The sequence below is a fragment of the Canis lupus genome, chromosome 32 (genome assembly GCF_011100685.1).
Source record: "Canis lupus familiaris isolate Mischka breed German Shepherd chromosome 32, alternate assembly UU_Cfam_GSD_1.0, whole genome shotgun sequence".
Classification (NCBI taxonomy): Eukaryota; Metazoa; Chordata; class Mammalia; order Carnivora; family Canidae; genus Canis; species Canis lupus.
This window is the reverse complement of record NC_049253.1, coordinates 12,228,226-12,346,881: the sequence shown is the minus strand read 5'-3', so window position 1 is coordinate 12,346,881 and position 118,656 is coordinate 12,228,226. Positions and strand designations below refer to the sequence as shown.

General features: G+C 36.8%; 1 protein-coding gene across 1 annotated transcript; it reads right to left on the bottom strand.

Annotated features, from left to right (window-relative positions):
* Positions 1-6,013: 6,013 nt before the first annotated feature.
* Positions 6,014-105,031, bottom strand: DKK2 (dickkopf WNT signaling pathway inhibitor 2). The gene is made up of 4 exons (XM_038581966.1): positions 104,129-105,031; positions 12,315-12,465; positions 10,982-11,137; positions 6,014-8,359 (listed from the first exon to the last, which is right to left on the bottom strand). The coding sequence occupies exons 1-4, from the start codon at positions 104,348-104,350 to the stop codon at positions 8,109-8,111; spliced, it is 780 nt and encodes a 259-aa protein (XP_038437894.1). The 5' UTR covers positions 104,351-105,031; the 3' UTR covers positions 6,014-8,108.
* Positions 105,032-118,656: the final 13,625 nt, after the last annotated feature.

The window sequence follows — 118,656 nt, the reverse complement described above, 5'->3', positions numbered from 1 at the left end:
GGTGATGAACTTAAGGAGGGCATGTGATGCGATGAGCACTGGGTGTTATATGCAACTGATGAATAACTGAACTCTACATCTGAAGCTAATGATGTACTATATGTTGGGTAATTGAATTTAAAAAATAAAATAAAATCTTCCTTTGACTTATTTCAAGACTACCAAAACAAAAGTTTCTTCAAAGAAAGTTTACACTTCCTGCTCCCTGAATATTTTCTTGAATTGTCTCTGCCTGTCCTTCTTCCAGATGGTCAATCTCTTCAGTCTGTCCCACTCTTAACACTAGCAGATTTTTCTCGAGATTGTTTTTCCCTGTTAAATAATAGGTACCTATTCTCTTCTAAAACTGTTTTTGAGCAACTTTCACTCATTAAAGTAATAAATCCTAACTACTTTTAAGTTGTACCTACTGCTTTTAGTTTAAGGAAAGTTTTGTGTAACCTCCTCACATTTCTCCACATCTAAGAATGATTTTTAACAATCCCAAACTGAAGCCGATGGTGTATTGGGAAGTATACTCACCGTAGAGAATTCAAGGTCCCTTGAAACATGTAAAATTGAGTTTTGCTCTGTATTCCTCTCAGGCATTGTAAAAGGTAGCATCACTATATTTGGGTCTTGGAAAGTTATAAGATGTGGATGTGTGTTAAGTAGTTTGAACATTACTGGGAAATTTCCGTAGACATTGGTTGTTTTTCCTATATTCTAATAAGGTTTAAGGATGTCATACAATTGGAGAAAGAATAAATGTGCATTGCAACATACAAGAGCACAGTGGTAAGGTGTGATAGGCAAGGTAGAAAAGAAATGGAGGATAAAATGATCTCAATTTCATAGTCTGCCTGAAAAGCCTAAGTGGGACTTAGAGTATTTTATGTGCATTAGCTGATCTGATGTCCTCCATCTGTTACTAGCCCCTAGAGGCTGACTGGCCATTAAACACAAATGATGACTGGTGTAGCAGGTGCAGTGAAGTGGGAAGGTGTGGAGCAAATAAAACAAGTCTATGGCATCTATAAGAAATGTTGACCCTCAGGAAACTTTAAAAGGTTGTGCATTGTGGTATTCATGACGTATGTGTGAGAGGTATGATGGCAAGTGTATTTCTCATGAAAGTACTTCAATTACTTGCATATTGTTATTTCTTTAGATTTCCCAGGTCCTACCCTCTACAATTACTTAAAACTCAAAGAGAATTGTGGCTTGCTTTGACAAATTGCCCTTTACTGCAACTCATTGGCCCAAAGTCAATGGGAGTGTTGCCTGGGCTACACCCTTTGCTTCAATAATTTTCTAAACCTACCGCTGTGAGTCAGCTGTTCTCTTCCCGTAAGCTTTCCTTGACACTATTTGACATCTGTATCAAATTGAGGTTTGTTATTTGTACCTTTTAGGATTTCTAGCATTCTATTTGATGTATCTCTTTCCTACATCCTGTCTTAAAATTATCTCTGCTCAGTTTCTGTGCTCTGGCCCCTGTTTATACCATTTTCTATGTCTTCCTGCCACCCCTTCATTCTCCCATTTGTCTGCAACTGCTTTTCTTAATGCATCCAACAAGTTCTCTCTTTCTGTTGACTTGATCTCTCCTTTGTATAATTATTTTTCTCAAGCTCTCAAGATGGCTGGTGAGAAATTTGCAAAGGACAATTTTCTAAAGAGTTGTCAATATTCTATGAGGACTATCCTTCCTTTGGATATTAAATACAAAGGTGCTGTACAGGAAAGAGGTTTTTGTTTTTGTTTTATTTGTTTTATTTTTTTAATATTTTATTTATTTATTTGACAGAGAGAGAGAAAGAGAGAGCACAGAGGGCCGGGAGTGGGTGGTGGCAGGCAGAGGCAGAGGGAGAGGCAGAGGGAGAAGCAGGCTCCCCACTGAGCAGGGAGCCTGACCCAGGCCTCAATCCCAGGATCCTAGGATCATGACCTGAGCCAAAGGCAGACACTGAACTGGCTGAGCCACCCAGGAAAGAGCTTTCTAAACCTTTTTTTTTCCCTTACCAACAATGTCTTAATGATCTTCAACCTTGTGCTAGGCTGGAGAGGCCCTGCCATCCACAAAACCTGCATCCAGTCCAGCAGCAAATCTAGTTGGCTGTGCCCCAACATACCCTAAATCCAACCACCTCTCATGACCTCCACCTTACCTCACAAATCTAAGCCTCCAGTGATTCTTTCCTGGATTCAGTTCTCTCTTTCTACATAGTAGCCTGCGAGAACCTTTGAAAACCTGTTAACTCAGGCTACTCCTCTGCTCAAAAGCTCTCACCAGCTCCATCTCTCTTTCAAAATAAAACTGCTTATGAAGGTACTACGATACGTAGTCAATAAAGTTCTACACAGTCTGACCCAACTCCTTCTCTGACCTCATCTTCCACCTCTCTTCCCTTACCCATCCCATTGGAGTCTCCCATTCAACTTCTTCCCAATGCCAAATGTTTGCCCATATTTTTCTTCCTGTTCTTCTGTTTCTCCAGACATTCCCATTTCCAACCCCTCACTTCACTCAGGTTTCTACTCATATTTGCATCCTCTAAGAGATCTTGCCTGGCCACAAGATCTAAAATGGCACTACTTGTCTCTCTCTGTTTCTTTACACTGCTTCAATTTTCTTCATTGGGCTCATCCTCTCTCTCCTATAGTATTTATATAATTTTGTTTAATTATTTTCTGCCTCCCAGCTATTGCCAGTTATTTTTAAATAACTGGAATATAAAAGCGATGAAAGGATGAACTTTGGTTTGGTTTTCTGCTTCTATCCACTGTGCCTACAAAAGCTGCCTGGCACATAGAAGGCATTCTGGGTGAGTATGTGTTGAGTGAAGGAATGTAAGCTGGAAGTGTCTTTTGTGCCTTGGGGCACCATTTGCTAAAATAATTTTCAGGAGTGTCAGTAGCAGTTTTATTTCAGGAATTTGTCAATGCGCTTCTACAGATTGAATAAATGCAGAGATGAGGAAATAAGTAATGCATGAAGTGGTGGAAAGCAGCCATATGGCACAATCCTAAAAAAAATCAACTTGTAAGATATTATGGAGCCCATATCACCAGATCAAACTTATTCTCAAGCACTGGGGATACTTTGAATAAGCTAGGTATGTAAAAAAGAAGTCCCAGTGAGGCTAAAACCTAGTTGGGAGTTTCTAAATTTGACCAGTTTTATATTAAAGCAATAATGCCTCAGATACCACTCACTCTAAAAGTAGATGGACTACATGGGTGAATTCTCCTCCACCCTATCACATGTTAAAATATAGTGCTGTATCTAAAATCTTGGTGGGATGTTTTTCCCAATTAAGTTTAAGTACATGGGTCCTGGGTTCTAGATAACTGATTTGGGTTAGTAGACATTTTTGGGAGGGATTAGTTGACATTTTCAACAAAGCAAAAACAAAGATTTTTTTCCCCCATCTGTCTTCTTTCACTCAGATTCCAAGCATTTTTGCTATGCTTTTGACAACACCAGGTCCTAGATTTGTTAACAGCATATTGCCTAGTATATCTAAGAGCTAGAGATTGCCTTATTTTCTAAATGCAGTGATATCTTTGAATTAATCATATGCACCCAAAAACTGATTTGATATTATTAAAAATTAAGTCTCTCAGCAGGGCCTGGATGGCTCAGTCAGTTAAGCATTGGACTGTTGATTTTGGCTCAGGCCATGATCTCAGGGTCCTGGAGTCTAGCTCAAGGTAGGCTCTGCACTCAGCAGGGAGCTGCTTCTACCTCTGTCCCTCCCCCGTTGTGCATGTGTGCCCTCTCTCTCTCTCTTTCCCACTCTTTCTCTTTCTCAAATAAAATCTTAAAAAAAAAAAAAATGGAATCATCTAGTGAGACACTGTCCAGGCCATAGCTGCTGAAAGAGTCCAACTCTACCAAGGCATCAATAAACCCTCCAGCTAAGACAGCAGAATATGAGATGTGGAAGGAAAACTTAAGCCATTAACTTAAAGATTTAGAATTTCAGTTTCTTTGGATTCCTTATTTGAAAGAGGAAGATAACAAATATAGACTCTAAATTCTTTGGACTTCAATTTATTTTGACTTTAACATGCAAGAGGATTTACTTCATACAATAATTTCACCTAGGGACTTCTTGATGGAAGAGGATTTATATTCAAAAGTCTTTGGGTTGTTGGAGTTTTATGATTGGAGTACTTTGTCTATGTTTTATTTTCAGATACCCAATGTGTCATTTAATCTCACTGCAGAGCTACTGATAGATTGTGGTGGATAATATGAGGGACATAATTTAAGATGCTAAAAAGAAAGAGGAATTATTTTCCAACCCTGAGTTTAATGTGGTTAAATTAAAGTCAATTGAATTAATGAATTATTTTCATCTATCTTGCCATATTCTGGGGATAAAAATCTAAATTTTCCACCCCTGGTCCTGAGAATATCCATAAAGGAGTGACCGACATTGGGGGAAAGACTTTATCAAGTGCTGCTTTAACAGACAGCTGATCTATGATGGTATGTTCATCATAAATAAATGGCTATGTACAATGTGTTAAGAATATAAAGATCTGGGGAATGATGTGGGGGAGGGGTTTATTCTTTTCTAGTTCCTAACATTAGTTGAATGTGCAGTGTATAATAATCTTTGTCTCTATTCCTCACTTACTCCTTTCATGTGCTGTGAATTATCCAGTTTTGCAGAATTCAAATGAGATTCTTGAAGGAGAAATGCATAGTTCTGTTCTTTCCCCACCCTTCTTCTTTGGCACAAATTGCCAGAAGAAAGTGTGTCATTCTGTTCTTCCCCTCCATGCAGTAAATTTTATAGGGGCAGCTGCCACAGATAGAAATGATGTTGTCTGAGAATGGCAACTTTCTAGTATCTTGCTCTGGAACCTGGCTCTTTCTAGCTTCCTCTGACCCATGCTACACACCATACTCTCCAGTAACTTTATCAGCTGGGGGTAATCTGTCATCTGCCTTTCTTTCTTAACTTTTTTTTTTCTCAAATGGCCTGATTTTGGGGTGTGGAGAAAAGTGTAATTGATTGTTTCCCCGCTCAAATCTTAGGGCTGTGATAGGGCATTGTGTTTCTTGGCTAAAAGGGAAGTCAAGACAATTTGTCAGTTTTCAGAGCATCTCCCTAAGCTCAGTGGAAAAGAAAAATATCACCCATATGACTGTGATAGTCTAAAAATACACTGTAGCTAGGAAATACAAATGTTCTTAATTTGAGGAAATGGATAACTATTTAAGAATAACTATTTAAGTGACTAATTAGAATAATGTGGGAGTTATTTCAGCAATGCTTGAGGTATCTTCAACTCTGACCTCTAGCTATGGGACTGTTTCAGCTTCATTATGCTGCCATAGCTACACTTAATCTATTCCACTGTCACCAAATGTTTATTTTCCACATTTCCAGCCCATTAAAATCTCTAATACAACATGAGGTTCTATAATCGCTCTCAGTCTCAAAATTGGTGAGTACTGTTTGTTTGATAAACTTCAAACACTCCTGACATCTCTGTGTTTAGGAAGCAGAGAAAAGACTTTCCCATAAAATGGCTTTGAGTGTACTTCAGGGCCAGGTAACTCAGTCTGTATCCATATAGGGATAAAGATATTCTGTAGCTTCCTTGTGCCATAGGGGAATGAACCAATATGCTAATGGTGTTGGAATCTCTATTTGGGGAAACTTTAATCAGAGTAGAAGACTATAGGAAATAGGCTAAGTGGCTTCAAGCATTTTGAAGAAGTTTGTGGAAAGCCCTTATTCCAATACGTTCCAGAACACAAAGTAAGAATAAATGCATAGAGAGCACATTCTGGGATATTTTAATGAAAAAATAACTTTCTGATAATTATATCTGTCCTGCCATGAATAAGCTGCCTTTAGTAATAGTAAACTGCCTTAGATCATCTCATGGTGATGTCCTCCAAAGGATTCCCACCCCAACTGTCAAATCAGATCAAGCCCATTTGAACTCTGAGAATCTATGATCCTATGAAGGCTTTTCTCACAAGCAAAACAGAAGGAAATTTGAATTCCATTTTTGAAGGAGAAAAATTTAATATATTTTATCTTATTATACATTTTCCCTAAATTACAAAGTCAATAGCTGCAAATATATTCTGCTACAAAGCTTTCTGTAAGAAATATCTCTATAAGAAAATACATCTCATTAACATTTCCTGTAAATAAATTACTTCAAATAATAATTTTGGGATGTACATAAGGGGAATAATGCAAAAACCAGATTGTAAATGTGATTGCTATAGAGGAAATGTTTGACTGAAATGTTCCATTTTCATGTTGCCAAGCTTATAGAAACCTGTTTGCACAGACTTTGGTTCTTGGATAGATCAGCTTATAATTTTTGTTTTAGCAGACATTTGGAAAGAATGTAAATCTTACTCACCCTAGTAAATGTGTATGGGAAGCTGAAACTCTTAATAGACATGCAGGCTCAGATTCAATTTCTATGGGGAAAACTTGAATTTGAAACTGCAGAAGGGGTCTAAGTAAAAGAAAATTAAGGAGTGACTTGCAGTCTATAAAAGAAAAGGTCAAAAGTAACAACTATAAGATAACTTTTTTGCCTTATGCTCTAGACATAATATTTAGAACTGAGTAAAGTAAAAAAAAAGTAATAAAATGGTTTCAAAGAATTTGGAAACTGTGGTTTCTATAGGTTAGCAATACGTAGATTTTGCAAGTTATTTCATTCCAGAAATGATATCTTTGAGGGAAAAAAAGCTGCTGCACAGAGAGATTGGTACAGAAATTTCAGGTGATGCCATTGGCAAGTTAGAAGTTTATGGAGGGCAATGGAACCTTACTATACTACCCGCTTTGGGAGTCCACTTCATGAGAACTCCTCATATTATTCCAGGACCTCAAAAATAAAAAATAAATATTTTGAGGTCAACTAGTGACCTACACAGAACTCATCTGTATTGTAAATATTGTGATAGCAAATCCCGTGGAAAACTTCCATTTAGGTTGTGCGGCCTCGGGCTTCAAATATGAATAGTCAGTTTGTGCTTCAGATACATGATCGACATGTTGCCAAAACCTGGGCACTGAACAAAGTTTTTTTCCATTTCCTTTGTGTCCTTTAGTGTAGGACAAATGTAGATCAAGTCTCTATTATCAGCTTTACCTGACTATACCACTGCAAGTGTAGAGAATAAATGTATTTACCAACCTAAATTCTATCAAACACAAGGAATGCCAAAGCTTCAAAAATTAACAGTCTATTAGTGTTGATTCTGTATCTTGGACTCCTTAGAAATGTTTGCAGTCTGTGAAATTCTGCTCGGTACTATTCACAATTAATTGGAGAATAAAATATATTCAAGGTAGGAATCACATACAATCAAGAAAAGGCACAATGCTATTCCTTTAGAATGTTTTATCTTATACTGGTTCTTAGTAATTACCGGTGAAAGTAAATTTTTGAAAACTCTAAATAAGCAGTTTGAAGAAAAACAAGTTTGGCTTCTCCTAAAGTCCTCATAAAAGTCTTGCAATTACTTTGAAATTATTTGGAAAATATTGACTGCTTTTTTTTCTTGTCTACCAAGGCCTTTCACTGAGTCCTAGGAATAGTGCTTCAAACTAAAAGGTGATCCTGTGTTGCAAATGAACTATGTTTCATGCTTTCGTTTCTTATTTAACAAAACTCTTTTTATGTAAAGCCTATTGTAAGCCAAAAGACTATTTTGTTAAAGTATAACTTTGAATTTGAAACATGGCTTTTAGTGTATTTCTATAGGCAATCACCAATCTGAAGGAAACCAATCTTCCAGCACAGCCTAAACTCTTGAAAAGTCACATGGTATTCGTCAGTAATTCTCACTGTGTGCTTTTTGATTTTAAGTAATAGCATTTTCACAAATGTGTACATTATTTACATAAACAAATTGCATAATGGAAACACATTGGTTGTACTACATTTGTTACCCCTTTCTAATCTGCTTATTTTTTTCCTTTTTTCTCTCTCTGTGATCTCTATATTCTTATCACATTCCTTATTTTAGCCATTCTTCTGAAATCCAAATCCTATTTTCCACCATGTTATAATGCATTAAATACACAGATTCACAGTCTGCTAGTGATGAATTTCCTCAGAGGTGATCATATTTTCTGACACACATGGAGTCTGGCTTTAGAGGAGTAGGTGGCATCTTTCCATACTTTACATGACAGGCCCTTTGCGCAGTCACATCGCTGGAAAATTTCCAGGCCATGAGAGCCCTTCTTGCGCTGTTTGGTACAGACTTCCCCCTGATGGAGAACTGGTTTGCAGATTTTGGTCCAGAAGTGGCGAGCACAGCAAAATCCTTCGATGCAATCTGATGATCGGAGGCAGGGGTCTCCTTCGTGCCCTGCAGAGATGATGGCCAAAAGATATTACCATGACACTTTGGAAACAAATTCTCTTTTGAAGTTGGAAGCATGTACAATATTTTTACTGATACTGTCTTCCATGAAGTTATCATATACAATGGAAAGTCTTGGATTCATATCAATCAGCTCTCCCTCTAATCATCTAATCATTTCAATCATTTATTGTCTATTTTGATTATTTGCTGTCTGAATATCAAGTTTCATGAATAGCTAGGACTGTGCTTCCTTTTCGCTTTACTTTAACAAATTGCATAATGGAAACACATTGGTTGTACTGCATTTGTACACCATGTTGGTTGTACTACATTTGGTCTTTTACTTTTAGATATTTCTCTGATCATTTTTTTTAACTAGGTGAGTGAAAAATAAGTAAATAAAGAGAACTGCTTTCCAGGTAATTAATTTGATACCTTCAGAAGATGTAAATAAACTCTGATTCAAAGACAGAGCTGAAATTCTCAGGGACTTATAAAACCATGCATCAGTGTCTAGCCAGGGAAACAGAAACTTAAAACAGAAGATGTTTAATGCAGAGCACTAGGCACACATGTGGTGGCAGGGCTAAGAAGTACCAGAGGATGATAAAGCAACAGAGTAGGAGGCCACCACCACATTTAGGCAGGAGGATCCAAAGGAGAAGATCATGTCAGAATCTGGAGCCTCGAATCTGCTAGCTGGGACTAGAATCCCAATGAGCCCACCTGGCAGGAGCCAAAGCCCCAGAAAGATACAGTTCTGCCAGAAACATTACTTGAGGCAGGCCTACCATGTTGGCTTTTTCCTGCCCATGCTTCTCTCACTACAACCAAACTCACATGGCCAGAAGTCACCTGACAGGGAGCCTAGGACGGGTAGTCTGTAAAGAGCTGTGATTCAGAGTGGAGTAGAGAAGGGACAGACAACCCCAGAGTCAACCAAGAACCCATCATTAAAAACATGTAAAGGAACAAATCTGGATATTTAATTAAGAAAAAAATGACTGATTCAGCAAACAGCAAACACACATCACAGCTGGGTTGATGTGTAACCTATATAAAGAAGGGGTCAATAAACTTCTCTGTATTTTTGCCGGATTGTAAATATTTAGGCTTTTTAGGCCATGTGATCTGTCACTCCTCAATTCTGCTGTCACAAAAGCAGACATAAGTAATGCCTAAATATAGGCAAGTATGTGTTCCAATAAAACATCATTTTACAGAAACAGGCAGTAGGACAGATTTGGCTCACAGGCCATAACATGCCAATCATGGTCTAAAGGATTATCTGTCACCCCAGATATAACCAATCCCACTGTAGTTATATGTGAATATGACCCACTAGCCAATGTCATGAGAGTTCTTCCTCCATGCCATCAGAGAATTACACTTAAAACTATATAAAATGTTAGTAAAAATGTTAGTAAATTTGGAACTGTACCGTGACATAGCTATCTACTGAATAAGGAAGGATACTCTTGTAATAATAAATGCATATGAATTTGGTGGGATAGAAATAGGATACTGGGTAAAGACATAGGTCTTCAGGGAGTACAGACAGAGGATAACTGAAGAGGAATTGTCAATCTCTTTAGTGCTATCCATGTCAACATTAATATTCTAGGTCTAACAGGTCAGATATTCTATAGGATACTAGCTCTGCAGAACATGAAAATGTGGGGAAATGCTTAGTGGTCAGGAAATATGGGGACATACAGTGTTTTATTTTATTTTTATTTTTTAAAGATCTTATCTATTTATTCATGAGAGACAGAGAGAGAGAGAGACAGAGACACAGGCAGAGGGAGAAGCAGGCTCCATGCAGGGAGTCCAACGTGGGACTCGATCCCAGGTCTCCAGGAGCACGCCCTGGGCTGAAGGCAGTGCTAAACCACTGAGCCACCCGGGCTGCCCCATACTTTAAAAACCAGTTTTCCTCATTGCCAGAATTCTCAGAGCCCTCAATATATCAATTATATAAAGTTATGAAACTAGGAAATGCATTATTATAAGACTCTTGAATACAGCACACTTTTATTCACAGCATGTCTTGAAAGAGTAATCCTTCACAGAACACACTTGAGAAAAACCTCCTTTAAAAATGGACGTGTTTCTTGCCTTCAAAATTTTACTGTTAGTAATAAAGTTCAATAATTTCATGCTTTCAAATTTTACTGTTAGTGATTAGGCTTCCCAAATATTTTGATGCAAGTATGAAGATTTTATGACCATACATAATCCTACTAGAAACCAATAAGTTGGTTTATGAATAGTCTATTATGCGGTTGTTCAGTGAAATAAAATTTCTGTAAAGGTGAGAAAAAGATTCAAAAGCTTAGGGATTTAATCATATGACTGCAAACATTTGAAGGCAGGACTGTTTAGAAAATGGCATGATTGATCAAGGGTGCTGCAATTTTCATAATATATATTTCCTAACAATTTAAGCTCTCTTAGAAATCTTCAGCATCTTCAGAATTAAGAATTAATAAATTCAGTCAGAATCTTATCAATGAAGTATCTTCCTTGTATTTTTTTCTAAAACCAATAAAAGGAATTACCTATACTTTAATTTTACTTCTTTTAAAACCAGAAAAAGTAACCATAGAACTACAGATAGCCTACCTTTTATATGTGACATCTTAGTGTGTTGTCTTCCTAGATTTTGCCATCCCAAGTCATGGTTTGAGTAATGGCCATGGTTTCGATCTCTGTGTCGAGTGCCATCCAGAGCTGGGATGTGAGGGGTTAAGATGCTCTCCGTGACAGGGATGCAGATGCCTGGAGATGGTAAGTAAGCTGTTAGATTGATCTGATTCTATAAAGTATGATTCTTAGCCAAGTATTCTGCTGATGAGAGGTGTGAAGCTATCTTCTATCTCTCTATCTAATCTATCTAGCCTCTATTCATTCAGCTATTCATTTATTTACATAAATAATACTGAGTCATATTGCTTAATATTAAATAGAATCAAGTAGTTTGGCCTAAGTCAGGCTTCCTTAACTTGAATCTTGTCTCTCTCAAGACCAAGTGGCCATGGGCAAAAAAAAAAAAAAAAAAAGGGAATAAAAACACTTCATTAAGTTATTGTGAATATGTGTGAAGTGTTTGGAATAGTGACTTAGTATTAAATTAGTATTAGCTATTTGAGCTTTTAAAATGTCTGACCAGACATCCATTTTCAGGATCCAGTTTTCAAGATCCTTTGCTTCAATTAACAATATAACTCTAGTCTACATTGTAAACATCACTAATGCTATGAGGTCTTCTTCCCTTCACCTGTCTAAAGTACTTCCAAGAGGTCAGGAGCATGTACAGGGATAGGAGTCTGATGATACTGCTTTATATGACTAAGTTCATGTTTCTGATCACCTTCTATAATGATTTAATGGTTTTATCATGCGTTTTGTGTGATTCTTCATCTCATCATTGATGCTGAATTGTCTGCCTGTAAATTCATTGAGATTGGGTAAAGTTATGCTTATGGAAAGGCTGGGGAATAGACTCTTCGTATCTCCTTTTGGAGGAACCAATCATTCCCTCACTATGAGTGTGGTGCAGGGTGGGGCCTTTAAAAGAAGACTCCTCGAATATACGAATCGAATCGAGGTATGAAACTGGAAGAGGGACTCACAGGAAGTTCTTTGTTGGGTCTTTTACATATATTCACTTATGTGTTTATAGGTATTTACATCCAGCATTGCAAGTGCTAGGCATGGCAAGTCCTAGATTGCCATAGATTATAAAATATAGAAGGTGATCAGAGTCCAGGAAAACTAGGATTGAGGAGGCAATCCAAGTAATGGTACACATATTTAAACCATGATCCAATCCCTGACAATTTTGAAAGGCTCCTTGCATTTCAGAGGTCTAAGTAAGGAGAATGTAGTCGAACTTACTAGACAAGTCTCCTACATAAAAGGAAAGAGGCCCATCAACACTGAACTAGAGCTTTACCATTATTGCAGCGGGTACCAGGACAACACATGCCATCTCTATGGCAGCGCTTCTTTTTCCTTCGACACACCATGCAGGCTGATGATCCTTGGTGGGGACTGTGGCAATATCTACCAATCTCACATTCCTTATCACTGCTACAAGGGTAGGCCTGTAAAGTGGAACAACACCAAAAGCAGAGTAGATTAGATTCCATTACATGAAGAGTTCGTGTGGCAAATCATGATGGGAAATAAATCACAATAGGTTTCTCATCAAAGGGAATATGCCATTGAATCCATGTTCTGAGCATAGATCTTATATAGTGATGCTGACTTCATCAAGGACCATATAAGATACTGTTGATAGAAACGAAGATAAAGTTGATGCTTCTCAAGTATTTTTGTTGGCACAACCTTGGAGTTGGGATTTACATTTTGTGTGGATCAGTAGAGCTTCTAAGAGTGACTCTGGGGGCTCAGAAATAGTCGCAATTGTTATTCTGCTTGGGATTTAAGGTGTAAATGAAACAGCCTCGCTATTGCATTTTTCATCTGCTAAACTGGATGAGAGGAAGTTTCAATAAAACAAAGGCTGTGCTAGAAGCTGAAACACATCCCTTGCCCAGTTATGGAACAAATACTTTAAGAGTGACTCCCCACAATTCCTGCCCATGAGGAGCGCAGCAGAGAGCCACTTCTAGAACCATTTGATGGAGTGAGCTGTTTGGCAAAAAGAAATCAAGGAACAGGGTCCTCTTTCCAAACTCAGTGCTGAGCAGCAGTGGAGACCTAAGTGGTCAGAGAAATGCTCAACTCCAATTATTTTGTGTTCTCAGGAAACAAAAAGGCAGGCTCTTTACATACAAAACAGTCCTATGGGCTACTGCACCTTTGACTTATACAGAAAAGACATGGTGCCTACATTTCTCGCCATTTGAGTCTACTGAAGCAGTGCCCTAGATCATCTCCCAAAATAAAAATACATTTTCCAGTTATGTTCTCCTTGCCTCTTGGAAGTTTGGGGGACATTTAAAATGCCCCTGTTTGCAGAGATGGAAGTTGGGAAACTGAATTGTCATGCCACACATCAAACTTCCTCATATTTTGAAGCATGTTGACAGGGAGACTTGCTTATAAGTTGTTCTTTTATTTATTTTTTTTGTAGTTCTTTCCTGTTTTCAGAGCAATGCATGTTTTTTTTTTTTAATTGAGAAGTACGAAAAGTAAAAAGAAGCTATGTAATTGTTTTTAAGCACACATAAATGGTATGAATGTAAACCATTGGGCTAAAATTTTTGTGGCTCTCAAATTAGTGTGATTTGAGTGCTTTGCTTATGAAATGAGGTTTGATGACCTAGGTTTGTGAGCATGGTCTATTTCTTTTTCCTTCTTTCTTTCTCACCCTTTCCTACTCTCTTCCCCCACTGCCCTTCTCCTGCTATGTGTGGCTGCATTCAGTGCCCTCATGTTTCCTGTTTAGATCTGATCCTCTTCAGTTTGACAGAGAAAATAAATGTGAAGCTGACATGTGAGTCTGAAAACTTTACATGTTCTATGGGGGAAAAATACACTTTCGCCATCATTACAATTTACTGTTGACCCTCAAAAGAAAATAGGAAAATCACAAATTTCGAGTTAAAAATTCTTTTGGGAAGGATTGCATAGTGGCCATGTTTGATGCCTACATTATAATTGGAACCAGATAAAGCTATAAAATGAATTTACATATTATTATCCCATTCTGGATCTCCATCATCAGGCTTAAGAGAGAATCTGAAGGAGGTTAAATTCAGAGTATTAGGCCATTTTTCAAGAATCCAAGACTGATGAAAACAAATGTCACTTCCCGCCTTGCCACACTCTTTCCCCCAAGCACTTTACTCCCTTCATATTTAAACTCATTACTTTAATTGAAATACAATTCACATGTTTCTGATTCATTTACATTTATTTCATCAAGTTGTTTTGCAAGAAACATTTGATGTCTTACAAGTTCTTTTCTTCCTCAAAAATAGGACATTTTCTTTCAATGGAAATAAACATGTGCCACCTAAAACATCATGTGCAATTTACAACACAAACAAATCTTCAAGGGATTCTGAATATAGAATAATACTTGATTCCATTCCTAAAAGCAAAATAGTCTATAAGGTAAACAAGTTGTTTGCTAAAAGTAGCAGTTCATTTTGCAGAAAATTGTGGAAAGCATATCATTAACTTCCCATTCTCAGTTTGTGGGAAATGGAAATGCTTGAAATGGAAAATATTTGATGCAAGGAGTGCCTGGGTGGCTCAGTCCATTGAGCATCTGACTCTTGGTTTTGGCTCAGGTCATGATCTCAGGGTCCTGAGATCCAGTCCAGTATATGCCTCACACTCAGCATGAAGTTGGCTTGAGATTCTCTGCCTCTCCCTCTTCCTCTGTACTATCTTTCTCTCTCAAATAAATAAATAAAATTCTCACAATTTTTTCAGATGAAAGCTCCATTGGTCTAAGAGATAAAATATATTAGAGAACATGTAGTTGGGCAGCCCAGGTGGCTTAGTGGTTTAGCACCACCTTCGGCCCAGGGCTTGATCCTGGAGACCCAGGATCAAGTCCTACGTCAGGATGCCTGCATGGAGCCTGCCTCTCCCTCTGCCTGTGTCTCTGCTTCTGTGGGTGTGTGTGTGTGTGTCTCATGCATAAATAAATAAAATCTTAAAAAATAAATAAACGTTTTTTAAAAAAAGAGAGCAGGGATCCCTGGGTGGCGCAGCGGTTTGGCGCCTGCCTTTGGCCCAGGGCGTGATCCTGGAGACCCGGGATCGAATCCCACGTCGGGCTCCCGGTGCATGGAGCCTGCTTCTCCCTCTGCCTGTGTCTCTGCCTCTCTTTCTCTCTGTGTGTGACTATCATAAATAAATTTAAAAAAATTAAAAAAAAAAAGAGAACATGTAGTTTTACTATGCTATTTTTTGTCAATATTTTTTTACTTAAAGCCAATTTAAATAGAAATGACACAGGCAGAAAAAAATATACCAAATTTTCTGTAGTGCAAGATCATTGTTGATGTGATCTTGTACTTGAAATGGAATCCCAGAATATAACATTAAGAGCAATTCTTTGACAATTAAAATAAATTTAATAATTGAAATGCAAGGTTATCTTATTTAGCTTCTAGTATGCTTATGAAACTCCTTGCTCCAATAAGCAGCCGTCAAATACAAATAAAATAAAAAATGATAGGATAAATTGATTGAATCAGGTTTTAGGAAAAGCAAGTAATATGGAGGCATTCCTTACTTTCTGAAATCAATGCCCCAGATATACTCAGACATATAGTTTCCTTTGGTGTAACCATTAGCAACAAACCACAGAACATGAGAAAATAGGGATCTGAACCATTAATAGCAATTCTTGGATTTTCAGCCTAATAGATTAGTTTTTAATAAAGAGTTTTTTGTTTTATTTTGTTTTTCAATAAAGAGTTTTAAATAAGACATTTTAATCTCAAGGATGAGGGCTCTGCAGCTTGCTATTGTTTCTTTCCACCTTTTTCCTTTAAAATGTCTGGAAATGGTATCACAGTAGAAAAGAGAGGAAGGGAGTTAGAATGGGAGTGAGATAGAGAAGAGAGAGAGAAGCACATGGTTAAAGTAGTTATGGAGGATCCTGAAGAAGTGAGGACTGTGACATTCATAGACCAGTGAAGACAATTATATACATTCATAAAAGTGTCATTCAGAAACTTTCCCAGAGAAAAATCTGTATTTTCCACTAACTTTGGCCTCAAAAGCCTGTTCCTGTTCCCATCTGATGATGGTTTTATGACAAACAAAAGATGAATTTGAGTATTAACTTTCCATTTAACAACGCCAATAAATATGCTTCCCTATGACTTATTTGTATAAATTAATAAGGAGACTGATTTTTTTTTACCTGCTATGGAAATTATTGATAGTGAATTTGCATCGTTCCTCATTGACTTGTCTAGGTAAACAGTCTGAGGAACAGTGAAATTTGGCTGCATAAGCATCCAGGAATACTTCCCATCATGCAAAATCATTCATAACTTAGCCTCAGTCACAATTAGGAGAGAGATTCATTGGAGACATCTAATAATAGCAGATGATGGGCCATGAACTAAGAATGTTTGAGAGCTGTCTGTCCATGATCAGGCCAAAAACCAAAGAAGTTTTGCCCAATCCCCTTTCTAGGCTTAAAATAGAGTGGTTTCTATAAATAGCAGTGTTAGTTATTATTACAACCATGACATGAACTGAAAAAAAGAGTGAACACATTGGACACAGCTTGAAAATAAAGTCCATCAAAAATGAGCATTTCTTTTTAGTATAAAGGATTTTGTTTTTATATCCATTTATTCTGTGCTAATTTGGAATCACTATTTAAAATTTTAGTGATGATGTAAAGAGAGGTTGAGTAACTTCTGCAAATAAGCTCAGTGTGCTCAGGAGCAGAGAGTTTGGGATTTGGGGTCCTGCTCTGGCTTTCAGGGCTTCCTGCAAGTAGTGATGGTTTTGCTAGTGATGGTTTGATGCACACGTAGGTAAGGGGTTTTCAGTGCTGACCTGTGTGCCGAATTTAGATATTAAAAAATAAACTTGGCCACTTCTCTCTCTAGAAGCCTCCACATACCAATAGCATGTCCTGGTGCAGCTGTTGGAAAGATAGAATATTGGCGGACAACACGGGCAATACCGTAAACAACATTTTTTCATTTCATTTCTTAACAGTTTTATGTCCACTTAAACTCAGCATAATCAGGGCTAGAAGTAAGAACCCATCATGTAATTAATGATAATTAAATAACATTATAATGAATGAAATAAAATGAAATGTTACTGCATCTTATTTGAACTAATTGAGACTTTTTATTTTTTTCGATTATTCTCAAAACCGCAGTTTTGAGAAAAAGACCTGCTAATTCGAGATTAAGATTCAGGTGGAATTTATTCTTATTTTTCAGAAGTAATTTTTTCTTATTTTCTTATTCATTATTTTCTCTCCTTAAAACACGCAAAAATGTGACAATGACAGAATCAGACCCCCAAGAATAATGACATGAGAAAAAAGTGTTTTAGGGATCTCAGCAGTATCGGCTACAGAACAAACCTTTGGCCACAACTAAAACCTCAGTTTAACTCCTGAGTTTTCAAAATAATGATGCTGTTCCTGTTTAACGATGGGGAGGAAAAAAAAGAGAGAAACATCACATAGTGTTCATGTGGGATGGCCACCCATCCGGATTCTTGCAAGACCGTCCTAGTTTTGTTGTTGTTGTTTTAATCGGGACAATCCTTTGTCCCCGCAAGCACTGTTTGCAACAATCGGAAGTTTTCTGGAGCCAGAAAAACATCATCAGCTGGGCAGGCAGAAGAAAGCCTGCAGGGGGACGACCCAGCTGTGGGAATGAAAAACATTTGGGGCGAGTGGATAGAAGGAGGTAGCAGCAAAAGGCTGGGGACTAGAATGTCTGAGGTCTCAAAGAGAACACAGCAGAAGATTTGCAATTACACTTGGGAAACCAGGCCCGACTGGCCTCCCCTAGGTCCCTAGAGAGAAGATTAATTTCTCCTGACCCAATGCTCCATGTGATAGTTTTCTGTTTCAATGTATATGCAAGGTATGCTAGCCTTTAAGGCAGTAATTTCAAAGTCAAACCATAAGATTGCAACTTAAGGAGGTGCAGGGACGTAGAACTCAATCTGGCAAATGTGCAGTTGTATACTACATGCCAAAGGCTGTGCAATTGGATCTTTCCCCTTTTCCACAATTTCCTCTAGGGATAAGGGTGTATCTTTGAGGATTCCTGAACATAAGGCTAGGAGGATTGAGCTATATTAAATTGGAGGGGAGAAGTTCAGATATTTCATGATGTTCTGGATGTGTGCCATAGATTCATTAAGGCAGCCGTTTGGGTATTTATTCAATATTCAATAATTGTTTATTCAGCAATTATTTATTGTGCACCAACTACAATTCAGACACAACCAGTTCTGTGATCTACAGATGCTTTCAGTGCACTATCCCTAAAATACTTTTGAAAAGTATATGTCTTCTCACACATTTGACTTGTAAATGTAAAACTTTTTAGCATAAGTTTAGTTTATTAATATGGCAGATAACATTAAACATTTTATAAGATGAAATTTATAGTAATTGACACGATTCACTAAAACAGCTTTTACCCATCTGATTGATCGATGCATACTGATCCTAAAATAAGCCACAATATATTTATGGATGTTTTTCTTTGAAAAAATTAATTTTTGAAAACATCCAGTTAAATTCTAAAATATACACATCATCAAAACTATTTTAATGTCCTGTATCTAGAATTTTCCAACCAGGGCCAAGCTTCACTTTTAAAGGATTAATGACAGGACAAGGAAAGATGTGTTTAGGATGCCCTAACCAACCGCTACAAATATCTTTGTTAAAACCAATGCTCCAAATTTTACGTTAGTCTGTCATCCATAAAAAGTTTTATACTGCGGGTTAATGCAGTATATCAAGATTTGGAATGCATGACGATTTTGCCTTTCTTTCCACATAAAATGGCAAAAGACTTATTGTAAACACAGGCACATTCCCAGACAATTTTAAGAAAAAAAACTCATGGAAGTTAAGGATATGGAAATTGATTTCCTTAAAACAATTCATGCTGTGCACACCATGGAAAACCTTTGAGTACCTTTTCCACATATTCATTTTAAGGCTGGGATTGTTAGATATTTGATTTTGACATAGAAGTTTGGAGCTGAGAGAATTCCGCTAATGCTGCCTGGATTATAAGTTAGGAAAGCTGGATCTCTGCCAGTGGTCCATTAACTTCTTCAATGTATCCGGATAGCCCCACTTAAATTCTAAGAAACAATAATTCTATGAAATCAAGGCAAGGTCCTCACTAACTTGGGTTGCTCTACCCTGTTCTCTGTATATCATTATGCAGAAAGGAGATTCCAGGGAATTCTCTATTTTGAACACAGACCATATTCTCAACTGTAACATGTACATTGCTGCTATTGATCATGGAGCAAATGGGCAGAGCTAACCCTTTCCATACAGTCTCAGCACCTAGAGAAATCTACACTTTGTAGATTACCTGATTTTTAAATATTTTTCCTGGTTTTGACCCATTTTCCCCTCATTTAGGATAGCTAGGAGAAAAGCACTTCTGTTCCATGCTCAAAAAGCAGCATCTTGGGAGTGCTTTTGCAGCAATGGTTGGAGCTCTTTATACTCCATATATAATTATAAAGCTCTTTGTAATTTGGTGATCAGTGGAGTGTAATTGTTTTAACCAAAACAGAGGAAGAAACCACACAATTTCAAGTTTTCTTCCAAATTTTGGATTGAATGGCTTAATATAAAATTTTCAACGTAGCCTTCCACATTTTCCTGACCCCATGACCTTCAGAAAGATAATGTGGTAGGAAGAATTTTGGAGTCATACTGCAGTTTGAATTATGCTTCCACAATTAATTCATAGTTGTAAAAAAAATTAAAAAAAATAAAAATAAAAATAATTCATTGTTGCAAGTTACTTAACAGAGTCTCAGTTTCCTCCTTGATAAGATATCATTCCTACCTTCAGCAGTGTTTCCCTACTTACCTAATCTTTAAAATCTCATGGGGTCTCTTTAAAAACTACTTATTCACAGACTCCTTCTCATAGAGATTCTAATTCTGCAGAACTGGATATGGTCCAGGATTCTGTATGATTAATAAAATACTGTCCTGGTGATCATAGATAAGGTAAGATAGGGAAACACTGCTCTCTGGAATTGTTGCAAAGATTAAAGATGCCTCTTGTATATATCTCATACAAAAAATTTCTGGTCTAAATGATATATGGACTCAATATTATCTCCCAGAGGGACAGAGGTCTAAGTGAGAAATTGGTTCCCTGACATCAACATGAGCCTAAGTAAGAGATTCATTAACAATTATTTCCAGGTAGGTTCATCTTTACTCCTACTACTTAGCCACTGTGCTTAGGAATAGACTTGAGAATTTCTGAAACTATATGAAAAAATAAAGTAACACATAACAAACACATCAGTGCACTTTGGGAGAAACACAGTATAGACTCAGAGCTGCTAACATATTCATTGTGGTTGGATTGTTTCATATCCTCACGTGGTATACACCTGTGTCTTGTTGGCAATACACACCTTTGCAGTTTTCTTTGCAACTTGTATGCTGTGGGTCTTTACAAAACAAGTACTTTTCCTCCCCATATCAAGTATGATAAATAGATTGTGTGTGTTATTACTATTTCTTGCAGATCATCAAATTCCTTTCCAGTGAAAAATCACATTCAAAATTCAAATACTGATGTCCAAGTAGATATAAAAACATACCTTCAAATTTCTGATTATGAAAGACCTTCCTTACAGTTACAGAATAGGTCAGGGTTGGTAACTATATCTGAGCCCAAGTGAAAACACTTGTGATTTTTAAATGTTACAGGAGTTTGAGCCATTTCACTTCTAATATCATGGTTTATAAATGAGGATAAAAAAATCAATCCAGTGAAAAGAGTTTACTTATATACAATATATATATATATTTGTGTGCATGCATTAGTTATCCAATGCATTATTTCAGGAAGTACACCCAAGAAATGTATAGCAAAATTTATCCATGGGAAGGTAGGACAGAGTATTGAGAACTGAGGAAAGAAGAAAATTTTGGTTTCCTTGTAAAATCCCTTAAACATTTTCTAATTTGCAGTAGATAAAGGCATTATCTATTAAAATTAATACAATTTTTAAAAGAACTAATCTTATGAGATTCAAAGTGAAGTTTCTTATTCCTTGCTAATTTATGCTTCATAGTTTTTACATTAGGAAGGCTTAGAAGAACTTGGGTTTCCTAAAGCCAGGACTTCTTGCAAGAGTATCAAGAATCCAGATGGAAGTTTCTTAATTATAAATTTTCTGTTTTCTTTTATTGATGTTACCTTATTAGCAGAATCAGACTATTAATACATTTAAATTACATATAAACAACCCATTGTTCCAACAATTACTTAATTGAAGTAATGTTTATTGTCTTGTTCATTTAGTATGCAACATGCAAACTTTACACTTCTCTATTCTCATTTAATTCTCTTCCATTCCCTCTAAGAATTAGGCTAGACTAATAATAAATTGGCTACTTCTATTCTGACTTTGAGGAAACAGTTGATAGAAGCCAATAAAATTGAAAAGTTTGTTCTTTTATGGTTGTCAAGATGGAAAAAAAAATCACAGCAATATATAATCCTCAATGTTCTTTTGTAGTGAAGAGATTCAATTTCTATTTAAGAACTACTTTAAGCTCTGCATAAATATTGCTTGAAAATATAAAATCTTATCATTCAAATTTAGAGTCAGAAACAAGAAGGCAGGCTCCACCTCCAAGTGTGCCAGGAGAAGCAATGACTTGAAAAGTACAGGCATGGAAAAAAAAAAAAGGAAGAAGTATGGGCATGACTCAATATGATTCCACAGAGGATTGGAGCAAGAGGTTTACTTAATCATGATAGACACAAAGATCGACTTGACTAAAAACCTTTTGATTAAAAAAGTAGGATGCAGGGGTGCCTGAGTGGCTCAGTTGGGTTAAGCATCTGCCTTCAGCTCAGGTCATGATTCCAGGGTCCTGGGATCAGCTGCATCCAGCTCCCTGCTCAGCTGGAAGTCTGCTTCTCCCTCTCCCTCTGCCCCTCCCCGCCATTTGTGCACTTTCTCTCTCTCTCTCTCTTTCTCACAAATAAATGAGTAAAATCTTAAAAAAAAAAAAAAAAAAAACCTATTGGAAAAGAAGGAAAAAAGTATGATGCAGAGGTGGTTCACAATTCTAACAATAATCCTACCTAAACAACTCATCTATTTCTGCCTCTGTCATTTGGAAGAAAATAAATAGTGTGTGAAGACTCTTGGACTAGAATCATTAGGACATTGTACACTACTGACATATGTAGGGACTAAAGTGCAAGTTACATGTGCAGCAGGATGAAGGACTTTAACTCCTAAGCTTTGGATAAGCCAACTTGTCTGTTACTAAGAGAAAGAAATAGAAATCATTTAATCTATTATTTTGCCATCCCTACTCTTTCCCATTTCCCATCTTGAGTCCTTATCTAACTATCTCATGCTAACATTTATATAACCTATACAACCAGTTAAGAATCTGTGCCCCATGCCTGGACTTCATTTTTATTTTTATGGAATGTTCGGTTTTTGGGACAGGTCTCATATAGAGATTCATGCAATGAGCACTCTATATAGACTCCTATCATCATTTCTGGGTTCCAAAGATTATAAAACTGTGTTGGAGAGAGTTGGAACCATCTCAGAGTCTCTAACATAACAAAAGGGTTAAAGCATCTGGGTAGAATAGTTGCCTAACTTCCTGATGGATGAAATTACAATAGCCAAGGATACTCATTTATTTCAGACATTTGAAGGATAACTGGGTTCAAAAGCCCCAGCTTGGAGAGTATTTTTATTTTTAGTGTCTGATAATAGCAATTAAGTGACCACACATTGTTTGTTAAAATAAAATACTTTTCCAAAAAAAATTGATAACTCAATACATTAGTGGTCTTACTTACCAGCCTTCTACCCCCATGAGCCAATTTAAATTCTTATTGTGTGGAAGAAGGGAGAGAAGTTCAGCACAAGGACAAAGGAACCTGTGTCAAGCAAACAGCGTGGCATAAAGACATCACTTGTTGGCTTATAATCTTCTATCAAAAGATTATATTTAAATGCTTTGTTACAGGATTGGAAAGGGAGGAAATTATAAGCCAGATGACAGATTCTTTGGTTTGTGTGACCCTAGTGTTCAAATCTCAGCCTCAGAAATGTGGTACATCTTGTGATGACATGCTCAATGTGTTAGTAATCCCAAAGAAAACACATTGAAGAAGTTGGTCCCCCACGCCACCCACATCCCATACATCTGCTTTACTGTGGTGACCGGTACATTCTCCATAGTGCAAGGGAGGTCAGATGATTTGTTACTAGCTGAAAAAAAAAAAAAAAAAGAAAAGAAATTCTGTCTCCAGGCTTAAATCACTTCCCCTCCATCCCTCGGTCCTTCCAGGCTGTGCAAAGAGTATGCTCCTCTGTATTTCTGCTGCTTCCTTTGTTGCCCCTTGTTTGCTACTAAGAATCCCCAGATGTACTGGCATTGGACTCTTTTTAAGATCTTTATGTCTGGCCTCACATTCCAGCAGACTCCGTAGAAAATATGGGGCTTTAAAATGTGAGATGGGGGAGGAAGGGTGGGAAAGAGAAGTGGAGTGCACGTAAGAAAGGGAGGACCACTTCCACCACACATACACCTGCCCCCCAGGGACCATGGTAGAGCTGTCCTGCCTCAGCACAACCCCAGTGCTATGTTGGCTAGTCAGAAGTTGAGGAGAACAAGTGGAATAGAATTCACTAGCCAAATGACTAATAGACTTTTTATACATCTTTGCTAGGGTTGATCTGAAATCCTATACTTTTTTCAAATTTTTCCTCCCTATGTAATGCTAAAGTGTTTCTAGAACTATGTTTGGAATGCTATCTGAAATCTGTCCTGTTTGTTTTAACTCAAGAAGGCAGCTGTGTCACAATAAAGATGACCAGAAAACATTTTTTCTTAGCATGACATATGATCCCCATCTACGTCCCCAGCACTTGGATTACACATGCTAGCTATATGGGGCTACTTGTACATCCTTTAGCCACATTCCCTCATGACTAGGCATTTGTACACATTTTCCTTCTTCCAAAGGACCATTCCTCCATTTACTTCATCATCAGAATAAATCCAACTCATTGTCCAGTAACTATATCAAGTAACTTTACTTTTGGGAAACCTTCTGGGCTGGCTCCTCACTTCCAGCTGACTTGTATGTCCCATTTCACCTGCACCCCATTAATACCTCATGCTTATCTATAGCATGGTATAGTTCACGCTCTGTTACATTCTTCCTCTGCCTTCTTTATACTGTTTGATTACAGAAATCATCTTTCATCTCTGTATCCCCAATGGTCACATCATGCCTGGAATAACAGTATTCCATATTTTGTCCAGTGATAAATAAATGAATGAGGTTTTGTTGTAAAAGTGTTTGGAAATTTGTACCATGGACTGACAAAAACACCCACATAAGTACTGTCAGAAGATGATACAAGAATTGAAAATTAAACAGTGATTTTTTACATATTTTGAAATGGATTTTTAGAAATCAGCTATCTATGTTCTACATAAACCATCTTAGAACTACATAACTAGGGACATCATATGTGTTTCAGAAGAACAGAGATTGGTTGATGAGTCATTTTCCAGTCAGCAACTTGGCTTCGTGTTTCATATGGAGCCTCAGATTCACATTTCCAAGTACTATTATCAGCTCCTTTACATTACATTCCTATAGCTGATGATATTTTTCACATGTAAAATATCTTGAGTGAAAAGTAGACTCTCTCATTTCTAAGTGGTATCAGTGGTCTCCACCAGGGCCATAATGCTATCCTAGTAGCTGTTCTCAGCAATGGCTCTGGATCTCACCTCTTTCCTAGTTGTCCTCAGGCAATTGTTTAAGGCTATTGGTGGGTTGGAAACTATGACTGAGTACTTCTGAGGATCAGATGAGGCTGGTGACATTCCATCCTAAATGCTTCTAACTTTTCTTTGCCTTTAGCTCTTAATATTTTTCTCATTGGTGGATCAAATCTGATAGTGCTTCTACTTAACCTCCACCACTATGACATATTTTTGCAAAGAAAGTGAGTAGCTCACGATGGCTTCCTTTAAACATTTTGGAGGTACATAGATGGGATACTAAGGGGATTCAGTTTCTTGATACACCTTAGTAGTCACAGTAATATAGCAACCAGCTTATAACAACTAAAGCATTTTTTCCAAATGTGTTCCTCATCAAATTCCTCACCAAAACATTTATTGGATTTCTGACTTGTTTATGATTTTAAAACTAATGGAGCTAAATAAATTCTCACCAGCCATGTTAAATTAGTTAAGTCTTATGGGCATGTCAATTTTTATCAGAAAATGTGGACAGTGTTTCTAGATATTGAACCAAATTGATTTCAACTCATTTTTATAATTCTTGTACAAACCCACCCAACTCTCCTCATTATGCCCATACATCAGAATTTTAGAGACATAACCTATACACTTTTCATACCCACACCCACGTTTAAAAACTTAAAGAAATTTATGAAGGATTTTATTCAGCCTAACATAGGTGCAAATTTGTATTTATAAAATGACGAGATGGGCCTATTGCCTGGGCCAAAGAGGTAAGAAATAAGAATTCTACTTTCTAGGTAAAATTTTCTAAGTTAGACATGTTTGCTACCTGTTTTGAGTCCAGGCAGGGATGTCACTGTGTGTTTAAAAAAGGCAAGTCTCGGTAAGATTCCCATACGGTTTAGCTTCACAGTCTAGAGATTAGAGTGATTGGATCCCCTTGTTCTGTAGAAAGAGGAAAGACACAGCCACACCTGGGCACAGCAGGTATCAGGATGGATTACAGTCTGACTGTAACATTTCCTGGGTTTAAATGAGATCACCAGAACTTCATTCACACAAGCAAGTCATTTCCACATTAACATTGGATGAAGTGATTTTTATTACAAAACCCACCACTAGCCAGGCTCTTTTCTGAGGGCAGATCAAAAGCATAAGGATCTGGTCATGTGCTGCTTTTCATCTTCCCTCCTTGAGCACAGCACTGCCTAATAATACACACTGATCAACTTCTGCCCGGGATCTTAAACAGGATGGTCTGGAAAAGCCAAGAATAAGCTCTTGAAATAAGACTGCTCATCCCATAGTAACGAGAATTGGAGCTGTACTTTTGTAAATGGTACATTGAAAACTGTTTACAACTTGCAAATGATGATTCCAAGAAACATTAGAATGCCTTTCTTATAGAAACACATTAATAACTAACAGCAAATTTGCTAAAAAAGTCCAGTTCTGCTTTCTGGGAACCTTCCAAAAAGAAATCACAGCTCTTTAAAACACAGTTTCACATAATGAATCAGTTAAAAAAGTAACCAGCCAGTTACTGATTATTTAATAATAATAATAATATTTAACAATAACTACACATAGAGCCATTTGTCTTCAAAGTAGTGAACTCCTTAAGTATTAACAAATTAACTCTTTCTATCACAACTGCCAACGTACGTTTGGAGAGTTCGAGGGAGGATTTTATTTAACATCCATGTGTTCTGTTCTGGTGATATCTGCAGGGCAATCATTCCGCTATTAGATAAACATTGTTTGGATGTACAGAGATGCGGTAAGAATGCACACCCATGTCCTACTGTCTGTCTAGTTTTCTGCTGAGTCCTCAACCAATACCCAATCAAAGGCAAAAATGTGTTTCCAGTGATAGAACAGTATGGTTTTCATTGAGGACAGACTTTGCGGAAAATAATACAAAAATTGTCTGGGAATTTGGGTGCATAACCTGGGTGTGGTGAGGATGAGCTTTTCACATTTCTCACTAGAGTTCAGTAACTCTCCACATAACCTCAACCCAGTCGTGGATCCTTAAATCCACCATCTTACCAGCCAAAAAGACTCCTCCTGCTAACAGATGCCACAGTTGCTAGAGCTACTCTACAAACTTTTCATTAGACCCTGAAAATAATAGGCTTCTGGAAACTACAGATATTTTGCAGATGTGCTTTCCACAAAAGTGATTTCATGATTTGCCTAGGTACTAGATCGCTATGTCACTTCATAAACGAATGAAGACCAACTGCTGGTCGTCATTACAAATCACAAATTTTGATGGTAATCACTTCTCCTTGATAATTTCCAAAATTGTAAGCATTCAAGAATTCTATTTACTGGATATTTAATGGTTTTAAGGAAGTATTGCTATCTTTAGTTTTAATAATAATATTGCACTTACTTTTAAGAAGTTCTTTTCTCTTGAGGTGCCTGGGTGGCTCAGTCAGGTAAGCAGCTGACTCTTGATTTTGGCTCAGGTCAAGATCTCAGGGTCCTGAGATTGAGTCTAGAGTTGCACTCTGTGTTCAGTGGTGAGTCTGCTTGGGATTCTCTCTCCCCCTTTCCTCCCTCTGATAAGGCTGCATCAGGCTGACAAGACCTCTGATAATGTGAATAAACTTCTGTGCTTCCCCAAACTGGATTATTCATGATTTACTAAGTGGAGGTGGCTCTGCATTCATTGAATTCATGAATTAGTGCTCTAGCCTCTGATGCTCCAATCTCTAGAATGAAAATTATCCCAGGAGCCCAAAGGAAAATACCCATTCCAGGCCATTGCCATCCACTGACTATTTACTGATGAGCTGCTGCTAATGTGGGCATCTTCGGGGTGGTAGAGATGCCTAAGACGTGGTTCCTGCCCCTAAGAGAATCATACAGGGCAGAAACAAGCCATTGCTTGTGTGGGTAGTCACACCCAGGTGGTAATGATAAACTCACTCTCAGCCCATCTTTTCAGGGAAGCACACAGGAGCCCTATTATCTTAGAAAAGGCAAACAAGAGGAAAGAACTGATATCAGACTGAGTGGAAGTTTTCTAAGTACATGGAATTTTTTAACTTGTTGGTTTTGGAATAAGTGGAGGGATATGTATGACCTGGAGGTGTAGGATTGTATCTCTTGACACCAACTACATCAGTTGCAGCTGGTATTTCCCTCCGCCCACCCCAAATTCATCCCATGACAGCTGCTTGAGAGGTACTATAAAGATAAAATGTTTTCTTTAAAATACCACATTATTTGGCAACACTTGCTGAATGTCTGTCTAATTGAAATGACAGGGCTCTCTGTTTTTCAGGAAAAATAAAAGTAGCTAAGAATAGTTACTCTCTGAATAGCCTTCCCACAAACTCACATCTGTATAGCACCTTCTGGTTGGCAAAGAGCCTTCAGGAATATTTCCTCGTCTGATTAGGGAGGTGAGTTGGGTAGGCAGTTCTTAAAAATTATTGATGTGAAAATCACATTTTATAAAATTAACCATTATAGAATGAATAAATTCAGTGACGTTTAGTATATTCACAGTGTTGTGCAACCACTACTTCCATCCAGTTCCAAACATTTCTATCACTTCAAAATACACCCCTTCCACCCCAAACTCGTTAAGCAGTTTGGGTAGGCATTACTAACTTTGGCTTCACAGGGGAGGAAGTTCCTCAGCTGCTGTTAAGTGACCTGTAGATAGTAAATTTTGGATCCAGAAATAAAACCCAGATTTTCTAACTTTGCGCTCTTTACCAGACAAGTGGTTCTCAAACTAGCCTACATCAGAATCACCTGGAGGACATGTTAGACCACAGATTGCAGCACACCAGCCTCAGAGTTTTGTGATTTGCTTAAGTCTGGGGTACGGGCTGAGAGTTGCATTTCTAGTAAGTTCCCAAGTGATGCTGATATTGCTTGTCCAGAGCCTACATTGCTACACTGAGTTGCCTGGTCTCCTATTTTCTAATTATAGATTTTGCTAATTCAAACAGGGATGTTGGGATGCCTGGGTGGCTCAGTGGTTTAGCACCTGCCTTAGGCCCAGGGTGTGATCCTGGAGTCAGTCCCTGGATCGAGTGCCACATCGGGCTACCTGCTTCTTTCTCCCTTTGCCTATGTCACTGCCTCTCTCTCTCTCTCTCTCTCTCTCTCTCTCTCTCTCGGTTTCTCTCATGAATAAATAAAATCTTAAAAAAAAACGGGATGTTATCTATTTAAACAAAGTAGGCTAATAGGAGGTGTCTGCTTTCTCTGCCTCACAACCTGGATGAACATCAAAATGAAAATCTGCAGGTGAAAGCACTCTGTCAGCTTAAAAATTACCATGTAGATTTGAATCTTATTCCTTTCCTGAAAATCCATCCTTTTTCTTAACTAGCTAAGCTTATTCTCTCTTCCAACATGCCCCAGAAACTATGAAAACTGTGTAAACTGTGTACTTCCAAACTGCCAGAATGAGAGTTATCTCCTATCAGGGCTCTGACACAGAATGCCTGGCAAAAAGAGTAGTCCTTCATGTTGAATGAATTAGTTTACATATCAAAGGTAATAGGGCTTCCTTTAGCATTGCTTGAGGCACTTCTGAAATACAGGGCTGTATGGCAACCTAGGTTATTGACACCGCAGACAGGGCTTTATGCATACAGTCTCAGCCAAGTCAGGTTTCAGGTTGGTATCATAGTCTAACTGCTCTAAAAGGTCTTATAGGCACCAGTGGGGACACCCCTCCTCTCCTGGATCTCTGCATGAGTTGATGCCAGTATTTCAGCATCAACCCCAAACCACTTTCTTTGCCTGCCCTCCCTCATGTGTGTATATGTGTACAGATGACAAGTTGTAATATAGCCAACATATATTCCAACATCTGCCTACCAGATCTGTGCACGCTTTCCTGGTCACTTAGCTTGAGGTTGGGTGAGGAGGAGCATTGCAGGAGAGTAAACGGTAGAGCTGACAAGGTCTTGTTTCTAAAGTGCTGGGATCCTTTAATCTTCTTTCTTCCTTTGATGTCTGAGATTTCCTTCTTTATGCAGTGACACTGGGACTAAATGAAACACCAGGAAACCATTTACCAGTAAAGGGTGTGTGTTACAAACACCTGCAGAGCCCATGGTACCAGGTGACTTGAATTACCTACACATTTCTAGATCTCTGCTCTGTGGGTGGGTGGCTATTTTGACTCTTTTTAACTTTGGGTAAAAAGATGACAGCTCTGGTCACACTGCCATGACTTCTATTTATTTTCTGCCCATACATCAACTATCAGCACAAACAATTGGGGGAGGGAGGTGGGAAAACGCCTTGAGCACTCCGATGAATAAAAAAGGCAGTTGTACATGTAGAATCTTCATACAAATGGTTTTTTGATTCAAACCAAAGAGATAATATATTGTGGTCCAAGTAGCTGAGGGCTGGGAGATTCAATTCTGGGTTCAACTCTTGACATCAGTTAGCATATAGACTTTGCACATATCACTGTGGGCTTCTAGTTTGTCATCTGTAGAATGAAGGAAACCATCCCTCAAAAAAGTTTTACTTTGTTTTTGTTTTTAACAAACTATCCATTGCAACCAACAAAAAATGACCAATTTCTCAGGGGCGATTTGTCATTAATCTGTTCTTTTTCTTCCTTATAGAAATAATATGACACTTCCTTTCGTGGTTTGTTTGCATCTAGTAAAACAAACTAGATATCTAAACAAAACATTTGATAAATACAAAATAGCATCATTGTTGACCCAGCTTGGCATTATGAGAAATTTCTAATAATAGCTAATACCATGCTCTGTATTAAGTGCTTTGTAAGCAACAACTTGCATGTGAGGCTCCTTGCATAGTGCAAAACCTGTCTCGAGTTGCAATTCCATTCCAAACTGGAATGCCAAAGAAGTCCCAGTAGATACAAAGGTTTGTGAAAGTCCACATAGGTAGTGATGATTGTTCAGATCTTCAAATAATGCTGCAAATGCTGCTCTATTTCTTCTTCACAGCAGTCTTCCTCATCTCGGTGAATGGTAAGTTGATAGTGGCAGAGGTCAGCCTGAAAACCTTGAAGCTAGCCTGGATTCTTGTCTCTCACTCCTAACTTCAAATGCATCAGCAAATCCAGTCAGCTCTATCTTCAAAGAGTGTGTAGCATCCAACCCCTTCTCATCATCTGCGCTGCCGCATGCTTCTCCAAGACTCCCATCCTTGCCCTCCATCCCAGAATTCTCTTAGACCACTTTTATTCTCAACATTGCAGCCCTAGTGGGCCTGTTGAAAGGGAAGCTGGATCCTGTCAGTTACTGGCTCAAAACTGTCCATGGGCTTTGCATCTCATTAGGCACAGAAGCCCAGGCCCCTTCTGTTGGACATGAGCTAGCCCTGTGCTTCTTGTTCATTTCTCACCCCTTGGCTCACCCTGCTCCAGCTATCATTCCTCCACACCAGGCATCCTTCCAATGTGGGGCCCAGTACTAGCCCTTTTCTTTGCCTGGAAGGCTTCTCCCCAGAAGCCACATGGCCCACACCTTCCTGTCCATCAATCTTTGTTCAAATGTCACCTTCTTAAAACAAAACAAACAAACAAACAAACAAACAAAAAAAACCCAAATGTCACCTTCTTATCAAGGCCATCCTGATACACCACTCTGTCCATCTATCACCTCCTTTACCATTTTATTTTCCCCTGTTTATAGTATTTCGTACCAGCCAACATGCTATACGGTTTTAATGTTTACTTGTTTATTGTCTCTCCCCACACTGAAATATAAGCATGAAGAAGACGGAGATGTTTTCTATTTTGTTTTATGACTGCATCTCCAACATCTAGGAGTATGTCTGGCATAGGGTAAATGCTTTATGAATGAGTAAATGGACATATTTTATAAACATAGTTTTGCACATGGAGCATTAAAGAGGTCTTTTTCCTCCCTCTCGCTCTCTCTTTTAGGCCTCATAGAGTCTCCCTCTTCCAGTTACTTTTCCTTTCTCTTATAAAACTTTGCCCCACCACCAGAAAAAATTGTTTCCCTGAGTTTGACTAGTGAGAGTTTTGCTAAAAAGAGATGTCATTTTTCTTTCTTCCCACCCACTAACAGATTTTCTTTCCCTTGAGAAAAGCTCTTATTAAAAACCAAATCTCTAACGATGCTCTTTCTCTCTTCCATTGGCAGATTTTATTTATTTATTCATGAGAGACACAAAGAGAGAAAGGCAGAGACATAGAGGAAGAAGTAGGCTCAATGCAGGGAGCCCAATGTGGGACTCGATCCTGGGACCCCAGGATCATGTCCTGGGCTGAAGGCGGGCACTCAATCACTGAGGCACCCAGGCATCCCTCATTGGCAGATTTCTTGAGAGAGTAGTTTACACTTGTAGTCTTCTCTTTCTGGCCACTAATATATTTCTTAATTCATCATGTAACTTCAAACCTGATGCTACCAATGTGCAGAAGCTCATCAGTCCTGGGTGTACTTACCGTCTAAGGGCTCAGCCCAAGGCATCATTCTCTACTTTTTCTGCAAGACAGGACTGTCCTTTATAAACAATCATTTTCTTAGCTTCTAGCACACATCATAATGGTTCTTTACCCTGTCTTACATGAATCTTCTCCATTCTCTCACCTAACATAGTAATTCTAAATAGCTCTGGCCTCTAATTTCAATTTTTCTTACAGAATCTTTTTTCACTCCAGAACCCTATCTGCGTCAACAGCTTTGGACTGTCTTGTGCAGATGGCATTCTAAATGATGATGATTAAAACTTGTCTATCGCAACTCCAGACATTTTCCATTTACTGCTGAACAGCTTCTGGATCTCTTCTGGTACCTTAAGTGTTCGTATTTATGTTTACCCTCACTAAAATTCATTCGGTATCATCTCGTCCTCATGATTTTCCTACTTTTCCTTAAACATCCTCCAAAAAGGTACAAGGAGTGGTTCGAAATGTTTAAAAGGAAACCAGTACAATGTTTGACTAAGGGAGTATGAGATGAGATGAAAGAGGGAGGGAAGGGAAGCAGTGTTCAGAGTATCCTTAACAATAAAGTTAAGCATGTTAAACTCTTAACATTTTATTTTTAAATCAAATGTGGAAAAACATTAAAAAGCTCCTAATTCTGGGTGATGAAAATCAGGGATTTAATTATTCTTTAAAATTTTTAGTGCTTTAAAATTTTCTCCAAAAATATGGCTCTTAAAAAAAGTAGTATGCCTACCATTTGGGAAAACATTTGCTTGTATTAATTGGAAAGTAATGTAATCAATTATTTGCTTATTTTTTCTAAATGTCCACAAAAATACAAGTTTGGAAATAGCTACATATTTGGTGTGGCATTCAGTAAACAACAAGAAAACTAAATCTTGGATTTGATGTGAACTAATCAATTATTTAACACAATATGAAGCCTTTTATTCAGCATCTTTGACAAGTGGCTATCCAGCCTTGGCTCCAGTGAGGAAATTATGACCTCAAGGGTCTGTCCATTCCATCTTGGAAACAAATTCCAAAACTGTTCCTCTCTGTATCAGGTAAAATTCTAATTCCTTTTCTGTTTCTGTTTAGTTTTTCCGGTTCTGCCTATTAAATCTACTCCCTGTAAGCTTTACCTTATTAGTCTGGTGGCTTTATTTAACTTTCTTTCTTTCTTTCTTTTTTAAGATTTATGTATTTATTCATAAGAGACACACAGAGAGAGAGAGAGGCAGAGACATAGATAGAGGGAGAAGCAGGCTTCTCGCAGGGAGCCGGATTTGAGACTTGATCCCAGGATCCCGGGATTATGCCCTCAGCAGAAGGCAGAAGGCAATTGGGCATCAACTGCTTGAGCCAACTGCTCAACTGCTGAGCCACCCAGGCATCGCTTTATTTAACTTTCTGTAATTATATCTTAAAGACAAGAAAGCTTCCACTTGGTTTTAGTCAAAGTCCTTATAGGTAAGGACCTATTTCTATTTTAAATATTCTGATATCTCCTAGTACAAGAGTAGGCATAGCAGAAATTTTTCTAGCCAAAGAAATTGGGAATTTAATGAACTTTCCAATTTAAGAGATGAAGATGGGGATCCCTGGTGGCGCAGCGGTTTGGCGCCTGCCTTTGGCCCAGGGCGTGATCCTGGAGACCCGGGATCGAATCCCACATCGGGCTCCCGGTGCATGGAGCCTGCTTCTCCCTCTGCCTGTGTCTCTGCCTCTCTCTCTCTCTCTCTGTAACTATCATAAATAAATAAAAATTAAAAAAAAAAAAAGAGATGAAGATGAAGAACAATCACTGTGATTCTGTTAACAACTTTTTGTAAATAATCTGGTCCTGTGCCTTTTAACAGGAAGAGTAATGTTGATACCAAAACTCTTTATTTGTATTAGATTTATGATTTAAAATTGGCACTACTTCAATTTTAGTATGTATTCGGTGAGTCCATAAAGTACAATCTCCTCAAAAATAAAAAGAGCCTCAAATCCTTCCAACATAATGATACCATGTTTAATTCCATGAATAAAAATGAGAATTTAAAAGATATTGATCAACCACTTCTAAAGGAAGTCTTGAGAATTTTCTGTTCTTTGGACACCTTACAATGAGTTCTCAAGAGGCTTAACTGAACTGATAATAATGGTTACCACTTCTGTTACCATTCGTAGAGACTCCAAAAAACAGTCTCCTTCTGCTAGTCCAAATTCTCTAAAATTTATTCAGGATCTTTCATCTTCCCAATATGTTGGTCAATTTGCTTACAAAATAATATAAAACTAAAACTCACAATCTTCATTTTATTTAATTTTATCTTTTATCCATTTTTTAAAATCTCTGATATATTTCTCTCTGTCCTTTGCAAGTTGCATCTAATTTCCTGCTTTAGCTTAGTTATTTCTTGGTATTCCTCCTAGGTAACCACTTTTATTTTGTGGTATTCCCATTTGTGTTTCAACTCCTTATTCAAAATTTTCTGTAGACAACCAGCTGTTAAGCTTAAGAACACCAGATGTTAGTGTAAGATTTGAGATGCTGTTACCAGGACAACCGGCATTGAGTGCTGGCCATCACCATCACTGTATTCACTACTCCAAAGGGGGGATTGAGCTTCACCTTTCTCTATGGAAATAAAACAGACAAAAACATATTCGTAGCATAAATTTAAAGAGGTAGCTAGGACACCCTTCTGGTGTAAATCCTGTTCATACCTTCCCAGTGATTCTGCTCTACATGAAAAGAACAAAGTAATAAGTGTTTAATAAAGAAAAATGGGAGACGAAGGCTTTAACCATAACCATTTGGAGAATCAATTACATTTTAGTGATTTTCATGATTATAGATGAGTTGCCTCACTTAGTAGATGAAAAGGGAAAGTTTAGAGATTTCCTATCCCACCTTCCCTTCCCTCAGATGCTCAGAGCCTACTGAGATTTCTGTGTCCATGAGAGGCAATTCCTCATTTAAAAAGAGAAATCCTACATTTAAATCACAATATAGCCCAGCAAAGAGATAATTGAGGATTCAGTGTTCTCTGCAGGAACATGAATATTTGAGCCTCCTTTTGACATTCTAGAATCATGGACTCATAGGACATATGACTATGTAGCACAACCCTATCACTTTCAGGTGATGAAATCAAATATTTTAGACTTCAAATCTGTACTAACTTTATGATTCTAGACAATTTATTCATAAGCTCTTGATGTCTAGTTTTCTTACCATATAAAAATCCTGCTGTGCAGTATGATGAGGAAAATCCAAGTCACAAATAGAGTCTAAGTATATCTCCTGCAAATTGTCAGCAAGCTGCAGTTTCTACAAATACACAATGAGTATAATAGTAGCTACTTTTCTGTTTACTACACTATTGAGTGGTCAAATGAGATAACCTGTTATTTAAAGTACATTGCAAATGTTGTAAAAGTGTTAGTATTCTCAACAATTTACATAAAAACCCTAAAATAGAAAAATCATGAAAAGTTGTTTCCTCTCCCATATGTTACCAAAGTCACCACTGTGCCAGCTAAAGTGTCACAGATAAAAGATTTAGGAAGTAAGCTATTATCCCAAAGTGCTAGAACTGTGCATATGAATTTTGAAGTTTTGACTTGTTTTGTTGGTTGATTCATTTTCCCTGACATAATACTATCATCACGTTCTTATATTTTCCAATTGGACTACCTAAGAATTTATTTTTATCATAGGAAAATGAGAGAGGAAGAAGAGATGACTGCTATAATTGCATTTAATCAAAACGAAATACATTCTCTAAAATACCACTCCATTATTTCAAATGACAACCTAAATCAAAATTGGAAATGCCCATTTTTTAAAAAAAGATTTTATTTATTTATTCATTGGAGACACAGAGAGAGAGAGAGGCACAGACACTGACAGAGGGAGAAGCAGGCTCCATGCAGGGAGCCCCACGTGGGAGTCGATCCGGGGTCTCCAGAACCACACCTGGGCTGAAGGCGGCGCCAAACAGCTGAGCCACCAGGGCTGCCCGAGAAATGCCCATTTTTATGTGATAGAGAAAAGCAGGTCTTTGGCAGTTCATGGTATACAGAAACCACCATCAGTGTTAAATAAAAGGCCACATCTGTACAAACTGGAATGGAAACACTTCCGAACAATGTGGAGGGGTTTCCCCATTGTGGAATATGACCTCACAGGTTCATAATTAATAACACTGCTTTGCTTCAATTGGAGAGCCTTGGGAAATTGCACAGTGAGGCAACTTTGCATGTCTTCTCAATGGAAATGTTTTTATTCATAAATCAAGTAATAATGAACAAGATATAGTGTGCTAGATTTAAAGTTAATTATCTTTTAAAATAACTTACTGGAAATGTCACGGGTTTTATTTTCTCTTTTAATGTTGTACTTATGCCCTCCTCAAAACTAAAGGTTGAGTGGCTTTTATGCCCTCTTCCTTACCCATATTTTCTTCCTTTCCTTCCAAAGTCAGAAAAGTAAAGCATCTATATGGCTAATACTCTTTCAAAGTAAATGTAAGATGGATACATTTAAAAAATAGACTCATCACTGGCTCCACTTATTAGGCTAGAGCATGAAATTTGGGGAGGTTTTATTGGGTAGGCAAAGGAACTACCACACCAGAGTGTGTGTATTGGATAATTGTTTTCTCTTCTGTGGAATCACACCCAACACAAATAACACATCATCCATAAATTCACCACAATTCATCTTTCCACACCTAACAATACCAAGGGAGAAGTAAATTATTACTTTTTTTCCAGTATACATCAACAACCCATGGAAAACTTTGGTGAAATTACAGCTGAACCTAGATATGTCAAATGGCTTTATTTGTCATAATCAGAAATACAAAGAGCAAATGAAAAATATTTTTTGGTGGTAAACCACTGCTACTAACCACAGAATACTGATATAGAAATCCTACATTTAAGTTACAATATAGCCCAGTGAAGAGTTAAGTGGATATTACCCCCCTGTGAAACCCTCTCTTCCATGTCCTCCTCCTACACCCCAACCCCAGAAACAGAAGTCCCATCTCTGCTCCCAATAGAACTCATTTTCCTTTATTGCATTTATCACAATCTACTGTGGTTGTTTAGAAGTTTTCCTAAAGGCAAGTAAGGTGTTTAGCTCATCTCTATATGTGAATTCATGATGTAGTTTCTGGTGTACAGAAGAGAATCAGTGAATAATTATTGGATACAGGAATTCTGAAGATCATTTAAGGAGTATTTTTTTTGTAGTCCATATTTTTTAAGATGATACTCTCCTAGCATTTTTAAAAGGAGCAAGAACTCTTCAAAAAATTTAGCTGACCATTTCTATCAAAGTAAAGACACTGAGAATTTATTCAGAACTGTCTGCATTGCAAAATTTTCTTGCAATTTCTATGATCTAGGATGGATATGATTGATAACATGATAATGTACATTAAAAGCTATATTAGATATATAGGTTATATACCAATTGTATTATAGGATCCTTAGAATGGATTGGTTAACTTTTATCATTGTTGGGAGGTTTATTAACAAAATACAATTATCCCAATCTCAAGTATAAATAATAATCACAATCCTTTTTTTAAGGGATCAATAAAAAATAAATGCAAAACTGGGATCTATGACAATATGCCTAGATTACGTATTACCTATAACTTGCACGATTTGCATGTGTATTCAAGAAACAAGTGTGATACTGTGCCTCTTAATTTCCTCATCTATAATTCTTCTCAAACCACACATATAAACTAAAAAGGACAAAGTCTTACTATACTGACTAAATATGTGGTAGGCACTGTGATGGAAATCTGAATTCATGGATGTATGCCTGGCATCATTTCTAAAGATTACAGTTTGGTGACATTTTAAGTAATCACAGAGGGCAAAAATTATGCACTTGTCCAGGTTTATGCTGCTTCTAATTTTTGGTAGCCAGTTCAACCAATAGTTCTCCTGTCCAATAGATTCAGTTTTCCTCATGTTCTCACCATTCCTCAAATAAAACAAAATGACCGGAAAGGCTATTATTCAGAATTTAAGAGGTAAAAAAAAAAAAAAAAAAAAGGTGTTTGGGTGGCTTAGTTAAGCATCTGCCTCCGGCTCAAGTCATGATCCCAGGGTCCTGGGATCAAACCTGGAGTGGGGCTCCCTGCTCAGCAGGTAGTCTGCTTCTTCCTCTCCCTTTGCACCTTCCCCTACTCCTGCTCTCTCTCACTCAAATAAATAAATAAAATATTTTTTAAAAAGATGAAAAAATGGTATTAAATACAGATATATGTTTATATTTCCCTTCTCAATAGTTGATCATATCAAGCAGACATTATTTTGAAAAGCCAAAAATATATGCCCAATTACTGTATTTGACTTTCTAAAATCACAAGATGTCTAAAAAAAGATTTTATTTGTCTGTGTGGGAAAATATTCCAAACATATAAAAGGGTTTTCCTGGTGGATTAAGAATGAAATATCCCAAGTATCCACATCACAAAAATTCATTACATCAAGCTATTTTTATGAGTGCCTGATTGCTTCACATAAGTTTATGTTCTTTATTGATCTCATTCTTCTTTCTCAGGGACTCTAGAAAATTGGTCTTCCATGCTATTAAGAAACGATTGGTTTGCAGTACTCAACACAAGGAAATTACTCCTTTCCCTTTATGTAAATTTCTTCATTTATCTGGGAAGTCTACTTGATTCTTTATGCCTTTTTTTTTTCAAATGACTCTTAAAAGGATGCAGAGATTAAGTGGGACCTAGACCACAATTTATAAAAATTTCCCATAAGTAATTTCATTCCTAGAATAGAATGGTCAGATTTTAATGGGAATTTTAAAAATTTAATATGGAATATGCCTAATAAAAAATAAGGTAAAAAAAAATACGAGCAAATCCATGGCAGTAGTAGTTTGCAAAAAGGAAGGATATTTAAAAAGTTATGGTTGGCAGAAGTTCACTCTTCTTTCTCTTATTCCTTCCTTCATTCAACAATTTCTTCTGTCCCTTGCGAAACCAATTTGCCCTTCCTACCCTAGAGTGTATAGATATTCAATTAAGCTCGGACACAATGAAGCTCAACTAATTTTAAAAATGTGATTTCTGAGTTTGCTCAACATGTTACCAATTTATGAAACAATTTGGGATGCCTGGATGTCTCAGTGGTTGAGCGTCTGCCTTTGGCCTAGGGTGTGACCCCAGGATCTGGGATCGAGTCCCGTGCCGGGCTCCTTGAGGGAAGCCTGCTTCTGCTGTGGCCTGTGTTTCTGCCTCTCTCTGTGTGTCTCTCATGAATAAATAAATAAAATCTTAAAAATAATTATGAAATAATTTGCTCACTGGCATGAAAACTGAGGGGAACGCAAGCTTAAACAAAAGGATAAAAGTAGTTAAGTGCAGAAAGAACTTGGATGTCTAGATATCCATTACAAATTTATTTTATAAACAATGATTCATTTATTCATTAAATAAATGGCCAACTAGCCTTAAGACACACTGCGTAAAATTTCAAAATGTTTTACATTGACTCATATTGTTATAAAATGTGTAAACTTTTCTTCACATCAGTTGTAATTTATAATTAGAAAAAATGCTTATTGCTAATTAAATTCTCTTTCCTATGAGTCTTAACAATAATGATTAATTAAATTTTAAAGAAACAAGGAAATGGCCAGATTTATATTTTTCCTATTTTCTTCTTCCCTGCTGGTTTCTCCATTCTCCTGCAATTGGCCTTCTCTATATGAAGAAAAGAATTTAATACTATTGCCACTGTATATTTATTTTTTATTATAATTATGCATATTTGTGGAATCCAAGCATTTAATTTTTTCCTGACTTTATACAAATTTTTCTCTTTTGACCAGTTAATAAATGAAGAGATTAATTCCATTTAAACAATTCATCTATTTGTTAGAAGCTTAACTAATATTTTGGTAAAGGAGAATGTTTATATTAAGTACTACTTTTAGCTTGACAGTACTTATGAGTCCTCATGCTATCTCACCTCCCCTTTCTCCAGAAAATTAAGAGTTGGCTAAATTTCTATGTGTTCTAAAACAGTAAACCTAAACTCATTAAATCTTTCAGAAAAAAAAAAAGTACTTTGACTTCGTTGAAAAGTTGGTACATGTTTTTGGTTGTCTCTTTTACAAAATTTTTAGAGTTGAAAAATATTTAATATTTAATTATAGTAGCTATGTTTTAACACCATGTTAGTTTTCTTTAATTTTTAATCTTATTAAAATTTCTAAGATCTTAACATTTTAACAAAGTGGTTCTAGAATTTCAACAGTCAAACAACCATATAACAATAAATTTTAAAATGCTTTAACTTTACAAAGAAATTTCGAACTCTTACATTTGCAACCACTAACAGCTTGTACTAAAAGAAAAGAAGAAAGTCTGCTAATAGTTAACAGCCTCTGACTTCTTTGTAAGCATGGGCTTTCTCTTTCTTGTGCTTCTGACATGAACAATTTAGTCACAATAATTTATAAATTAGACAACACTAAGCCCCTTGTGCAAGTTTATAAATATTCAAAATATTTTATAACTTTTTCTATTGAAAAAAATTTCTCACATAATCCTGCCCATTATTTACCATAAAACTCAGGCAAATACAAAGAAGCAAGCTATGAATTATAGTATTCCCCCTTTATCCACAGGGGATACATTCAAGACTCCTTGTGGATAGTACCAAACCCTATAAATACTATGTTTTTTCTGTAGATACATACTTATGATAAAGTTTAAATTATACATTAGGCACAGTAAGAGGTTAACAATAACAAATAATAATAAAATAGAACAATTATAATATGCTGTAATAAAAGTTATGTGCCCCATCTCTCTCAAAATATCTTATTGTTCTCACACTCGTGAGATGATAAAATGCCAAAATGATGAGATGTAGGGAGGTGATGATATAGGCATTGTGACATAGTGTTAGGTAGGCTACTTATAGTCAGAAGGAGGACCATCTGTTGCTGGACTGTATTTGACTGCTGGCAACTGAAAACACAAAAAGCAAAACCATGGTCTACCATACATAACACAATAGTTAAAAGACCATGATGGACCTGGAAATATATATATATTATATATCTCTCCTATTCTGTTTGATTGATTTATGTTTATTACTACTCAACCTACTGGATTTAAAATAGAATAAAGGTAAAAGAAGGCTTTTTCTCTTCCACATTTTCTTATGGAAATAAGAAATGTTCTTTGTTCTTTTTACTTTATGTCATATAATTTTTTCTTGACATTCAAATACCACTGAAAAAGCAGTTTAAAGACACAAAATAAAAATACACCTTATCATGTTTTGTTAATATCTAGATAATTAATATACATATTTTTGGAATAGGTAATATCAATCATTGTGTTAAAACTATGGCAACATATCTTTTTGTGAGCCTAATGAATTATTTTTAAGTTTGGCAGGAATAGGTTTCCCAAGAATGTCGAAGTCAAGAGTTATGCAGGTCTTCCCAATCAAAAAGCAATAAAAACTATTTGAAACATCCCACCAAAAATGAGATTTAATAAATGCAGCTCTTTTGCTTGCTTTTGATCTTTTATATAATTCTTTCAATTTTTTCCAAAGAATATTAATACCACTGAAAGGTTCTTGATTGCATTTGAAGTCCAGTGAAAAAATCCAGTGATACATAGTAATTTAAGATTTAAAAATAATTTGGAAAAATACAAAGGCTTTTAAGTACATAGTTTCAAATGAACTTAGGTTTAGATCTTTGTAATAAGACATGGATAATTAATTTAAGGTGATGTCAGGTAATTGAAATTATGAAATAATGACCAGTCATTTAACACAATAATTTGCCAGAAAAGCAGTAGGTAATATACTGACTCTAGTAAGAAGTTGCCTTTTACGACATGATATTCCTTCACTAAAGAAAAACAGTAAATGTTTCTAAACTTTGTAATGAGACTCTGAGTTTATTTTTATTTTTTTTAAGATTTTATTTATTTATTCATGAGAGATACAGAGAGAGGCAGAGACATAGGCAGAGGGAAAAGCAGTCTCCTTACAGGGAGCCTGATGTGGGACTCAACCCCTGTACTCCAGGATCATACCCTGAGCCGAAGGCAGACGCTTAACCACTGAGCCACCCAGGCGTCCTGAGACTCTAAGTTTAAAGAAGAGCATGCAGTTCATTCATTTTCTTCATACACAATGGAATTTATGTGGGAATATGCATTATAGGCCAAAATGTACATGGCCTTACTCTCAACTCCAGTCACAAGAGCAGCAGCTGAATAGCAACCTCATCAATATCCTGGAGGTTTTCTCATTAGTAGCTAACTCTCCATCCCTTTTAAATTTTCAGCCATTCTAATTTTCCCAAGAATGTACGCGTGGTTTTTATTTAAATCTCATCTGTTAAGAAGTAAATTAAATGTCTTGACCATTGTTCACAAATAGTCATGTTTGAAAGAGCATATTGTTAAGCCTCTGGGTTCTTTTTCTTTGGGCAATATGCATGTTAATGAACAGCCTGCAAGTCATAATTCTCTGGAGGCTGTCTCAGAACTACCAGGCTTTTCAGCCATAGGTTTCTGGTTAATAATAGATTACAAGTAGAAGAAAGGTCACACTAAGGAACTGTCTTCAAAGAATTATCTTCATCATTAGAGTCCGTTTGCAGAGTGCAGAAGTGCACATTTTTAAATTTTAGTTAACTTTAAAGGAGGACTGATTTTTTTTATTATTATTTTAAGCATTACAAGCACTGATAGGGACAGGAATTCATGACAATGAAGTGTCTTGGTGGATCTACTCATTCATACATTCATTCTCTCACTCATTCAAATAATAAATATTGAGCAATAATCCTAAATCAGGCTCCGTTGGAGCCACTGGCTTCACAAGGGTGGAAGAAGACAATATTTTCTCATGGGGTTTGCTGTTTTCTGGGGTAGAGAATAATAAATATGTTAAGCTTAGATAAGACTGAGTAAATGTGGCACAGTGCTGCAGAAGCATATAGCAAAAGAACCTCATCTAGATGAACGGTCAGAGAGTTTTTCTAAAGGAGTGATATTTGAACTGAGATCTGAAGGGTGCCTAGGAGTTAACTAGTTGAAGGTAGAGACAGGAAGTAACAGAAGGATTTTGAGGAGAAGGATGACATGATCCTAGGGCACAGATGTGTCTTCCCTGCCAGGGGTCTTTTTAAATACCAGAAACACAATGCCCGACACTTATCAACTTAATAGAGTTGATAAATATTTTTTAAAAGAAAGAAAAAAGAGGAGGAGAGTGGGAGGGAAATATCAGAGACCGAGACAGAGTAAGTGATATAAGATTTGGAGATAACTAAGTTGAATAGAGCCTCCAACCACTGTTGTGGCCCCTCAACTTTTCCAGAGATTGTCTCAAAAGTGGCTATCACCATTTTTATAGATGAGGATGATAAAGCCAGGGTAGTTAAATAACTTGGTTAAGGTGATATAACCAGTTCTCCTATCAGCCCTCTCTCCAGCATCTTAATAAGTGTGTGTGTGTGTGTGTATGTGTGTATGTGTATGTGCACCCACACACATATATCATTTTCTCTCTCTCCACCCAGACAGGTCTTAATTGTGATTAAGATTTAAAGTAAGAGTCTAAATACTGGGGCCATGCTTTATATTCTTAAAATTATTGCAAATATATTTATTTTTAATTCAAGTTGGTATGAAACATAGTGTGCCCAACAGATAGCAGAAATGCATAATGCATAAAATGGACTGCATAATGAGGTAATTGATTTCTCATTTTCCATATGGCTTTCTGGGCAGTTTGGCTTTGAATGTGTTGGCAAGATTCCTGAGTTGTTGTCACACTTGAGATTTACAGAAAATTGAAGAGTTGGCTCTGGTTGTAGTTCCTTCAGGTTAAGACGAAAGGAGTTAATATTATTGACTCCCCCGCTGAAGAGAAGATAAAAAGACACTCCCTCAAGATATATGGTCATATTCTTCCTCCCTTCCCCACGTTGCCAATTTGGATTTCACAGAAGCGTAACTGGTCAACTTAGAGACACTCCCAGAGTAAAACAAAACTACTCAAGAAGAAATTTTAGTATTTGACCTAAAACAAATCCCAGTTCCTTTCTGGAATTAAGTTGAGTGCTAGGTTCCTGGAGAATAAGGCTATGCATTTTTTTAAAAAAATCAATTACCCCAAAGAAGCAGTTCCATGATCTTTGCTTAGAATTGAGTCCTGGCTTCCCTCACTCTGCCTCTGCTAAAACTTTTGCCTCCTCTTTGAGATCCCTGTCCTTTGTCTTGTCCCACATAGCCCAGGTCATCCCAGGCACTCCCACTTTTCTTTCTTCAGGACTATTTTCCTGGGCTCTTCACTCTTAGGACATATTCTATCAGAAGTACCAATGCCCCTTTTTTCACACCTCTCCCTTCCCTTACTTCCTAGCCCTACCCCCAGGAAATTTAGCCCCATGCTGACTCCAAAATGTAGTTTTACTCTGAAAATTAATTACATAACTTGTACCAAGTATAGTGTTTGAGTGTGTGTATCAGGGGGCTGGAGGGTGGGGGTGGGGGAGAATAGCTGAAAAAAAAAGAAGGAATATGTTTCCCCTGTGTTATACTGTCACCCCCTCTTGTTTTCTGGTCCTTGGCCATACCACCTTTGAAGGCTTTTGACATTTACTTTGAATGCTTGCTTCAGGTGTGGGAAATACTCTACCACTTTTGAACTCAAGAACGCAGGGGAAAAAAAACAACTTGGAATGATTCATGGTGGCAATGGGAAGGAGCTGACAAAGAAAGATGCAAAATCCTCAAGAGCACAGAAATATCCCCAGGAGTTTAAGTTGGTCAGAAGTCTCCCCCACCTTCATTCCAATCTTCCTGTTAGCTCCACGATGGGGGACCGGACCCCAGGGATGGAAGCCCTAGGGTACTTCCTGTGTCTGCTACAGAGCTGGCTGCAGAACAAAGGAAGAGATGCTTATTATCCCGTTTCAGAGGTATTGAGTTGGATAGTACTTTACAAAAACTCAGGCACTTTGATTATTTTCCTTAGAACATGTATTTTTGAGTTTGGGTCAAACATCAGTGTGCTCTAGTCAGATGGCCTGGATTTGAATCCCACTTCTACCACTATTCAGACATATGACCTGTAACGGTTAATTTAGCTCCCCTATTCACATTTATAAAATAGGGACATTATTGCTATACATTTCATATGGTTATTGTGAGGATTAAATGAATCAATTAACATAAAGAAATGAGAACATTTTCTGGCACTTTATAGAACTGCTAAGTTAAGAATGTAAATAAACAGAAACTTTGGAAGCCTTCTGACTATATGTAAGCAAGCATACAACTGTAGGCCATTTAGAAATGAGTAATGGTTATCTAGCTTTGCCATTATCATTCTGAAGATTCAGTGAGATGGTATATGTGAAAATCTCCTGAAAGCAATCTAACAGTTGTTATTACTATTACCATCATCGCCAATATCATGCAATACCATCATGTATTATTTTTATTATTACTAGTTTGTCAACTGCTATATCTGCACGGGGCCTACTGGACTCACAGAATGTTAGGATTGTGGCAAAATTGGCATTGCTGATCATTTGGAAAATCTTTATTCAAAATAGTGCAGTTCCAAAATTGCAGGTCAACTCCTATACCCATAGAACTAGTTGGTACCTGAAGAGGGGGAAACATGGCCACAATTTACATCTGACAGTGTTTCTTAGGAAATGTTGCTGTTTAAATGCAACCTGACTACTTCTTTGAGAAGGACTAGAAAAGTAAAGTTTTTAAAAATGTTAACACAACTATCTAGAAACAGGAAGAAAAAGGAATAAAATAGCTGCTATTATTATGTTTCAACCTTTTAAAATACCAAATTAGGTTTTGTTTTGTTTTGCTTTGTTTTCCTTTACAGAAGTAAACATTTGTTTGGGTGGCCATCTTAGAACCTAACTGTAACACTGACTTTTGTCACAGTGTGCAAACATTTTCTTGCTTTGTGTTTTCTCTGTGTAAACATACTGAGAATGTGATTTTCCATACATACCCTGTCATTTGCATTGCATTGAGGGATTTGATTTGTCTGAGATATGCAAGATCCCTGAGTCAGGAAAAACCCAGCCACTAACTTTCTAAGTGATATTGAGCTATTCCCTCCAGATATCCAATTTCTTTGTATCACAGATTTCTTTCTGTAAAAGAAAACCATGTTATGTTACTCTTCATGCTTTCTATATTATTAAATCAATAGTAAATGTATGATTCCATATAGTATGTTTCCAAAATAACTATTAAAAACCTGATGTCTCTACTCTGCTTAATGCTGGAGGAGTAAAAGACCAGAACACTGGTCTGGTCAGACACACTGATGAGACAGAGCAGAGAAACTCCTGCTCCCAAGATCATCAAAACCAAAGACCTGTACACAACTACCTATAATGGAGGCCAGACCACATAAATGTTAAGCAATGCTTTAAAGTCTTCTGAAAAATAATGCTTTAACTAAATAAAATCACCCTAAATCTGGAGTATGAAAGATGCTGCTATTACTTATTTCTACTGTCTTCCATCTATTTTATAGTGTTCTTTGATCCATCCTTTGCATTACTCTTGTCTGAAAGTAATATTCCTGATATGTTTAATAAGGAGACCCCTCCTTTGTTCCTAGATGCCATGGCTGCTGATCAACAAAAGCCATTGAAAGACTTAATCCCTTAAGCTTGGCACTACATCAGTCTGGAAGTAGTTTACATGTAGAGTCCTTTGGAGTAAATACTCATTAGAGGTTCTGTTGGCTCATTTGGTCACCCACATTTTGCAGTGGGTGGCCCAGTTGGTATCCTCATTATTTTATTTTCTACCCTTGAAAAAAATCCAGATGTAGCAACCTGAGACTACTTTCTTTGGTACTCTAAATCCATTGTAATGGAGCGTCCATTCATTTGTGATGCTAGTTAATAGGTACAAAGAAGTAAGTGCCTCAGGCTGGTAATGCTATAATAAATTTTTTACTAATAGACCTTTTTCAGTGCAACCTCCTGAAATGCAATCTGATCACATCAAGGATAATTCACTAGTAATTTCTCACACCTGAGAATTTAAAGAATTGTGGCATCTCCCGCCCTCCCGCTCTCTCTTCTCCCTCTCCTTTTTCACCCCCATCTTTACATCAATGAACAAACCAGTTCACAGAAGCAAAATTTATCAATTATTCACAAATTACAGAGCAAAATTCTTGCTTTTTCACTTGCTACCTAAATAGACCTTTACTAACTAGAGCTTCTTGATTAGTACTTGGATCAGAGAAGCAGAGTTTCTATCATGCCATCCTGGGATCCCTGGGTGGCACAGCGGTTTGGCGCCTGCCTTTGGCCCAGGGCGCGATCCTGGAGACCCGGGATCGAATCCCACATCGGGCTCCCGGTGCATGGAGCCTGCTTCTCCCTCTGCCTGTGTCTCTGCCTCTCTCTCTCTCTCTCTCTCTCTTTGAGACTATCATAAATAAATAAAAATTAAAAAAAAATTTATCATGCCATCCTTCTGGATTTAGCAATGAAACCTTTCAAGAGAAAAAAAAATCACTAGTGTTTCTTGACTGCCTATTAAGGGCAAAACAAAGTGCTTTGAAAATACAAATAGGGTAAACATGTCTTCTTTTTATGGAGCTTGCATTCTTGTTATAAAGCCAATGTAAGTAAGTTGGTACGTTTTCCCTCATGATTATTATGAGCATCTGCAAAGTACAATAATATCTACTGGATGGAATATTTATCAATGTATGTATTCAAGTCTTTTTTTTTAATTTTTATTTATTTATGATAGTCTCACAGAGAGAGAGAGAGAGAGAGGCAGAGACACAGGCAGAGGGAGAAGCAGGCTCCATGCACCGGGAGCCCGACGTGGGATTCGATCCCGGGTCTCCAGGATCGCGCCCTGGGCCAAAGGCAGGCGCCAAACCACTGCGCCACCCAGGGATCCCTCAAATCTTAACATATATAAAGTTATGGGGCACCTGGGCACCTGGGTGGTTAGGTTGGTTAAGCATCCAACTCTTGGTTTCGGCTCAGGTCATGATCTCATGGATTGTGAGATGGGCCCTGCATCTGGCTCCGCACTCAGTGGGGAATCTGCTTGAAGAGTCTCTCCCTCTGCCCCTCCCCGACTCATGCTCTCTTTAATTCCCCCCCAAGATGAATAAATCTTAAAATATGTGTGTGTGTGTGTATATATATATATATATATATATATATATAGTTCTCAGAATAGTTGCTAGCTTTTTTTATTGGTACCAATATAAGAGAAGCTGTTGCATTCTTCTCAATAAATTAGCATCAACTTTCAATAAGAAAAGCTTTAAAGTTTTTAATTTTAGAATTTTTAAAACTCTAAGATTCTTTTGTTAATTTCTCTGGGTATGATAGGAAATAGAAAGGAGACATGGTGCTGGACTATGAGGGAATGTGACCATCTAATAGATGTTGGTCATTATTATATTGTATATTTGCATCCATTATCTCACTTACTACTCAAAATGACCATGCAAGGTACATACTGTTTTGTCTGTTGTGCAAAGAAAACTTAAACGTGGGCCAACAAAAATTAAAGAGCCAGGATTTGAAGACAAGTTCATCTGGCACATTTTTCTCATTCCGAGTTCTGATCAGACTACTTAACCTCATTTTTTTCAAAGACAGGAAGACTGTAGGAAGCATCTTGTCATCTTGTGCAAAGTTATACAGTATTTGGGATTGTGACTGCTGCTAAGATTTAATAACTGTAGAAAAAACAACCAGCAAGCTATCCTCTTGTGTACCGTAAATAGGCCTCTCCATGGTAAATTACATACTTGTGACTTATCCTAGAAGGAGCCCCACGTCACTGTTGGATAGTGTTGCTGACCAAAACCATAAGGGTTCGCACGTGTTTAGGATCTGCTCTGCTAAGTGTGTAACACACTCAGCTAATGCTGTGCTATTCCCAGCCTTACTACTGACTTACTCGCATTCACTGCACTTGTGCACAGAGGCACTTCTGTCTTTTCTCATCCATCACAGTATCCAGGTGTTTGTTTGTTTGTTAAACTTTGACATTTAACCACATAAGACTTGTATACGTGGTCAAATAGATTCATAAGGGGGAAATTCATAAAACTAGTCACTTAAGTTTATTACCATGTCTTAAATTATTCATCCACAGACCTACACATAAAGTTTCATTTTGCAATCTGCATTATGGTTTCTGGTACACCAGTCTATATTACAGAAAGCTTCTCCCATCTAGAATGCTATAAGAACTTTGGAATGGTTTTAATTTTAACAAGACAATTGTTGTAGAGCTATCCACAATTTTGGCATACTCAAAAAATACTGGGTGAATCAATAAAATATTATCCATAAATTCAATAATGGCATTTAGTCTGTAATTATTTCATTATGTACTTAATTTCTTCCTCCTTTACTAGAATAAGACCTCCATGAAAGCAAAGACCTGGCTACTTTGTTCAGGTAAGGAGGGAGGGAAGGACAGAGCTGTACGGGAGCTGTTTGCTCAGTTACTGTTCTCACCACTTTTGTTGACTGGAAAGTCTCCTGTGTCCCATTTCCTAGTTTCTGGGCTTCCTAATACAGCAGAACAGTACTAAACCCAGAGGAATTGGTGCTGCTAACACTGGGTACACAGAGTAATAAAGAGAGGACTAAAATATTCTACCTGTTTTCATCTCTCTTTTGCTCATGAGTTAACATGACAACTATGGTAGTACATTACTGAACCAGTAAAGTGTCGATGTAGGTGTAGGTGTTTTGTAAAGATAGAAGAAAATGTAAATTCGTGCCTTCTGTGTACATGTTGAGCATCAAACTTCATAGCACAAAGGTGCTGAAACCTTAGTTTACACAAAGAAAAACCAGCCACAGTGAGAGTCTGTACATCATATAAAACAGTAACCAAAAAGAAAGAGAAAAAGGAAGGGAGGGAAGAAGGAAGGAAAAAGGATCATTTTAGGGTAATTTAAAAAATTTAGTGGAGAAGGGATACTGTTTTCAATAAGTGGTACAAGAGCAACTGGATATCCATGAGAAAAAAAAATAATGATTTTAACCAAAATCTCATACCTTATACAAAAATTAACTCAAAATGAGTCATAGATTTAAATGTAACTATAAAACCATAAAACTTCAATAAAAAAAGCAGGAGAAGTCTTTGAGATCTAGGACTAGGCAAAGAGTTCTTAGACTTGATACCAAAGTATAATCCAAAGAAAGAAAAAAATGATAAATGGACTTCATCAAAATTTTAAAAATTTTGTTCTATGAAATTCGAAGACAGGTGACAGAGTAGGAGAAAATGTGCAAATTACAACTGTGACAAAAGTGTAGTACACAGAGTATATAAAGAACTCTCTAAACTTAGTAAAAAGGCAAACATTTTGATTAGAAAGTAGACAAAAGAAATAAATGGGCATTTCACTTAAGAAGATATACAAATGGCTAAATAAAAAAAAAATTTAAAAAAAAAAAAAAAACCCTGGGTGGCGCAGCGGTTTGGCGCCTGCCTTTGGCCCAGGGCGCGATCCTGGAGACCCGGAATCGAATCCCACGTCGGGCTCCTGGTGCATGGAGCCTGCTTCTCCCTCTGCCTGTGTCTCTGCCTCTCTCTCTCTCTCTCTCTCTCTGTGTGACTATCATAAATAAATAAAAAAAAAAAATTAAAAAAAAAAAGAAGATATACAAATGGCAAAAAAAAGAAAGACATACAGATGGCAAAATGCATCTGAAAAGATGTTCAACATTATTAGTTCTTAGAGAAATGCAAATTAAAACCATAATGAGATATCAGTACATACCTATCAGAATGGCTAAAATTTTGTTAAAAAATTAGTGACAAAAAAAAAATTAGTGACAGCACCAAGAGTTGGTGAAGATGCAGAGAAACCGAATTACTCACACATTGGTGATGAGACTGAAATGGCATAGTACTTGGGAAAGCAGTTTAGCATTTTCTTAAAAAAAATTTTAAAAAGCAACTACCCTATGACCCAGGAGTTATACTCCTGGGCTATAATTCCAGAGAAATGAAGACTTCTGTTCATACACAAAACTGTGCACAAATGGTTATATATTCCTTTTTCATTATTGTGGTAAAATACACATAACATAAATTTTACCATTTTAATATTTAAGTGAGCAATTCAATGACATATAAGTATATTCACAATTACCACTATCCATCTCCAGAACTTTTTCATCAACCCAAATGGAAACTCCATACCCATTAAATACCAACTTCCCATCTTCCCCTCCCCTTAAGTCCCTGGTAACTTCTATTCTCCTTTTTCTCTCTGCAAATTCACATATTTTAGGTACTTCATATAAGTAGAATCATACAATATGTATCCTATTGTGTCTGGCACATTAACATAGCACAATGTTTTCAAGATCCATCCATGGTGTAGCATGTATCAGAATTTCATTCATTTTTAAGGTTGAATAATATTTCATGCAATGCATATACCACATTTTCTTTACCCTTTTACATTTGGTTCATTTCTACCTTTTGACTATTGGAAATAAGCACTGCTATAAACATTGGTATGCAAGTATGAAACAGTTTTATTCTTAATGGGCAAAATGGGAAACAAACCTGTCTTCCAACAGATCAATGGTTAAACAGATATTCCAGACAATGAAATATTACTCAACAATAAAAAAATAAACAATTGATACACACAGCCTGTTATGAAGTTCCAAAGAATTATGTTGAGTAAGAAACCCAACTCCTAAATATTATATAGTATATGCATCCATTTATGGAATATCCTTGAAGTGACAAAATTAGGAGAGAAGTATACGTGACTATAAAAGGCAACATGATAGATAACTGCAGAATGGAAATGTTTTGTATCTTGACTTACATCAATGCCAAAACCTGGTTGTGATACTGTACTGTGCTTTTGCAAGATGTTACCACTGGGGGAACCTTGGCAAAAGGTATCCCAGATCTCTCTAGGTCACTTACCACAATTACATGTGAATCTACAATTATCACAGAACAAAATGTTTAACTAAAAGAAAGAAAGAGAGAGAGAGAGAGGGAGGGAGGGAGGAAGGAATGTAGGAAGGAGGATAAGAGAAAGGAAAAAAAATCTCGTTCAGATATACAAATACACATGCAAATTCAACCTGAGTCTCTGATGGGGACACAGTTTAGATCCATCAGCCAAGTCCCCTGCACATTGCCCCCATGGAGGCCCAGAGATGCTGTGTGAACTTTAAGATCTTTTCAGAATGGAAAGGGTGATGACTCAGATAGATTTCAGTTTAATACCCACAGTTAACTGCACCCAGTACAATTATGAAATGGCACTATTTTATTTTATTTTTAAATATTTTATTTAGTTGAGACAGAGAGAGAGAGAGAGAGAGAAAATAAGAGGGACGGGAGGGAAGAGGAAGAGGAAGAAGCAGATTCCCCGCTGAGCAGGGAGCCCAATGTGAAGCTGGATCCCAGAACCTCAGGATCATGAGCTGAGTCAAAGGCAGACACTTAACAGACTAAGCCACCCATGTACCTCAAACAACACTATTTTAAATTTCTTTCAGCTGCATTTATTTAAAGAATTTCCTGACAAGTTTTTGCAGGAGCTATATCATGACACTAAACACCTACCATTAGTGTAGAGGAGTTTCTCTTATTGGGAAGGCCAGTTATGGAAGCAAAGAACACACTCTATTCATCTTCATATTGTATACATATTTTGTCTTTTACTGAAGATTTATGATGAGGGAAATAACTTTGAATTTCATGTTAATTGTTTGAGGCCTTGCTTTGACAGCGCTAATTGTTTAGCTTTAATGGAAGACATTGTTGTGAAGTGAAAGCAGAAGTTTAAATGAAAAAAAAAATACAGAGTTGGTTCCTTTTAAGTTCCTGGTGGTATCATGCAGTCCCTAAGCGATTTTAGGCCAAATGTAACTAGAGTCTTTCTTAATGTTCTTTAAAAGTTACAAATATCAACGCACATTGGCAATCTTAGTATGGCATAGCAGTGTACCACAGAATATATTCTATAAACTATTTCAGGAAAGTAAGTGTCCTAGATTTTCTGTTTGCACATGACTGGAGAGATTTATTCACACACACACACACACACACACACACACACACACACACACCATCAATGAACCCATGGCAGAAGAGTCTACAGTCTCTCTAATTTGAAGCAGCTGCTAGTATTCTAAATAAGGAGAATCCAAGCTTCTAGAATCATCGGTACCATCATTAAGAATCAGAATCATTGATTTAAATTAATGTCCTTTATTATTCCCTCTGTTGGGGAATTTATATCACATAGCTGTTAGCTCTTCCCCTATTGTTCCCAGACTGTCATGCACAAATGTCAACAAGAGTGTATTTCATTCATACTCTAAAATTAAATCCTTTATCCCACAATTAGCCATAATCATAACCACACATGACTATGATTTACCATAACTAAAATAGATGGCGTGGGATTTATTGTTGGCTTGTGTTTGAAATGGCAAAGGCAGATTTTTGAATTAAATAATTGCATGCTAACTATTTGGGACATAATTACTACTTATTTTGTTTTCCATGTATTTCCATCTGGTTAGATAGCAAATTGTTACAATGTTCCATTAGTATAACTTAAGGGACTGCTGTATGTGTGCATGTGTGTGTGTGTGTGTGTGTGTGTATAAAATAATGTTCTTTGAAAACATGACCATGCTAAATAGAGAATAATATACTGGATTATAACCTCTTTCTTAATGACAATTTTTCTATCATCTTTATTGACAACTTATATGTACTGCCACTGTGTGTACTTATGCCAATGATCTCATTTGAATGGCATAATGATTCTGTAAGTCAAGAGTCTGTAAAACACTTCATTTCTTTAACTCATTCAATACTCGTGTCCCTTTCCTTGGTAACATCACCCTAATATTTTATTTAAGAACTTAGTCTCTCAGGGCACCTGGGTGCCTCAGGTTGGCTGATGCCTGGGTGCCACTAGTGGCTCAGTCAGCTAAGTACCTGCCTTCGGTTCAGGTCGTGATCCCAGTTCCTGGGATCAGCCTTGAGTTGGGCTTCCTGCTCAGCGAGTGGGGTGGGGGGCGGTGTCTGCGTCTGCACCTCCATCTCTCTTTGCCCCCTTCCTCTCCCAGAGATCTCTCACTCTCTCTCTCAAATAAATAAAACCTTTTTTTTTTAAAGAGAGAGAGAGAGGGAGGGAGGGAGAGAGAGAGAGAGAGAGAGAAAGAGAGAGACCTCAGTCTCTTATTTATTGCACCCTACCTTCTGCCCTCTGTTGGCCAAGGAAAGGAATGCAGGACCCCAACCAGGCCATGCAAACCCTTCGTGGGAATTTGCATCTTGGTAGAAAGGCCAAAGGATGAAATTTGATTAAAGCTTTTTCATTCTGGTAGAGGTACCCTAATAAAACCCATCAAGCCTTGTTTTCTACTCATCAGTTCATATTCTTCTGAGGCGCAGTTCATTCTTTCCTTGGATTCTTTCAGCTACCTCATATTCTCATAATAAACTCCCTTTTAAAAAAATATTTTGTATAAGTTACTTAAGAGATGGTTTCTGTTGCTTACAGCTGAATAATCTAAGTGATATGATGTTACCCTCGTTTTGCAGATAAGGAAATCGAGGTGTTGAGAGACAAAGGATGCTAGTCCACAATCCTGCAGCATTTAGGTAACGCAGCTGAATTCACACGTCTGGTTTTGAGCTTGGCTTTTGATCCCAGGTAACACTGACTCTGATTTCATCTTCAGAAGAGTTTAGATGAGAGGATATCTAGGTGGTCACACAGTTATATTAGATCAGACCAAAGAATAAAATGGATATAGAGGAAGCATCCCTTTCTTACATTTAATCAGGTAGTTGGTATTTATTATGCATCAAAAGGATTCCTTTCACTAAATAAGGAATATAAAACCATGACCAATTTTGCAGTGATCCTGGAGGTTCCTGTCATTTCCTTTTTTTAGTGCTTAATGTCATACAGCTGTATACAATTCTAGGTTTAACATGGGTTTAAGTACAGTCCCTACCTGCATTTTAAAAAATATTTTTATTTCACACCCATTTAGCAAGAGAGGATATGTGAAGTCCAATGCAACAAGTGCTAACATGTGTGTAACATCACTTTAAAACTCCCAAGAAGAACTACATTGTAAATTGAAGTCAAGGCAGGAGGATCAAATTATGCATAGATTGGGAATAAGAATGGGAGGCAGCACTCTGATAGCTCAACCCCAAGTCGAGGACCTTCATCCCTTTCATGACTTGGATACCATTTCCACCTCTGAGCCTCTGTTCCATCCTTTCCCAGTGTCATTAAAGGGAAGTACGACTATCTAAGGGTCCATGTAGCACTCTGATTAAGGATAAAGAGCAGGAGGGGGTGAGACAAGACAGCACCTGGGGTTGGGGCTGGGTTCAGCAAAATGCAGCCTACCCAAATTAGTCTGATTTATTCCACCAAACCTCTGGTTCTCCCTGCAAGTGACCTGACTAGCCACCCCTAGAAGCAATTTTTCATGGAAATATTGTGAGCTATGGCCTTTTCTAGAACTGTTTGAAAATGGTTACCCTGGGAGCTGAGGAAGAAGTGGAATGTGTCTGAGAGTTTGAGTAGGAGGGAAAAGAAGGTTAAAGACCATCTGCATTGCAGGGAAAGCTTAAAAATCAGTATCAAGTAAAATCAACAACTCTGTCCTCTAAATTTTGTTTAAGATGCCTTAGAGTAAGCAATATTTCATATTTAGTGTGTTAGAATGACTCTGGGCTATAAAGTCATGTAAATCTGGGCTTCAATGTGGCCTCCATGCTTAACCAGCTGTGTGATCTTGTGCAGGTAACTTCTCCATGGCTCAATTTCCTGGTCTGTAAAATGAAGGTATCTCAAAATTCCTATCTCTTAGGATTATTGAGAGAGTTGAATTAGACAGTCTATACAAAAATTATCTGGTATGATAGCTACTTAACAATATTAATACTTACTTCCATTTGGGAAATATTTTTGAGGATTATTCCACCAGACTATATTGTAAAAATTGTTTAGGAAACATCATTAGAAGCTAGGAAGTATCACCTATCTAATAGTGCCCACTAAATATAATCCTCTAAAGTAAGCCTATTTCTTTTCTTTAAAAAATTGAGTGGTGATTTAGATCATAAAGACTAAAATGAAATAATCACAGATTTTTTTTCTTTTGGTGGTGGTGGTATCAGTTGGATCCCACCAGTCAGAAGCTAATGGTATGTTTAAGCTGTGTATTTGAAAAGAGTATAAAGGGGCTATTTACAGCAGTGTGGGCAAGGTAGGAAAGTAGGAAAGTCTAACAGTAGGAGGAGCCACTATTTAGAATTTTCTAGTAACCACATTATAAAAGTAAACAAAAATAGGTAACATTACTCTTAATAATATATTTAGTTAACCCAACATAGCCAAAATACTATTTTAATATGAAATAGTCATTAGTTAAATGTGTTTCATTTTTTTCATATCAATTCTTTAATATCTGGTGTGTATTGGGATCCCTGGGTGGCGCAGCGGTTTAGCGCCTGCCTTTGGCCCAGGGCGCGATCCTGGAGACCCGGGATCGAATCCCACATCGGGCTCCCAGTGCATGGAGCCTGCTTCTCCCTCTGCCTGTCTCTCTCTCTCTCTCTCTCTCTCTCTATCATAAATAAATAAAAAAAATTAAAAAAAATATCTGGTGTGTATTTTATATTTACAGCCTATCTCAGTTCAAATAATGTCTCAAGTAAATGAAGCACTATCAAAACAATAAGGTTATATTTAAAGGAAAAATGTTTTATACTATTTCTATTTCTAAAATTTTAATTTTAATTGTTAATTTTCACCAAATAAAATAAATTCAATTCATCAGTATCATAATATACTATTTTGATAATCACACACCATCAAATGGTCAATAACCACATGTAGCTAGTAGCTACCATATTGGATGGCGCAGCTTTAGAGAAGCAAAGGAGATGGTGCAGTAGTCTGAGGTGAGCAGGGCAAGAAACCATCATCTCTTTGCAGCCTGAAGAGGAAACAATGGTTACAGAAACCTAAATAGTGTTGCTATATGGAGCGAGACTCCTTCATCCACCTTTGGTTGAGGTACATAGCCAACTCAGATGGCTAGGAAACAGAGGGAATGAAAGGGAAAAATACCCAGACCCACACTCTTCTAGTGACATGCTGGTAACTTGATTTTCCAAAAATGAAAATCCTGATTTATAACATTTGCTCACTTTCATGGTATAAATGGATAGGACTATCATGGCTAATTTCAAGCTAACAGCATGATGCCACTGTAAGCAAAATTGGGGGTAAATGTGCAAAATTGGCTTTTTCCAACATACCACTGAATCTCTTCCTGTCATTCAGTGTCCTGCTGGTTTTTTCTGATGACCAAACTCAACTGGTAACTGGAGGCAAGCATGCCCCTAATACACTTCTGGCAGGTCAGCCTCCTAAGGCACTGAACTGGCTATTGAAGGATCAGAAAGAAGTGGAAAATATACTCAGTGCTTAAATAAAAAAGACCTGTCTACATTTTTTTCTTTATTTATTTCTGCACATATAGAAAGAAAATGACCACCAGGAAGCTGAAATCTATGGCACAGACTTTGAAGGTAGGATGCTAAAAAGGAAAGGCATCAGATAAAAAAAAAAGGAAAGGCATCAGATTATTTATTTTTTAGATTCAAAAATTCTGCCCTCTGGTAATATAGAATTTATGCAGAGGGAAAATGCCCTTCCAATATAAACCTATGGAGGATACCACTTGGGAAAAACAATGTAGCCTCACAAATTATCAGAGAGCACATTTCTCTTTTTGCAGTGGATTAGGAAAACTCCTTTGTGAAAAGAATTTATACAGACAATTACTGAAATGTTACTTTTGGGGTATGAAACAATGCGCTTATGTATATTAATAGTATAATTATTCAGTATACTGACAAAATTGATGTGCATTTAAAGTGAGATTCAGAGTCAATTATTTCAGCCTCCATTTTAGGAATCATGCAGGCTGATATGCCTGCATTCTCCTATGGCTGCCTTCACCCTTATACCCAGGAATCTTTCAAATCCTTCCTTTTTAGTTCCATTCCTCTACAATTATGAAGTCTTCATCATGCTTCACTGGTGCCTGTGCTGGCTACATGGCCATCTGCCTTCTCTATTTCCAGGTAACTCCACCTAGCACCACTAGGTGGTTCCTCCTAAGACATCACTTTTTATGTCATCTCACTGCTCAAGAACCTAAGGGGCTCTCTTTTGACTATCAAAACAAATCCAAAATCTCGGCCTGGCCTTCAAAGAACCCCATAACTTGATTTTAACCTACTTTTCTGAAGTTTCACGTGAGCACTTCCATGTAGCTGGATCAAATCATTGCAATCTCCGGAACACAGGCTCAGTTTGCCACAGTGCTTCTGTTCCATATTGACTCCTTTTTGCCTGGCCTCTAACACACACACACACACACACAGACACACACACACACACATGCACACACACCAATATCCTACTTCTTTTCATCTATAGTTTTCCATATCCCACCCATTACTGAAGTTCTTCACTGAGGCTCTGTTCAAAGCCTACATAAACATTGGACCCATCTCCTCAGCTCCAAACCCTGAACTCCGGTGACAGTTAAATCCCTCACTCGCTTTGCCACCTGGCTCCTCTCTCCAGTTGTTTCCAAGGACCTTGCATCACTCCTTTTCATTTCCATCCTAATACTACACCCTAAAGTGATACCAAGGAGCCAGAAAGGTGACCAGATTTTGAACTTCTCCTCAGAGATAAGCAGCAAGCCTGAAATGACCAACAATGACATGAAATGAAATGACCAACAGTAAAAGACCAACAACTCTTACCAGTAAATGTAATAATATGATTTCTGCTTGAACACATTGATCCTATTATCAGTAGTTACATGTGTGATGCCCGCCTGCCCTAAATCCTGGAAACACCATATTATTAGATGAAAGATTTGAATTAGGAAGTAGTAGAAACACTAAAGGTTTGGGTTGGTTAAGTGCCAAGTTGTGATGAAGTGCCATACTTTTCCTAAATTTATTTTAGCATTGGCATTTGATTGACAGCATTTTGATTGACATGTCGAATGCCACTTTGGTCACCTGAGCCCAGTGTCTTTAGTATGGTCTCTAGAATTGCTAGAATAACATTCTTTCCCACCTGCTGCCTCTTCCCTTCTTCCTGCCATTAAACATTCGCCCAGGGAGGCCTGGGGTGGCTCAGTGGTTGAGCATCTGCCTTTGGCTCAAGTCATGATCCTGGCGTCCTGGGATCGAGTCCCATATCAGGCTCCCAGCAGAACCTATGTCTTTGCCTCTCTCAGTGGGTCTCTCATGAATAAATAAGTAATATCTTCAAAAAAAGTTTGCCCAAAGGTTTGCTTCTGAATTCAGGCTATTACAAATATCTGGACTAGCGATCCTCAATCTGTACTCTGAGATGTTAATAGATGTTAGTAGAGATGGGGGCATATATTAAAATAAATTCAGGATATGCTAGCTAAAACAAAGATAAAGTTTCTTTACTGCAGAACTTGTAAGAGACTTTACTAGGCTGATGTGGAATGTGAATAATTAAGAAGAGAATATTGTAGGTCTCACTTCACAAACATATTTGAATAGGAAAATGTCCCTCCACTATATCCTGCCCCCAGAATATAAGAACTTATCTTATAGGGTTGTTGGGAAGATTGAATGAGTTATTGCATGGAGAACAACTAGAACAGCACCTGGCAGGAGATGAAAATTCTTTGGGCTTACTGCCAACATTGTTGTCACAAACATGAGTAACCGAGACCTCACCAAGTGTCCCTGTCCCTCTAAGAAAGAAACAAAGTTGTATGTAAATTGAATGAGGATCTTTTCAGGAGTTTTGAAGATCCCACATGAATATTGCACAGAACCAGTATGAACCTCTCCTTGGGATCTTTTGAATCTGAAACCAGTTCAAGTGCAAAGAAGTTTATTCTTTTCCATTCTTCCCAAAGCCTGGCTATCTGGGATTCAATTAAATAGCACAGAGTAATGCTTTAGAGTATAGCCTTTGGTGTCTTGTTTAAATCTTGGCTCTTTTATTGTTATAATATACCCTTGGGCTAACTGTTTAAAGGAGTTGTGCCTATAAATCTATAAAATTTTAAAAATAATATTAATCTCTTTGGCTTATTTTCAGTAACTCAAAAGATTATGTATTTGAAGTACTGGGTCCATGTCCGATACATGGTGAAATGCTCAACAAATGGAAGTTCCCACATATCACAGTAATAGACTCATTCCTCAAGTTAATTTAAGCCATGAAATGCTAGTTAGCTAGCTAACTTTACCCCCATAGTCACTGCCACAGTATCCACAGAACCAATTTGCTTCTCATCCAATAGCAATTTAGTAAATATGTCAGCCACTTGGATTGTGGACTAATTGGATTACTGGATTAGGCCTTTGAGCGGAAAGGGTAACTCCATGCTTTTAGGAGCTGAGCGGGGAAGCCATACAAGCTCTCAATAATCACTGCTTTGGGCAGCCAGGACAGGTACACTAGATTTCACAAGACCAAAAGGAAATCTTGGAAGCAAATCTAGTATTTCTTTCTTTTTATTTTGTTTCTTTTAAGATTTTATTTATTTATTCATAAGAGACCCAGAGAGAGAGAGAGAGAGGCAGAGACATAGGCAGAGGGAGAAGCAGGCTCCATGCAGGGAGCCCGATTTGGGACTTGATCCTGGGACTCCAGGATCATGCCCTGAGCCAAAGACAGATGCTTAATTGCTGAGCCACCGAGGCGTCCCTCCTTTCTTTTAAAAATCCTGTCAGCAATTTCTAGTATCATGCAAAAAGGCTTAGCTCCTAGTTAAAATAAAAAAGTATTCCCAAGTTCATTGCTTTGATTAGGAAGGTAGTGAATAATACTGAAGTTATTCACAATCCAGTGGTCGGAAGCTGTGGGAAAAATAATTTTAATTTTAGATGTTTCACGCAACACTGCTAATGTTATCTATCCTGTTTGGGAAGGGAGAAAACTGGCAGACGTCGTGAGATGGGGAATTTTTGTGAGTTAATGGAAATGTTGTGGCTGACCAACAAAGGAACTTCCCCAGCCAAAATCAAAACAAAGATATTAACTTGGAAGGGGGGAAAAAGCCTGCGGCATAATAATATCATGCATTGAAACCTTATCTAGTGGTTGAGGTAATTTGGTTTGAAGAACTTAAAGAGTATTTTGTGGTTTATGGAAACTGCCAGCAGACACTGTATTTAGCAGCCTCTCCACTCTTAAATTTACATGCCTTCTTCCCTTCTCACCAAGTGAGGCCATTTAGCTTTCTTTATCTCTGAGTTGTTACCAATCCATCCAAGATCTCTTAAGGACAAAAGCCAAGCTTTCAAAGCTTGCAATGCAATGTCCATGAATTGCTGGCTACTTCCAAACACCAGAGCGGACACCGCACATCTGAAAGCTAGCTTACATTTGCTTAAGACAATTTTCCAAAGTCCATTTAGACAATTTCAGTCCAGCATTTAGACACATCCATCCCTCTTTCTCCCATAAAGAAGTCTCTCAAAACAATCACACACACACAGACTTCTTATTGCAAATTCACAGTTAAAGTTTGTAATAATTCTGAATTAAATAATTCAAAGAGTGGGTTATTCTAAATGAACCAACTGTTGCAGATAAAAAAATAATTTGAGGGTTAGAGATATATTCTTTTTTTCTCTGTTATCATTCATTATCATGACTTTCCTTGTGTAAATAATAGGAAAGTAACTAGGGAAGAATAAGAAGACCTTGCTAAGGAACTTACCAAATGAACACTTTCATGGCTACCCCTGGCCCCATCTGGCCCCCAGCTGCTCTCCTTTGAAGTCATGGTGCCCCTCCAAGGACTGTCTTGCACACCTGAAACTACAGCAAGTAATACTAGGGCTCTTGTTTGACCCACACATGGGCACATGCAGTTAACTCTGCTCAAACAGCTTTAGGGAGATGTTAGCTCTTATTTCCGCATTCATTTTTGTAGTAAAAGTTCCCCATTTAATTTTGTAGTATGCTTATTCTACCACAGAAAATTTCTCAAGACTGGCATATTATTTTATTTAAAAATTGGTTTGTTATAGATAACATTAACATCATTAACAGTATTGTATTAGTTACATATAATACTAGAACTATTACCTAAGATATTAATTTCCTATAATCCAATTTCCCTTTTCATATTTCAAGATTTTAACATTATTAAATGTTATATTAAGATTAATTATAGCCCTAATTTCATTTTCTAAGACAATACTCTTGAGAATTATTGATTCAGGAATTAAAATATATGTACTTTTGTCGATCATTTTATTTCATTTTCCTATAGTTATACGCATTATTGTAAATATGTTGACTACAGTTCTGAAAGTCTTTTTTCTACTTCAACTACTTTATATAAGAATGTATAAGTTAAAATTAAACCTTATCTCAGAAATTTCACCAATGTCCTATTTTTGTCTTTTTCTTTTCGTTTTCAGATTAGATACAAATCTCAGTGGATATTTGTTCTATTGTTTTTCATGAAATAAAATACAAAAAAAGAATTTATTTTGCTCTTACTTACTCACTTTTTGCTGAAGGAGTCTTTAAAAAATAAATTTGCCCCCCCAAAAAAATAAATAAATAAATTTGTCAATATGATTTTTCATAATCCTACATAATATTGTAGTGGAAACATACCATTCTCACATGTAGGATGAGGTCACTGAGGAACAGGACTCTATGTACCTTTAAGTACCCTTTTGCCATGAGAAATTTTTTAAAAATTACTTTCATACTTTTACTTAGCCACGTGAATATCTGTCCCAAACTCTTAATTCTGCGATATTGAGAGCTCTTAAGGGGATGGAGGGAGCATCATGAAGCATTAAATGAATGCATTAAAAAACATAAAAGTGAGATCCCTGAGTGGCTCAGTGGTTTAGCCCCTGCCTTCGGCCCAGGGCGTGATCCTGGAGTCCCGGGATTGAGTCCCACGTTGGGCTCCTTGCATGGAGCCTGCTTCTCCCTCTGTCTATGTCTCTGCACACTCTCTCTCTCTCTCTCTAATGAATAAATAAATAAAATCTTTTTTTTTTTAAAAAAGTCTACTTTGGAAATCTTTCACTTGAAAGTCAAATAGAATGTATAGAAGGAAAGTATATTTGTCATTCTGGATCTTCCACGTCACAATCTCTTAAGTGATAAGTGTTCAAATACAAACCTGGCCCCACCTACAATAATTTGTAGATCAGCTTTTGAAAATACCTTATGATCAGCTTTTGAAAATACCCTATGATTTGACTTATGGAGGACAGAATATGCAAATGTAGGGGGAAAAGTATAAACTTAGAGATTTCTTATTTCAAGTATTCTAATAGGATTCCATTCTGTTTCTAGGAAAGGTAACCAAACACTTCTCCTAGACAGCAGATTTTAAGTTTAGTACCTTAGGAAGAAAGGTTTTTGAATGAAGTTATTTTGAGGTCAGAGTTCTAAGGTAAACTATGAAATTATGTGGGTGTTGAAGTTGACAGATCTTGGAGACCACAACTACCTTCACACTCCAAGACATCAAAGAAAGGGCAACGTCTGGTGATTAACCTCACACACAAAATTACTGGGTCATGGGCTGGAGACAAGTTTTCATAGTTCCCTTGGTGACTTGTTTTGCTAGTCTAAAAACTAACAGGATGGGCGGGAAAACAGCTGCACAACATTGGCTCTCTACTTTCTAAGACAGGTGTGAGAGCAGTACAACGGGTAGGTTTGTTTCCTGGTTCTCTGAAGTGTCTGTCTGACACCTAGTTTAGCTTTTTCTGTAAGCCAAGGTTAACTCTGAAAAGCTAATTTTAATCTGACTAATAATAAATTATACTTGATTTTAAAAATAAATCATTGAGTTGAGAGGAAGCATGGAAGTTTTCACCAACTATCATATATTAACTATTCCCTACAAATTGGCACACAATTACCTTAAGGATGCACCTACATAGTTCTATAACATGAAGTAGCCCATTATTTTCATAAAATCTCTGATTTTTAGAAATGTTTACCCTATGCAAAATGCAAGCTTAAATCTCTGTAATATCACCCCATTATTCTCAGTTCTTTCTTCCAGTTACCAAGAATAACTATCCCCATCATACTAGCTATAATTCAAGAGCTGTTTCTATATCCTCAACATCTAACTCAGGTATGACACACAGTAGGCTCTCAAGGAATGTTTGTTAAATAAATGATTGAATGAATGAATAAACAATCACCCCATGGCAATACTAAAATATTGCTATACATTCCTTCCAGATTACAAAGCTTCAATTATTCCTCCATTCTGTAAAATGGTTTTCAGATTTTTTTTTACCAGCTGTGACTTTGAAGATCCAGAATGACAAATATACTTTATACATTCTATATGACTTTCAAGTGAAAGATTTCAAGTGAATAGTATCAATTCCTCCTGAAATATAGGAAATTACCAAAAGTATCAAGGTTATCTGGGGCCAATCAGCTGTCTAGATACCCTCGAGTTATTTTCCTTAATCTCCTTGGAGTTCAATTTTACCTTCACCATGCCAACTGAAAAACCTTTTTTGTAATTTCATTCAAAAAGGCTATTGGAAGATGGAAACTCAATAAGTGGACAAACAAAATCATCCCTGACAAAGGTCGTGGTAGCTGAAATACTGATTTTTGTTCTGAAAAATCTCCAAGACTCAGGTGTATTGAAATAAATATTCATGTCTGTAGTTATGCACATATGCATAATCAGTTACTCAGACACTTTTCAACGGGTATTATACCTGCCCTTCTCATCTTAAATAATTTCTTCTTTTTCTCTTTTATGGTCTACCAAATTACATCTGACTAAATGTACCTATTTAGTGAAAATGGATTCCATTAGAGCGTAATCTTACCCAGCTATTGTTTTCTTCTGGAGGTAATAATGGAGAACATGTGCAGATGCTTAATACCAGGCTCCTGTTTCTAGAATTACACTCTTAAAGCTGTCAGGACTGTTCAAGAACAAGAATGATATGGAGTTCCTTCGGCATATGAAACACCCTTATTGTGAACATTTAAGTAGGTGAGGCAGGAGAATGCTAAGCAACTGGCATAGAGAACTTGAAACATCCAAGCAAAGGGGCACTTTCTTTTCTTCTCAGTTGTCAAGACATCCTGTTTTCCCACAAAATAAAATGAATCATATTTTCTAAGCTATTTTGAATGTTCTGGATTTTCTAGTCCATTCTGTTTCAATCTCACAATGTGGTGGCCATCCATCTGGCCACCAAACAAATTATTTTGCTTAAATTTCTTCTGGAAGAAGACTACATAAAGTATATCCACATTTTTCTGTCAAATTATTATAATTAATTTGGCTTATACAAGGGCATAAAGGTATATTTTCAGCCCTTCCTTTACTTGAGCAGAGACAATCAGTCAACGTGTCCTCCAAAAGCAATCTCTGGAATGGATGCCAACAGCAGTTTACAATAAATCTCATTTAATTCAATAGCTCTTGTCAAAAAAGAACAGTGATTTTAAAAATTATAATTTTCAATGAAAATCTTCAATGGATTCTCCCATAAAAGGAACAGTTCTATAAAATATCAATAATACTTCTTTTTTTAAAGATAAAGATCTTTATTTTTTTTTAAGATTTATTTATTAGAGACAGAGAGAGAGAGAGACGGAGGCAGAGACACAGGCAGAGGGAGAAGCAGGCTCCATGCAGGGAGCTTGATGTAGGACTCGATCCTGGGACTCCAGGATCACGCCCTGGGTTGAAGGCAGCGCTAAACCATTAAGCCACCAGAGCTACCCAAAATATCAATAATACTTCTATGAGGCATCTGGGTGCTGAGTCAGTTAAGGGTCTTCCTTTGGCTCAGGTCATGACCTCATGGTCCTGGGATAGAGCCCTGCATTGGCCTCCTGCTCAGCAGGGAGCCTGTTTCTCCCTCTCCTGCTCTCCCTACTTGTGCGCGCTCTCTCTCTGTCAAATAAATAAATAAAATCTTTTTAAAAATCTATCAATAATACTTTCTAAAAGAATGTATTCGATAAATTTGTTGTCAGCATTTCTTAAGATGAGCTGTATCAAATGGCTTATAGCTAATCAGAAAAATTACCCTATATCCTGTTTAAAAGAAAAATCAATTTATTTATGCAAATTACAGAAAGCATTAAATAGTAGTTCATATTGAGGACCATATTAAAAAGCTTATGTTTGAGGCAATAAAATCCCAAGTAATTTTGTTGTCACGTAAATTGATCCTATTATAATAAGCATGTAACTTTTCAACTAATAAAAATAGCTTCCTGAATACTATGTGAAAAACTTTCAGAGGAAAAACTGAAGCATTAAAAAACGGGAATCACTGACCTAACCAAAATGCCAGTAAAGTGGCTTCTTAAAGTCATCCATTCTAAGTTTCTTTAGGGGGAAAAAAAGGTAGATTTGGCTACATGAAAGCATACAAACTTTAGAATCAGGGGATCCCTGGGTGGCTCAGTGGTTTAGTGCCTGCCTTTGGTCCAGGGCATGATCCTGGAGACACCGGATTGCGTCCCACGTCGGGCTCCCGGCATGGAGCCTGCTTCTCCCTCTGCCTGTATCTCTGCCTTTCTCTCTCCATGTCTATCACGAATAAATAAATAAAATCTTAAAAAAGAAAAAAAGAAACTTTGTAATCAGAAAGACTTGGATTAATATCTGGACCTCAGTGCTTAGCTTTTGTGTTCTTAGGGAAATTACTTCAGTCTCCTGACCATAACCCTATGCATACTGTTTAGATTTGCTATAAGAATAATCATCGAAATATGTGAATCACCTAGCACAAGACCTGAGTCACTGCAGATTGTAGGGTTTTAAGAATGCATTAGATGTCACCCTGCTTTATGAAGGGTTTTGTGAAGGGTAGGTGTATGGGAACATACATATATATGTATATATCTATTTTTAAGGGTACTTCTTTTTCTAATTCAATCTTTGTTTCCTTAGTTAGAAAGGATATGGCTACATGAAAGACAAATAGCTAATTAAAAAATTGTAGGTTCAAATTTTTGTATTTTTTCATCCTTTTAACTTTAATATTCTGTAGACAAATGTATCATGGAAGTTTAAGTATAAACCGGGGTATTTTAAATTGGTAAGATTTCAACCCTTCAAATAATTATGGTAGAAAGAATGGTGTCTGTGAATGGAAGTAGAATGTTTTGAAATCTTATCGCCAGAAAATGAATAAGTGTGATGATGAAATACGTAATGTAAAAAGAAATACCTAAAGGGATGATAACACATATGTAACTGGAGAAAAGGAAAGTGTGTAAAGGGCTGATAAAATAGAAATCTAAAGATCAACAGACTAAAATATTTAAAACAATGCACAGTTTTATGAATAATCAAAGACATATATTGTTATGCATCTCATAAATTCTTACTTTTAAGAAGAGTAGTCTCCTATTTGAATGGGAAATTTGTTTTTATTATGGATTTTTTTTGCTAGTGTTATAAACTGCAAAACCACAGCTCAATAGGTTTGAAATGATGTTAGTGCCTAGAGATTAAATTACAGTGTTTCTGTTTAACTCATCAATGGTATAGCACTTGTTTCAATTAGAATAAAGAATTTTCTTTACAATATTGGATAAAATGATTACAGGTTTTTCAATCTTCGTAAAATGTACACCATCAGTTTTGTAACACTGGACACGTCACTACTTTTTGCACCTAATTGAGGCTTCTATTCAAGGACCAAAAGGGCATTTGGACCCACGTAGATCAATTTGTTATTTGGTAACAATTCATTATTTTCTGTTGTGTTATATGCTAATCGTGGTTCAATTTACCTCTATCCTCCATCTATATGGTAAGAAAGGTGTCCTGTATCAGAGTTCCTTCACTGTGATCCCTTTGACATATACTGTACCCACCTAAGCCAAAGGACAAAGAGAACAAACTTCTATGGCCCATTATGTGTCAGGTATGATACTGGACCCTTTAAATGTATTGTTTCATAAAATCCATATTCCATGCATGTTATCTCCATTTTACAGATGAAGGAGTTGAAATTTGAATTAAGTCTCTTATCCATGGTAACACAACTAGGAAGGTTAGATCCATAAGTTGACATAAGTAGTTATTCTTAGTCCCACAACTACCTGACCTGTAGTAACTGCAACTGGTTCTAAGATCGTAGACTTGAAGCTTCCTGGGAGGAGAAACCAGGTATGACTGGTCTGTGGATTGACCTCTCTTTTCTTCTCCCATATTATATAGACAGGGCTCTTTTCTCTGCTAAAGATGCAACAAACAAAAATGTAAAAATAAAAACTTATTCTCAGTGTAGAAACATAAAGCCCCAACAAGACCAGTGGTTGTTATAACTCTCTAGCATTCCCAGCCTGAATGACATGCAAAGGTCCATAGAAAACTAAGGAATGCCAAGAATTGCCAAGTCAGAAGCTAAGAAGAGGCAGGAAAGAATGCCTCATTAGAGCCTTCTTGGGGAACATGATTCTGCCAACACCTTGATTTCAGACTTCTCCCCTCCAGACCTATGAGTGCATATGTTTCTGTTGTTCCAAGCCACCTAGTTTGTCATACTTTGTTACATCTGTCCTAAGAAACTAATAGATAGATCTTAGTAATCCTAAGGCTTTTGTCTTCCAAGAATCTTCTAAATAAACAATTTAACTCTAATATGATGATATTTATACTTTAAAGACTAAATTAAGGAAATTGTCTTTTGAGGCAATGAATTGGGGTTTATGTATTTTTAAAAAGATTTCATTTATTTATTTATTTTAGAGAGACAGAGATAGTGACAGAGAGCACAAGCAGGGAGCAGAGGGAGAAGCACACTCCCTGATGTGGGGCTCGACCCCAGGATTCTGGGATCATGGCCTGATCCCAAGGCAGTCAACCAACTGGCTGAGCCACCCAGATGCCCCCGAACCGGGGTTTAAATCAATTAGTACTGATTGTTGTGAGGATTAAGTAATATATTTAAAGCTCTTAGTCCCAAATCTGGCAAGTGTCTTGTGCTCAGTAAAGAATAGTAATGCATTCTCTTTCATTTCTCTTAACCCAGATTATTTGCAGGTTTTAAGTCCTAGAGGGCAGAGGTCAAGGCACCACTCAGTGCCTTGTCTTGCTTATGCACACAAGAGAATGAACTATTTTTTTTTAACTTAAAAGAACGAAAAGCTACTTCTCTTCCATAAGGCAAGGCATATAGTAATGCATAAAGACAATTGCTAGAATAATTAGGAAAACATTTCAAATTCATAACAGACAAAAATCATTATTGTCCTTTGGAACAGGAAAGCCTTATCATTATATTACCTTCAGTGTACTACCAGAGACCTCAGCTCTGGAAAGCCTACTGGTCTTTGCTGACAAGAAATATCCCCATCCAATCAAAGATAAGCAGGAAGTGAAATGTTACGTGCCATGAAAATCTTACTCTGAGCTTAATTTTTTGCACTTGGTCCATAATGACTTTTCCATCTTCCTTCAAAGAAAAGAAATCTTCGATTTCAAAACCATGTGTTGGAGAGAAAAAAAAAAAATCTGTCCTGAATTATATCATTCTGAACTAGCTACAAGACACTGTTTCTTTACAATGCCTGATTTCACAGTGCATAGATATGCAAACAAATTGTTCAAATCTTTTAAGTCTACATTTTTGCATTCTGGAACTCTAAGTATCACCGTGTGGCTATACAGTTAGCAGACCTACTGGTTCTCCCTGCCTTTTACTTGCTTTTTCCATAAGCAGAAGCTGGATCTAATTTCCAAATGAAAGACCTCTTCACCAAAAATTTATTTTTATGAAGGAATAGCTTTACAGTGTTTGCCATTTGGGTTCTTTTATTTGGCTTTTTTATTCTCTTCAAAATGTGAATGGAAAATGTTTATCTGCTAGAGGGCTTCACATGCTTCTGCTTTGCTGGCTCAATGATTTCTACTGCCAAAAAGGAAAAGAAGAAAAGAAAAAAGAAAGAAAAAGAAAAAGGGAGAGAAAACTACTAGTCATTGAACAAATGTTGAGCCAACAGCAAAGTTGATATGGCCTAAAAATGGTATAAAAAATTAAAAATCAATCTCATTCTAATATTCTAATGTCTGGAGTTGAAGTTCTGGGTCAACTCCCTATTGAAATGTTTACCATAGCACAGTGATTAAAATTCCAGATCCTAGAAAAACATAGAGGTGTTTGAATTCAGATGTGCCACTTACAAATTGTGTGATCCTGGACAAATAATTTGACTTTTTTTTACCTTTTGCTTCCTTTTCTTTAAAATGAGATAATGCCTATATCTTGGCACCATTGTAGGATTAAATTGGATAACATACTAAATGCTTAGTATAGGTTAGATAACTTATCACAGTCCATAAATGGTTATTGGATATAAGTCACACACTAACTACAGGATTATGAATAGATTGAAGGTAAGATCCTTCATAGCTCACATCCACTAAAATCTTGTTACTTAAAGATGGTGGCAGAGTTAGTTCCTTCCAAAGGTGCTGAGGGAGAATTTGCTCTTTGCTTCTCCAATAACTTCTGATGGTTATTGGCAATCTTTAAAGTCCTTGGGTTGTAGATCTCTGCTTTCCTTTTCACATGGCAGTCTCCATGGTACCTGCTATCCTGAGGGAAAATTAGAAGGGAACCAGCTACTAGGTGACTCAATCTTTCTCCCCTTTGCCCAGGTCAAATGAGGGATCTGCATAGAACTTGCTATTGTTCTCCACTAGACTTTCCTCTGGCTTCACTCCGCCCAGGTATCATTTGCCATCATTCCAGTCCTAATAGAAGTGTTCGTGCTTCAGTCCCTCACCCTGCCCCCTCCCTCCCAGATCACCTAGGTGCCCTTTGCCAAATGGAGAGGCCTTGAGATTCCATCTCAGAAAGCAATGCCACTGGCCTTCGCTATCATTGAGCCAAGAGCTATATAAGGCTTGGTGACACTGCCCTAAACTTTGCATTGGTTGGGTTCTGACTGAGAGGCATTCAGTCCTAATCCCACAGATGGTAGTTTTGCCCCTTTGGCTCCTCAGCCAACCATGTACACCAAATACATGTACCTGCAGCTTCCTTTCTTACAGAGTTGGGTTACCATAACAACACATCATTAACAAGGTACAACTAATATATTTCAAACTGGGTCCATCATCATCATCACATCACTTGGGACCTTGTTGAAATAAAAAAATATTAGGCTCTTCTCCAGATCTGCTGAACCAGAATCTGTATCCTAATAAGATCCCCAGGTAATTTGTATGCACATTATAATTTGGGAAGCACAGCTCTAGAAGTTGTGTAAGTCTTTTTTTTTTTTTTTTTTTTTTTTTAGAAGTTGCTTAAGTCTTACATTCCAAACTGAACTATTAAACAGGGAAAAACTCACAGGGATGGAGTTCATATTCCCTATTTGTTTTACTTATTTCTTTTCTTATGAGCAATGGCCAAAATTAAAATTGATGAAGCAACATGGCTCAATATAACTTGTATTTATGATACTATGTGTATTGAGAGAGACCGCGAGAATCTATAAAATAGAATGCAAGAGAGAGCAATTTAAATTAAGCCCACCATTCCAGACCGCATAATCAGAGTGAGGGAGGGATTGGTGTGTGAATATGTTATTGGATTACTCATTCAGTTCCAAAGTTCCTCTATATTGTGATATGATGGTGTCTCATTTCATCATGATTCAAATGTTTAGAAATATACAGTTTTCATCTACTAACTACTGTACCCGATACTTAGATCACAATGCTGGTGATCTATTCCAGTAGTGAATAAAAAACAGATTATATTGGTTATTATTGATAGACCTAGTTTAGGATTTACAATAATGTATTCCTTAGAAATTTTCAAGGATGATTTAGACCAAAGCCCCAATTAAGAATCTATTAACATCTGTTCTACCATTAGCCACAAATCATCAGCAGTTGACAAAATATACTTCTAATCAAGTTTTTAAATTTACTTCACCATACAATTCTTATAATCCAATAAAATTATAGAAGATGTGGTATACATCTGCCTAAAGGTCATACATGCTGTAGTAGGCAGAAGTAAGGCCCACAACAATGTCTGCATCCTAATCTCTGGAATTTGTGAATATATTACTTCACATGACAAAAGGGACTTTGCAGACTTTGGGATGGGAAGATTATTCTAGAATAGCTGGGCAGGCCCAATCCAATCCTATAGGCTTCTAAAACTGGAAAAGCTTTCCAGGCTAGAGTCAGAAGGACTATAAAACTTAAAGATGTTTGTTACTAAGGAAGAAGGTCAGAGAGATGCAATGTGAAAGGAAGACTTTCTGATACTGGCTTTGAAGATGGAGGAAAGGGATCCCAGGAATGAAGGAATGTGGGACATCTATAGAAACTGGGAAAGTTCAGGAAATGAATTCTCCCCCAGAGCTCCAGAAAGGAAATCAGGCCTACTGACACCTTGATTTTAATTTTTTTTAAGATTTATTTATTTATTTATGAGAGACACAGAGAGAAAGTCAGAGACATAAGCAGAGGGAGAAGCAGGCTCCCTGCGGGGAGCCCAATGCAGGACTCCATCCCAGGACCCTAGGATTACCACCTGTACCAAAGACAGACACTCAACCACTGAGCCACCCAGGTGCCCTGACACCTTGATTTTAGCTCAATGAGACCATGTCAAAATTCCAGACCTGTAAGATAATTAACATGTTTATTTAAGCTACTAAGTTTGTTCATTTGTTATGGCAGTAAGAGAAAACAAAAAATAGTAAAGTGAAAATTTGAAAATGTGAAACAGCAGAAAGACCTAGGAGATCTGTTTCTTCCATCTCAATGCCTTTAACATAGTTCTCCTGAAATAGGTGGAGATATTTTGATGATGTGCTATCATTTCATTCTTTCTTCCTTACATGGTAGTTGGTGTCCACCATGCTTTTAATTTGCTTACACACCCCATGCATCTCATTTGCATTATTATTTTGAACTTGCAGTTAAAGAGGTAGAGGGTATTTTCAAAGATTTTTGTAAGTGGGGAGATAAAATGCAGAGGTTTATTTTTTTATTTTGGTTTTATTTTCTATGGACACATAGCTCCTTATTAAACAAATTATATTCATGATCATACAATTAGTGGAGTTCCATGAAGAATCTCTTTCCGGTGATTAAAGCACACTAGTTACACGAAGTTTTTAAATCCCATTTAAGAAACACCTTTGTTTTTTAGAGCAGTGGCTCTCAAATCTGGCAGCATACCAGAATCACTGCAGAAACTCCTTGGGGAAGACCAGTCTCCAGTTTTATTTATTTATTAAAGAGTTTATTTATTTATTCATGAGAGACACAGAGAGAGAGAGAGAGAGAGAGAGAGAGAGAGGCAGGCAGAGAGACAGTCAGAGGGAGAAGCAGGCTCCAAGCAGGGAGCCCGACGTGGGACTCGATCCCGGGTCTCCAGGATCACACCCCGGCTGAAAGCGGTGCTAAACCACTGAGCCATCCATCCAGGCTGCCCCAAGTCTCCCGTTTTAAAACAGCACTAACTATACGGACACTAGAATCACAATGCCAATGGGAGTTTAAAATAAATAGCACCCTTCTGCATAAACAAAACAAAACAGTTGTGGCTTCAAAGGGCAATTCCACCATATAAGAGAATTTTGGAAATAAAAACTAAAGAGCTAAGAAGGTAATCAAAAAGCTAGAATGTGGCTAAATGAGCTAGGAAATAAAAATTAAAGGGCTAGAAGGAATGGTTTGAGGGCTAACATTATGATTTTTTTTAAAAAAAAAAGCAGTTTTCTTCTGTTATTAATGATAATCATGTTTGAATCTATAACTTTGGTGATGTAAGAGTGTTAAAGTGCGATTCAGATGGAGAAATTTCAACGTCTCAGTAATTTCAAAGCAGTTGATTTTTCTATATATCTAACTAAACCCTGGGCAGGAAATCCTCTCTGGTTTCAGAGCCTCTTTCCATGCTTAGCAGCAGCTGGTTATACAAAAAAGAACACCTTCAGCCATCTCTCAATAACCAAGAAAGTTTGTTTGTCTGGATCGAATTTCGGGGATCAGGTTGAAATCTTTAGTGATTCCCAGATCATGTTAAGTGCACAGTATTTGTCAAGTGTTAAATTCTATATGATTCATTAGATGGGCTGAATTGGGTACAAGTGGTTTGTACTTTTCCTTTTAATCTCTGCTCATCCCCTACCCCACACTCAAACTGTGTACCTGCCAATTTGACCCCAGAGAGAGAAGTGAAAGAGCCAGTGACAATCTCTGGCTTGTGTCCTGCTTTTGTACAAAGCAAAACCAAATGAAAATTAAGAAAACATGTAACTTAAATAAACTTTTGGCAAAAATATTGTTCTTAAGTTTGATTGAGAAGTACAGCATTTTGAGAGTGAATTGAAATGAAATCTTAAGTTTCTTCATTGTAATTATTTTGAAGGGGAAAGTGGACGGAAATAAGGAGTGTTAATATGATAGGTACATCAAATATTGATGGACTGTGAAAACTTTTCAAAGGGATAGTGTTTTAAATGTTGTAAAGAGAAAAAAATCTTTAAAATAAAATTTCACTTCAAAAGTCCATAGCTAATGGATAAAATAAATAGGTAAATTTTCTTATGAGAATGGCTATCATGGTAACTTTACTTTTTTGAGCTTAATGATTTTTCCTCAGTAGAATAATCCTGAATTCATTTTTAAAAATAGGAGGTCTGCACTGATTTTTAAGTTTGTGCTTAAATTGATGCTCCTGCATGGAACTTCAATATCTTTTCTGTGTCTGTGGACTCAAGAGTAACAGAAGCTCTACTTCCTCTTTATGTAGTCACAGAAAATTGAAGTTCTTTTTTAGCGTGGGTTTAAGGAAGGTGGCAGTAAGGAAGCAGATTATTTTTTCAGATGTATTGCTTTTCCTTGCCAACGTAGCAATATATTTCAGCACTCCTGAAAGTAATTAAAGTGACTTTATTTGAGGCTTCATTAGTATTTTAAAATAAACATAAGTTTAAATTGTACCACTACAAAAAAGAAATGTTTTGTTAAGAAATCAAACTAACTATACGGACATGTGGTGGTGCCATGGCTCACTCCTAGAGGTGCTTTTCTAACCCAGATGCCTTTCCTTGAGCATGCACATGGAGTTTACAGTGATTCCAAATCAACATTTCTGTTGTCATCATTTTCAAGTACAATGGATCTCAAATTGGCTTCACACTGAAATTGATTGAAGAGGTTTAAAAACTAAGAATGTCTGGATTTTACACCAGGAGATTTGATTTAATTAGTCTGAAGGGGAGCCTGAGCATCTGCTAGTTTTAATGTATAGTTAAGTTTAGGAACTGGTGTATGAGTGGATGAAGTCATGCCATATGCTAAGTATAGACATATAATGGCATATTTGATATTGTTAAGACTTGAGGTAAACAGCAGGAGGCAACTGCATGTCATTATACAGTTTTGTTAATTCCTTGGGAAACAGTAGCTCTCAAAATGAGAAACTTCCCAAACTAGACCCCCATATCATCTCCTTATCTTTCTCCTTTTCTGGCTGCACCTTTTTGATTCAACTCCAAAACGCTCCATTAGTTACGTCCCTACCTATATTTCAGTCTCTGCTAAGATAGGGTCAAAAGAAAGTAAGTATTCTCTAATTACCACCATTAAAAACTAAATGGACTCCATAAAAAGCAATATAGAATCACACTGCATAGGATTGAGAGGGACTTCAAAGGATTTATAATTCAACATTCATTCATTCAAGTAATATTTGCTACACATCCACTATGTGTCTGTTATTGTGCTAGACACTGGGTATACAATGATGGAAAAGATAGGATCTTTTGGTTTGGGTGGGAATGGGGGCAGTGAGAGATAATACTGACCCAAGATACTCAGAATAGTAACAGTTACAGTGAGAATAAATACTCATAAATAGGGTGCTATTGGAACCTAGTAACATTATTTCTCTTGAGAAGTTCAGTAAGGCATGAAAGATGACTAAGTTATCCAAGTAAATCATGTAATGGAAAAAAAAAAAGAAGTACCACATACTAGGTAAAGATAAGTGCTCCTGTAAATCATAGGCTTGTGAGTCCTGTTAGAACTTTATATTAAAGGGAAGAGGCACCATCAAATTTGTAATTTGGAAAGCTCAAACCAGCCATGAAGTGGAAAAGCAAAGGTAGAAAGCCAAAGCTCTTTTAATGTTTCATACAGGCAATATCTTACAAACACACACACACATATACAAACACACACGCAGATTAAAAATTCTCTAGACTTCAAATGATTTATTTAATGTCTAATTAGGTTTACGCTTATTTCCAAGTGTTTACGGTTTAATAGCCTCAGAAAATTAAAAGCCAAATAAAAATAGTAGTATAGTTGGCCCTTGAACATCATGGGGATTGGGGTGCCAACACTCACACAGTCAGAAATCTACACATAACATTTGACTTCTCCAAAACCTAACTACTAATAGCCTCTCGCTGACCAGAAGTCTTACTGAGAACATAGTCAATTAACACATATTTTGTATATTATATGTATTATATATTGTATTATTATAATAAAGTAAGCTAAAGAAAAGAATATGTTATTAAAAAATTATAAGGAAGGGAATATATATTTACAGTACTGTATTATATTTATGTAAAAAATCCACATATGTGTGAAGCCATTAGTTCTAACCCTTGTTGTTCAAGGGTCAACTATAGTAATGATATAGTAATAATATAGAAGGATTTTCTAGACTTGATATTTTACTAAGCAGAAATGTTCAAGATACTTAGAAAGATGACAAATATAATCAAAACTAGGCTGTAAAAAAGAAATATCAGTCCATTATTCTATGATCAAGAACATTGATTATTTGTAATATTTTTTCATAAACTGCCAAGCAACAGAAAACTTGCAAATCTGACAAGTGAAAACAAACATAAACATCAAGTGTTATCAAAGTAGAACCAAACATGTCTTCTCAACAACTGAAATGCTTTCATATACTTAAATTTTTAATATGAAGGAATTGTAGATTGCCTACTAAAGGATTAGTTCAAAAAGTAGGATGTCCATTGTCTTCAAGCACAGACAAAAAATTCCACTTAATTTCAAAACTAGGATATTATAACATGCCCTTCCTTGGCTAACACTCCTTTAGTAATGTTTTGAGGACTGAAAGATTCAAAAATAAAATAAGAAATAGTGGAATTTAAAAGAAATGTTGCAACTGAGGAAAAGCCTGGGCTCCTCTTCACTGGCAAGAATCAGAACCTCTGAAAGTCAGGACAACATGTGGGCTTGGAATGAGGTACCGCAGAATCTGAACTTGTTCTGTATTTATGAAATATTACTACAAGTAAAAAACTGAAAAAAAAACACGAAAGAGCTAGAAATGTGCAGCTGGAAGAGTAGAGGGGAGAAGATGACTTCTTATTTTAAACATATGTATTAATTATTTCACAAAGGCAGGTAGGAGTTTGCAGCTGGAAAGGATAGAGCAAAGGAAAAATAAAATTTTGTTTCAGAATAAATTTATGAAATCATGCTTCAGCAGGGGAACTTGCAGCTGGGGGAGGGCAAAGGGACAGCAATATTTTTCAAGTAAGTCACTTTAATAAAATATGCAAGCCCTCACTTCAACATAGTTATTGGAAGGGACATTCTTGAATCAATATCAAAGTGGAATAAGGCATTTTGTTACGCAAAAAACAGTTGTAGGCTCCTTGGCTAATAGATATTTTTCTTTAAATGAGTACTTGCTAACCAGTTTCTAAATCTCTTTAATTCTATGGGAATTCATCTCGAATTACAGGGAATAAGAATTTGGCCCCAGGTGACGGTTCCTCAATTCCTCAAATTTGTACTTCAAAAAGATTTATTTTCCCCTCAGGATCCCAAAGCATTTTGCCATCTGTAAAGTTTACCATCATATTATAGACTTAAAGGAGCTGCTTTTTACACTAAAGCAAAACAAAACAAACCTGTGGGTTTTTTTCCCTTCCAGTTCAATTATTTACCTACAAGTAGGCTAGGGAAAGGGGTAACTGGATGGTGTCTATACTCAGAGTACATATGCTCTGAGTTAGAGTACAGCATGATTCTTGGTTAAAGACACATCTACTAAAACTATAAAATGCCTAATGAGATAGGCCTGGGTGGCTCAGTGGTTGAGTGTCTGCCTTCGGCTCAGGGCGTGATCCTGGGGCCCTGGGATTGAGTTCTGCATCAGGTTCTCTGTGAGAGCCTGCTTCTCCTTCTGCCTATGTCTCTGCCTCTCTCTCTGTGTCTCTCACAAATAAATAAATAAAATATTTTTTAAAAATAAAATATAAAATGTTTAATTATTCCCTTTAGAGTTATAGGTTAACTCTTTAATAACACAGCTAAACATAATAATGGGTGGGCAATAAAAAAAAAGATAAATACTTTTATTCCTAGTTTCTGACTTGAAATAATCTACTAAGTACATATCAATGTTTTAACACAATATTTCACTGTTATTAGTTTAAGCTAAATCAAATATATAATTTAATCTTTTACTTTTATCAATTAAAGCTAAACCCAATATTGAATTTAAACATCCTTTCTAGGAGAGTACAGGAGTGTTTATAATTTTTTTCTGTATTTCCAGTTCTAGGGCAATACTTAAGCCATAGAAGTTTTTCAATAAATTTTGGTAAAGAGAGTAAATGTGAGGTTCAACCTAAGTAAAAGGCATTAAGCCTTAGAAACTAGAATGTTAAAGAGAATAAATCAAGTTGTCTTCTTGGTTCTCCTCTTAAATTCTGACACTCCTGAAAGTATTCTGTTTACTTTGCTGATAACCGAGAATTTACATAAGAAAGTTCTCAAAGTTTTGAGTTTAAGGACTCTACTGGTGTCTTTTGAGGTCTTCAAAAAGCTTTTTTTACTGTTTGTTGTATCTATCCATAATGACCATATTTGAAATTAAATATTTAAAAATTATTAATTCATTTACCAATAATAATAATCTCATTATATATTTAATGAAAAATAACTGTATTTTTCAGAACAGAAGAAAAGTGTAGTGAGAAGCATGGCATCATTTTTACATTTTTGAAAATCTAACATCTGAGTAGAAGACAGCTGGATTCTCTTATCTGCTTCTGCATTTAATTTCTTGTGATATGTTGTTTTGGTTGAAATGCATTTAAAAAAATCTGGCTTCTCATAGATATGCAATTTGAAAAAAAGAGGAGTATTTTAATAGTTTTTTCATATAATTGTGACTATTTGATTACTACACCAGAACTTGACAGTAGTTTCTTAAAGGTTAGCTGCAGTATGGAATTTGAAACCATGTCAGTGAACCTTTAATACTTTATCATATTAAAACCCTTTGGTCTATTTTGCATTATGATTTTTGCAATTTTATCCATTTGATCACTTAGAAAATGTTAGTTTGTATAGTTATGCAGTCCTTGACAGCTCTGTTATCATGGCAACAAATATCATGAATTATTTTTCTTGAAGTAACAGGTTCACTTTGTCATTTCTGAGAAAATATTTGCCAAATACTTGCTAAATCTGAATAACCACAGTTGATTTTTCAGTCATTCTTCTAGGTAAAAAATAATAATAATAACAAACAATATTTCATAAAAAGAAAACAGCTAGTTCAACTTGCAACTCATATATTACAGTCATATCATGGTATGCAGCAAAGTACTTTATGCATACTTTCTATTTCATATTTCACACAGAATATTTAAAAGATGGCTTATCAAGGATCCAAATGTGATAAAATTGATTAATTTTTACTGCTTTATCAAGAACATTCCTAAGGGAAAGGGGCATATGTATTTATGTACATATAATTTTATTATGAAGGTATTGTTGCAGAATACAATGGTTACTAGTACGGTCTGGTGCTACTATTATCATAATTCATGCTAAAGTACCTTCAATTTTATTCACCACTGTTTTTGTACTGTCAATAACAAATTGTTAATATAGTGAAAAAAGAAAATAACATCTTAGTGTTATTATGAAAAAAATTTTGATCTTTTAGACTTCTTGAGAGGGTCCTGAGACATACCCAGGAATCCAGGGACCAAACTTGGAGAACCACCACTGGCATAAAGCAATTTTTTATGTCAATAAATTAGAAAAATTAATTTCCTATTTTGCTCTTAAAGAAGAGTTATAGCATCCCCATCATCTTTAGATCAAGAAGTTGCTAACTAGATATAACTTACCATTTGAATAACAAATCATTTAAACTACTCTCTCCAAGATACAGACTGCATCAAAAGCTAAACTGAAAGATTTCATATCCCGTGCATATATAGGATATATATCCCAGCATATATATTGCTGAAAGGAAGGTTTACACACAGCTTTTAAAGCAATTTTAACCTGTCTTACTGCAGCTTAAGAATTATAAGCTACTTTACAAGCAAGGTACCCAAGGAGTGAATAAGTTTAATAACATTCCCAGTAGAACCATTCAGCAACAATTTTTTGTAAATGTGGCTAAAATAAATATCATCTAGTATTTTTAGTTCCAGGCTGAGATGTTAAAATTCATTATTCTTCTCATTCATTATAAGTAATTTCATCTCTATTGACTATCTTGGAAATGACAGCAATAAGATAGAGATATGTTTTACAGAAAGGGGGTTTATTGAAGGGGTGTTTATTGCTTTTTCTGAAAAAACAAACAAACAAACAAAAACCCTCTACATTCTGAATTAGGGGGAGAATGTCCAAAACCATGATGTTTTCAAAGACGGATGAGTAAGCTGAGAGATATCCAAGCTTATACATAAGGGGCATATTCTAGGAGATAGGGATATGGAGAGTTGGAAAGGGGTTCATCATTAGTTGAGGAAAATTCACAAAAGTTTTATCTACATTCTCTAAGGTGTGAGTCCTACTCTTTTTTTCCCTTTGAATTCAATTTGCCAACATATAGTATAACATGCTGTGCTCATCACATCATGCCCTCCTTAATGTCTGTCACCCAGTTATCCCATCCCCCACTCATTTCCCCTTCAGCAATCCTTCAGCAACCCTCTATTTCTCGGAGTTAAGAGTCCCTCATGGTTTGTCTTCCTCTCTGATTTTTCTCCATTCAGTTTCCCCTCCTTCACTATGATCCCTTGCACTATTTTTTATATTTCACATATGAGTGAAACCATATAATTGTCTTTCTCTGATTGACTTATTTCACGTAGCTTAACACTCTTACACAACTTTCCCTAGTACTTTTATTTTTTTATTTTTATTTTTATTTATTTTTATTTATTTATGATAGTCACAGAGAGAGAGAGAGAGAGGCAGAGACATAGGCAGAGGGAGAAGCAGGCTCCATGCACCGGGAGCCCGACGTGGGATTCGATCCCGGGTCTCCATGATTACGCCCTGGGCCAAAGGCAGGTGCTAAACCACGGCGCCACCCAGGGATCCCTCCCTAGTACTTTTAGCATACTGTTGCCAACATATTACTTTTAGAGTAATAACACTTTTCAGAGGACATGCTCAAAGATGTCTGTCTAGCTTTCTCTTGAATTTCATCTGCAGGTATCCTACCTGAACAGAAAATCCTTAAGTTATATTAAGATTCTCATTTTTCCTTTGTATTGTCTTTTAATGTTTTGTTTTAAAAGAGTTTAAAATATGTTTGACACATGCAAAATATATTTAAGTACTTGGAAGTTATCAAACACAACTGCAAACCCATCATCCAACCCAAGATTTAGAACAATATTGATAACTTGTCTCCCTGATATACTGATTCCCTGATTCCCTTCAAAATAAACAGCATCTTCAATATTACTTATATCATTTTTTCTGTCACTATCATATATCAAAACTTCATTCATTCTTACTTCTAGCTATAGTTCTTTTATATATTTTCACTGCTTTATAACATTCCAATTATCTACCATCACTTATATATGCATTCTCTTGTTGATGAACTGGGTTGTTTCCTGTTTTTTTGATATTATAAGCAATTCTGTTATGATTCTTTTTATACATATCTTCTGATGCAAGTGAAAAAAAAACATTTCTCTGAGTGATAGTCTTAGAAATGGAATTACTAGATTGGAGCATGTATGAATGTTCAGAATTAACAATATCTTGCCAAGTAGTTGTAGTAATTATACTCTCATGAACAATAGAATAAAGTTCCTCATATATTTCTGCACATTTGGTATCACTAAGGTCTTAATTTTTGATCACTCAATGTGTATGAAATGGAAAGTCAATATCTTAATTGGCATTCTCTTTTCAACTAATAAGATTGAGATTTATTCAAATATTTCTTGGCCATTTTATTACTCTTCTGTCGATTGCCTGTTCATGTGTTTTTCCTATTTTTATTGTATTGTTTACCTCCCTTTTCTTTTATTTTTTTAACTTAATTTAATTTAATGTAATTTAATTTAATTTCCAGTATAGTTTACCTCCCTTTTAATTCTTTGTTGACTTATAGGGATTTGTTGAATAATCCAGACACCAATCCTTACTGGTTGTATATGTTCACATATCTTCCAGCCAATGGTTTGTTTTCTACTTTCTCTATGGTGTCATTAGGTAGGCCAGTGTTCTTATTTTTAATACAGCCAAATTTATCTTTTTTTTCCTTTTCGTTACTGCCTTAAGAAAATCTCTTCTTACTCAGAGTTTAAAAGATATTTACTGTATTTTACTCTATAATTTTTATATATTTTTTCTTTTTATTTATAAACACTCATCCATTTGGAATTGATTTTTATATGAAGTAAGGTAGTATTCAATATCAGGGTTTTTCCATATAAATACTTGATTTTTCCAGCATTAGTTTTTAAATAGTCCCTCTTTCTCTTAATGATTGATGTTCCAATCTATATCTAGGTTCTAGTGTCTGTTTCTTTCGTTAATTTGTCAATACCACAATGTTAAGTTTGTATTTTTTATTTTTTTGAGACACAGATACTAAATCCTGTAAATGGGATTACAGAATAACCTGAATTTTAGACCAAAGAAGAAACTTTATTTTTTAAAAAAAAGATTTTATTTATTTATTCATGAGAAACAGAGAGAGTCAGAGACACAGGCAAAGAGAGAAGCAGGCTCCTTGCAGGGAGCCTCAGTGGGACTCAATCCAGGGACTCCAGGATCACACCCTGGGCAGAAGGCGGCGCTAAATCGCTGACCCACCAGAGCTGCCCAGAAGAAACTTTTAGTTGCGGAAATGAAACACAGTGTTCTTCAAATGTCTGTGTGTGAGTGTGACAGATAAATCATATTGGTAATACAAGTGAACAACAAAGGAGAAATATTTATATTCACGATAAAAATTGGGACTGTGAGAAATGGTGTGACCATATCATAACACCACTTGTGTGACATTATTTCCCCTTTCCCTAGACAATAAATAAGCTTTGCCCTCACAAAAAGCCTCATTAAAGCAAAGTGATTTGAAACTCTTGAGTTTGGGAAGCTAAGTCGCATCTCAATATAAAAAAACATCATTGTGGGAGAGCAAGACCTCAGCAGGGAAAAGAAACAATAAGAACAGGGACCCGCATAAATGGCAACAGCTTTATGCATGCGGCAGAAGCCAATTATTCCTGCTATCATCCATACTGATAGCAGTACATGATGAAAACGGCAATGATAGTGGATAGATAGCCAGGCCTGCTGGGGTCAGTTCTCTCATCCCCCGCAACCCCCTAGTTAATGCTCCTCTGAGATCTGTGTTGATAGTCACCTATGCAGTTCCCTCACGTGATTGGTTTCCTGAGTTGTTTCTCCTTCCTTATTTCCACATACTTCATAGCCTACAGTAATAAAACCTAGAGCCAACCCGGACTCCGGGCTTCACCTCGGCACCTGCACTTCTTGGCGGTGCCTGACAGTGTAACCCCTTCGGGCCTCTCTTTGTTCCAAGATATTGGACTCTTAAGTAACCATTTCATCTCTCATTGGAACATACCACAGAGCACATCATGGCCAATCTAAGAAATCATTCTCCTGGTCTGTTTAGTGTCTACTGCTAACTATATGTGTAGTTCAATGAAGAGAAAAACTAAATAAACAAAAACATTTGGAAGATATCAAGACAAAATAGCTTATATATGTTCTCTAATTTGGTGTTTATATAATCACTAAAAAAATTATCGAGGTATCCAGTTTTACTAACAAAGAACAGGATTTACAAAGTGTTTGTTTTTTATAGGGTGTAGCTAATAGGTGCCACTTGAGTAATTTTTCCTGCCCTGGCAAAGGCAGATTTGATGATTGAATTGGTTCCCAAAATTTTTATAGAGATTTTATTTATTTATTTGAGAGAGAGAGTGAGAGAAAGAGGGCAAGAGAGAGAGAGCACAAGTTGGGGTACGGGCAGAGGGAGAGGGACAAGTAGACTCTCCAGCTGAGAGCATGGATCTCCATGCAGGGCTCGATCCCAGGACTCCAGGATCATGACCTGAGCTGAAGGAAGACACTTAACCAACTGAGCCACCCAGGCACCCTGGTTTCCAAATCTTTCTATAGTTCTGAATTTACAGAGATAAAACACCTCCTGGAATATAAAATAAGTATGTTTCTCACATTTGTATGAAGTTATTTTCCTTGGAAGGTCTGCTCTGTCCCGTAAGTATCTTATTCAGCTGAATTTAAATTCCTAAGTCACTTTTCTGTGAACTACTATTAACTCATACCTTTGCTGAGATGCCTGTTTTGATCTATGGATATATTTTGAAGATACAGTTAAGGAACTTTCCTGATATATGGGGGAAAGGGATAAGTTACAGAGGAATCCAAGACCTTTGGTTGAGTAATTAGAAAAATGGATTTACCATCAACTGAGATGAGGAGTTCATGGGGGCAACAGATTAGCAAGAGGGAAAAGATGGGATTTTGACACGGTCAATATGAAATATCTGTTAGTAGAAATGTTAACTTAGCATTTGGATATATTATTCCAAAGCTCAAGAGTGGTTTTCCCTAGAGATACAAATATAAGAGTCATTGGCATAGAGTGGTATGTAACATCCTAAAATCATTAAATCATGAACAGAATGACTGTACCTGGTAAGGATTAAACATCATACTGATACCAGACCAGCTCCCTTTTTCAAATAATAATAAAATTAGTCTGCCATTATATTTTCTAAGTAACCTGTGTTATTTCTTGGGTATATCTATTTCCCTAAGTACTGAATTTCACAATCTGCTTTGTAATGCGTCCAGAATCAAGATCAAGCCAGTCATCCTTACAGAATAAGCCTTTAGCTCTTGGAAATCAGAATCTCTCTTCCATATTATATTATCCCTTTTAGATCAACAGGAATGCTTGAATTATCTTAATACAGTGGAATAAAATCACTTCTAGGTAATACATTTTTAGTTCCCCCTTGAGCTGCATAATTATATCTGCTTATCTAAAGGCAAGGCCAATCCATTTTATAGGGCATACTTGAGTGAAGATGAGTAGATTTTCATAAATGAGACATAAATTTCAAAATTATGTTTTGTGAAACAGAAAACAAGAACACAATCTAAAGCTCAATAATGTGATATCACCTACTTCCTTTATTATTTCCCCAAATATTTTTCCTACCTAGCCATATTCATTATAAGCAGTTACTAAAGGCAGCTGTTACTAAGATGGAAAGAAATGGGAAAGTTCTTAAATATTGCTTTCTTTTAAAAACAAACAAACAAACTTCAAAACATCTGGGCTCTGCACTGACAAATATGTTTGGTGAGACCAAAATGATTATGTAAGAGATTATGCAGAAGGAACATCAACCAAACTTCTTTGTTGCCTACAGTTTTGAAATTGCCTTTTACTTTCACAGTAGTTTTTGTCAAATGTTGTGAAAAGTTTAATGAATGTGTCTAGTTTTTGTCATTTTTAAACGCTGAAGATTACTTAACACTGGAATGTGGTTGCCTGATATTTGCCAATGATTAGAAAAGCCACCCATTTGATGTAGAACATTTAGCTCTGTTTGCTTATTACAACAGCATTTTCCCCTCCAAGGGACTTTCCCACCCTTCTGAGAAGTACCCAAAATTCGAAGAGGTGAAGGGAGGAGACATGAATGACAAGAAAACAATATAAAAGAGGAAATCAAAACCAAAAAGTTGGCCCAAACTCTTAGAACAAACCCTATGTCCTGAGTCCCAGCTAAATAAGAGTTAGAGGGTTATGTTATCACCTTAGTCAGAGCTGTTATTGTTAGGCCAGTATATCTGTTGTCACTGGAAAACAGCATAGCCAAGTCATACCTCCCCATGGAGGAAAGTGTGGTGTCAGAATTTCAAGAAGGTCCAAATCAGGACACCTGTGTGCCAGATAGGCCCAGCTGCACATGTGGGCTGGCCAGGGCTGCAGGACGCCATCTGCTCAGCACATGGAATGCCAGTTCCTTTGCCGAAGATGGGTTTGAAGGATGGGATTCTTTAAAGAGGAAGCTCACAGCTCGACTGTGACATCCTTAGCCTTTCTCACATTTTAAAATAAACAATTTTAGGAAGAGGGGATTAAAGGCTTATGTCTGAGAGATGACAAGTAGGGTATATGGCTAGCTCCAGAAGAATTGCCTCAGAAGTTCCCCTTCAGATCAGCATTTGGCTTTTCATTCTGGTGACTGATGAAGTATGACTGTAACTCTCAGAAAATTCCAGGTGCTAAGCATGTGCACATTCCAAAAATGCTCTATGTTCTTGTCCTTGGGTTTGCAACAATCAGACCAACAAGGGAATATCTCTCTTCCCTAGTCTTTCTGAAACATAATGAGACATTTGGCCCACACCTTGACTTCCTGATCATTAATGAAAATCTAGTCAGAGAAAATATGATGGATAATCCAGAATCTATTGAACAATTAGTATTAATTGCCTGTGTTTCCCCCCCCCCCCAATAAAACTGATGTTTAAAAGAATATAAATTAACACTTCTCTGAAATTTGGGGGACTGGATTTCCCACAAATTATCTTTATTAAGTACTTGTTTAGCAATCCATTATCTTTCACCAGCCATTAGTAATTATCAGATAATTTTAAACATTTATTATTTTCCTTTAATAAATATTTATAGTCTACTCCTCTTAAAGAATATGGCAATTTTGATTTATTCTTCAGATGAGAAGACAAGCACTTTGATAATGTTTCTAGAGTTTATAGGCAGAGCTCTATAAAGTTATTAAACTCCTAAAACAAGACAAAATAAAATCATTCACTTTTTTAAAAGATTGTTAGGAAAATGGCAAGAAAACTTAGATTTTATAATATAGTTATAAACATATAATATAGTTACAAATATAGTTGCAGCATCATCTTGAAAATGCAGTAACTATAACAAGGATTTTACAAAACCTACTTGACAGATTCCAACTGGACCCAGATCAGAGCATTTATCTTAAATTTCAGGCACAGGAACCAACTCATAAACTAAATAATGTAGATCGACTTGAGAAATTATTTGCAATTCAGATTTAATGCCACTGACTATTTTTCTTTCTCAGTCCATGTAGGGCCTGTTACAGTAAAACATGCTAATCTGTTCCTGTATAATTAAAAAATATCTTATACAAGACATGAAGCACATAAAAAATAATTAGACACACTTGCTAAACTAATTGCATATGGAGTTGTGCCAGTTTCCAGCCTCAGTGATTGAACTATGTGTTTCAATTTTTAAAATATTCTTCTATCCCACCCCCCAGTAACCACTGATCTGTTCTCTGTATCTACAAGCTTGGTTTTTGTTTGTATGCTTGCTGGTTTCTTTCCTTTTTAGATTCCATATATAAAAGATAACATACAGTATTTTTCTTTCTCTGTCTGACTTATTTCACTTAGCGTAATGCCCTTGAGGTCTATCCATATTGTCACAAATGACAGGATTTCATTTTTTGATGGCTGATTATTATTTCATTTTATATATATATGTCATAAATATATATATGTATATGTATGATATATATATATATATCACAATTTCTTTATCCATTCACCCATCAATGGACATCTAGGTTGTTTCCTTGTCTATTGTAAATAATGCTTCATTAAACATAGGGTGCATATATCTTTTTGAGTTAGTATTTTTGTTTTCTTTGGATAAATACCCAGAAGTGAAATTGTTGGATCACATGATAGTTCAGTTTTTAACTTTTTGAGGAACCTCTACATTGTTTTCCATAATGGCTGAATCAATTTACATTCCCACCATCAGTGCATAAGTGTTCCCTTTTCTCCACATCCTCGTGTACACTTGTTATTTCTTGCCTTCTTAAATAATAACCATCTTAACAAGTGTAAGGGGATAACTCCTTGTGATTTTGTTTTGCATTTCCCTGATGATTAATGATGTTGGGCACCTTTTATGTACTTTTTGGCCATGTATACAATGGCCTGATAACCTGATAGCCATCTAAATCTCATTCATTAAAAAAAAAATTAAGTGATCTCCCCCCTACTAACTCAGCAAGGCAGAACTATTCTACAGTAAAACTGTAATCAAATAACTCTGAATTTGAAGCTAAACCATCACAGAACCACAGATACCATATGTTGAGCTTGCTCACAATGTAAATGTTCACTTTTCCAGCATCTTTTTTTTTTTTTGCCTTACTGCCTTTCACGAACATTTACTGAGTGCTCTGCACATGACAGAAGCTCATATGGCATTGAGAAGATTAAGTGAGATGATATAAAGTTCTTGGCATGAAGTAGGTTCTTATCAAATGTTAGTTGCCCTATCTTCTAGAAGTAAGGTATCGTGTATTGCTTAGCTATTTGACCTCACTAATGCTGGCTGTAGGATATTGCTAGGAGTATACTGTAGAAGTATAGTAATACTACACTTAATATCAGACTACCTTATCCATGGATAGGCAATGACTATGATTGAAAGGTCAACCTATTTTTGCTGCTTGATTTTGTGAGTCACAAGTAGCTGAGTCGTGCTCTTTCTTTTCATGCCTTTTAGCTGCAGATCATCACTCTTTCAAATCCTTATAATAAACCTCACTATGATGGTTGCAATGGGCTCATCATTGAGTGTGAGAGTCTTTAAGTCTGAAAGCACGTATTCAAATTCAATACTTTGTTCATTGCTTTGATCACTCTGCCCTGATTCCCTAAGACATTTTAAACAGCCCTTGAAAATTCAGAACATCTTGGCCCCAACTATCAGGGCATTCCGTCCAGTTAGTCTCTGACTCTCCCAGAAGTGAATTTAAAAAACGACAATAACAACAAAGTTACTGGTGAGGTTGGGTTACATTCTTCTTTATTGATGTTTACTAAGAACCAGAATTATATTTTTTGGTCTAACTTAATTTTTTTAAGTGCCAGGCCATCAAATATAGTTGCTCTTTTGTGTTGAAAGCTCGTATTTTACTAACAGGAAAATTCACAGCACACACTCCAATCCAATTTGTAATCAATCACTCAGATGCCAGTGGCATAAGACCTGAGTGCTGGTCACTTGTGCTTCTAACAATAAGAGCCATCAGAGACTAAAATTCAGTTACAATGTGTTGCAGCTGGTGTGGCCAGGACCTCACTGGAAATGTAATTTCAAAAAGATTTTTCTTGTTAAAAAGAAAATTTTCCCTCTGAAAAGTGTTGGGAAGATAGCAGTAGGGCAAATAGGCAAGCAGGAAATTTACAAGGATTTCCAAAAAACATTTTGGAAGCATTGGATTAATTTGAACAATTGCAAAAACATTTTTACTGAGTTAAGCAGTTTAGCTATTCTCAGTTTAATAGAATATGTTTGCATTAAAAAATAACTTTTGACAGTCCTTTTTGTTTTTCTAACTTCAGTGCACACACTTTAACTAAATGGCATATAAAGTAATGCGTGTCACCAGACGGACTCTAGGGAATTGCCCTGGGTTTGATTTGTTCCTGCCTCTTCTTTCAGGAAAAGAGTGGGTTTTAGGTGGAGAATGTACTGCTGGCTCACACTCATTAACAGCTTCCTGAACACCATGTTCCTTTGAGAAACAGTAACTATATTACATAAATTCTGACCAGGTTCTTCTAATGGAGAAGACCTAATTACAAGATAATATTACATATATATATATTTTTTTTAATTTTAAGTCCATAAACCCGATTAATGGCTTTCCACCTTAAAGTAATCAACATTGAAGGGTTTACAATTGAAACCACAATACTGATTCCATGACTCAGAATGTCTTTTGGAACTTTCTGGAATTGCTTTCAGAAACTACACCACATTTCTTTGACATCCTTACCTTCTGTGGGATTTTTGATTTATGAAAACAACATAAAGTCATTCAGAGCCAAGTATTTTAAATGTGGTATGTTAAACAATAAGTATAACATTGTTTGTGGTCATAAAGTTATAGCCTAAAATAAACATGTAAACTACTTCCGAAGTTAGTTCCAACATAAAATCTAAGTGACAACATCAAAAGAATGAGTTTTCTGCAGTGACTAATTTGGAAAAATAATATTTCAAGTATGGTTGTCTAAAAAAATCTACAACATCATTTTAAACTTGTATCTTTATCTAATTTCTTTCTTTGATGTATGTTAGAACAAATTCCATCCCTTTTCCCTACCTGAGGGAACACACTCCCTCTGTAACTCCATTTTTAGGTCATCAGACTCCTACCCTCCAACTAGGGCAACTTTGTTATTTCTTACCATTCTTCTAATTCCTCCTAAGCCTGCCTCTTCCCACTAATGTTTCTTCAGTGCTTTACAAGTGATAAAATTAGGATCAGACCTCCTCAGGGAATAGTGAGGCATTTACAAAGGAAAAAAAATAAAAATTTAATTCCTTCTAAAATATTTAGAAAAGAAAAAGCAGACTCCACCTCTTTACATTATCACCATAATGTCCAGCATGAACAGACCTTTTTCTTCATTGTTTATAGAGATGGTCTTACTCTTCCAGGTCAGCCTGACTGTCCATCAGGAGAATCAGAGTATAATCTGTGAAGAATGACTAAAATAATTTGATTACATTTTCTGTTAATAAGGAAGGGATCTTACATAGAAATTGATATCCAGATTTGTTTTATTCATGCTTCACTTAAAACAGAATTCAGAATGTTTCCCTTCTTAACATAATTAAAGTTAAGATAATGAGATAACTAAGCAATTCAATACAAGTGTTCATTCTCAGAACTCTTTATAAAAAGGAAAGCACAGCAAGTTGTCCAACTTTAACATTGCATTGGAAATAGAAGAATGAACTGTATAATTTTTGGATAACTCTTCCAATCTTAAAATTCCAACTGATTCCACAAGAAGTCCATATTTGTTTTTATGGCTTTCTATTCCAAGGACTGAGCATGGCATATGTGTCAAACAAATGTTTGTTTACTGTGATTATAGCATCTAGTACATTTAAGTAAGCAATTAGCAAGTTGGACTGAAGAATTTAGTCACATCTGAATTCTGAAATGGACCAATAAAAATTCCCTAGTTGGTTTCTGTCTTCCAATTTATATGAGGCAACCATACAGCACAGTGATTGAGTAGACAGACTCCAGTAAGACTGCTTGGGTATAAATCCCAGTTCTTCCACTCAACAATTGTGTGGCCTCAGGGACAAAGTAAAAAAAAAAAAAAATTGATGACATTGTATGCCATGTCAAGAAGTTTGGACTTCATGCTCTAGAAATGGACATGAGATGGAGAATAGCCTGATTAGATTTTTACTTTAAAAAGCTCACTTTAGAAGTAGTATAGAGGATGACTTACAGAAGTACAAAACTATTACAATACTGTAATAGTCCATCAGGAAATGATTATGGTCTGAGTGAAAACAATGACAATTGGATGGCAATAAGGCAGCAAAAGAGATCAATATTAAGGAAGAAGTAGAATTCTATAAATTAGGGAATAATTGCTTTGGAGCAGGGATAGAAAGCAGGAAGTCTAGACTATTCTTAGCTTGGACAAATGGTTGGGTGAGATTCCAGCCCTTGTAACATGAATGATCAGAGTTATTACATTGTTCACTAGGAAATGCCTCCTTAGCAATACAATAAGCTTCTAACAGCTATGAAAATACCCATTTTCCTGTTTGAAGAATTTTGACAAAATGCATTTCCTCTGTCACAGTCCCTGTGATTTCACATCATACAACTTGACTACAATTGGCTATTTCCCTGAACTTTATCCATTCTGAACCCTATATCCTATAATATGTCCAAAATATGACCCACAAGTTTAGTTTCAGAGCTTTAAAAATACACCCACTTCTATTATTAAGACCCTTATCATGCCTTTAAAGATGTATTAAAAACATATAAATAGTAATACATCTCCAACGTGATAGGAAAAAAAAAGGAGAGAGCTCTCCTTTAATATCACAGACAGGATATTCTAACAGCAAGCAAGAGAACAGTTTGTGGTATGCAAGGATTAAACAAAAACTAAGTTTTAAGCAGAAAGGTGAAAGTATTACTACTGGCACTAAAATTTTTAAATAAATCCAAGAAAATCAAAACAAATAGGAAAAAGAACACAAACCAAAAAATACCTTCCACTTTCAATCCTCCCACTTATTAAAAAAAAGTAATCTATGAAGACAAAAATTGAGTTTGTGATTCCAGAATCATAAAATCCAATTAGATTACTTCATTCTTGGGTTGATTCTTACTAATTCATATTTGTCCGTCATAAATTAAGAGTGGAAAGGTCTTAATTTTAATAAAATAGCCTCTAATGATGTTAATTAAATAAGCAATATATTTTGTAAAGAGTGAGGCAAATACAATATGATATGAACTAACATTTTACTGATGATATAACTAAGGTTTAAAGGTGTCAGAATTTCTTCAAGGGCAAGTATATACAAAGATAGGCTAACCAGGTCTTCTGAATCTATATCCCATGCTCTTTGAGGTTCACCTGCTGTCCCATGTAGAAAATGTAACCATCTTCAACTGCATTTTCTTAGAAATAAAGTAAGACGGTGCACATGGCATACACCCAAAAGAGCAATACTAATGTAGGATAACAGATTCTGAGTAAACATGTCTATAACATCCAAGTACCATGTACAGCATTTTTAGTTGTCACCTATTCCTGGAAGTGGAGAGGAAGGCAGAGGTTAAGCACATCTCCAATGAAGAGATCTCATTGAGGCCAGAGGCTGACACGCTGTTGCAGAAGAGAAAGTGGGAGTGGTCTGAGACAATGTATGCTTCTGTCCATGAAGACCTACCTGTCTCTGCTTTCTACCTCCCCTCACTGGAGCTGATCCTAAAGTACTGCTGATCTTCAAGCATAATACCTTGAGTTCAGGGCAGAGTATCAAATGACTGAGAGGTTTTCAAAACACAGGTTTTGATCAATCAATTCAGTGAGTCATGACCAGCATTTTAAAGAAACAGAGAAAGAAAGAGAATAGAACAGAATAAGGGACTAGCATAGAACAGAACAGAAGGAAAGGACTAATATTTTTAAAATGTCTCCCTGCATTACTCATCATAAGAATATTTATTTTTGAAACTTTTTTTTCAGGGGTGTGTGTGTGTGTGTGTGTGTGTGTGTGTGTGTTTGTGTGTACTGGATCACAACATTAAGTATTTCTCTTTCTGTGCATCGCTGTCAGAAGTTTTAAAGGCATTGGCCTCTATCCTAGATGATGCTTGGACAAAGGTCAAGCAATCTGTGTTCTCAGCGGCCCATTATTTTCCTCCTTTTTTTTTATATGCTCCTGCTGTTCCAGTACAAACTCTCTTCAGCCAGACTTCTTGCTAATCATGTCACTAAGTGTCATGGCTGAAAAAAATGAGCAAGGGCAATACATGCAAAGCCACTCCCTTTCATTAATTTTGTTTAAATCCTACTGACACAGTTGTCATCATTACATCGTATTCTTTGATAATACATTTTGACATACAAAATTCAGAGCTGAAAAAGAGCTTCCTGTATAATTTATCTTCCACTAGCTTTGAATCAACTGAATTTAATTCTTCTGTAAAGCTTTGCTATTATGTATTGAACAGAAAACATTGCTTTTGATTATTTGGAAGACCTGTGTTAGAAGTCAGAAAATCCAAATTCCAGGAGAAGTTCTTTTGTCGCAGGCACTGACTGTAGTTCATGGGAGTAGATCAGGAACCTAGTGTGGTTCTTTCATACATAAAATGAGTTAAATTAGGTGATTTTTACTGTATCTGCCAGCTTCAAGTATGCCCACGTTAGTCTGTTGTACAAAGTCTGAAATTTGTAGATGATAAAAGGTTCTCTTGGTTCTTTCTATAAAGTTCTCTGTCTTGAATAACAATGAATAGGTATGTTTGAAGAATCCTCTTACACAGTTATGAAAGAACATTTGCCAGGTTGAAAGTAAATGTTAAGGAAATGTTTCCACACTAAAAATTAACAATTATTTCTAAAATAACAATGACAAAGAATTACTGTGGTAAGTATTCAAGCTATAAAAATAAACATTATATATTGCTTAAAATGTGTATGTACATATCATAATATGTAATGTTTTATAAGCGTAAATTATAGATTTATGCACATTCTAATCAGACATGAGTTGTTTTAACAACAGGTCTATCACAGAGAAAAAAGTGGAAGCTATTTAAATCTCAAACATTTAAATATGTAGGGTTCATGGGAACCTACACAGCTTTATTTCATCACCAGTGAGTGATGAACAGACCAGAGTATGAGAAGAATTTGGGCATCATCCTCGATTCTTGTGGCCTTCATTAGACTAACCTAAGGCAATTTTTACCAGGTTTTATTGATAGCTATGAGAAATCATAAAGAATTGGTTGCCTAACTCCTGACGATTGAAAGTTAGACACAAAATGTATATTTTTTATGGAGATTTGTTTGTTTGTTTCTGGAAAGTCTTCTAAAACTACAGAGCAGGTAAAGGGGCTTAGGAGTTCTATCAAAACAAACTAAGGGTAGATTTCTGCCTATGTGGCAAATGATTCCAAAGAAGGAAGTCATATCAGCAATGGAGAGAGAGTGGAACAGAAAAAGAAGAAGACTAAGGAAAGGACTTGAGGAAATGTCCACATTTATGGTCAGAAGTTTGTAGAAGGGCCAGTGAAAGAAAGGAGGAAAGAAGGAAGGAAGGAAGGAAGGAAGGAAGGAAGGAAGGAAGGAAGGAAGGAAGGAAGGAAGGAAGGAAGGAAGGAAGGAAGAAAGAAGGAAAGAAAGAAGGAAAGAGAGAAAAGAAAAGAAAGAGAGAAAGAAAAGAAACAGAGAGAAAGGAATAACCCAGAAAGGAACATGGAAATACGTAGCAACAGAAATAAGGGGTAAATTAAGTACAAAGACTACAGAGTATAGAGGATGACTGTTGGAAGGATGATCTTGGATTTCAAGAGATAAATTAATCCAATGCCTGTTGAGCCAAGTTTCAAAGGGTTAAGATGAAATGAAGCTAGAATGAGCAAATGAAGACCATTATTTGAATGTGAGCTGTCATTTGGTTTTAAGTGACAATTCTCCCCCACCCATCCTCCCATTTGAATGCAGTTTTTTTTAGCTCATCATCAGAAACACCTATCGGCAAACAGCTTGTTTCTAATACATTAAAAGAAATTTATCACATATTTCAATGAGATGACTTTCACTCTTCATTTAACATTGTTAAAATATTTCCAAATTACCTGCATCATAAAGGAAATGGCTCAGATAAAACAAAGAAAGTGAGGGAATGAAATGGGAATAATGAGCCCCAAATTTCTGAGTCGTCCTAGCAGGACAGCTGACACTCAGAGAGGGTTGTAAACCTTCCAAATTCTCAGTAAGCTCTCTGAGCCCCGAGTTGTGCAGAAAGTGTCAAGAAACTTGCCCTTGCAAGGACTCTTACTTTGGAGAATATCAAATTAATGCTGTTGGCAGCAGGCTCTAACATGTTGTTCAATTACTTTGGTTCCTGTGGTTAAATAACTAATATTGCCATGGCAGTTAGGACCTTCACTTACTGTGATTATATTTTAATGTCTGCTGTACCCTGGCTTCTGTGTAATTTTACCAATTACCCAATTATATGCTATTTTGCTTACTTTGTACAAGACAGGACTGACTCACCATCCCTCTTAATGTTAACATTCGATACAATTAACATTGATTAACATATTTCTGTGTGTATTTATTTTGTCTTGTTTTGTCTTACAATTCCTGGCCTTGGTGAAATTGAGTTCATTTGCTTCCCTCATGTACATTACATGCATTTATTTAGTTACCCCTGCCCAATTTGGGGGTAATATTGAGCAGCCACTTCCTATTTTGTGCGTGAGCACTTCACCTTACCTATTTCTGTAATGGAAGAAGATTCCATTCCATTATAGTAATAATGACGTTAGCACAGTAAATAAGTGTACTTTCCTCTCCCTCTGGCTCAGTAACATTAGTATCATTACTCTTATGGTTGCTATCGTTATTGTATCTTATTCGACATATTTTTAAGAAAAAAGAACCAGAGATTTAAATGACTTTTCTAAAAACATTAAGCTGGTTAGTAGAAAGTCAGAGGTGAGAACCTATTTGGAAACTACTGCTATCTGCTACAGATCATCTGATTCTCTCAAAGGCAGCTAGACGGAGCCAAAAGTAAGGAAAAAGTGAAAATAATAGTAGATTCTCATCCTAAATAATTCTTATCTATTTGAGCAGAGTATGAGTGATGCCATACCTCACAGTCCACCTGTACAGAGTCACTGAGAAGGCCCCTGCCTGCTGTCAGCAGGCACCTGGTAGCATTCAGATGCAGAGAGATGGATACTGGGGAGTGGGTTTTGCCTTTCTCCACTTAATGCTGTGTGACTTATGCAAACTGCATAACCTCTCTGGGTCTCAGGAAAATTATTGTTTTATCATTTCAAAAACATTTCATCATTTCTAAAAATAAGGATGATAATAGGACTTGCTCTTTAAAGGGATGTTAAGAGGTTCAAAATAGTTAATTAAAATGAAACATTTGGAGCAATGCATGCCACAGAGTAAATAATAAATGGAACCTCCTACTATAATTTAATGTGTGCTCATAAGTACTTGTAAGCCAGTTAAGGAAACAATATCTCTGAAGATCATGCACTTCCTTCAGTCCCTAGAAAAAAGAACATGGTGGGGCACCTGGGTGTCTCAGTTGGTTAAAGCCTTTGTCTTTGGCTCAGGTAATGATTTCAGGGTCCTGGGATTGAGCCCCACATCAGGCTCCCTGCTCAGTGGGAGCCAGCTTTACCCTCTCCCTCTGCTGCTCCCCTGTTTGTGCTCTCTCTCTCTCTCTCTCTCAAATAAATAAAATTTAAAAAAATAAAAAAGAAAAAACAATACTCTTACTTGGAATGATAAAGCATAAGATGGAGAGCTAACATCTTTTAGGAAATGTTTGGATAGATCTACCATTTTAAGAAATCAATCCTCCTAATTATGATGCTTTGATTTGTTTTACCACATAGTGTACTTATTCACTCATTGATTTTATATACTTGTTTGTTTTAGATAGGGTGAGATAGCTAAAATATGTACAACTATGAAATATGTAACTATTCTCTATACTAAATCATAGCACATAAGTGGAATCAATTAAATTAGATTGTAATATATTCAAAAGGATATCTGATGTACATTTGTCCCTTTTATTTGTAGAAGAGAGAAGTAACAAGGTTTTAACAAACTTACTACTTTTGTGCTTTTTCTGATTTCATTTCTACATTTATTATTTGGAGCACATAGATAAACTTAAAGTCGTATTAAGATCCCACAAATATAATCTGTTATATAGATTCAGTAAATGTGGAATCAGTATTGAAGTGATAATTCAGTTTTTTAGTGCTACACAAGCTAATTACTTGAGTTAAAATACAGCGTTTTAGATCTGATATTGAACTCCCTCTGCGTTAAATTTTTCTCTGATTCAGTTTACAAGGATTTATGGGATAAGCTCTCCCTAGGGACATTTGATTAGATGTTGGTATCATTCATGACCTTCCATCATTGGTTTGAACCCAAAGAAGTGGGCAGTGACCCAAAGTTGCTAGCATGAGAGACTTGTTGGGAAACAACTACTTAAAATATTTGGGTGGTGACTTTTCTTCCTGTGGACAGATGTTCCTATCAAAAAAATCTCCCATATTTTATATCAGTTGACCTCTTCGTTTGGGAGAATGATTTATATTTGTCCTGAAAAAAAAAAAAAACAACAATTAGAGAAAAATATGTTGCTGCTCTCTAGTTCCTGGCAAGAGTGGACAGAGAAGAGAAAATTAACCTCTGCTTACCTTACATGGTAATACTAAATTTTCATTATTCATTCCATATTTAATTTTTCTGTGTTGTCTTAAAGCAGTCCTACACAATGCAAAAATCTATCCATTAACTATTATTAATTTTGTTTCCTCTTGGGTTCTGCCTCAAATTAAAAAAAAAAAAAAGACTCCGTAAGAGTCATGGACAGACACACTTATTGCTTAAATCTTTTCAATATTCCAACAAATAACTACAAGCAGCTTTATTTCCTTTATTGATGAGTACAAGTAACTAGAAGTCTAACGAAGTAAAATGACTTTAAAGGGCTATCAGGGAATCACCGATAGAAATAAATTGTAATTCATTTTGATGTTACATCAATATCAAAGAAGAAACAGCCAGAGAAGAATAAATCTAAAACGGTAAATATGTTGAGTGTTATAAAAACCTCTCTATATAACAGGTTGCTTTAATATCCATTCAAAATGATTGTGTGGGGAAAAGAAGAAATGGCAGTATTCTCCTAGAACAGAATATATCAGTTACCTTTCTATTACATTACTTTCTCTACTTTAAAAACTATAAGATTTGAAACATCCTGGAAGGAGTTTGCATTAGAGGGGAGTACTAAAGAAGACTCTGGTAGGGTCAAAGTCACAGCTGGAGTGAGTTTAAGTAAACTTGTCCCTTGCTCTCTCTATTCTAGCACAAAAATAAAATGATGGATGCTCATAGTTATATTATCGTTAAAATACTTTTCTTGCTATTCACAAGGTCACCTTCCACTTGTATCAACTATCAATTCTCTATTATTCACAGTGAAGTAAGAGGAATCTTACTGTGGATCGCTTTCAAAATCTATTTTAGAAATATCAAATTTTGAAAATGATTTGCTTTTCTGATTACACATAGCATCAGTTGATGTCCAGAGGAAATCACAGATATTTACTCTCTAGCAGGAGAAAGTTGGGCTGGGGTTAAAAAAAAAGTCATGGATAATTTCAAAAAGTGAAGCGATTATCTATAAAAAATAGATTATCTAGTTTATGTATAGTTGATTTTTGTGAGCACTTCCATGAGTGTTAACACATACAAATAGATGTGGCACTTTTATTAAAGAAAATGCAATACACAAATATTAGTACTTTCTAACCAACTCCCTCAAACTTCTGTTTCAATGTGTTTCAAGCATTCTTTTTTTACAGCACCACTTCCTCCAAACCTGTCTCAATGTCCAAGTTATATGAGAAAATCAAGAAATCTAAATTTATGTTATACCAGTTTCCAACTTTTTTTGTAGAGACACCTTCCAGGAAGCTTACTTACATGTAAAACATAATTATTTTCTACTGTCCTAATCATAACTTTTAAAAATATTTTAAAACCCTATAGCATTGCATTCAAATTAACCTTGTCTCAAAAAGACAAAGCAAGGAGTAAAGAAGACTAAAAGAAGTAATTACAAGCACAAATCCAAAAGGTTTTCCATTTACAAAAAAAAAAAAAAATCCAAAATGTCTTTTTCCATTTATAAAAATATATATATATATATTTAGAGAGAGAAAGAGTGACAATTGCAAAGGTAAACTGATTTTTTTAAATTGCTTGTTTTTTAAGTTCTTCTTAAGGGTGGCCCATAAAAGTTCATTACCTCAAACTCCAGAGGTGATGTCGAGCAACAGTGTACTTATTCAGAATATATGTATCCATGTGATATTGAGGATTTTGTTTAAAATTGTTTTTAATTTAGAATGTTTGAAATAATCTCTTTAGAAATCGAAATATATTGACATATATATACATTAGTAACAGTCCACAACTTAATTTATCACATATATATATACGTACATACACTATCTTTTAAACTCGTAAGCAATAGATGGAAACAGAAAGTCAGACGAAAACACATATGTGAATAATTCAGCAAAATCATTTTCGCTGCTTCTGTTTCAATCACCTGAATACTGCCATATTCAATTTTCTATGTCATTTTCCATCATAACTTATAACCGTCTTTGAAAGCAAACCTAAAAATGAGAACTATAGCACCTCTGGAGAACAGTACATTCTCTTTCTGGGCTCTCTAAGTCTTTCCTGAAACTCAAAGGCATCTTTTTCAGGAGTGATTTACAAATAATCCACCTTCCCTACAGAACAAATAGAATTCCTTTAAATAAGAATGCTTTCTTCAAATGAAAACAGACTACACTGAATCAAGAAAACCTTGGGCCCATTTTGTCTCATTTTCACTTTCGTAGATTAATGAATTAATAAATTCCTTCAATAAGTTATCTTTCTGCAATGGCAATAAAACTTTTAATTCTTTATTTGGAAAGTAAAAAATTGACAATTATTCCATTTTCACTCAAGAAGAACAAAGACTAAATTTCTAAAATGCCTACTTGAATTTGTATCCTACGGTTTCCTGTTCCTATATCTCAGAAACATACATTTTAGCATCAGCAATCAAGGATGGGGGAGAGGGAGAAAAATCCAATGAACAGTCCTCAGGATAATACTACCTAATTAGCTAGTTTGATCAGCTGGCACTTTATTTCCAATCTTCTCAATCAATCATATTTTTCTATTCTGATGCATAAAAATTCAGCTAAGCTGCACTTCTAGATTTTTTTTCTCCAAAAAAAGGATGCAGCTTCTTCCTGTTTGAATAGTCTTTCTAGCTTCCATTCAGTTATTGAAAATGAGGGTCCTAAGAATTTCAGAAACCACATAACTAGTAGAATAACGAAGGTAAAGAGACCTGTAAATATTCAAAGAATTCCTCTTTCTCCTTCATAGAAGATAGATTTTTTTCTATTAGTTTCTTCTCAATAGCATACATTATAGATCACCCGTTATGAAAGCAAGAAGCCAGAAAATAAAAAAGATAATCCTCTCATTCTCCAGCTATATTACTTCTACTCAACTCAGTGTTTTATTTTATGTTACCATTATCTCTCATAAATTACAATTTTCTTACAGATCCAGCATCAAATCTGAAGGATACGGTGTTACAGTTAAGCAAATACAATGAAATATATTCCACAGAACCACTAAGTTATGGAGAGTGTATAAGAAATTCAACTCAAAAAGAAAGAAAAAAATGAAAGAAAGAGAAAAAGAAGAAGAAAGAAAGAAAGAAAGAAAGAAAGAAAGAAAGAAAGAAAGAAAGAAAGAAAGAAAGAAAGAAAAAAAGACATTAAACTCATTTGTAAAATAAATACATTTTCCATTTGAAGACATCCAAATAGAGTTGCAATCTCTTTAAGGAGCAGATATTTGGAAAGAGAGCAAAATAGACATATCAAAACATAAGGCATAAGCTAGATTTTGGGATGCAACCCTAAATTTAGTCCATGTAACCCCATGGCTAATGACAGTTCTGACATAACTGATAATTTGATTCAGGAACATCAAGTGCTGGGGCCCAGTGGTGACAGAAAGAGAAAGTCTTTTACAGAAACTCACAGAATGTACATGGATTAGAATCGAAAGAAACCTCAGAAGATCATTGGATCCATCCCTCTGTCCTTAGCTAAACTAAATAAACATCTAGCTCTCTTTAACAACTGATGAGATGGAATTTGAAGTCAAAAGCATTAGAGAAAAGTCTTATGATTTGGATTGGCAGCATCCTTTTCTTCTAACCTTTGCCTCATCTCATGATGGATATCTAAAAATTGAGCGTTATGCCCATTACTATCGAAAGTGTCAGGGTGTTTCAGAGGGAAGAGTAAAACGGAATGAGAATGGTTGCATACATGCGGAGGTATGTGCACTTGTGTGAGAATGTGCAGGATGTGTATGCAAGTAGTATGTATGTATGTAGTATATATAGTTTATTTCCCTCGAGACCTTAAAAAAAAAAAACCTGACTATAGACTCTTTATTCCTTTGAAAAGATAGCTGAAATGGTTAGCATTTTAAAGACTAGGAAGCAGGACGCCTGGGTGGGCCAGCGGTTGAGCGTCTGCCTTCAGCTCAGGGCGTGATCCTGGGCCTGGGGATCCAGTCCCATATTGGACCTCCTGAGAGGAGCCTGCTTCTCCCTCTGCCTATGTCTCTGCTTCTCTCTGTGTGTCTCTCATAATAAATAAATAAATAAATAAACAAACAAACAAATAAATAAATAAATAAATAAATAAATAAATAAAATCTTAAAAAAAAAAAAAAGCATTCTAGAACTACAAAACTAGCAAAACTGTCCCCGTGAGAGGGCAGTAGGGGGCCAAGCGCTGGCCAACTTTTCCCTCGCTGCCCACCCAGGACTGTCCCTTGCTCTCACCCTTCACCCTGCCTCCCGCCCGCGCTAGGGGTAGGGCCGTGGACGACACTGAGAGCCTGAACAGAGGCTGCAGCGAGCTCTCTCCTCTGATGAAACGAGGAATCCCAGGATCTGTGGGGCAATGAACCACTTTCCCGGGGTGACAGTTGTGCTGAGAGGTGCGCGTGCTGTTTGGCGAGCTAGCTTTCAGTTTGGCTTCCTACAAAAGGAGCAGAAAGGGGGAGCTGTCATAGCTCCGGTGCCCACAAGCCCCCACCCCCACCCCCACCCCCACCCCACCCGGGTCCTTGCGTGCCCAACGTTCACGTTCCTTTTACCCTGTGTGTAGGTTTGCATGACTCTTTGCAAGCGACTGTCAATCTGTCTGTGTGACAGAGGGACAGAAGCGCTCCAAAAGTTCCCTCTTGCAAAAACGCCTCCAGCATCCACCTTGCTATATCGCACACACACACCCTGATCGCCCGCGGTACGATGCTGCGGTTGTGGCTTCATCATGTTGCTGCCTCCTGGATGATTTATTCACCAGGCTACAGAAGTGAGAAATGGCGCGTCTATTGAAGTTTTCTGTCTGGGACCTCGCTTCTTTGAAAGCAGAAAGTGGTTGGGACGGAAACAGGACCCAAAGGGGGCAAACGGCCCCCTCAATTCAAGATCGTAAAACGTAACGGTTCAGAGACCAGGACCTGGACCCAGACTGTTGGGATTGGAATCCCACTCCCACTAAACCCTAATTTGCGTGCCTTGGGCAAAGCGCTTAATCACTCCGTAACTCAATTTTTTTTTTTCATCGGCAGAATGGGGAAAAGCGCCCTCACAACAGGGCAGTGAAGACTAAATAGAGGTAAACGCTTAGAACGGCGCCTGACGCAGAATCGTTGCTCTACGTTGGCTGCGATTTCCGTTCGCATCAGCACTGCCCTGGTAACTTTGGAGAAGGACCATTCCCCACCAGTACGCACTGGATCTTGTGCATGCCCACGCACCAGAGCAAAGGTGGGGGAACCGTAACCCCCCGGCTCCCAGCCCTCCAGCACCAGCCACCGCCACCTCCCCACCCAGGGAGATCTGCTCCCGGGAACCCCTCCCCAGCCGTGGGACGCGCCCCACCTGGGGGCGCCCTTGAAAGGTTGAGGGGTGCAAAGGCAAACGACGCGCTCGGGAGCGCTGGCAGCTACCGCTCTCGGCTGTAGAGTGCATTTGGAGTGTTTTCCTACCTGCCCCAGGTTTTTGCCCTTCTTACTGCCGCCGAAAGCCAGTCCTTGGTATGTGCCCGCCGATCGATTGGCGACCTGGGCAGGCGTCTCCCCGCCCAGAGAGGACTTGATGGAGTTGAGTTTGGCCCGCGAGCCGCCGAGCTGCGAGCTCTCCACCATCAGCACCGCGGCCAGGAGGAGCAGACAGCGCGACGAGTCCTTGCCCCGCATCCACGCGGCCATTTCCCGGCGAGGGGTCCCCGGGGGGCGCAAAGCCCGGAGGCGTGCGGCTGGACGCAAGGCGACGGAGGACCCCAACGCCAGGCCCCTCTCTCGGGGCGCGGGGGCCAGCGGCTGTTCCCCCCAACCCCACTCGGCCTCGCGGGGGGGCGCCCGGCACCGTGTGAATTCAGTCTCACGCCTCGGACCCGGAGCGAGAGCGGCCCGAGCAAGCCCCGCGTCTCCACCGGGGCAGGAAGTTCTGCGGTAACTGGAAGCAATCAAAGGCGAGGCGCCTTCTGGCCGAGGAGGCGTGACCCGAGGTGCTAGAAGAGCCGGCCCCGCGGACCGCGCCGCTCCGGGCGCTCCTTGCCCCGCGCACCACCGCGCTCCCGCGGGTCTCCGCGCCCCAAGTCTCCGAATTCGCTCCGGAGGGCCACAGCAGTGCTTTCCCTTCCGCCTCAGCTGCTTTCCTCTCCTCTTTCCCTTCCCCGTCTCAACCTTTGCAGGACACAATGCCAGCGGGCGCCGTAACTGGGGTCCGGGAACGCCCCGGGCGGGCCCCGGAGTCCGAGGCCAGCAGAGGTCTCCCGCGCGCGCAGCACCGTCTCCGCGAAGCGCTGCTCCCGGTTCCCACCCCGCAGCCCGGCGCTGCCCGGGACGCCCAGAGCCCCAGCAGCCGCCGTGCGCGCCGCGCCGTCCCGCTCTCTGCCTTTGCTCTCTCGCCGCCGCCCCCTTTGCTTTTTATAGCTTCCCACAGTGGGGTTGTGTTTTTTTTTTTTTTTTTCCCTCCGCCCCCAATTCAAGAGTGACAAAGAGTGAAAACGTTCCTCTCACCCCCCACGTTCCCGCCCCACTCCTCTCCTTCCCTCTGCGGCTCCCCCTCCTGCCCCTCTCCCTCTTGGCCCCCTCCCACACCCCTCTGCTCTCCACAACAATTGGGAAAATGGGATTCATTCCCGGAGGAACGCGAGGCCTCCAGATTCCAGACAGCAGCCCCGGAGGTGGAAAGACCTTTGGAAACAGATGGAGGGCAAAAGTGGAAGTGGAGCGGGGCAGGTTGCCCCCGCCCTTGGGGACCGCCAGCACGACTTCTGGAAGTCCCCCCCCCCCCCATTCTCCTGTGCCTGACTCCTAGGAAAAGCCCTAGAGAGGACTGGGGAGAAGCGAGCATCTGGGCGTTAAGGCTGTGCTCTGTGGACGCTCAAGTGCCTCCCGGGGGGTGTGTAAGGCTGCGCCGCGTTGTGTCCGGGGTGCCCAACTGACGCGGATGGGGGCTTTGGAATTGGGGAGAAGACGACGAGAGACAGGGAGAAAGAACTTTAGGATTTTCTAGGCTACGCCTTTTGTACCACTCCTTACCCCCCCCCCAACCCCTTGAACCCCCACCACACCCGCCTGGTAAGTTTCTGGCTCCCAGGAGTTGGGGAAATGGGGTGCCCTTAGTAGGCTCCGAGGTTTCGATCTTACAGCTCTACTGGGCATCTTTACCATACCAGGCAACCGTCCCCTTTGCGAAGAGAAAATCCCAAATGAGAATGAACTGAGGCAAAGGGGAGCCTTTGAGGTCCTGCCTTCCTCAACTTCCTGCCCCCTACCCTCTGGGAATTCCAAGGGAAGCCTTTCCTGCCAGCCCCCGACTCCCCAGGTCGGGTCTGCTTCTGAGAAGATGAGAGGAGGTGCGGAGAGGGGCCGGGACGCGCGGGCGCGCAGCGCTGGGGGGCGCCAGTGGCAGCGGCCGGCGGGGCGCGGAGGTGCCGGCAGGAGACTGGCTGTCCCGGGCAAGCTCGAGGCTCGGGTTTGGAGCGGCTCGGCCGTGCAGCGCCAGTGTTTCTAATGCAATGAGAAGGGTTGTTTGGAAGTTGCTGTATTTGTCCTTCTCAGGCTCTAACGCCTGCGCTCAGGGAAATTGAGGCAGTGCCACAACTTGGCGGCTAACAGCTAGAGAACGGGGCTGACCTCCCGAACCGCACTGTAGATCTGATCTTCGGACCCTCGTTCTTCAATTTCCATACCCGATGCAGACGCACCCCAGAGTGTACAGGAGTATACATTCAACATGTCGCTAAGGGAGAATGATAGTGACTCTTCTTTTCCCCCAAGAAAGGACTGAGTTCTGAAGTGTCAATTTATGCCAGGGTTCTCCCAGACAGCACCAGCTTTGCATATTTCCTGCCCTGATCTGTGAATCTCTCTGGCCTGGAATGCTTCATTTCTTTCTTTCTTTCTTTCTTTCTTTCTTTCTTTCTTTCTTTCTTTCTTTCTTTCTTTCTTTCTTTCTTTCTTTCTCTCTCTCTCTCTCTTCTTTCTTTCTTTCTTTCTTTCTTTCTTTCAACACAAGCAAAAGGGCATTAAAACTTAAAGAACCCTCTGGCATCTTTCTTATCTTTGAATTGCCTTTGTGCTTTCTTAGGATAGAGATTCTCACGCTCAATATTTTCCTACTTTTTAAAAATATGCCTAGGAATGGATTTGTAAGGACAAAGGAAGCATTCCAGGCACAAGTGGAGGGCAAGGAAACTCTATTAATAAGTACTTGTGATTCATGGTTTATACCTTAAAGAAAGTATATATATTTTTTGCCTTCTTTGTGATATGCCCATCAGAAAACATTAGAGAAAAGGAGAAAATTAGATTAGGAATCTATTGGTTTAGGACTTTTCAAAAGTATTTTAAAGCAAAGGGAAAAGACAAAATAGAGCTATATATGTGGGCAAAAAAACACTCTACATCCTTTTGAAGGTTGTAACTATCCACCATGCGTGCGCTAAAGAAAGAACAAATGAACCAAGAGAGAATTTGAAAAGTCTTTGCCTATTTCCATCAGTTCCCTCTTTCCTTATTTCCAACCAAAGTAAGTTGCCATATAGTCATACCTAACTCCTGTCAATGCTCTGCTGAAAAGAAAAATGATGTCAAGCTCAGCAAACTCTCAAGAAACCCCTCAGCTCTGGGTATCATGATAGAGATTATCTCAGAGGCTTACACAATACCTGACAAGCAAATTTTTACAAATCAAAGTTGAAAGTCAAAGTTCACTTCTGTGTGCACTAACATTCTTCCACATACATAAAACTAAATCACACTATGGAATCAAATGTTACAACATACACAATTACACCTGAAAAGGAGGTAAAAACTAATTGCATTCATGATCTAAATGCTCTCTGTAAAATTGTACAGCAGACAGAAACCGACACACGTAACCCACATGTAGACAAGGAGATATGCATACACAAAATCAACTAATTGCAAATAAACATAATCCTTGGATTACTGTCATAGCCACACATGTGTTTTCTCATGTATGTTTTTATAAGCATGAAGATACAAACTTCATACTCTCCTTGGGAAAACATTTTTTATGCATTTTGCAATAACATCATTAGGGAGTAAATACATCAAAGCAACAAAACTGTACAGAAGTAAGGATCCGGTTTTCTTATTCAAAAGAAAGTACCTCTATGGACATTTTCTCCTTTGGCCATATTTTCCCTCTTCTCTGTGCTCTGCCAATCATCTTGCTTCCATCCAAAAGCAAAAACAAAACAAAAACACAACTGTCTCAGTAGTTGTTTCTGGATCCTTGTTTCCTTCTGACTACTCAGCCCCAAGGGGAGCTAAGTGCATATACATCGTATGTAACCACTCCTTACATAAGTTTGTTCAACAGTTCTTCATGAACTTCACTGTAGATTTATTAAGTTTAGGGTCTTGAGAATACAAAAGTGCGTAAGTCAGGGCCTTGATTATGGAGAGGCTTGCGGTCCACTGTCAAGGCCTTACCTTACTGAAATCTGCCTCTCACCCCTATTAGGAACCTTCCTCTGTTCTCATCTGCTACTAAATCCTGCCAATCTTGGTCTCTCACAGGGTATCTAGAACTTCTGAACTGGACTGAATTCATGTGACTGCACAAATAAAAGAAATTAGAGATGTCCCCCATAGCTTTTTCTTTTCTCATAAGTTACATGTACACTTTTGTAGTGTACTAGGAGACAAATACTCCTACATTTGTAGTAGAACCCAAAAGAAATGCCACTATTGTGGTCATTTTAGGTTAGTAATTATAGAAGTATGGTACTATGGCAAATTTGGGAAGGGAGAGTATAGTTTAGTAGCTTCCTTAGAATCTCAAATCACCTTGTCCACACAGGATGGACATGATATACCTTCTTCTTGTTGGATGTTAAAAGATTTGGAAAATATGGTTATGAGGATTTCCTCTCTCCACGGTAAACAAGGATACCTGGTTCTCTATTCTAGTAGTACTTACACTTTGGATCTTATCACATTAGAATTTCATGTTTCTCTGCTCTCTATAAAATTGAAGTTATTATTCATTATTATTATGAAATAATAGTACCATGTATTGCTATCAATCACATTTTACATAACCTCTAGTAAATATAAGTAGCACTGGTATTGTGAACATTTTTTCTTTCTTGATAAGCCTAATTTCCATACCAGATATGAAATTTGTATCTCTTGTTTGATTTCTGCCATATTTTCAGCTATTAACTCTTTTCTATATTGATTTCCTGGACAACAAGACCAGCTAATGAGGAAAAGCCTCAATCTCTCACAGTTGAGGCACTGGCTATACTTGACATAAACACACAAGTGAGAGAGTTTAAGGGAAACTCTGAAACAGTGAAACAGTCAGAATCATAATTCCTTAGTTAGCTAAAGGCTTGATTTTTGATCCCTGAAATACTACTCATCTTCTTAATACTTTATCTGCCACTCAAAGGAGAGAGAGTTATTGAACAGATCCCTCCCCTAGCACCTGAACCCAATGAATAAAAAGTGCATAAATATTATAGCAAAAAATTCAAGTGGATAAAATTCTGATTCTTGTGCATGTGAGAGACCTTTGGTGAAATGGAAACTAGAAACCTTCTCCAAAAGTTGAACACCAGGCCTTCCCTTTGTGATGCACAATTTCTGCTGGTCCTATACACTACAGATCCTTCTTGGTGGTCCACTTATTCCCACTGCTGAATTCTGGCAGGCTGTTTCAAGATTTGTCTTTGGAAACTACTACATGTGGCTGTGAAGGAGAAACATATTTAATTCTTAAGAGAAGTTCATTGTAAGAAATCTCATCTTGATGAGCAAGAAAACAACTTCCCAATAATCTGGACCAGGAGCTTCCAAACTCTGTTCTTTAGGTCTCCAGAGCTCTAGGAAGTTAAAGCTGCCATATTTTTTTTTTTAACAGAAAGGGGTCCAGAAACATGACTTTTTAAATGTCTGCTTTTGTTATAGTTTTTTTTGGGGGGGGAGGGGGGGAGAGATGTGTTGGTTGATTGGTTAGTTTTAATCAACTGTTAACTGCTATGATTTGGAAGCCACAGTGAGTTAAGCAAAATAGCCTATGAACCCTCAACCTGCCAACAACAAAATGGATTGATTTCTACCCTGTTATTATTACAGATTATTTCCAAAACAAACATTTCTCAAATGGGGGAAACTATTGAAAATCTGGTGATATATTCAGTCAGAAACGATTTGGTTAATTTAAGTAGAGAGTATCAAAAAATGGAAGGGCAGGGTAGCTATTCCAGGCATGGTACAGTGTGTTTGTTCCTGTCAGTTATCTGAACCTATGACTAATGACCATGGAAAAACTTCAGCTATAAAATAAATTGTGGCACAGATTGAAAAATAATGTGAAGATTATTTGCAAAAAATAAGAAAATAAGTTCCCAAGGGGCAATTTAAAACCTGTGTTTGAAGCATAACTAAGATTTGGTCACAGAGAATGTAAACTGTGTTTAGTTTACTTTTGGGTAATCGTTTTGTGATAGATCATACCTTTTGATACTGTACGAATAGGCTGCAATGTTCAGAAAACAGTTTGAGGTGTGAAAAGTCAAGATATTAAACTACAATTGGTTTAGGCATTTTATAGATAACTGTCTTGGAATATATAGTAGTAATAAAAACAATAGTAATAAGTAAAATATATTAAATGTTTACTAAGTACCAGCTTGTTAAGTACTCTACATGCATTCCATGTATTATCTCTTATTTGGGTCCCTTAGTTCATGCCTTTAAAACGATGTCCAATATTAAAATAATACTGAGCAGAGTAACTGGCAGCACAGCAGACTCTCATTTTAGATATAATGCCCAGTTATGGCAACAATGTGGAGCACACCTAAAAAAGGAGAAAGTTCTATCATTGCAACAGAACTTAACACTGATTCCTCTGCAGGAGCGGAGCTTAGTACATGGTTACAAATAACATCAAGAATAGAAGTAGATGAACACATACATTGCAGCTTTGTCCAATGTAGTAAAGCCGTTTGGAACCTGAGTAATCATTTATCAGAGAACCAGAAAAGGCTCTCTGCTCTAAAGATGGTGTCTTAATTTGCACTTAGTCTTCTGCTCTAACAAAATACCACAGACTGGGTGGCTTAAACAATAGAAATTTATTTTCTCACCATTCTGGAGGTGAGAAGTGCAAGATCAAGGTACTGGTAGGTTTGGTTTCTTCTCAGGCCACTCTCCTTGGCTTGCAGTTGGTCACCTTCACTCTGTGTCCTCTAATGGCTGTCCCTTTTTTCCTTTGTCCAGATTTCCTCTTCTTAAAAGGACACAAGTCATTGGATTAGGGCCTAGCCTAAAGACCTCGTTTTTACTTAACAACCCTTTTAAAGACGTTATCCCCAAATGCAGTTACATTCTGAGGTACTGGAGGTCAGGATTTCATCATACAAATTTGTGGGGGAAACATAATTCAGCCTATAACAGATGGATTTATAGACACAGTGCATATTAAAACATTTGGGGAAGGAGTAACATTTCTGGAACTCTACCAGAGTTCCTAAACTTAATGTGGGAGATGTGTCATAGGTCTACTTAAAAATGTTATTTAAATTTGTCCTATTACATTTTACCTTTGGCCTTGTTAATGATATTAACTTCCTCACCATCCTTCTGTGTGTGAATTATGGCTGAATATGAACCCAGCTGACTGAGTTTGAATATGATTGTCAAGATTCCCCTGGGGCCCTGAAAAAGAAAACAAAGAATACAAGCTATTTGCCAAGAAGATAAGGTCATTTTTACATTCAAAAGGAGCACTTTGTTAATGAAAGATGGAAACAATAAGATACAGGAGTATATGATACAAAAATGAAATCATTGTAGATCAAAGAAAAAGGAAGCGGCAATCAAAAATAGAGTGGTCTAGCAATCAGCAAGTTGTTCTGTTACTAACTTAATTTGTCCATTTATTTAATTTGATTTGTTCCATTTACTCAGTAAATTAATAGTCAGCTGGAATCACAGTACCTTTAATTAATTCAAGGCAGTGCTAAATATGTGGAAGCAGAGGGAATATCTAATTTCACTGAAACTGCTCATGAAATCATACTTTAATATATGTGCACTTTGACCACTTAGCTTTTAAATTATCAAGAAATCTGAGAATAAGCTCAGATTTGGTTTAGTTTTGGTTATTGTTCTTTCTGAAATCCACTAAATGCTATTTTTGTTGTCAGTGTCAAGAATATATGTGCAGATTTGTATATATCTAAAATCGAATAAGATTAAGAACTTAACAACTATTTCCATATTCTAAAATTGGGTTAGCCTTGTTTTCCAATGTCAGTGTTGTATTTTAATTAATAAGAAAATGAAATTCTCAAGTCTCTTCTCATTTGGCCCATTAGGTATCAAAATGTATTCTATAAATAAGATCTTAGCATGGAATAGAATTATTTAAATTTTGAAAACTATCCTTTTTTTTCTACAATATTGAATATATTTCTTTCCTGTACTTAATACTGGAGCTAACATGGTCCCTTTCTAACATGAAAAGGCAAGATATAATTCTAATCTCCTGAGTACTACTTTCAAACTTACAGAATTATCTGATTTTCTTTCTACATATTTGCATAATTCCAGGAGATGATTCATTTAAAAAGCCCACAGTTGTAAGTTCTGGTTAAAAGTTATGCTTATGAAAGTCAACCACTTTTCATTCTTTTTAGTCAATTGTAGATACTAAGACCGCTAATTATAAGTTAATTTGTATACTATCTGCCACTCATTTGTAAACCATTTTCTGAATATAGCAGACATGATCATCTGCTTTTCTTTTTCAATGGCCACTTAATACGAAAATGTCTCTAAGGAAACCACTCTAAGTAATGTCTTTAAGTAAATCCAAAAATATGGGGAATGCAAATTGTGACCCATCATGATATTATTCTCTGACAAGAGAAGAATTCCTGTCAACTATTAGAAATGGATTAAAAAAAATCAGTGATCTTACACAGTTATTATCAAAATCCAAAGACTAGAAAAAGTCTAAGTTCATGCAGCAGAGGGCAGTAATGTATACTTAATCAATAGTAAGAAAGATGAAGAATTAGAGATTATTACAAAATAACTTTTCTGGAGAAAATTGTTTAAAGACCTTTCCTATACCAATGTTAACTGAGTGGGAGATACCTGACAAAAGAATTCATCTATTCTTCCCATGCAGATGCTGTAATACTTCTTACTCCTAGTTTGCAAGGATTTAAAAACAAAAACAAAAGTTCTCCCTTACCCAACTCCATACAGGAGCCATCTCTCTTTGTTAACGTCCTGCAGAGGTTGCTTATGTGGCAACAAAGCCTACTGTAAAAACGTTTCCAAACCACTCAGAAACAAAGGCAGATAAACAGTGTCATGAATAGTCTAATGAATGTGCAGAATGCTTTGGAAATGAGCCACACAATTTAATCTTACTACCACTTTATTTTCAAACTGTCTCTGCCTAGCTGAAAAAAAATTGCAACAAAATCCAAGGACCTCAGTTCTTACCCTTCTTTTAGCTTCTGTGACTGCTTACCACCATAACAATATTTGCATCTTTTTTCCTGGCTCTCTAAAATGGTGCTTCAACAAACTGCTTCCCTCTTCATTCACTCTGTCCTGATTTTGTCCCATGTTCTATTGCTTGCAATAAACATCAAACAAATAAGCCCTCACAAGGGGTTAGTGTTCTTCAAAAAGCCTACAGGTAAAAATTTGAAGGTAGAGTCTAGGAATAAATATATGATGGCATAGTTTTCAAACTCCTGCTATACAAAACCAAAAAAAAAGACGCTTAAAATACCAAACCCAAACCAAAGAAACCAACCACCACCCCAACCACAATAATAAGCTTCACAGATGACATCTAGAGCAAAATCAGGCAATAAGCTGAGTGAACAAAATCACCAAGGGATATAAGGCCCACATAATATCAATTTCTGTGAAAACTGATTTTGAGGGAAGAAATGAGGCTCTAAAAACAGAGAACTCCAAAGTCTCCATCAGATCCTATTTGGCAAGAGTACAGCCAATCTAAGAACAGTAGACATAACCAGGAAGGAATGGGTGCTGCAGCCTCTAAATCAAATAACAAAGTTCCACAATGAAGAAAAACTTAGGAAATAGAATCCAAATTGAGCTGGCCAGGAACAATTGGGACAAAAAGAAAAGCCTAGGTGAAAATGAGCAAAGGAAAGAAGTACATATCAACAATATAGGGCATTTCTTAAATCGCTTTATAAACACAGTAGAAGGGGAGTGCTAGAGCAATGTAGCTGGAAAGGTTATCTTGGCCCAATCCTCTCTTGAACAGCAAAGAAAAACTTACTTGACTTAAAAAATAAGCAATAAAAGAAGATTGTGGCCCAGTCCTGTGCAAATTTAATATATGAAAAAAAGAGAATAAGTACTAGAATAGCCAAAAAGCAATTTCCAATAAACACATAAAACAGTGTACTAATCTCCTAAAACATGATAAAGGAAATTTTAAAAATTGAATCTATGAAAGAATATCATAAAACAGAATTAGACAAACTCTAATATATGTTTCAAGAAAAGAAAGATCTGAAAAACAAAAGATGACAAGACAAATTATTTCAGGGACGCCTGGATGGCTTAGCAGTTGAGTATCTATCTGCTTTTGGCTCAGGGCGTGATCCCAGGGTCCAGGATCAAGTATCACATTGGGCTCCCTGTATGAAGCCTGTTTCTCCCTCTGCCTCTGTCTCTCTGCCTCTCTCTCTCTCCATGTCTCTCATGAATAAATAAATAAAATCTTTTTTAAAAAAAGAAAAATTATTTCAGAAATGATACTGAATTGGAAAGAAAAACAGAGCAACATATAATGCTTTTGGAGAAATATCAGATGAAAAAGAGAGGCATTCAATAAATAAGAAGATATAAGGAAATGAGTAAAAATAGTTCAAGAAAAATAATAAATACAAAAAATAGGAAAAGAAGATCCAACAAGTTTATAACAGTTTTCCCCAAATAAGAAACTCAAACTATGGAACAACAAAGACAACAACAACAAACCCACTAAATAAAATAATTTAAGAAAATGTTTGAAAATAAAATGAACAAAACCAAAAAGATTTGAAAATATATATCATAAAATTACACAGGAGAAAGTCAATCCAGAATGGACAATGCAATAACCTGTTCTAAACTATTGGACTTGAAGAAAATATCCTTTGCTAGTAGGAAAAAGATCATGCCAATTTCAACAATGAATTTTATGTGAGGATACAATTAGGCAAAATATTTAAGATGATCAAAGAAAGAAAATGTGAACCAAGTTTGTTGAATCCAGCTAAACTAACCTTCATGTACAAAGGTTCCAGACAAAAGAGTTTGTGAATCCAAAAAGTCAGAGAATATTATTACATAAGCCCTCCCTTAGAAACTTACCAGAAAATAAGATTTAGACAAACCCAATGATGGCGGTACTAAATAGGCAGTTATCTATGAAATTAAGACTACCTGATAGTCTCAGAGAAACTATTATATAATGGCTATATGTAGTAACAGATTATATAAGGGAGAGGTTGAAGGAGACAAAAAGAGAGAGATAACAGACAAATCTTGTGAAAATTGATGTAAAGAAATTAAAGTAGCAGTAAACAAAATCCAAATGTCCTTTTAAACAATTACTTTGACTAAATGGAGTTTATTCAGAAATTAAATTTTAGGAAATCCATTAACATGTTCTATCAGTATGATTGAACTAAGAGAAAAATAATATAATCATCTTCATTGATGCAGAAAAAGCATTTGGCAACACTAAACCAATACCATTCACATTAAAATTACTAAATAAAATAGGAAAAAAATATAATTATATATTTTACATTATATTATATAATATATGTATATATATCATATATACCACACAAGTTAGCACCTTTACGTAATAGAGAATTATTTGATGCTTAAAAAAGAAAATCAGAAATAAGACAGGAATGACCAAATCTCCAGTTATTTGAGCACTGTGTTATTAGTAATAGCTATTCAATTGAGCAACAGAAATCAATTATAGCCACAAGAATTTTAAAAGTTAAACTATTTCTATTTGCATATAATACAAGTATATAACTGGAAAATCTCTGAAGCAGAATTTACTAAAGTAGTGGTTTTTAACCCTAATATCACATAATCACTAGTCCATATAATTAACAACAAATCATTTAGAAGTTGTCATAGAAGAAAAGGCCCCTTGTCAGTAGCCAAAAACAAATAATACAATTCTTAGGTATGAACATAACCTAAAATGTACAAAATCTAAGTGAAAACAACTAAAACTACTCCAGAAAGATTTTAAAAAGTAGGCTGAATCAAATGAAAAGTTATACAATATTCTTAGAGCAGAAGATTCAGCATTATGTCAGTTATACCTGAATTAATTAATAAACTTAATATAATCTCCATAAAAATATGTCACGTTTCTTTTCCCCTGAGATTGGGAAAGTTGATTTAAAAAATGCATTAGATTGAATCAAAATTCTTTTGGGAGAGTAAACAAGAATGGTCAGGAAACCTCTGAAAAAGAGAAATAGTTAGAAACATGGGGATAAACCTACCATAAATTAAAACCTCTAAAATAGGCAATAATTTCTTATTGGTTCATAAACAGACATACAGACCAATGTGACACAATAGAAAACTCAACAGTATACTCAATTGTATATGGACATTTAGTATATGAAAAGAACAGCATCTCAAATCTGTGGCTTAAAAAATAGACTTTTTAATCATTGTTTAAACAGATAGTCATCTGGAAAAAAAACTAAAACTGGATCTATTCTTCACACTCTAACAGATAAACTCCAAATGGATTGAAAATTTAATTGTAAAAATAAATAAAATGATGTGAGGGTTTAGAAAATGCGTAGATGAACTCCTTCATAAAATGATTTTTCCATAACCAGGGAAATACTCTTCTAATTTAAAATCAAGGACTAATAAAGGGAATGATTGGAAAATTCGATTTCATAAAGACAATTTTTTATATGAAAAATCATTTTAAGTAAAGCCAGATTAATGGCAAACAGGAAAAAAAATTTTACATCTCATATCAGAAGCAAATGGTGACTATCCCTAATGTATAAAGAATTTCTAAAAATGGAAAAGAAAAAATCCAATAACTCTATAAAGAAAATAACCTAAAGAAGAAAGAGTTTAGAGAAAAAATTAAATGGCTCTTAAAAATGTGGAAAAATGCTTATCTATAATAAAAGAAATCCAAATTAAAAACTATGCCAATATATTATTTCTTATCTCTAAGATGGCAAAAATCCAAATGTTTGACAATTACTCTACAGCAATGCTGCCAGAAAACAAAGCACCATCATACTTTGTTGATGGGAATACAAAATGGCATTATCCCATATGGAGGGATATTTGGCAATCTAGCAACATTACACATGCATGTTACCCTTGACTCCGTGAGTAATCCCATTTTGAGGAATCTATTCCAAAGATATCCTAGTAAAAATAAGAAAAGACATAGACACAGAAGTAAGTATTTATTAAGTCACTATAATATCAAGGGTCTAGAAGGAATCTAAATGTCCATTTGGAGGGCCTTGGTTGAACAAACTCAGGACATATCCACAATGAAGTTCTATATATCTATAAAAAGGAATTAAAATATATTTTTATATTACTTTAATCTCCAAGATATAGAAGTAAGTGAAAAAAAAAGCAAGATGGAAAAAGGTGTACTGTCATTTAAACTAAGAAAGGGCAGGATACAAATACATATCTGTGACTTTATCTCTAAGTCCTTGCCTAAGATTTTTAAATAAAGACAAATTACCGCAAAAACAAAATAGAGAATAGGAATAAGATGGAAAGGACCATGGATATAAACTAGTTTTATTTCATAAAGTTCACTATGTAACCATATAAATATTTTACATATTATAAAATAATTATTCATTATTTAATTATTTTCAATAACCAGATTCTTAGTGTTAGGGTTGGTATCATTATCTTGAGACTGTGCTGCTTGCTTCTATAGTACTGTAATTACTTTTGCATGATGGAGGACCAGACTTTTTGATATTGGAGGAAGGAAAACAGATGTAAGATCCATGAGGTTAAGTATAAAGGAACTTTATACACTGGAATTTAAATTTGCAGTATCTCTATTAACTTCCTACTGAAAGGATCCAAGACTCTTTGCAGAAAACATGAATTGCAATTCTGAAGTAGGAAATATACAAAATCAGCCTTATCACCTTGAAAAATCAGATAACAAGGAAATTATAAAACATTAGGATGTCCAAAGGATTTAGGAGTCCAAAAGATTCTCCACCGACAAATGTGCATCAATGAGGAAATTAATTGCAATATACTGAAACTCATAAAGTAGATTTGGACCCATCAATTCATAACAATTTAAAAAAAATCACTGGTCACCTCTAGATGATGCAAAGTAACCAGGTTATTATTTTGAAAATTGATAAAAAAGAAAAAATAAGGATTTGTTCTGTTTTTCCTATTCTTACTATATCTCAGGATAACCAAATAAATTGTCAAGAGATTATCTTCATATAGGGGTTAATATATGAAAAATAAATGATAGAATATCATCATTTGGCAATCCCTAAGGAATTATAGAATCTAGGGAATCATCAGCAATGTTTGACAAAAATACAGAAATTGAGGCAACCGAACACATGTGCTGCTTGATGGAAGTTGTCTGGTCAAAAAACTGAACCTGAATCTAACTAAGCCTCCAAATCAAAGTAAGGATTTTCAGATATACAGGAAATGGAAGAACATTCTTTAAAAGCACACAGAGATGAAATCAGTAAAATCCTTATAATGTGCAAAACTCTACAGAATAAATGACTCAGTTTTTATAAATAGTGGCAAGGACAACAAAATGCAAGGAAAGAAAGGTGATGAGGAAGAAACCCATAAAATAAAAGACAATTAAGAGACACATTAAACAGTTGTAATGTATGGATCATGTATGAATTTTATTCAAGCAAATAAATTGA

Excerpts from the sequence above, each read along its gene's own strand:
- DKK2 (XM_038581966.1), bottom strand. The coding sequence starts at position 104,350 with ATGGCCGCGTGGATGCGGGGCAAGGACTCGTCGCGCTGTCTGCTCCTC. Across the intron at positions 12,466-104,128 it reads AGGGCAAAAACCTGGGGCAG|GCCTACCCTTGTAGCAGTGA; the intron begins GTAGGAAAACAC and ends TCCACTTTACAG. Across the intron at positions 8,360-10,981 it reads TAAGATGTCACATATAAAAG|GGCACGAAGGAGACCCCTGC; the intron begins GTAGGCTATCTG and ends TCATCTCTGCAG.